Source organism: Molossus molossus, unplaced genomic scaffold (genome assembly GCF_014108415.1).
Source record: "Molossus molossus isolate mMolMol1 unplaced genomic scaffold, mMolMol1.p scaffold_m16_p_9, whole genome shotgun sequence".
Lineage (NCBI taxonomy): Eukaryota > Metazoa > Chordata > Mammalia > Chiroptera > Molossidae > Molossus > Molossus molossus.
In genome coordinates, this window is record NW_023425403.1 from 32543562 (window position 1) to 32687740 (window position 144179).

The 144179-nt window shown below is 39.0% G+C and overlaps 1 protein-coding gene and 1 pseudogene across 1 annotated transcript; both read right to left on the bottom strand.

Annotated features, from left to right (window-relative positions):
* Window positions 1-26905: 26905 nt before the first annotated feature.
* Window positions 26906-97752, bottom strand: LOC118622340 (annotated as a pseudogene).
* Window positions 97753-108958: 11206 nt separating this feature from the next.
* Window positions 108959-109243, bottom strand: LOC118622924 (60S ribosomal protein L36-like). Its single transcript, XM_036250514.1, has one exon. It carries the CDS (start codon window positions 109241-109243, stop codon window positions 108959-108961), a length of 285 nt encoding a protein of 94 aa, XP_036106407.1.
* Between the last annotated feature and the right edge of the window lie 34936 nt (window positions 109244-144179).

Consider the following 144179-nt stretch of genomic DNA (forward strand, 5'->3'; position numbering starts at 1 on the left):
TGTATAATCGGTATTGTACTTGATTTTTACATTTAACTAAAAAAAGAAACATCATGTCTACTATAATAAGAATACTGAGACTTAGAGAAACTAATCTTACAAAAACAAACCAATGATTCTATAATCTGTTGACTTTCCACCATGCTCCATTGTCTCCTACATAAGGGTAAGTGAGGTTAGGGAAATGGTATATTTTATTTTATTTTATTAATTTGTCTCAGCTAGTGAAGACCTATCTGAACAAGGAGACAAGAATCACAGAGCACTGTGTCTCCTTGGTATTTAGTTTCCTTGAAAGTAGAGCAGAAACTTATGAGTTTGGACTCAGGGCTGTCTGGATTCAAATCTCTGATTCACCTATTACTTTGCATGACTCTGCGCATACTACCTAGCCCCTCCAGCCTCGGTTTTCTTATTTATCTAGTGGAGATAATAACATCAATCTCAGAGAGTTGTTGCGATGATTAGAAGGACACTATATGTAAGAGTTTCTAACACAATGCCTAGCACAAAAGAGCCTTCATATATGACTGATTTGGTTGTTGATGTTATTTTTATAATATGATTGAATTGTTGTTGATTATTTTGAGGTGGTAGAGGGCAGATCCTGTTATATGTTTAGAAATATTCTGTATATTTTTAAAACTTTATTTATTGATTTTAGAGAGAGAGAGAGAGGAAGGTGGAGAGAAAAAAACATCAATTTGTTTTTCCATTTATCTGTGCATATATTGGTTGCTTACTCTATGTGCCCCAACTGGAGATCAAACCTGAAACATTGGCATATTGGAACAATGTTCTAACCGACTGAGCTACCCAGCTAGGACCAGAAATATTTTATATTTTAATGTGAAAGGTGAATAAAATTTTAGTCATTGACTGATTCATTCCTTTAACAAACTTCCATTAATTCCAACCATATGCTCAACACTGTACTAGGAAGTGAAGATGGAAGAATGAGGTAGACAATGGCTCTTTGCTAAGAAGCAAGTGGAGAGACATTTATGTAAAGTGATTATTATAAATAACTGCTCTGATACAGACATGAGCTGAGTGCTAGGGAACTCTGGGGGGCGTAGCACTCTGCCTGGGGCAGCTGCAAAAGATATCAGAGAGAAGGTGACTTTTTATAGAAATAACAACTAATACCATCTTTTAGGGTCCAAGAACTATTCTAAGAGTTTTTTATATTTTATTGCATTTGCACTTCATTCTGTTATCCTGTCTCCTACCTCATGACCCTCAAAGAGAAGTTGCAATATTAGCAAATTCCCTAGTATACCAACCAGAAGAAGTGAACGTATATGGTTTTCCAAGTGTTTTCTATAGGAAGCGACCCTTCACAAATGCTACCTGAAAAGAATTTCACAGGCAAATAAATTAGAGAGATAAGTAATGGTTTGTCTCTTGGAGTACTGTCATGTATGGTGATATTTTACAGGTTCTGAGAAGATGTTGAGATTTTTAAACTCAGACTTCCCCAGATAGCAGGTACAATTTACATTAAAAATAACAACTATAAACACCTTAAGAAACTATGTTTTGTGAAATTCTATGGAAATGCTGATTTAGGCCACATCTTTCTTTCTAAACAAATGTCTATATGCTTTGTGGAATTCTCTCTCTCTCTCAACAGGGAGAGGCCTGGAACGATGGTGACTTCTGTTATATTTTTTAGATATTTCTAAGAAAAAAGGCACAGACTTGACATGAGTAGGAGAAGGTGGGAAACTGTGAAATGGCATAAAACTCAGAACAAGAAAACGGCAAAGCTGTGGGAGATTATTGTTTAGAAGCGGGTAATTTCCAAAAATTCTAGGTTAAGACCTTGTAACATTTCAGGAAAGTGATGTTATGACAAAGTGTTTAGAAAAGAAATGATAATTATCATTGCACTAACATGAAACAATACACTGACTTTTTATTATTTTGCTTGGTTTTACTCTATCTTAAACTATTGCTAATTAAAATTTCATGTATTTTAAAAAGTCAATATTCTAAAATTTGGCAATGTTACATGTCAACAAATAAGCCTTCTAAAATTACTGAAAAATACTTTAAGCAGTTTACAGTATTTAATTGCATGATTGTTTTTCAATGATATTGTGGTCATGACCTGAAATTTCTTATCAAGTGTAATGAATTTTTTCTTATGTCTAGTTAATTATGACAGTTTGATAAATATCTGTTTAATGTAATAAAACTAAAGTGAGTCTAACACTTGGGTTTCACTTTAATATTTTGATGTGATTCTAGAAGATGATTAAATGATGCAAAGACACATTCCAGGGTTGTCCTGCTCTGTCCTGATCCCATCTCTCTTGTACTTGGGCTTTTATAAGTTCTCTAATTGTCATCAAGTCAGAATTTCCCAGAGGTAGCAAATGCCCCAATCAGTTTTGATTCACACATCAAAACTTTAGTCATTAGCTCAAACACGCTGCCCCTCAAAGGAAAATATGAAAGGCCAGAACAGAGCGAGATGCGGTATGACCACACCGTTGCAAAAAATATATTGCCGGGTTAAGCACCAGGAGCTGTCTGATGTCCTATTTGTTTGGGACAAACATCGCGGGACACAGGGAGAGGATTCCGAGCCACTAAGGAGTAATTTGCCCCTCCAGGAGGGGAGAAGGCTAGAAACAGTGGGGTCACCAGTGCTCAGGAGCTCTGCTTTCTTTTCCTCTTCTTGGACAACTCAGGTTTTACAATGCACACCTCCTCTTTTCTTATACTACAGTAACAACAACAACAACAACAACAACAAAACAAAAAAAAAACAAACAAAAAAAACAAAAAAAAAAGAAAGAAAGAAAAAGAAAGGAAGAAAGAAAAGAAAAGAATTAACTAAGGTTTACTTTTTTAATTAAATGTAGTACCACTTAGGAAGATGTATGCTAATCTGAGGCCAAATCTGCCGCCCTCAGCTTTACAAGATGCTGGCCCCAGCAGAGGCTGTAAAGCTCTCGATAAGGGAGGTGAGGAGCAAGGTGCAGGTCCCCCAGCGATAACCTCCTGACTCCGACATTATAGGTCTTTCTGCTGGAATTGAGTTCTACATCTTACTCGATGGGTTATTGTCACAGATGAGTAATGAACGCACCCTGCCCCAGTCCCAGGGTGCAGGAGGCAGTGGGTCAGGCCGCTGGGAGGCCCAGCTGCGGGCGGCGGGCGGGCAGGACGAGGGAAGGCGGTTAAACGCGCAGGGACGGCGGGGACTGCGCGGAACCTGCCGGGAGCGCCGGGGGCGGGGCCTGCTGGGGGCGGGGAGGGGTGCATTCATCACCGCGCTCCCTGGGCTAATGGGCGGTGCACAGAAGGCAGCCAGGCCACAGAACAAAGGCAGAACATGATGAAGAGGGCTCCTCTGCCGGTGGGAGTTTGCTGGGTTGGTTTTTAGGTGAAATAAATGAGTTACCAACACCTGCAAACTGATGGCATAGACGTGATTAGGCAGCCCGTTCAGGGGAGCCTGTTTTCTTTCCTTCCAGTATTCCTTTGTGAACCTGAATTTGTCCATTTGGATGTCTGATTTCCTTGCAGCTGCCTAAGGTGAAGGGACTCCTTTCTAAAGACCAGCACTGCAGGCTTGATATGAGTTCTGAATTCGTTTCTGGTTATAATTTTAAAGATAAATGTTTAGGTAACTTCAGAGGCATGACATATTACATCATTAACTACGATTTTAAAATCCTTGTGTGCAAACTATCTATATATTATTCTCAAAATTACCATTACATTCATTTATCAAATAGATGTACACTTAAACACCACCCCCCCCCCCGCCCCGACTTGGCCAGTTATCTGCAGTGAATTCTGATGCTCCATTTGACCATTTCCTCTCTTGAAGGGAAGGGGGCGGGGCACAATATGCCTCCATCCAAGAACAGCAAAACTTTAAGAGCTGAAATTGAAAATATGTGTTGTAACTATTTCTCTGAACTTAAGACAATACATAGTTTTTAGAAGGTAAACCAATTGACATTTTATTTTCTATTTTTCATAGCAATTGCATATTTATAATCTTTTTCATTCAGAAAGATTTCTATAATCACATTTGGCAAAATAATAGTTGTAATGCTTTGAAAAAAGTATTAAGTCAGAATCTCTTGGAGAAAAGGAGCAGAAGGGTAGAATGAAGTAGTAAGTACAGTAAGCAGAGCACTAGTTCAGGCTGGAAAAAATAGGAGAGACAAAGTTTCCTTCAAACCAAGTTGTCTTGGTTTGACCCAAGTGCGGTGACCCAGTGCGGTGAACTTTCTTGCTCCTCAGTCACTTGGACCAGAGTAGAAATAGTCCACTGAAAACTCTTTTCTTTGCAATGATAAAATTGTGTTAGAGATAGCTAGTGATCAGGGAAAACTTTTTTTTCATTTTGTGATTCAGTTCCTTTTTTAATGAAGTCACTTCATTTTTCATTTTTAGTGGCTGTGGTATAGTAATCTCCCACCTCTGCACCTTCCAATTCTATGCTATTTGGAGAGGCAACGTGTTAGAGACGTGGAGCTAGTTGTCAGGCAACCTAGAATCTGGTTCTTCGTTGCCAGTTATTAATTGTTTGGCTTTTGGCAAGTGGTTTTATTTCGGGGAGTAGAGGGAGCCTCCTCTTTCTCATCTGCAAAGTTCGAACTTGGCAATGGAGTTTCATTGATTCTTTGCTCATTCCCCTTAAATGCAATTAAACTACAAAATCTTTAAGTCTCTCTACTTGCCTTTGAATGAAGGATTTAGGAATGTAGATGAAACATCTATTATGACCTAAGATATGCTACTGATTCAAATAGTAACAGTTTTGCTAAACTCATGCATATAGTATATAAAATAAAGTTTCCTAGTGCGTTAAATATGGGAAAATTTGAGGTTTTTAGATAATGATGTAGAGCATTCCAGTAACTGAAAAATTCACAAATCAATTACCATAATTTTTGTTTTCTAATTTTCAGGGCTGTCCTGTGATTTCTTCTCTTAGACTATCTGATGGTTCTGGCTCACATCCTGTTGACAGCCCAATCCTCACCTATCGTTATAATGTAGTGATCTCAGTACAAAGCAGACCCACTTCTGTAAGAACTGTGGTGCATGTGTTAGTGTATATTTGCACAAATAACTATTCAGGTTTTGTGGGGTTAGGAGTAACTGCTGGGTCATCATTTGGATAAATATATTTTGTTTCTATGGTCCTGGAAATAAAAGAGTTGAATCAGATAACCCATAGCGGCTCTTATTTCATAAAAACAGTTGCCTGTTCCATCATTTAGAGTAAATCAGTGCTCTATTTTGGGCCAGGAAAGGAGATTGAATAAGTACATTATGATTTGGAAAATCAATTCTGTTATTTAACCTTCAACCCACAGCAGTACCCCAGTAGGCTCAGGTCAAATGAGTATTAACAAATGTTTTTTGAGTGTGTGATTCTAATGGATAGGGTCATCATATTATTATTAATTTTTTATGTTAAATTCTTAAATTTTACAAATGGATGCAATAGCTTAAAAATATACAAAATTCATGATTTCCAAAAGGGGCGGGGGGCACAAAACACCTCATAAGCAGAGGACACTGAGCATGACTCTGTACATAATCTTAAAAGTCTAATTCAGTTTACGATAGTAATTGTAGATGAGAATCTGACCTTGTTATTTAGCTACAGACACATCAAATATATATATGTAAGTATTTTTTTTTTCCTTCATGTTAAAATTTGCTCAGGTAGTGTTCCTTTAGAATCCTGTAGATGCACCAAGAAGCAAACCCAATGTATTAAAGACTGATAGAGTAGATCTAAGCATGGAAAGCATGAGCAAGAGCTTATTCGTTGCTACTTAAAGATTATATTGATGAGAAAAATATGTTCCTGAATGAAAATAATTCCAATGTTTGTTTTTCTAAGATGGGATTCTCTTTTTAGTGTTGTCTGTGGCCTGTGCCATTGCACATTCGAATGCATTTGAATAGCTGCTAAAAAGAAACTAAGTTCTTGTTCCAATTTAAAACATGAGGATCCATTTCTGCCTAACAGTCTTGTAGCTGCGCATTCCCTGAAGTGTATCCCATCTGCTTTTGGGAGCTCTCATTGCAATATGCGGTGATTGCAGGATAAGCACACCATTTTCCTGTCAATACTTTCCTATTAGCCTCCTGGATCCATACATCATCATCTTGCTGGCCTGCAGTTTGCTTATCTTTGTCTCCGAGGCTGCCTTTGATTTATCTAACACCCAGGCTAATGAGGCATGGAGCCCAGGGTGGCTCCAAGGATAATGCACTCCTGTATAAAAATGCTTAAGGAAGGATCAAGTGTTAATCCATTCTAGACTAAAAGGCCTAGCCCTTCAACAAATGTTGTATTTCTTAATCGCTAAACTAAGACTATAATAGCTCCCCCTTAAGCTACTACCATCAGTAAAACTACACACACTAACTACATACAATTTACCAAAAAGAATAAAAAAACCTTGAAAATTGTATTTTAATTTGTGCTTCTAAAAAAAAAAAAGCCAAAAAATAGTTTCTATCTTAGCAACTATTATCACCATTATTTGACAGCATTCTTATGCAAAAATAAGTTAGCTTTAATATTTAATTTACAATAATAGTTTTATAGTCCCTCACTGGGACTTAAGGTTTTCCTAAAGACAAAATAACAGAAGCTACATTGTTACCGTGGCAAGGATAAATCAAGCCAGCTATTTCAATAATGGAGATAATTACAAAGTTTACGTATCTGAAATGTACCCAGTGGTTAGGGGTTGTTTAATTAACATTAAAATTTCAATATTATCAGCAAGTGTGTTGGTATCACAAAAGCATTGTTAAAAATGTATTTTAAAATAGCAATGATTTTCACTATTATAGTTATATATATTTAGCCTTAAAAGCATTTTTTTTTAAACTGATACACAGTGGATTCTGCATTATTACAATTATACAGCAGAGCACAAAGAACCTAGTGATTATTTAATTGGGTCAATATAAATAACCTAGAAACATAGGCCCAAGTTATTTCTCTTAGAAATAATGTCCAAATAGAAGATCTATATTAATCTATATGCATAGTAAGCCCGAAATATCTACTTCTACTATTTATTTATTTAGTTAGTTAGTTAGTGTAAAGAACCTTAAATTCTGTGTACTTCTGTATTTAAAATATTTTGTTCTTTCCATTAATCATATGCAATGAGAAATAAGATGAAGAAGATTCTTTTCTTTAGACAGTTTTTGGCCACTATTCAGATTAAAACTATTCTATTTAAAAGCAAATATGGAAGGAAGGAAGAGAGAGAGGGACAGGAGAATAAAGAGAGAGGCAGAGAGAGAAGGAAGAAAAACACCAGTCTGCAACTATGCAACTAAATTGTGGCAAAAGTCCCAGGAGAGGAAAGGCTCACTCAGAATCATGGTTTAACAAGAAAATCCTTCACTCATTGGTTCACTGTATGGCCCTGAGGACCTGACCCAGGTAATAAGTCCCTTTATTGGTCACTAACCAACATTATTGAGAACCAGGGTGGAATTTAATGATGTGACATTATTAGGGATTGTTATTGAGATGTAAATGATCTCTAGTTGGTTTATTTAAGTCACATAAAGAACCTAGTTTAGAATGAAAATTACTTATTGATTATTAGAGCAATTAACAGAATAAATTTTAGTGCTAGTATTAACATTTTCCTAAAGTCTAAAACTATTGCTACTTAAACTCAGCAGAACACTTATTTTCTTTGAGGAGATTTATCCTTAAATAATTTTTTTTTAAACAATAAACCAGTTGCCAAAATTCATTCTAAAATATTTGAAGTTCTTCCATTTTGCTTTTTAGTGGGGAGGGTAGGCATGTCAGAATAAGATAGATACATAATTCAACACCCAATCTTTGAAATTAGTTTGAATTATTTTAATGCCATGAGCAAAAGGTTTTGTTTTGTTTTTGTTTTAACCCATATTATTGCCATTAGCTTCAACTCATGGTGCTGTGCTGGATTCTCTTCAAAGGGAATTTCTAATGGGTCCAATTTGTTAACTGGTATCACTATTATTTATATAGTCTTAAAAGATATACAAACACCCACGTGAGAATGTGAGCAAAATTATTGTGTTAGCTTCTTGGTGCTGCTGGAACAGTGGTTTAAAACAATAGAAATGTGTTCTCTTACAGTTCTGGAGGCCAGAAGTCGAAGGTCAAGGTGTCAGCAGCCCCGTGCCCCTTCTGAAGGCTCTAAGAACAAATTTTTCTATGCCTAGCTTCTAGTGGCTTCTGGAAATCCCTGGCCTTCTTGGCTTATAGCTGCATCATTCTGGTCTCTACCTCTGCTTTCACATGGTCTTCTATCTGTCTCTGTGTCTTTCTTTGGATCCTTTCTTTTTCTTAGGAGGATACCAACCACTGGATTTGGGGCCCATCCAAATCAAGTTACAATCTTGTCTTAACTTGATTATATCTTCAAAGGTTCTGTTTCTAAATAAGTTAATATTCACAGGTGTTTGGAGTTAGACCTAGATCATATCTTTTTGGGGGCACAAGTCAATCTATTATAGTAATAAAATAATGATCCTCATCTTCCACCTGTTTCATTAATAATAGCTACTGTTTAATGAGTGCCTACCATGTGCCAGACACTTTGTAAGCCTCTTAAAACTTTGGCAAGAAGGTACTAGAGCTCCAACTTGCACATAAAGAAACTGAGTTTCAGATACCTTTCCCAAGATCATGAAACTGGTAAGTGGTGGAGCCAGTATTTAAATCAGTCTTTCCTGTTCCACAGCCCATATTCCTTCCCCCACACGTTCTTCACGAATTAAAGAGAACACGAGTGTAGTAGATTCAGTCTTTACTTAATGTGTGTTAAATATATATGTAAATATTTAGATTTAAGAGAAGAAACCAAGATTCAGTCAAAGCTACAAATGAACACCGCACCCCTGACCCCAAACTTGTTTTTCTCTGAAGGACAATGGATATCACCATGTGTTAATGAAGCATGAAGGTTTCACCCAATGTCCCCTTCTGCTGTTCCAAAGACACCACATACTTTAGGAGAGAGATCTGTTAAAATTTACAAAGCAGACTAATGACATTTTTAAAAGGTTGAAATAGCTGAACAAATATCATTTGGGAGAGGTCTTATGGAGATGATTTTGGATGTGATTACTCTGTTTATAGTAATATATGTACTATATTTTCAAATTGCTTTAGTATAAAGTTTCCAATTCAAAATTATGCTTGCAGAAGCTTAAAGTACCTTGTAAAAACAGAGCTTAAGTGAAAAAAGGAAAAGGAGTTTTAGAAATTATTTTATTATTTATTTATTGTGCAATTGAGAGAGACAACAAAATATTATTCTAATTAGACTTTGCACTTATTTGGTTATCAGTGAAGGTGAGCATTTAAAAATTATATTTCTTGGCCATTTACAATTTTTTGGCCTGTTTGTGTCCTTCATTTTTTGTATGGTATGTGTTTGGGGATTTGACTTTTTTTCTCCTAATGGTTTGCAAGAACTTGTCCTATATTAAGGGAAGTAATCATGTATCTATAACCTGTTACTTAATATTTTTCACTGCTTAGCTATTTCTCTTTAACTTTGTTTATAGTGCTTTACTTTTAATTCCCTCTCCTCCTTTTAATTTATATGCAACAAGGGTATTGCTTTGTTTCTTTTTATTTTTTTCTTTCCTTATTTTTAGAGAGAGGAAGGGAGAGGGAGAGAGAGATAGAACTATGGATGAGAGAGGACATCGATTGGCCACCTCCTGCATGCCCCCCACTGGGGATCAGGCCCACAACCTGGGCATGTGCCCTGATTGGGAATCAAACCGGCAACCTCTTGGTGCAGGGGTCGATGCTAACCACTTAGCGACACCGGCTGGGCAGCTTTGTTTCTTTATGGTTCTCTTTTTAAGGCCATGTCTAAAAAGTCATTCCATACCTCAAGATTATCTAAATATTCTCTTAGTAGTTTCATGATATTTTTATCCTCATCTTATTTCATATAATTATTATTTTATATTTTAACCTGTAATCTATGTGATGATTTTTGGCCCAAGTTTCAAGTCTCTATTCTCATTAAATACCAGGAAGAAATATTGTTCTCCTTAAGTAAAGAAGCAATTATGATATGCCAGACTAGAGAAAGAGACTTCTTGCCAGGGCACTTGGTTTAGAGTCTCACCGAATCTCAGATTCTTTAACCCATGTTAAGTAATATGAGCTAAAACCCATGTACTATCAAATTGCCTGACTCATCCCTGTCTGTTTCCCCATTGTTGAACTGTGGGGCACTACATTTGCCTCTAATTCTTCAGAAGTTCTTTCCTATCACACAACTACTCTTGGATTGGGCCACTTATTAGTTAAGAGTACCAGACCATGCTTGACACAAAGATGAAGGGAATTCCAGTGAGCAGCACAGCCTCTCTGAGCCTGTTTGCTAATCTATAAAGAGGAGATAACAATAATATTTACTCATAGGGTTGATATGAGAATATAACTAAAATAATTCATGTAAAGCAAGTAAGTGCTATTAGAATTATCATTAGTGTTATTAGTGTTTTACAACATTCTTTGCATTAGTATGTTGCAGAGGATATGTTGTAATGCAGATGGCATTCCAATTTCTACCTTATTCATTTTCATTTTTAAGAACTGAATTGTAATACTGAACCAGGCAACTTAATCTGCTTCTTAAAGATTAATGACAAAATAGACAAAGCGGGTGGAGAATATAAACTACTTTTCACTAGAACATATACAAATTTGTAATTTTAATGGAAATTTCATTTGAGTCAGCAAAGACATACATGGGGCTTTGTTCTCTGAACCAATTGAGCACATTAGGTCAATAGCAGACAATTGAGCAACTGTCACTCTCCTGTAACTATATCTATCAGAAAAAAAGGTGTAATTACTAACTCCCATCTCACGTATTTAGTGTTCTAAAACTACAGTTATTATAAAAGGGCATTGTGAGAGCTGGGCAGGGTTATTTACTTATTTATTATATTTACAAATAGGCTTCATTGTCCTTCAAAATATGTCAGAATATAATTGTCTTAGATTGTGCTGGAATCTTTTATACTTTATGCACCACAACAGAGGAAACCTTAATTTTGTGACTGTATGTGTGTGTGTGTGTTAATCATTGAATATGTGCCTGTTTATTTTTATGCTGTAAACACAAGCATGCTTTGAAATGTTTTTTGAGATGATTTTTTTTTCGTCTACATAATACCTTATATTAGATAAAAATTGCTCCATGTTAATCATAGGCATTATTAATTAAAAACCACATGCTTAGTAATTAGCCTGTAGGGTTTGTCCTCCTGCCAGGATAGGGAAGACTCCCTGGATAGAAGATGTCACAGCAACTAAACTGATGCTGTGCTTGCTCTTAGCCAAAAGGCCAAGGAGTAAGGCAGCCAGTTGGCTGGAATTTAGCAGCCAGGCAAATGGTTTGGCCCCCGCTGGATATAAAGTCATGGACTGAGTGCCATGGGGGCTCCCTGATGAAGCAGAAGACAAGGGGTTCAAAACCTAATGAGGAGAGAGGACCATTGAAAATGGAAGTAAATAATAATACAGCTAACAGAAATGAAGAAAGGATTATTTGTAGTGATTAAATATTCCAAATTAGGTGATTGGTGAGTATTTAAAACCTAACAAAATTTATACTATTAAAAATTCTTCTCTGGACAAGTTTTTGCTTTAGGGCTGAAAGCTAGATTATTTACAGCAATATTTAATAGATGCTGCTGATTGTCTGCTCTGAGGCTGTTCCTCTTTTGACCTTCCAAATAGGATTTTCTATTCAGGCATCTACCCTCTCCACAGCCCACATGGCTCAGGGAAAGCTGGATCCATGTTTGAGGCTGCCTTGAGAAGCCAATGGGCATTTGGCATTCACTTGGTAACTGTTGTTGGCGGGGTGTAGTGGGCATGTGACCACGTTAGACCAATCAGATGAAGGAAAAGCTGTCTTAGATGGACATGCACAGGGAAGCCAAGGTATCCATTCCAGGTGTTGCTGGTCGCCATCCTGCAACCACGAGGGAAGCCTGTCTGAGGACAATGTGAACATACACAGAGGGTGGAGGGCTGAGAGAAATGTCAGAAGGAGCTGCAGCCCCACCTGTTACTGCCTTGAGGTTGCCCTGCCTGGGGCTTCCTGTTGTATGAGATAATACAGTTCTAGTTTTTAAAAGCCAGTTGGAGTTAGAATTTCCATGTCATCTTATAAAGGACACAAGCTTCCATATCATCCTATAAAGAAGAGATTACTATTGAAGGCAAATATGTACCACATTTTATAAAGCCTTTTCATTTATTGGATGTATGATTTTTGTATCATATCATATCTTTGAATGCTGCCCGCCTTACCAAGCACACTGTCCATTAAAGAAAGATATAGCCCTGGCAGATTTGGCTCAGGGTTGGAGCATCGGCCTGCGGACCAGAGAGTCCCAGGTTCACTTCCCGCTAGGAGCGTGTACTACAAAAAAAAAAAAAAAAAAAAGAAAGAAAGAAAAGAAAGATACGCATCTAGACTTTGTAGGATTTGAATTTTCTCCACCACACAGATTTGTTTTACACTTATTTATCTTACATTTTCATTTTTCTTAGCATAAAATAGAGTTAATCATATTTCCTTCACAAAGATGCACAGATAATAAGCAATAAATAATAAACAATTTTTATAAAGCATTTAAAAATCAAAATGTAATATGTCATGTAATTATGTATTATTTTTATCTGTTGGGAAACCACATTCTTCCAAAATTCTACACGTAATAAGAATATGTCTTTTTCCTCAAAAAAAAAAACACCCAACAATAACAAAAAAGAATATGTCTTTTATATCATGAACATGACTTAAACAGAGTCCTGGACTTCAGCTTATGGCTGTTAGGACCCTGAAAATCTGCAAGGAAAATTCTCCAACCACTCTCTTTTTCTTTTCAATCAAAGTCTAGCACAGATCATGTTGATTCAGGAAAAAAGTGAGACCCGTAGTTTTGCACCAGGCTAGACAAATTGCTTTAGTCCCAAGATCAAAAAGGCATCGTCTGGCTGATAGGCACACCAGAAAGGAAGCACGCCTGGCCGAGAGCCATTTGCATGAACCTGTTCCCTAGGCAGCAATTCTAGCCACCAGCAGAGTGAGCTCCGCGGGTTCTGTGACTTCCCCCCAGGTTGACCTTTTCTTATTGCAAATCCAGTATCCATATTCCATAATCTGTGCAGCATAGTAAACCGCAGGTGACCCCTTGTGCAAGGTCATGGCATAAACCTGTCCTCCGAGCATGTCCTAACACTCTTTTTTTTTGCCTTGAGACTCATCAGACACAAACTGTCCATGTCTGAAGCTGTGTTTCTCTGACTTGCTTGTAAGAGGGATGTTTCTCTGAAATAGGCAAATGGAAGAAAAATTAAATTTAGAATATACCTTTTAGGAAGGAAATGGACTGTTATATTCTATATCAATTGTGAGTGCACCTTTGGCAATATGGGTGCATTTCTTTGAGTAACTCAGGAGAATGTGAATATGTTATTGATCCACATCTTTAGAAATAGGATTTAAGATTATTCTTATGCATTAATTCTACCTTTATAGATTGTTTGAGCATCACTTCATGTCAAGTTTTGTGCCAGGGGCTGTAGACATGTAAAAACAGTGATCAAGATCCCTGTTCTCATGGTGCTTATGGTCTGGTAGGGGAAGCAGAGAAAAGTCAGATGATCATACAGGTGAAGATCACATTCGTTCTGTGTAAGTTCTATGACAGAAAGTTATAATATGCTTGGGATGCAGAGACAGGGTTAAAGAGAATTTGACTAAATTAGGGAAGGGGAAATACAGACAAAGGAAAGGGAAGACTGTACCAGGAAATAGAACATCTTGTGCAAAGACCCAGGGGCAGGAAAGAAGAATCTCCTTCGAAGGACTGAAAGAAAGTAGTGTGTCTGGGTGGTGTCTGCAGAGGGAGCTGCCAACCAGGCCATGCGGGACTTTGTAAGTCAGATTAAGAATGTCCTATCCTAATATCACTAGTTACTGAGATGTTTGCAGGTAGAAATGGAGACGTGGCAAGTTGAATATTATGTAGAAAAGATCACTCGGAATGCAGAATGCAGAATGAAGTGGGGGAGAACAAGGGGAATTCTAGACATTTTTTAAAGCTTTAGTTTTCACAGCCGTCTCCTTTCCAGTGCTGACTTTCCCTGCACTGCCGAACACCTAGTGACCTCCTTGATGTCATCTCTTGGTGTCTACTAGACACCTCACACATAACAGGTCCAGAAACAGATCTGATCTTTCCCTGACTTGCTTCTCCTATCATTGTTAATACTGTAAGTTATTGGCAACTTTGTACTTCTAGGTTTAAAAACTTGGAGTCATCTTTAATCTACCCCCACCCCCACCCACTTCATGGCCACTCACAAAATCATATCAGGATAAGATTTCTCACTTTGTGCCCTGGCTGATTCAGCTCAGTGGTGAGAACGCTGGTCCGTGGACCAGAGAGTCCCAGGTTCGGTTCCCACTAAGGGCACATACTTCGGTTGCAGTTTGTCCCCAGCCCCGGTTGGGGTCGTGTGGGTGTCAACCACTCGATGTGTCTCTCTCACATCGATGTTTCCCTCTCTCTCTCTCTCTCTCTCTCTCTCTCTCCCCCTCTCTCCCTCCCACTCTATCTGAAGATACATGCAAAAATGTCCTCAGGTGAGGATAAAAAAAAAAAAAAAGATTTCTCACTTTGCCACTGTCCTGGTTCGATTCACCAGCATATTTCAATTAAATTGTTCTAATACCTCTCACAGCTTGTAATGTTTCCTCCCAAGACCCTTACTCTAGGCTCTTCACAACCCAGCAGCCACAACCCCCATTGTAAAAAAAAAAAAAAAAAAAAAAAGTAAATCTGATCACACCCTCCCATGCTTGAGATCCCAATGCCTCTCGGAATAAAATGCAATGTCCTTATAATTTCCTACACAAGGCCCCTGCCACTTCTCAGTTAGTGCATCTTCTATTATTCCCCCCTCCTCTCGATTCTTTAAACACTCTAGATATGCTTCTAATCTGAGTCTCTGCACTGGCTGTTCCCTCAGTCTGGAATGCTTCTCTCCCATGGTGCCCACAGGACTCATTCCCTGGCCTCCTTCATCCAAGGACCATCATATCCATGAAAACTTTCCTGGCCACCTGTAATTGCAACTGTTCCCCATCCCTGACATGCTCATCCCCCTTCCCTGCTGCATGGCTCTTATCACCAGCTAAATTCTACATGTTTCACTTTGGTAAAGTCTTTCTTCTTGCTGTGCAAACCTAACATACACTCTGGAGCGTGAGCTCCCAGAGAGCATGGATCTTTGTGTGGTTTTTCACTGTTGTATCTTCAGTGCCTAGAAAAGTACTTGGCACACAGCAGGCATTCTATAATATTTGTGGATGGATAACTTTATCCTTGCATTATTAGCGCTTAGTTGACTGTTTGATATGTAGTAAATAATAAAAGTGTTTCATAAATGAATGAGTAGAGTAATTTAGCATACTTTTTATTGTCAGTCCATTGCCCTCTGAAACAGTACTCAACAATTTTTCATTAATTCATTCACATGGTAGTCATTCATTATGTCTTTGTTAAATGACAACATTTTCTGAAGTTTGTTTAGGCTGCTGACCCCACAAAGCTTCATCATTTATTTGAATTTCTATGCAGCAATATTTACTATTTGCGCTGCTCATTTGTTATCAAGGGACTTTACACGGCACAGGTCGCAACCCATCTCTGCCTTGACACTCTGGCTTGTTGACCCCGAAACCCAAGACACTGTTAGTTGAATGTGAATACATGGCTGAATGAATAACTGTGCAAATAAAGACAAGCACATTGAAGAAGAGGTGCTGAAGGTGCTACCAAGTTTGTCACTTCCTCCAGTTAATCCGCGTAGATGAGATTTCCTTGTCCGTACTCTCTGCATACGGGTCAAATCCTGCTTCTGGTCAGTTCAGAAGAAAAGGATAATGGCAGATAGAGGAAACCCCTTCTCCAGTGTAATTCCCAGAGGATGCGCCTCAGAACCATTGAGGTGGGAGGGGGCTGGGGGGAGGGCCTTGGTAAAGTGAGGATTCTAGGTTCTGGCCCAGATCTCCCATGTCAGAATTTGGGGTGGGGTTGAGGGATGCCACAGTGAAGTGAATCTATACTTAGTGATTCTTTTTTTTTTATCCTCACCCGAGGACATTTTTCCATTTTTTGTACAGAGTGGGAGGGAGAGAGAGGAAGAGAGAGAGAAGGAAACATCGATGTGAAAGGGACACATCAAGTGGCTGCCACCCAAACGACCAACCAGGGCCGGGGACAAACTGCAACCGAGGTACATGCCCTTAGCGGGAACCGAACCCGGGTCTCTCCGGACCGCAGGTGGATGCTCTAACCGCTGAGCCAAACCGGCCAGGGCTATACTTAGTGATTCTTACACTAGCCTCGAATTGCATACATTCTCTGACAAAAAGGTGAAATTTGACCTTCCTTTTAATAAGTTAATCAGTCTAGGGAATTGTCCGTGGTGCCAGAGATGGTTCTATAGACCACATGTAGAAAAATTCAGAATTTACCATTGTGCCCTTGTCTCCATTGGGACGTTGCTGCTTCTGAACTAATTTGCACACACTGGTTCTTACTGTCTAGGACATTCAAAGCTGGGTTTCTGGATGAAGCAGGCTTGATGGGATAGGAACATGACCACTCTGAACCTGGAGTGGCCTATGGCAGGTAAACATTTTAGGATGAGAACAACAGGGCTGTAAGATTAATAGAACTAGAACAAAAGAGAGGGCCTGGCTGTGGTGTGATGGTAACATTTACGTGGCAGCTGGTAAAAGTCTGACCATGGCTGGCATTCTCTGTCTGTGGGAAGACCAGACAGTAGAAACTGATCCAAAGCTGCAGCCGCTTGGATTTGAGTTCAATACAATGTATATGTTCCAAATCGGGAAACTGTTAAATGCTGAATTGAGTTTCCCACAGAGAAAAAGTTTAGAATTTCTTTCAGCGAAGGTCTTTAAAATGAGATAATAGAAACTTGTCTGGGGTGTTTGAGGAGAGATAGTGCTTCAAGGCAGGGGCATAGGCTCCATAATATTCCTTTTTGGTCATCCCTAACTTTTTAACTAGAAGTATTTCTGGAGTAATATTTTACAAGCAATATGACAATCAAGGTCTATACTGACAAATGAGTAAGAATTCAATGACTAAAGTAAGATTTCAGTAGGAGCCATCTGGGGCTTTGCATTCCCTAAGTTGTAGGAAAACAAGAAGAATTTTAGGTTTTGTATGGTTCTGCTTCATGGAAAAATGAGTACCCTGATTTCCACCTACAAAGCGACGTGTGAGAGAGCAGCTAACTATTTATACCTCCTACATTGTCAGATTAACTCAGCAAGTACATGCAATAAGCACATGGATTTGACCTTTTTCCCCTTACGCTTGCTTCTGACAGTCTGGTAGCAGAATAATTTTATGGATTTCTTCCTATTTTCTAGGATTTTTATATGAGACAATGTTTTAAAAATAGCGTCACACCACAAATCTAAAGTGTTAGTAAATAGAGAACTTATCTGCAAAAATAGAAGCGACAACAGCAGACGTGGATTTAAACATTTTTTATCTTAGAAAAATATTAATTTTTCAGTTCAATAATAAACTTCTTCAAGGCATTACAAGATTTGCATTTTTACTTTAATACTTATGATTTCATGTGTTCACGTCTAAATTTGAGGAGCCACTTAAACATACACCTGTTACTTCATTTTCAAAACCATATATTTGCAGTAATTTGAGACAGGTATATAATTCTCAATCAAATGTTATCGTTTCTAGAAACAACCCACACGCCTCATTTGGAAACCCTTCAGAGATGTGTCCGGGTGAGAAGTGTAGTGTTCTGGCTTTGTGAATCACGGCTGTAATTCCAAGTTGTGACAGAAGCACACTCCCTGCTTTAAGGCCAGTGGATGAACCTTGTGGAATGAGGGACTGCAATTGAGATTGTACTGGTCTTTCAAAGGGGAGAATTCCAGGGACTTCCAGCTGAACTTGAAGGCCTGTGGTTTTTATGCTGCCGCCAGCATCGTTAGAACTTGGTTTCCAGCTGGGTTCCTGTGCAGGATAAAAATCCTGGTGTGTGCTAGATCCTGACTACTAAATACTTCGTAATTAGAATGCCTTGGGCAATCACAGTCATCTTACATCTGTAAGGGAATGAGGGCCGTGTTAGCATGAGTACGCTCATTTCTTTAACATCCCATGCCTACAGACCCAAGCACAGCAGCCCGAAGGGCCTGTGTTTGATGCATGAACTATAGGAAGACCTCAGAAATGAGTCTAATTATGTGAGCATCTGAATGCTTTGTGTGAGCCAGATGCATTATTCATAACCAATACGGAACCATTAATAAGTAAAAATAGTCCAACACATGTACTGCCACCTTTTAAGTAGCACTTATCAATTTTTGTGTTTACTATGCTTATTATCTGCCTTCCTGACACTGGAATGGAAGTTGCCAGAAGGCAAGAGATTTCTTTTTGTTTTTTGGGTTAGTAATATAGTCATAACTCCTTGAACAATGCCTGGCATAAAGTTAAGGATGAAATGAACAAATGAATGAATACTCACTTTCTTTTTTTTTTACATCCTCGCCCGAAGATATGTTTTTCATTGATTCTGCAGGGAGAGGAAGGAAGAGAGGGAGGGAGGAAGGAGGGGGGGGGAGAGAGAGAGAGAGATTGACGTGAAAGAGAAACATCAATTGGTTGCCTCCTGTACTTGCCCTGACCAGGAATCGAACTTGCAACCAGGGTATGTGCCCTGACTAGAAATCGAACCCACAACCTTTTGGTGCACAGGATGACGCTCTAACCAACTGAGCCACACCATCCAGGACAGCATCTTAATATTAACCATGAAATTAGGATAGTATAGATAAACAAGGTGTGTTTATTTTGTCCAATGTAATCAAGTGAGAGAAGTATGTTATTCCTAAACTGTGTACTGATTATATTATTATTGGATAATCAAATGTGGAAAAGAAAGTGGAGTGAGAAAGGCAATATACTACCCACTGAAACTGTTGAGCTAAATGACTACATATTCCTGAAAGGGAATTATGTTTTAAGATACTCAGCCTGGAATATGTGTAGATTTTTAGTGATTACTGTATTGGAGTAATAATTAATAATGAAACAAAATTATGTAAATGTGATATCATTTTGTTATAATTTCATTGCTAATTTCAGCCTATGATTATTTTCAGTTAACATTGCCATGTCATATCTGTAACTTTAATGGTTTTTAAATAGTTGAAAGGAAGCCTTAAAGTAACTCCAATTAAAACTTTTTGAAAATGTTTTAATTAGTCTGCCATTCTTTACAAACCTACATCAAGTAAAACTTTGATTTATAGTTGTTTTATCTCCATTTAGAGAGAAAAGCTTTTCTCATTGCAATTAAGAATAAGAACTTAAAATGTCCTAAAATTTCTAAGAGAATGGTCCTTTAATTGTCAAAATTTTAACATAATTTTGGATTAAATCTATTATCACCAGTGTTTCAAACTCATTGTGTATGCAAATACGAGTCAGTTTTCTTAATAAAATGGTTATAAAAGTAAATATCTCTCTCTTCTATAAGTATGAATCCCATAACCATAAACAACACACATTTGTTCATTGTTTGACTTCAAATTTCTCAACAATGAACACATATATATTGTTCATCAGTTTCCCCCTCAGTTTTATCCGCCATTTCCTTCCATCTCTACCTCATAAACCTGCACACTCAGAGTGCAATAAAACACACACACACACACACTTAAAGGCTCAGAGAACAGAAATTCTTTGAAATACTAGACAGACCTTAAAGTCCACCAGGCTCGTTATTTTAATTTAAAAATCACAGTACCAGAGAGATGATGGGCCAAAGGCCATGCAATGACTTCATGGCAGAGATGGCGCCGACATTTTCCTATTCCTTGGCAAAGGCTGATTTCTTTTGATTTTCCTTTGGGTGGCCTGCCTGGGGATTTAGTTGAGGGCATGAAGGGAACTCAATTAATATTGGCTGATTTGCACTGTACAGAGTCATCATAAATTCCTTTACATTTGATATGGAATTAAAAATAGTCTCCCTGTTTTTTGGGGAGCAGTCTGAAAAACATCCTTAGAGAGCATGTGTGGATGCTGTATGCAGCAGAGATAGAGCATGGTTAAGTAACATGAGTGTTTATTCCTAGATAACTGCTGGAGGGTAGATATCAATGCCTTTTCCTGGTTAATTAGTGATGGTCAGGAGCAGGAACAGGAGGCAGAGGATAGAGATCAGAGAGGGCCATGGGATAGATCATCGGAATCACAGGCACCCTTAAACTCCCGAGCAAGCCAGCACGACTGAAGACAACAAGTGATTGATACTATGCATGGAGTTGGCAGGAACAGTTTTAGCATTTATTCCCACCTTTTATATCAGTGAGTTGATATGTTTGCTTATTAAAAATATATTTCCAAAGGACTTATATGCATGTATGTGTAACCAATGGACATAGACAACAATGCTAGTAGGGTGGGAGTGGATGGGGTGGGGAGGAGAGAGTCTGGGGGGGGAGTGAAACATCTGTAACAAAAATAAATTGATAAAAATTGGAAAAAATAAAATAAAATCAATCAATCAATAAATTTTTTTATTAAAAAAAGTTTTTCTTAGACTTTTTTCTGGTCTATTACAGTAATACTTTACTTTTACAGTTTTATTTATTTGAATATTTAAGCTATAAGTCTACATTTTAAACTCTTGAAATTCAGTAATTTTGCATTATGTTCTGATATATAAAGTAAGTTTATAAAACAATGAGGGATCTGAAGGTTTGTCGGCTGACGTTTACCACTCGTTCATTTTAAGACAGGTGACCAAACCTTTATTTCTGTTGGTTTTATTAGAGGCAAATGCAAATTCTGGAATGCTTTGTCTGAGGAGGTTTTTCTTAACTTCAGTTGCATCTGTCTGATCGACTGAGGGAAAGAGAATAGCTCCCCTGCTCATTCAAATCCCAGGGGACGGCTCACTTGCATCGGGGAGGTCAGAAATGAACTTGATGGTCTGATTATGACTTCGCACAGGAGGCTGATAAAGAAAGAGCAAGGTGATCCGTTGTGGGTCTGGGACACAGCTCAGGACATTTCTCCTAACATAAAAAACCGGAAAATGGCACTTTATTTGTTTTAAATCCGACTGCATTCAACATCGTGCCAAGACATGAAGGTGAAATTTGGTCGGCTTCTTGATGTGTAAACAATCACTCTGAATTATTTTCTAATAGGTTTCTAATTTGAATGAAAATTCTAAGAGTATATCTGACAGCAGTTACTTTGAAATGTAATTTAACTGTTTGGGAAGTAGAGGATTTGATAGAATTTATTTAACAAATCTTTTTGCATCTATTTATAAAGAGTAAAGAGATAGTGAAATGAAGGAGAGGCCGAGTTCCCGCAGAGGTGTCACTGGAGGGCTGTGTGGGGTGTGTAAAGCACACTTGGAACTGTGAAGGAAAGGAACAGAAAATACTAACGTTAACATGTCGTTAGTGACCATGAGATACATTTTCATGTAACATTCGAAACCGAACCATGAAAGAGAACACAGTACTTGGAATATTGCTCTCATTCATTTCTCCCTCTCATTCTTTCCTTCCCTCGCCTTCTTCCTCGCTTGCTTGTAGCTCTAGCTTTTAAATCACCTTTAATTCCTTCTACTGTGTGCTCTTGGGAGGCCCTGCACTTTGAAAATACTTGACATTCAGGAAAATACACTTTATATGTTAAAAATCAATGGTGACACAATATTTACAACCCAAAGGCCAAACATTTGGAGTTTCTTTATAGAGAGTAAGTGCTCAGAGACCAGCTTTGTGCTACTAAGCTGTAGACATCAAAGAATAATAATACAGCAGTTTTCCACTCAATGGCCCGAACGGGTTGCAGACCAGTGAAGTGAAGTATCGAGCTGCCTCACAGATCTGGAATAGAGAGTGGTGTGGGAATCCTTATTTTATCTTAATTACTAAGGAGCCCTTTGTGTCTCAGAAGTCCCCATGTTTTCTTTCAAAACTTCTATCTGGAGAATGAGTTTATAGACTGTGTCCATAAAAGAATGACAATACTTTGAATTAGGTTTTAAGAAGATTCAAAGTGCAGCCAGAAGGGGGAATTCTTTAGCTAGTCCCGGCTATATTGCAGGGTTTCAAAGAAAGCATGTGGTAGGTCTGTGATTTAGTAGAAAGAAAAGAAAATGTTGTAATCGGGACTCCTCTGTCACCCAGCAAGTTTAATTTTCTTCTGCTAAGCACACATCCACACACACACACACACACACACACACACACAGCATTTATTAGCTCATTAGAAACTGCATTGTCTCTGGCCAAGAAATATCATTTGGTTTATACATTTGACCCCTCATTGTTATTAGTTGCTCTTTACTAAATCAGCAGAGAGAGGCTAGCAATAACTATTACTAAGCTAATAATAATTATCAGGCCCAAACATGGTTATTGATGGCTCCGGCATCCTTTCATATGTGTGTGCTCCCGGTAATACCGATGCGTGACTCCTGTTATTGGGCATGAACTTTCCGTGACCTATCATTTATCAACAGATGAAGTTCTGCCTAGCCTAATAGTTACATGACGTAACAGAGCTTTCTGGCGGTGAAAGGAATCCGCTTAAACCACTGATGTGCTAGGGTTTCACAGAGGGGATAGAGTGTTCATTCTCTTTACTTGTAAAAGAGACTTAGAGGGGGCTATCTGAGTACTTACTATAAAGTATTCACCTTGGAGAAAACTGTTGATGAAGCCAGACAGGACTGATAAAGGATCACTCTGTAAATGGCTCCAGGCCAGTGAAATAGGGAGGATTTAGGAAAAAGCAACCCCTTCAATGAGCAGAAATATAATTATCTGAGAAGGCATCTAGAGATTTTCTAGTACACACTCCATTTTCCTTTTAGTTTCTGGATGGTGAAGTTCATAGTCTCAAGGTCATACATCCTATTTATGCCTTTTCCCACCAAACTACAATGCCTTTCAGGGACAAAAGACAGGAAGGACACAAGTTATGATCGATGTCTTCAGGACATCTTAGATCACTGTCGGCAAAGCAGCACACTTTTAGGTCTTTCTCTGAAATCATAGTGAAATGTACTAACAAGGAGGTGGCTGGGTTGGGGTGCGATAAAGGACAAGTTTCTCAGGGATTCAGAGCCTACATCAACCACATACTAGGATCTTATGTCAGCCCCACCAGAGAATCCATTAGCTAGTGCGTCCTGCTTCGTGTGGGACAATGTCACAGGTGGTTCACCTACTGTGCTGGTGTGTTTGGAAAGAGTGCAATATCACCAGAAGATCCATTGAAAGTATGAAAACTGCATGTGTGTATATAGATAGTTCTTTAATTGGTGGCTGTAGCCACTGTGAACAAGGCCTTGCAATGTGTCCCTGGATGCTGGTGTTAGGTTATACTGCTGAACCTCTAGGAAGTTCATATCTCTGTAGGCATTGAACTTCATAGGGTCCTAGAGACAGCAAGCCAGAAGTATTTGTCTATGGGTAACCTTGCCTACTTGATGTATACAAGCAAGAAAGTAGCAGAGAATTCACAGGCTGCTGTACAGAAGACAAGGCATCTTTATCCTTGAGACTCATATTAAGGAATCTCCTGAAGGCATTTCTAAGGAATCTGAAGAGTTGGGAGAGAGGTACTGAAATATCCATCAACTAAAAGTCAGACTCTCCAACTATAGAACTATATTCATTTATTAAGGCTGCCATAAAAAACTGGGTAGCCTACACAACAGAAATGACTGTCTCACAGTTCTGGAGGCCGGACATCCCAAATCAAGGTGTTGGCAGTGTTGGTTCCTTCAGAGGAGTTTAAGGGAAGAATCTGTTCTAGGTCTCTCTTCTTGGCATGGGAGGGCCAGCTTTTAGCTGTGTCTCTCTCCATCACCTTTCCTCTATATACATCCGTTTCTGACCAAATTTATCTTTTTTTAACTTGAGATTAGAGTCTACTTTAATGACCAAATTTTAACTTGATTATCTCTTTGAAGACAACTCCAAATAAAGTCACATTCTAAGGTACTGGGGGTTATGATTCCAACATATATTTTTAAGGCACAATTCAGCCCATAGAGGGACCTTGTACTGATCTCTCTGAGATTCATGTCCATGGCTAATGATGGCCAGGAGCTGTGTTTCGATGTCAGAGAAATTCTTGAGTTCATGTGTGTGTACCAGCACTAGTTGATTTCTTTCTCAGCACAGGACTCATGGTCAGTCCACATTTTTCCAGTGGTTCAAGCACCTGCAAGCAAATCAATTTCCTTTTTTTTGAGAATTTTAACATTTATTTTTATATTTACCGTTTCTATAAATGGATTTCTTTAAAAGAATCACAAAATTGGCAACTCAGTATTTCCACATTCTAAAGCACATATTTCTTTAATTTTCTAAAAAGAAGCATGTACTACTTTGAAAATTACACACACAAGTGACTAGTAATAACTCCAATGTAGACTTATTCCTACTCATCCTGAACCACAACAGACTGTAGAAAGAACAGTTCCAATTCATCAACGTTGGTAATCAAATGGACATCCAAGGTCTTTGGCTCTGTTGCTGGTCTGACCAACATACCCTGGAGCTGACCACAGAGCCTGGTCTCCAGGACTTCTGAATCCCCTGAGAAAGGCCTAAACCGTCTCCCCAGTCAACTCTAACAGGTCTGGCCCTCTGGCCAATGGCTGCCCACTCCCTCTAGTGGCACTGTGTGTGTGTTTTAAGGATGGGGATGAAAGAAAGACTGCATCCTTAACTGTCAGCAGAGAGTCAGGCTAAAGGCAAACCTGGATTTAATGAAAAGGCAATGGCAGGGCAGAACTTTCTTTTTGAGACTTGCTGCTACTGACCTATAGTGAATATTATTATAAAGATATAAAGAGCCCAGCTGGTGTGGTTCAGTGGTTGAGCATAGACCCATGCACCAAGAGGTTGCCAATTCGATTCCCAGTCAGGGCACATGCCCAGGTTGTGGGCCCAATCCCTAGTGGGGGGCATGCAGGAGACGGCCAGTCTATCTTCTCTCTCATTGATGTTTCCATCCCTCTCTCCCTCTCCCTTCTTCTCTCTCTAAAAATCAATAAAAAAAAAAAAAAATACAAGGAACTTGGGAAGGAGGCAAAAAGTTGACAGTGGCAGATTGTCTCAAAATTCTTTGCTAGGCCAAAATAGAAAGACATGTACAAGCTACATTTAAATATAAATAAGAGACAACTAAGAATTTAGACCTTCAATGGTCTCTAGAATATTAAAATTCACCCTGAATTGATAAGGGTTCCTGAGAGAATTTGCAAGTCTTGTGGGTCTTCGAGATCCTGAGTACTGAAAGACAATGATAATCAATGATGTTAAAACCTCCATATTCTAATAACCTCCTTCAACTTGATCTACTAGGAAGCTGAAATTTACAATACCAGTCTGAAATGCTGCCTCAGTAAGTATCTCATCATCCTCAGTGCAGAAATGGTATGACCCAGACTGCTCATCCTTGCATACCAAAACCACTCCAAATATGGCAGATAAGGAATCATGACCACCAGGGAAAAGAGGAATAGTCTTCCATCATTTTTTCCCAAAGCTATCTGGGAGAACAGTATCACCAACCTCCTGCAGCCCAGGAAAAACTGCTCAATGGTGCAGAGCTGTCCATATGTACAAGTTCAGGTCCAGCCACTCAAAGGCAGGACCTTTCTCACAGAGCTACCCTGCCAGACCTCTTCCAAACAGCCTAGTGTCCAGCTCTGACCAGGCTGTGACTTCAGTCTCCCCTGAGAAGCCAATTAGGACAAATCTACTTTTAGAGGCCCCAGGAGAGGTTTCCTGGACTTGAGAGAGCAATTTTTTCCGCATAAAAACATTGGATTAAAAAAAAATAGAAGAGTTGTTGAGTCTAAATGTCATTTGTCAATACTTGATTAAATTTTAAGACTAAATACATCTTTTTTTTTGTTAACCCTCACCCAAGAATACTTTTCCATTGATTTTAGGTAGAGTAGGAGGGAGGGAGGGAAGGAGAGAGAGAAACACCGGCATGAGAGAGACACATCCATTGGCTGCCTCCTGCATGACCCCAACCAGGGCCAGGGATTGAAACTGCAACCCAGGTATGTGTCCTTGACTGGGAATCAAACCAAAGACCCTTCAGTCTGCGGGCTGATGCTCTAACCACTGAGCACCAGCCAAGGCTAGACACATCTTTTAACACTTAACCCATAGGAATGGAAGAGAGGTTAGATAGCATCACGAGATCAGGGGCTGGGGATACCCAAGGGAGCTGTGACCAGCCCCAAACAGACACCATCAATGGGTCACCACCCCCACATGCACGTGGGGAGGACCAAGGTGCATCTCCACACCTTCTAATGCTCGGATCCTGCTGGCCAGCCTAACTTCCTCCTTGGTACATTTTTGGGGCCCCAGTCTCCCTATTTTTATCCAGATTTCAACATCCAGGCCCTTGAAAAACTTTTTGAGAAATTGACTGTATTCTTTTTTTCAATGTACAACCGTTTCCCACTGCTTTATCCCTTTAGAAAATAAAATATGATGTATAATGAAACCAGGTCACGTAAGATGGGATTTAAGATGGGATTTAAATTTACTATAAACTCCCACAATCTATGTAGGAAGCACTGCTGGTAAGGGCACCTTTCGCAGCCACAAAAGCCCTTCAGTCTGCCGATGTCAGGCTAAAAACAAAGTCAAGTTTTCTTCCCTTATTAAAGTTCCTTCCCTTATTAAAAACAGCAGTTTGATTTTTGAAAGAATTTAGGTTTTGGGTGTACTTTCTTTTTACTCATTTCCTCAGTTTCTCTTGCTCCAATTTCCCCTGATCCTCCAGGAAGTTTAAGGTTATGATGTCTTGATGCAAAGTATTGTCCCCTCGAGCCCATGCTGGCTGTTGAGGTCACTGTGGAACAGACATGGAAACAACCAGCAGACAGTCGTTTATGTTTCTTAGCTCTTCATGCGGCACAGGTGTGAGCATGTGGAAAGCCTGTTCTCTACATAGATCTTTCTACAAATTCCAGGCCCCAAACAATCTCAGATTGGAGTCTGGGCAGGCAGGACGGGCTCATTTGCATATCCTCTGACATCATCCAGGATCTGGCAAAGACCAACCCAGCTGACATTCACAGCATACAGCACAAGGGTAGGAGTGACATTGGTGCATAATCTGGAGAGCAACTGCATGGAGAGGGACCTGACAGGGTGTCAGACGAGGTAAGGGATAAAACTATTTCAGCACTGGGGGCTGCAACTGGCCAAAGTAACCTAACACCACCAAGTCACAGAGAACTCTTACCACGTGGCTCTCTATTTCTTGGAGTTTTTCTAAATGCAAAGTCCGAATGGACGTACATCAGGTTATGTCCAGTAAATACAACTGGATTCTCCTTTTCTTCATCAACAAATTCCAAAGTATCTGCAAATTCTGCTGGGTAGAAACCTCTGTTTTGACTCTGGGCTTGCTTTCTGTGTAGAAGCCATCCATGTCTTCCACATCGTCGGGGTAAGACTGGGCATGGATTTAGTTCAGCCAGAACTGAACTGAACCATGGTGGAGAAGCACAAGTCCTTGGTCTGCCACCCAGCCCCTTGTGATGATAACAGGGGCCTCTCTTGTAGGAGCTGAACACATACTTTAGTATCTCAATGTAGTAGTTGTTTTTACAAGCAGATTTCCCAAAATATACCATTTTCTGTGATGTCCTGGGGGGCGGGCGGGTGTAAAAGGTGGTCTTACAGCTGGTTCTGTAATATTAAGTAAAGAAATGCAACCCGGAGAAGTCAATTCTGTCTGTCCCAGATCACATTCCAAATAGTCAACGCAGGAAATACTCTTTAACAATTGATTAATCAGGTATCTATTAAACAAAACAATAAAAATAAATGTTGACTTTCCAACGTCCTGAGACCAACCAACCAGAGTGACATCTACTTCCTCACAAGAGACGTTGACTAACTTCAGGGCTCAATGGGTTCTCTCCTTAAACGAAGGCCCTTTTGTTCTTTTTTCTAATGTCAAGGAGAAATAATCCGAGTTCTCTGGAAAGTGGGACTCTCTAAACGAGACCTGAATGGCGGCTCATGAACTTTACAGCAGAGGTCTTCAGATTTTCTAGCTTCACAATGGGACACAGAGGAGAAAAACTGTGCATCAACCAACACCTGTCACCGGGTTAAGATGAGCTTGGAGCAGGGCTCGGACTTCCTTTTTCACCTTCTTGCTTTTCTCGGGCACTGAGTCCCGAGCTGCCCTGACAGGGAGGCGGGGGTGCGCGTGGGTGGAGACAGCGCGTGGGAAGGCGGCCTCGGCTAGCAGCTAGCGGGGATCCAACGCCTGCACCTGGCCGCGAGGGCAAGTCCCAGGCCAGATCCCCTGCAAGGAAAACCCTGGCCCTGCGCCGGCAGCAGCTGCGCGGGCCGGCGGGTCCCAGGGGCACGATGGGGAGTCTCGGGGGCGGGGGCTCATCCGAGGTCAGGCTGGGGATCCGTCTGGGGCCCCCGTCTTGGGGCTCGGGCCGCCGCCTCGCGCGACTCCAGGCAGCCGCCCTCCCGCCGGGCCGCGCCGGCCGCCTGGGCCTCCGGCCACCGAGTGGGGATCCGGGCGGCGGCAGGGCCACGGCTGAGGATGGGCTCGGGCCGGGCTCGCGTCCCCGGGGAGCCCAGGAGCGCGCGTCGGCAGCTGCAGCCAGTCCGCCCTGCTGGCCTGCGGCCGCTGCAGCCCGGTGTCCTTGATCGAAGTGGACATGATCTCGTCTGTCTCCTCCTTTTCCCTCTTACCACCTCTTTCCCCTCCTTTCCCTCTCTTAATACATTCGCCTTGTATTCGCCTGATGTTTTTTGTTTATTGGTTCTCTGCCTCTCATATTTCTTCTCCCTTCGTAATCATCACTCATTTTTTACTACTTTGTTTCTGCATTTCCTAACATGACATTCTTTTTGTCTCCCATACGTGTTCCCTCTCATTTTGGCCTCCTTTCAATTAAATATTTTTTTGTCGTGGGTCTTAGAAAGGCTGAAGCAAAGACCTGAAAAAGGTTTAATCACTTTTGGCATCGGAGTGTAGACATTTTATTATTCTTTTAACTGGACTGCTGTTTGTCCCACGTGTTAACTATCCAGATGCTAACCTTACACCCTGTATAGATTTCCCTTAATAGACACGTTTTGCTGTTAATGGTTTGAAGACTTATTTGATGACTTTGAAAAAAAGCTGAGGAGTTTAGGAAGAAGGTGTTTTATTCTGAGACCTCACCTGAGTTCGCCCAACACTAGAGTTAGAGACTTAGAGACAATAGGCCTTTGTGGCTCCCAGAGTAAAGTCACCATCATGTGAAGATATTATTAGAACTAATTGCTGGACTTTTTCATCCATTAATTTCTCTGCCTTCTCCCCCTTTCAGCTCGTAAAGCTGGTGTACCATGATACATGGCTGGTAAATATTTAATTGCCATTCTCAAAAAGGTGTTTGCATTTTCACATCCCTCCTCCTCATGGAGATGAAAGGCAAGATGGGTAGCTTATGTGTGTGCGCGTCTGCGAGCATATACTCCGAGTATTTTCTTTAAATAAAAGATAATATATACCTTAGCTCTCCTGTAATGGAGACCTTCATCCTTTGCTTCTTAATGGGAGGTGCTGATGTGAAATGACCCCTGCTTTCCTAAACACACAGCAATCTAATTTGAACCTGCACGCCAATTACAGGCCTCTGTGGAGCAGTTTATGGTGAAACAGTCACGTCACAATAGGATTAGAACACTACACCCCGGGACCACAAGGGAAGCCAGCCCAGGAATAACTGCAGGTTTATTCCTCTAAATAATTGTATGTAAACAGCATTGATAGCCACCTTGGTGCCACCTTGGTATTGTTTCTATAAATCCTCCTTAGAAACAATCTAAAATGAATAGACAATGAGTCAGTAATGGCCTGTTAGTTCCCAACACAGGGTTGTACCACGAATCTGCTGAATGAAGACCCACTCACGGGATGGGTCCTAGATAAACATTCACAAATGGCTCAGTAGAAGGACTTTAAAGCAATAATCAGGTCAGATATTCTGAGAAATCACTGTGAATTGTGCCTCCTCCCTGATCTTTTCTTGCAAACATTAGCTTCAAAAGCTGGGCCATTTCAGTCCTCTGAGCAAATTTCCGCAGTCACACACTTTCCACACTCCCTTCAATTTCAGTAAGATTACATTGCAGGTCCCTAACAGTGCTGTCTGTCTCTGACTGACGTGAAGGAAGCTAAAACTGCCATGCTTTGATGACCAGGGCAGGTCTGAAAAAGAAGGTTTGGTGAGCAAAAGCCAAGCCACTGGAAGGGAATTAACCACTGGGTTATGCCATAGGGTTGAACTAATTATGTGATGTACAGCAGTTGATTGCAACATGGCGCCATGATAGGGTCAATCATATTCTCCTACAAATTAAAACCAAACAGTAAAATTGTGCCATTAAACTCTAAATAAGTGTTTGTTTCCTAATATTGTATAAAATCATTTATACCATACCTCACTTCTCAACTTTGATACACAGAAATAAAAGTAGAATATTTTCACTTGCTCTGCTGAATTATTTTATGTTTTATTTCATTTGGGTTATTTAACATACTCAAACAGTGTGTGTGTGTGTGTGTGTGTGTGTGTGTGTGTACGAATGGACCAAAGTATTTCGGTAAAATAAAACTATTCCATATTTGTTAGCGAGCTACATAAAACCAGTTTTATGTTACTTATTTAGTGTTGTTGGTTGAGTACAGAGTGTTTTTAATGCGAGAAGAACTTAAGGGCAAATAGACTATGTTGGAACAAACGACACCTTCCATATTCCCTAGGTGGTGTCATTTGGGTCTCTAGGAAGGTGAGCGATGGTGAAGCCTCTGCTCAGATTCAGATTAGTGCTGTCCTACCACCCAGGCCGGGAAATGAACAATATTCTTTCTCTCAGAAAAATGTTCGAGTGCTTTTATGTGCCGTCGTCTGGTGGAAAAAATGCAGGCTCTACCCCAAGGATCACTAGTGAAGAGTGAAGAGCATTTAGTTTATTCACATTAAAAACAAAAATGTGCCCAGCCAGTATGTCTCAGTGGTTGAGCATAGACCCATGAACCAACAGGTCACCGGTTGGATTCTGGTCAAGGCACATGCTCCAGTTGGGGACCAAATCCCCAGTGCGGGACATGCAGGAGGTGGCCAATCGATGTTCTCTCTCATCAATTTTTCTATCTCTCTCTCCCTACCTCTCTCTCTAAAAATCAATAAAGAAAAAAAATTTTGGAAAAAATAAAAAAACAACCCACAAATGTAAATGAAAAACTTAAGGGCAAAAAGACACTTGCAACTTGAAAGAAAAAGTAGAGTTTTGGCTAATGTGATAACTCAGCTTGAAACTTGTTAAGCTCCTTACTGCTCTATTTAGAAACGTGTGTCTAAGTCATCTCATGCTGCCATAACAAAATACCATAGAGTGAGTGGCTTAAAAAATAAAAATCAATTTTCTCAAAGATCTGGAGGCTTGACATCTGAGATCAGTGTGCCAGTATGGTCAGATTCTAGTGAGAACTACTTCTTGCTTTGCAGATTGCCAAATTCTCACTGGGTCGTCACGTGGTTTTCCTCAGCGCATGCGCAAGGACCAGGAGAGACAGACAGTCTTCTGTATAAGGCCATCAATCCTATTGGGTTAGGACCCTACCCTTATGACCTCATTTAACATTGATGGTCTCCTAAAGGACCTATTTCCAAATACAGTCACACGGGGGATTAGGGCTTCAACATATGGATTTTGGGGTGACACAATTCTGTCCATAGGAGTGTATTACTTATTTCAAAGTATAAGTAAAATTTATTTAAATAAATTTTCCAACTGTAGTCAATCGTTCGTGTATTTCAGAATAAGGAGACTATTGTGTCCTGGAAACAGCACTCAGTCGGAGGTAGAAGATGTGAGTTTGAGCTCTGAGCATTGCTCGAGCCAGCTGTTCGGTGTGAAGCTGGGAGTTCTCACCCAGCATGGCTAAAACGGACACCCAGTGCTCTCACAGTGTATGCTTCTCCTGGATGCAGACTCCTCTCCTCGGCTGCTGAGACAGAAAGCCTCTGTTCCAGGTCATTCCTCTTATTCCCGTGAGCCTTAGATTGGTTGCCATGTCCTGTGGGGGTGGACATGCGACAGGTCTCCCCCATCTACCACCCTTGCTTACCATTCCTATGATTTCTACTTGATCGCACATCAGTATCACCTCTGGCCAGGTGCTATGGAATGAGTGTCCTCTCAACATTTATGTGTTGAAATCCTAGTCCCCCATGTGATGGTATTAGGATCTGGGCCCTTTGGGAAATGATTCGGTCATGAGGGCAGAGCCTTTGTGAGTGGGGTTAGTTCCCTTATGAAAGAGAGTCCAGACGACTCTCTTGCCCCTTCTGCCACGTAAGGACACAGTAGGAAGAATGCTGCCTGTGCACAAGGAAGTCTGCCCCCACAAGACACCACATCTGCAAGTACCTTTATCTTGGACTTCCCAGCCTCCAGGACTGTGTGAAATAAAAATGTGTTGTTGAAGCCTCTAGGTCTATGGTATTTTGTTATAGCAGTTGCAATGGACTAAGACAAGTCAGTAATGGCTTTCCAACGTCCTTCGGCCAACTAATCTTTCCACAGCTCTGATGATGTTCTTTTCTATTCAAATATATTCTCCAGCTCCCCATTTACATGTAGGGTCAAGTCCAAACCAGACGTTCTGGATAATAGCTGTTCCCAACAAATATTCCTCAGTTGGATCTCACCACTCCTCCTCATTCTGTTATTACCTGGGGAATTGAACTCATTACCACTTGTACTCTGCCCTGGCCCCTCCCTGAAGTGTCTATGATTTACCATTGTTGAACTCTTTTCATTCTCGTCATTTAACATTGAACAAATATGTGTCAAACTCAGTTCCCGTCATTGTCTTGGGAGCCGAGGCTACAGGAGGGGATAAGATATGGTTCTGGCTTTCAGAGTTCACTGCCTAGTAAAATAAGGAGAGTCATGTAAACCAAGAGCTAAAATTTAATATGATAGATAAGAGCTCAAAACTGTAATGCTTGTCAGACCCATTTCTACATATCTGTATCTTACTTATCCAATTCTGGCTCACATGACAGCTAATCTTTTATTCCCTTCTCTTATTTCCACAGCACTGGCACTTTATCTGTGCCTTTCTTGTAGTCTTTATCACTTTCTCTCATATTTTAAATGCATGTGTTTTCATGTCTTGTTTTTCTCAATTAGAGTTTAAGCTTCTTGCAAGTAATATCCATTCCATATCAAGCTTTGTGTTCCCCATGGTGCTTGATGTAGCCTTTTATCTGGCATTCGTGAATGTGCTGACCAAATAATTCCTGAATTTGTGGACCCATAAGCTAAGTTAGTGGACCCTTTAAATAAAACCACTTCCCTCAAATAATTTTGAAATGTTTGTGATTTATTATGTTTTAGTTTATTAATTTAATTAATTAAAAGCCTGATTACAGGTTTAGGAACATGCATTTCAAAATTAATTCCAGAGGTTGAACATTACATACAAAATATGTGTAAGACACACTAATTATCACTAATATGTTTTAAGCATTTAAAAATAGTTTTTCTTATGGTACTTTGCTAAGTGCTCTGGAGAGTATATAAAAAAATCAGAAACTCTGGAGGCAAAGTCATATTCATTAAATATAAAAAAATTAGGAAATATAACTTTTAACAAATATTTCCAACATTAAAGAAATACAAGCCCCAGGAGTTTTTATAGTTTTTACTTGCAAATGTTATTCATTTTGTATTTTAAATTAGAATTTTCTTTTATAAAATCCATTGCAACAGGGTAAAAGGTTAATCTATACTCTAGGAAAAAATAGAAAATTATTGTTTATTACTAGTTTCACTAATATAATAATTGTAAATACAAATGCAGTGACTTGGCACTGTTATTTGCAGAGACTTGGCATTTATTCACACATTTCATTTCATTCAGGTTGTTGACATGACTTTTCATTACAACTCAACCAAGCAATAACCTATGTAATTGCCATAGCATTCATAAATCTGCCCTTAATCTCTTTAGCAGCCCCCCACCAAAGGGACATATATACTTAAGTTTGCTGCCCTGGCCAGTTTGACTCAGAGGTTGGAGCATCGGCCTATGGACCAGAGAGTCCTGGGTTCCGTTCCTGATAGGGGCACACACCAAAAAATAAATAAAAAAAATAATAAAGTTTGCAATTTACCACGTTATTATAAAACTATGACATGCAAAATTTAAAAAGTTGGAATTATAGAATATATTAAAACATATGAAAAACATCACCCATAGTCCAATTGTATAAAATATTTAAAATGTTGACATAATTTCTTCCAATCTTATATTTCTATACATTTTAAAAAATTACATGCCTTTTCCTTTTTTATTGTCTTTTCTTCCTTCAATATTTATTGGTGGTTTAACTATAGTACAGAATAGTAAGAGACGTGGATGCCTGGAACATGTTGTCAAGAAACCATACAATAGCCCTGCCGGTGTGACTCAGTGGTAGAGCTCCAACCCATGCACTAGAGGTTTCTGGTTTGATTCCCAGTCAGGGCACATGCCCAGGTTGCAGGCTGAGTGCCCAGTAGGGGGCATGCAGGAGGTGGCCAATTGATGTTCTCTCTCATTGATGTTTCTATCCCACTCTCTCTTTCCTCCTCTCTCTCTAAAAAAAATCAATAAAAAAAAGAAATTAATAAAAAAGAAACCATATAATGTGCTTCATTGGTCTTTCTCTCCCACCACTTAAAACTCTTGATGTTTTCCAGGCTTCTATGTTTGACAAACATTCATTCAGAGTAATATATAATCTAGACTCTGTACTGATTTCGAGATCTGGAATGATATAAACAATGTCTCTGCATTCAAGAATCATGAAGAACTGTCAAAAATAAAATGCTATGGTGGGCACTTGATTAAAGGTTGGCTTATGGTAGAGTAGGAACATAGAGGAAGAAATAATCAGATGTTTTTATTCCAGATTTTTTTTGTTTTTTGGTCTCAGGTGATCTGAAAAATCTCATCGCTTTTTCTAACTTCAAGCTGTTTTATCAACATTTACTTCCCACTTGAGCCAACATTAATGTGGGGAACAAATGAGAGACAATGATCTCAGTTAAAATATGCCAAGCCTTGCCCAGTCGGGGTGGCTCAGTAGTTGAGCATCGACCCACGCACCAAGAGGTCACCGATTCAATTACTGGTTAGGGCACATGCCCAGGTTGTAGGCCTGATCCCCAGTCGGGAGCATGCAGGAGGTAGCCAGTCGATGTTTCTATTTCTCTCTTCCTTTCCTTTCCTTGCTCTCTAAAATCAATTTTTTTAAAAAAATTAAAAAAAAAGAAAACTCTTCTTTAAAAAAAAAAATATATATATATATATATATATATATATATATATATATATGCCAAGCTTAGAATTTTAGACCAGTTTTTATTCCTTTTACCTTTACCACATGGCATCATTTTATTGCAGTGTTATTATTCTTGTTCTAATATTTATGAGACACAGTCAAGGAACAGAGCAGTCTAAATTATTAGGTAGCTGTTATCATCAAATAAAATATATTCCAAAAAAGCCAAAAATCATGGGCCTATTTCTCAAGGTGACATGATCATAGGACATAACATGCTCCCTCATGCTCAAGCACATGCTGAGTTCAATGAACTCAGGCCCCATACTCAGGTGCTGGAAAGACACAGATGCTTTTTGATGCAATAGACTTCTTAGAAATTACGATTCTTTCCTTGACAGAATGTTTGTCACACACTGTATCATTTATTTTCCTTCTGCCATTCTTATGAAAAGCTGTATCACAGTTTGAAGGCAGGTACAGTGCCTTGTTCATCATGGGCTCCTTGCATATCCCCGTACTAAGTGCCCCAAACCCAATATGTGTTTGTTGACTTGAGTTGAACCAACTGATATTGTTTTATCTAAATTTCTTTAATGTGATCCATGGTAAATTTTGGCAGTGTAAGTCTAAACATGAAACTGAAACCATTTCATTAAGAATCAGTGCAATATGATTTTTTTCAATCACTTGAAGAAGGAGGCTGTGCTCCTCATCGTTGCATTCCCAGTGACTAAAGTATTGCCAAGTGCACAGTGGGCACTTACTTAATGTTTATTGATCTGAATCAAACAAAATTGCATTTCTTCTGCTGGCCTGTAAAACAATCATTACTATCCATGTAGGCTTTGCCTCCTGTAGACTGTCTGCAGCTCTACACTGTTTAACCTCCTATTTTTAGAAAGAGGCAAACCATGTCACCATAAAGTCATTTCCTCAGTTTCCCCATATAAACTATCGCCATCAGCACAACTCTTTCCTTGTCTTGCCATCATTCTTGGAATTGGGATTTTAAATCATTTATTTTAAAGGGGGATGAAATATTTACCATGATAAGATTATTTTTGGAAATGAAGGAGACCCTTGCTTAGAAGGAGTTAAGCACACAAATGCAAACAGAAACATTTCTTAAACTGAACTTAACTGAAAGTCTCATCGATGAGCTGTAAGGGAATTTGAAACGTGGCATAATGAAATCACACCCCTGAGTTTCGCAGGAATGATTGCTGCACTGTAATATGTATTGTACTCAGATACTTAGATTAAAGATCTATCTTTATTTTTATTTTGTTATCAATTATGCATCTAGAAGAGAAATACTATTACTAATGGAACCATTGAAATAGATACCTAGAGGAGTGGATGGATCACTTTATTTCTTGTCAGGTTCTATATTAGGCTTTTCAAACCCCATTTGAGTATTTATCTACTATTGTTATTGTTGTAGAGTAGTGTACCTGGGGGAAATCTGTAAGGGGAATGAATTGGCCTGAATTCTATATCTGATTCTGCTTTTTCTTGCTGTATATTTTTATACAAGTAGTTTTATACCAATAACTATTCAAGTACATAACAGGAAAAGACCTCACTTTGATTTTTATGTCTACTTCATTAAAGATTTTGTATTTAGGTACAACTGACATATAACATTATATTAGTTGCAGGTATACAACATGACTTGATATCTGTTTATATTGCTAGATTACCACTACAATAAGTCTAGTTAACATCTCCATACATAGTTACAACTTTTTTCTTCTGATGAGGACTTTTAAGTCCTCCTGTCTTAGCAATTTTCAAATTGTACCTTTTGAACCCCCATCGTTAATTTTAAAGTAAAAACTGTCACGTTCTTTTTAATATGGGTATAATTTTACCTTTGAGTGAGCTATTGGGCTGGCCATATCATCCCCTTTTATAGACAAGAAAGTTGAGGTGCCTATTTACTCAAAGCATGAAAGCTACATAGTGACAGACGGGCATTGATGATTGGCTGCGGAACATTTGTAGTCAAGGTACTTTTCACTCACTTTGGAATTGAGCAACTTGAGATGTAGGAGAAGAGATAATACCTAACTTCAGAAAGGACTCAAGATTTGCTTTCTAAAGGAACATTTCAACTCCTGCAAAAGCAAATGAATGGAGGGAGGAGGGCTTGCTTGGGAGGGAAAGAGAGATACTAGGACAGTGTTTCTTAAAATGTGGTCTCGGACCAACAGAGTTACTGTCACCTGGCAATTGGTAAGAAATGCCAATTCTGTGTCCTCATTCCAGACCTACTAAGTCAGAAACCCTGGAGGGAGGGACCCAGAAAACTGCAATTTAATAAGCCTTCTGGGCGATTCTTATGCATGCCCATATTTAAGAAGTGCTGCTAGACTTAGGGAAACATCTTAGACCCTGTGAAAATCCTTTAGAATATCTTGTTCCCAGTCCTTTGTCAACCAGAGTAGAGGTCAGCTATGATGGAAACTACCACCTGTCAGGCCCAGATGTTGACCATGAGCAAACTGGGGCTCTGAGCACCAGTAGCCACCAATACAGTAGGACCAGCACAGAGCAGCCAGCCCTGGTGAGAAATGTGGGGTCACTGGAACTGTTCAGGTTGCACAACTTGAATATAGAGGCTACACTACACCACAATCAGGTTTGGGTTGGAAACTCTCTGGGATCCTATCTTTCTCATTTGTGCCTTCTGAAGCCTAGACAGGGACATGCGTCACCTGGGGTTCTTAGTGGTACAAATTCACCCAACTCATTCTAATCCAACTCCGCAGAGGGACCTGGGGAAACTTTGCTGCACCTCTTGGAGCTGTGATTTCTATGACTGTAAAGCCATAGGCCCACATGTGATGCTCCTGTGGCCTTTACAGCAGTGCCATTTGTGCCTTAGCATTGTTCTGTTTAATAAAGTCGTCCTCTTAATTGTGATGATACTCAGAATGTTTCCATGGGTCCCAATAAAGTTATTTTCACTTTGAATTAAACAACAACAAAAATACAGCTTGCAAATGTTTTTATATTTCTTACATTGGTATCATACAAAAGGGCTTATTCAGCATTTCTCTAGACCATTTGAATTAGAAATGAAGACTTCTGTTACTTTCTGTGTGAGGGTACTTAAGACAGAGTGGTTAACAGTTTGGTCACTGTCACCATAGGAAGCTGACAGTCAGGTAAGAGGGACCATCCTTCAGGAGTATTGACCCCAGAGAAGAGGAAGAGTGGCCAGGAAGAGATGTCTGACACAGATGAACATCAAAGAAACAGTTGGAGAAGAATTACGTTTGTATTCCTGAGATGGGCAACCCTTGAGTCCACTATGAACATAAGATGAGTAAGCTGAAGAATAGGATGATAGCCCTGGCCGGTTTGGCTCAGTGGTTGGAGCATCGGCCTACGGACCAGAGAGTCCCGGGTTCGGTTCCCACTAGGGGCATGTACCTAAAAAAAAAAAAAAAAAAAGAAAGAAAAAGAAAAAAAGAATAGGATCATAGAGTGACAACCTTCTTTCTGTTCTAACTTAATGACACCCAGATGTCTCAGACAAAAAAAAAAAAAAAACAGTAAGAAATCAGTAAAGAAGCCAGAATGTTGATGAGCCTGAAGGGCAGGTTAAAAGCAATGATGCTAGGTGACATGTGAGAAAAAGGCTGATTGAATTATAGTTCTTAAAGAAATAGTTTTATTATGAAATATGTTTGGGAAACACTCGTTGAAACAAACTATAACGGGACTGTTTCCTACAGGATTCCTCATCGTCCTTATAATTCTAAAATATTTTCTGACTCTTCAAGACAGACCTGTAGGATGTAGGGCTTTCTAAACTTACCTGGCCATGAGCCTATCCTATTGTAACGGAGCACCGACAGAGTACACTGTGAACATGCTACATAGCGCCAATGGAGAAGCATGAGACCGCAGGCTTTGTCCGGTGGGTGGCGGCTGGTTCTGAAGCTTCTGAAATTGACTTCTAAGGTCTTTTTTGATTCTTAAATTCTACAGATCTGAACAGGCTCCCCTCATCTCTCAGTCCAGAAAGTTGGCAAGTGATGAATGAAATACTTTAAGACCCTTGTTACAAAACATAGAAATTCATGGTGTGTGGTTTTTTGTTTTTATTTCCTCAAAATTTTAAAATATATTCTGAAGAGGAGGACATTGACACTATGGTGTTTGCTTACAAAGGAATTTCTCAATAAAAGGAGGGTGTACATACCAATACAAGCCATGAATTCAAATTGTCTGTAGGAAAAGAGCTGCAATCCTTAGGAACCTTGGGCTTTGTTCACAGCCGTCTTTTGCAGCTTTACCTGCTCCCATTCCACTCATATATAGCAGATTCTTTTGCAGCTGTACCTGCTCCCATTCCCACTCACACATCGCAGACACTACCATGCCTCTGTATTTCAACAAAATGCCTCTGCTCAGAATCCACTTCACCTTCTCACAGCTGCTGAATACTCTCCAAAACCCAGCTCTCAAGTCATTTTCTCTGTAAAACCTCTACCTTTTCCCAATCTTAAAGTTAGCCCACTCTTCCCAATGACATCATGGTATCACAGACATTTTTCTGTTAAAGCATTTGTCACCTTTTATTGTGAGTATTTATTAATGTGTTTTTCTCTCAACCCCATGCTAAAATGCTTGCTCAATCTCTGTTATCTTTCACTGTCTGGGAGATAGTAGGCACGGATAGATAAGGAAGGTAAGATTAACCTTCATGAAAATTTTGAGGGAAGATCTTTAAATCTCTGGATGCTTAGCATAATACTAAAACCTATAGATTTTGAATTGAATTATAGGCATGTGTGAAAACATACACACACACTCTCTCTCTCTCTCTCTCTCTCTCTCTCTCTCTCTCACCTCAGTTGACTAGTTGAGTTCATTTCTTCACCTATGAAATGGGATGATGATTACAGGTTTATGCCCTTTTCACAGAAATATTAAGATTACTGAATCAAGATCTATAAAATACATTGAAATCCTCAAATAAAGGAACTTGGATCTTTATAATACATATTATTATTAACAATAGTAATTATTATTATTTTAAATTATTTTAAAATACTTGTAATAATAGGCAACAGTGATTTATGAGGTTATAATAATTCTTATAAGGTGTTCTGAGGAGTCATAAAAACCATGAGTAAAGCTTGAGTGGTTGTGATCACATGTACCAATAGAATTATTGCCTCATAATTCAAAATCACTATGCCTTTTATTCTCTCTAGTTATAAACTACCCAAGGGATTAAGTTGGCTCTTCAAGTCCTAACCAATCTAATTTAAGTAATAGATACTAAGTCTGTGAGACTGACCTCATCATTGTTTCAAATAATCATAAAGTCTTAGAATATTAGAGCTGGGGAGGACTGTAGAGATCTTCTAATCCAATGGTTCTCAAGTCTGGCTTCAGATTAGAATCCCAAGGGCAGCTTTAGAAATTACCAATGTGTTAGGTATGATCAGACAACCTGCAAAAGGACTCAAGAATTGGGGCTCAGACATTAGCATTTTTCAAAGCCTACTCTGAATGCTAATGTGAGAATGCTTGATCTAGTCCAGCTCCCTGTGTTCCATATGACACAACACCAATCTAGAAGGGTGATCAGAGTGGACTAGATTCAAATGGCTAGCTGTCAGAACCAGGTTTGGATGTAATTCTTGTGATACCTGTGCTCTTCTCAATGTACTAGAGATGACAAAGAACGTTCAGCTCATGTGCCCACACTGATTGATTTTTTGAATGCTCTAATGGTACAGTTCTTGCATCTGCGTTTGGCTTGGTGGGAGAAAATGTGTTGACTGGCAGCAATGTCTGCCATGGAGGAAGGACCCTTCATGGATGGTGCCAAGGATTGGTCACCACTGTACACTGTGCTGAAATTTTTCAATACCTCCTTCTGTTTGCTTATTGTAATCTTTTTTATTCTTAGAGCTTTTCTGTTTAATGGAGCAGAGGAGAGAATGCCAGTCTTTAGCATGTCATATTTAAATATTAAACTAAATATTGAGAGGAGAAGCCATATAGAAGGGAGAGGCAGGCATCCTAACTTTGGACTGATAACATGACAATCTTGACTGTCCATGACAGATTCGTGGTCAGCCCATGTGTATTTCTTTCAGTCTACGGGGTTTGGCTACTGCTGTGGTCAACTAAAATACCTGTAGAAATAGACCTTATTATAAAAACTTTGATTTAACTTCAGGATATTGAAGGCTTTTTATTGATCTCCCTATAATGAAGGGTCACTTTTTAAAATGTTTTAATCCCTTATGTATCAACACTTTAGGAAAAGGTGATAAAAATGACTACTAGAAAAATTAAATAAAAATTCCAAAGATAAACAAAAGGCAAGCTTTAATTTTTAATAATTACATTAATAGATATAATTTGTTCTTCAATTGCTGTACTAGTTTCTAAAAACTTTTTTTTTTTTTTTTCAGTTTTAGTACTTATCCTATCTTAAACAGGTAAGAAACAGTTCATAGAGCAGCAGTGGTCCATGGACCACACTTTGAGTAGAACTTACCTAGAGCTTGCTTTGCTTCCTCTGCAGCCCAGACAGAGTGACTGTCTCACTGTCCTCATGACCTAAGTCCTGGGTGATTCTGGGCACCTGGAACACAGTGTTGATATGCATCATTTACTGCAGTTCTAAGATGCAGTCTATCCAAATCCTAAACATTTAAAAATATTAATTGAAGTATACACTTGAAAATGAAATTTAATATATGCCTATTCACGCAATGTGCTTTTGTTCTGAATTTATTTTAAGTATTCTTTATCTGAGTAGTTTTCTACAATTAGAGATTATTGATAATTATTGTTTTACCCCTGTGTGGAGGTATACACACAACTTTTGGCACAGACTAGAGAAGACAGCTCATTTAAGAGACAATCATCGGGAGTGTTGAACAACCGTGTCCTATAGTCTGCAGTTCCTTCAGGTGACTTTGAGAGGGAGGGTTGATTGTTCTCTGGAAAGTACGGTGGTTTATCACAGGGGTCAGTAAACTTTTCTGTAAAGGGACAGATAGCAAATATTTTAGAACTTGTTATCCAAATATAGTCTCTGTTATATATTTTTGTTTTGTTTTCTTTTTTAGAACTATTTAAAACTGTGAAAACAAGTCTTGGCTTGGGGGCTGTATAGAAAGGGATGTCGATAGCATCTCAATTTAAAAAAATGAGAGGTGAACTTGGCTCATAAATTATAATTGACCAAACCATGATTTATCTCATGCTGAAACTGGAAATCTGGCTATTTTTATTCAGTGGTACTGGTATGAATTATATATTGCTGTGCAACAAATTCTCCTCAAACTGAGGATCTTAAAACAACATTTATTATCTCACAGTTTTATGAGCCAAGATCCAGGTGCCATTAGCTGAATGCCTCTAGTTCTAGACTCTCCCGAGGTCCAGTCACTGATAGCTGGAGCTGCCGTCCTGGCAGAAGGTTCAACTTCTAATCTCAGTTGTATGGTTTTTGGCAGGCCCGATCTCTCAATATGTGGACCTTCTATGAGGCTGCCTCGTGATGTGGCAGCTGATGTCCCCCTGAGTGAGTGATATGCAAGAGTGACACAAATTAAGCAAGACAGAAGCCATAGTCTTTATCACCTAGTCTCAGAAGTGAGGTCCCTCACTTCTGCTGTAGAAGCAAACCCACACTCAAAGGGAAGGATCACAAAGGCTTGAATACCAGAAGGCATTGATCACTGTGGGTCATCTTGTAGTCTGCCTACCCCACTAGCCAAGTCTCTTTTCATCAGTTCCAATAGGATACACATCTCTCAGTTACAATTTTTTAAAACATGATTTTTTAAAAAATTTTTTAGAGAGAGAGAGAAAGCAAGAGATATATAGAAACATGGATGTGAGAGAGAAACATTGATCAGCTGCCTCCTGCACACCCCACTGGGGATCGAGCCTGCAACTCAGGCATGTGCCCTGACTGGGAATCAAACCAGGACCTCTCAGTCCATGGGACGATGCTCAATCCATTGAGCTATACCAGCCAGACTGTCAGTTATAGTTTTAAAATACTCTCTGGTTAAAAGAAACATATTGTGCATTATTAAAATTAGCACCATGACTAAAGTACAGATAAATTTGAAAACATATTATAGGAGTTTTTATTTTGGGATAGCCAATTATTTCAAGAAATTATTTCTGAATAAAAAATATGAAAAATTATTTTGCTCTCCAGTAAGCTTGAGACACTTAGGACAGTGATAACAAAATTGACTAATAGATGAGACTTTGGAGTAGTTTTTAAATAATCATTTAGCACTAGGTGTCTGGAATGGTTTTATACATTTTCCTTATAAAATCTAATTTAATCCTCATAGCAACTGTCTGAGGTAGTTCAATTTGATCCTCTTTTTATAGATGGAGAAATTGAGACAGGCAGAAGTTAAGTAACTTAGCCTAAATCTTCCAGCTAATAGGTAAGCGGGCCAGCATTCACACTTGAGTATCCTGACCCCAGTGCGCTGACTCCCACTGAGACACAAACACTGTCACACAATCTTAATATTAGTTGAAGACTGAGAACAATCCGTATAAGTCAATGCACTCCCCAGTTAGAATGCCACAACAGGGCCATTTCTAAAAGTATTTTAGGGTGGACATTGAACCCAGTAACAGAGGGAAAAAAAATTCAAAATATCTACAACTGTAATGTTATTGGTTTCCTACCAAATATCATGGGAGAGGGAAAAAGCCAATACAAAGTTATGTCTCCTTCAATGGTGCTTTTCCAGGAAGTTACCCACTTGTCTGATTCTGAATCTATAACCTTCTGCATCTGAACCTTGATTGTTATGGTCCCGAGAGAACTGTTTCCATATAAAGCAAGAAGGATTCCAGTAGCTAATGTGCTCTGAAAATGCACAATCTTATTTCCAATGTTGATAAACAGTTTATGGGACTAAGGTATTATATGGGTTCTGAATCAATATTACTGAATATATTACTGCTGATGAAACTGACAACAGAAAAGGGTTATTCAAGGATACGCACAGATTTTAAACTATTAAAGAAGACTCTGACGATACGCTCTTGATTTTTACCGTAATTTCTAAGGACATTTTGGCTATCACATTCTGATTCGTTTGATCAAATTGATCTTTATTTAAGAAAATAATCTGTGTAAACTTGTTAGCCTGAGTAACGAGACCCTTTTCATTCTGACAGTGCTGTGAGAGGGCTAGCCGTGGTTCTTGATTATGTTTTTCATCGAAAGTGAGGTAAAATGATCACAGTCGTCAGCGGCAGCCCCCCGCCACAGTCTGCCCTGCCGTGGGGGAGGCATGCTGCTCGCCCCCAGCCTCCTGGGCCCCACTGCGCACATGACAGGCAATGGCTGCAGCAGCATCTTTGTATACAAATGATACAGAGATGTCACATATTGACATCTGGCGTGCAAGTTAATATTTCATTAATTTCTTTCTAATGAATGACTAAATGAGTACATAACAAGGCAAAAGCAAAGATGGAGAACATTTACAAGAATAGTGTGTTTTACAATGGATACTACGCAGCGGTAAGAAAGAAAGATCTCTTATCCTTTGAGACTACATGGAGGGACCTTGAAAGTATCATCCTAAGTGAAACAAGCCAAACAGAGAAAGACAAGTTTCATATGATCTCACTTATTTGTGGAATATAATGAACATAACAGTTTGAGGAATGGGGTAGTCCCAGAGACGCGGAAGCGGGGTACAGACTGACAATCCCCTAAAAAGTGGGGAGGTGGGGGAGGGATGAACCACAGAACTTATACGCATGTATGCATGAACAGTGGACATGGACAACAATCTGGGGAAGTGGCAGGGAGGGAGGGGGAGGGGGGAATCAGTAGGGGGAAAAGGAGAAACATCTGCAACAAAAATTAATCAATAAAAAAAAAAAAAGAGCCCTGGCCGGTTTGGCTCAGCGGTTAGAGCGTACACCTGCGGTCCAGAGAGACCCGGGTTCGGTTCCCGCTGAGGGCACGTGCCTTGGTTGCAGTTTGTCCCCGGCCCTGGTTGTTCGTGCGGGTGGCAGCCACTCGATGTGTTCCTTCACGTCGATGTTTCTCTCTCTCTCTCTCTCTCTCAAAAAAAAAAAAAAAAAAAAAAGAATAGTGTGTTTTACCCCATGACTTTGAAGATAAACCCCCAGCTACATACTAACCTCTTCTTTTGGGCGTTTTGGCTCCATGATACAAGAACAGGTGATTTTATATAGTGTCAGAGGTCCAGATTTGAACCCTCTGTGTAGGAAAAGTTACTTAAGCTCTCTCAATAACAACTTTCTCATCTGTAACCTAAATAGGTGTAATCCAAATTAATGAGAGAGCAGATGGCACACAGTAGTCACTAGATTAAGTTATTTTGTTTTCTCTGACTTCCACTCTAGCAAAGAGCTTTCGATCTCCCCCCACCCCCCCATAAATCATGGAGAGCCTGTTATCTGGTCTCAGCTTGGTGTATTTTGTGGTACACCTGGAACAACCAGAGGACTTTCTTCTGCTTTTGATATTGCTCAAAGATTTGGCAAAAGGATGGCCTAAAATCCCTAAACTCCAAGGAATGTGTAAATTAAGACAACACTGGGGCCCTTAAGAGTCCTAGCACTTGGGAGGAAGGGCCTCCAGCAGCAGTGAGGTGGGTTAACCCCATGGATTGATGATGCACAGACGCCACGGGGAGAAGGAGACGAGGGGCTCAGGCTGCCAACATGGCATTTGGTTCTGCTGACACCATCACTGCTGAGTGGAATCAGATCATGTTCGGCCATTCTGGTTCAGTCCTTCTGCCCTGCTGACCCAGAATCAAAGCCACAGGAAGGACGTTACTCACACTCCAGACTCTCCGAATCACAGTTCGAGCAGCTGAGGCCCAGGGAGATGCTCAGAATTATAAATAGTTAAGACAAGAAGGCAGGCCTCCCATCTCCCCCAAATTGCCTCTTTCTCAGATTTTAGTGCCTGATTTCCTGTCCCAATTAAATTCATTTTATGTAAATTCAGAAACTTGCTTTCAATGTCATATGATCACACTTTCACAAGTATCACTTTTCCGGGTGCCAAAAGAGGTGTGCAGTAACTATGGAGATCCCCGTAAGAAAATGCCAATGAAGTAGTCCTGTGGAGGCAGGGCAATTATGGGCACACCCTAACGGCTAAAGGAAAACACTGTCTACCCAGGTCCTCTCCGTGTATCTACTTCTTGCCACAGACCTTTCATTTCTTCCCTAATGGCTTCTGCACAGTAAGAAGTACGCTCATCAATAATGCACATTTTTCAGGCATAGTAAAAATGTTTGTGAAAGGCTATTAATGTAAAAGCAAAATGCCCACATTGCAAACATTAATCCCCCCTTTATTTTAACATTTTTTTCTTAAAAGTACTTAAAACTAAGTCTGCATTAAAAAGTAAAGTCCAATAGAAAAAAAGGTCAGTTGAAGGACTATCAGAAGTGCACCCATTTGGAAGCCTTAGAAATTCGGGAGTTTGTCCAATGAATAATGTTGGGTGTTGTTTTTTCCTTACTTTAAATATCATACTGCTAATCTCTTCTGGAATTGATATAAAAGGTAATCAAAATACTTATGAGCTAAGATCCAATCCAAAAAGTTTTTAAAGAAGAGTACATTTTTACCATGAAGTTATAAAGCCCCCCAAAAGTAGGGTGTGTGATGGGAAAAGTGACAGACCCTTAACACTGTAGTGGGGATGGCACCAGTGTAACGAGAGAAACTATTGCTTGGAACCAGAACAGCTATATTCTTCCCTCAGCTTCCACAGTCCCCACACCCCTGGAGTACCATTCGAGACAGTGATGAACTGTGGTCTCAATTCCCTTATTAGCTGTAAGACCTAAAAATTATATGTGCAATTAAAAGGCAAAATGCTGATATTACTCATAGGAAGCCCTTTGTACATTAGCAAGGTACAAAAGTCTGCTGACACTTTGCAACAGAGATAGTCAGCAGGGCAGAAGATTAATAGAGCCTCATAAATTTGCAGGGTGAATACAGTAGATGGGGCAGAATAAGCATGTTGTGTTAGAGATAAATAAAGGGCATGGTCAGCTTGACAAAACATTTAACAAGGAACACAACCAGTCCTTTTTACGCAATTTGCTGGGCTGGCATTAGTTTGTTTTATATAACTACACATTATTAGCCCGCAGCAATTGCTGTTCATGTCACAAAGGCCTTCAGCATGACCAAGAGAAGGAGCATTGAAAAAGCCACCAATTCTGATGGATTACACATCCCGTCAGGCTGCCTTGTCTGGTTACTTTCTCAATCAGAGGCCAATTTGACAGCAAAGGTAGCACCACACTTCTGGCCAGTATTCTCTTGGGGTTAATGGGTTGTAATCTCATTTCTTTGTGCTTGAATCACTTGAATGAAAACAAAGGAGAGTACTAACTAAAATTCCAAAGCAAATCGGTACCAGAAATACCCTGTAAAGCTACTCGTTATGATTATTTCTAGAATTTCTGTGACAGAAACTGGTTTTATTTTTAAAAATAGTCACAACTGATGAGTTAATTAAATGAGCTCTCTCCATCCTTGTGATTGCCAGCCTTCGAAATGCAACTTGTTTTTGTATTATATGTTGATTACATATAAGAGGATTTCAAATTTACTTTCTCTTTGAAATAATTCGCAAGGGAAGAAACTTATTTTAATGCCTGTATTTGAAAAGTGGTATAAAAGTTCCTCTTGAGAGTAACCTGTCTAGCAGGGAATCCCCTGCTGTTTCCTGGTTTCTGTTGGGCTTGTCTCCTTCATTGAGATGGTGAATTCGCTGAACCAATGCCTAAGCCCTGACTGTATGCCATGGTCAGAAAACAGGTACATTGCTCTGTGGAACATGAAGTAGCCACAGTGGAAAATTCAGCTTCTAAGTAGCTAGTGGGGTCTGAGAACAACAATTACTGGTCTTACAACTGTCAAAAGCAGCCTCACATTTTCTTATGTTAGAAGATGGCACCTAGGATAGATCACCAGGCTCTGTAGAGGCCGGTCAGAACAGACCATTGAAAGCAGAATACTATTTAAGTTTTAGGGAACTTGATCTCCTACTCAACCTCTCATTCATCTGTGTTCTAGCCCCTATTTGAAGAGTAATCTGATTGAAGACTGGCCGCTAAGGTAGAGCTTTAGAAATTTTTCTTGTGTAAGGACTATCCACAGAACTTATTAACTGTGCAGATTCTTGGCTCCAACACCCAGAAACTCTGACTCAGCATGATTGGAGCAGACCGAGAAATCTGTATTTTTAACAAAACCCCAGATGATACTAATGCAGGCAGTCACTGGGCATTCTCTTAGCAATTCTGCAATAGGTTGTTAGGAGACCTCACAGGCACTGGGGGGTTTGGGGAATTCTAACTTCTTTCCTTTCCTCTGTTAGAATTAGTGAACTTAGATATATGATTGTCCTTCCTGGGACTAGTTTGATTGCCATTTGAATTTAATAAGTCCCAATCTATTGTAAGCTTTGTGTATGATAAATAACAGGTTTTTTTTCCCTCACTCTGAAAGATATTATAGGACTTCGATCTGGGCAGGAGAGCACTGTCCATTCAAAAAAATAAAAGCAGCAATTAAAAAAAACACACCCTTCTGCACATGCATAAAGTTAGTCATTTGTATAAATTAGTCCTCTGTCTAAATATAGGAGCTGTATTGAACATTAGAGTCTGGTCACTTAAGAATAAAAGTGAGTGGCTAAAAGGCCAAGGAAGAAATGTAGTATGACTTGAAAAAGTATTGACTTTTAAAAGCTGATTGCTTAAATATTGTTTATTGTGTGGACCCTCAACAAAAAGCTTTTTTTAAAGGAGACGCTAGATATGAAAATCTAATGTAACATTTATTTAACCTCAAGTGCCTCTTTTATAGTTCAGCAGACACACCTTCGAGAACCTTCTTTAATAGCGATGGAGAATTAATTATAGCCACACAGGGCTCCCTGCTTATAGATGACTCCCCACATGCACACGCATGAACATCCCCACCACCTGCCCGGGAGTTGTTTTTCATAACATGATTTTGCTCAACTGCAATGGTCTAATAAAGTAGCAAACAGTTGTTTTGTTCCTACCTTCTATTCTTGTCTCCTCTTTTCTCTTGAGTGTATTGGTGATTGGGGTTAACTGCTTAAATGAATGGTCTTTGGACTCTGATTTCTGGATGAGCAGATCTGGTTCTAGGAAATGCTGCAATATACCTGTCAGTGAAAACTTTAAGACACCTTGGGTTAGAAATATAGGTTGGTGCCCTACTTAACAAGAACTATACTCTAATAAAACTCTCATCTTAAACTTCTATGTTCTGTTATTAGTAAACAAGACTGCTGCATTATTTTAAAGGCCTTTTTTCTCTCTTGCTCTCTTTTAAAATTTATGAACTAAATAATGCACCCTCACTAAGGGAATAGGCTTGCCACAGACATATTGCCAGCAATGTTAAGGAACCTCAGACATTCACATGTTTAAATACGGTCACTAATCAGACTAATCCTTGCTCACCATGTCCTGGATCCTTTTGGCAAAAGCCTTATAAAAAAATGTTTTGTGTATTTGAAAGATGCTAAGAGAGTAGATCTCAAAAGTTCTCATTACAAGGCAAAAACATTTATAACCATTTGAGGTGAAGGATGTTAACTAAAATTATTGTGATAATCATTTCACAATATATACATATATCAAGTCATTATGATGTCCACCTTAAACTTATACAATATTATATGTCAGTTATATCTCAATAAACTGGTGGGGGTGAAATAACATGGCATTCTATTCATAGGTGACTGGGCATTTGTTGTTTTAAGATGAATGGCACTTCACCTGACTGGTATGTCTCAGTGGTTGAGCATCGACCCACGCACCAAGAGGTCACCAGTTTAATTCCTGGTCAGAGCACATGCCCAGGTTGTGGGCCTGATTCCCCAGTGGGGGGCATGCAGGAGGCGGCCAATTGATGTTCTCTCTCATCAATGTTTCTATCTCTCTCTCTCTTTCCCTTCTCTCTCCAAAATCAATAAAGAAAAAATATTAAAAAAAAAAAAGACGAATGACACTTCAAGATTCAAGTTCCTTGTTAACCCTTGTCATCCACTGAAAATATAACCCTTTTGATCAAGTATTTGGAAGGAATAAATATATACCTCTCTTGACAGTCAACTCTATAGATATTAGGAGTGTTCTGTCTCTCTCCCTTCTGTGTCTACATATATATGCACAATGCGAATAGAAATCAAAATTTAATCAATAAATAGGATTAAAGATGAAAGAAAAAAAGTGGAAAAAATTTGAGAAATGTAATGAACAAATATGAGTAAATTGTATATTCTGTACTGTATGACATGAAGCCTGTGAAATTTGGGCTTTAAACAGAAAAATGATTGTATCAAAGCTATTTCCTATCATCAAGATCTGAAAAAGCTGAGTTTTGTCATCAACTACTAGAAATAAATAACAGAATTTCAAGTGTGGAATCAACCTTACCCAAGGTTAGTTATCTTTCCATCTAGTATGGATACACATTCTAAAATATTCCTCCAAGTAGGTTATCCATGCCACTGTTTGAGTATCTCCAGTGACAGGAATTTATGATTTTACAAAGCAGCCCTTCACACGGTTAACAACTTCTGCCACAAATACTTTCTTAGACTGGAGGGTTTATCACCCAGTTATTAGACTTGGAAAACATACTGTGTGATATTATAAAAGCTATTTCTTTATGTTGAGAGCAAGTCTCATAAGGTTAAGCACGTGAAGAAATGATTCTTCTAAAGGGATGGACTTGTGAACCATCATTTTGATCAGATTTGGACACTGAATGGTGTTGGGAATTCACCTTCTTCAACTCTTCAGCTACCTCAAGGGCTATCACTTCCCACCCAGCCCCTTGCACTTTATTAGCATCTCATATCTAACTTGGTATCATAACAATTTATGAAATGTGTGTTTCATTCAATATGATTTCTTAATCATAAGAATTGTGAGCTGTTCACTACAACATCTAACCTACTCATACACTTATTTAACAATGCACTACTGAGCACACCACTAGGCTCAGAGGTCATAAAGCAAAATAGATTCTTCCCTCAAGGAATTTATTTTCTAAGGGTAGACACAATCAAGTAAATTGATTATAATAGTGCAATGTAATAAAGGCTGTGATAATGTGATCTACAGAACTAGGTAGGGATGCAGATAAATGCTAATATAAATGTAAACATAAATCTAAATTAAATTCTGGGATGGGGGAGAGGATAAAGATAGACAAGACTAGATCACATTTGATCACAACATCCTTTTAATATGCTCTATTTATTGATGTCTTGCAGGGAATATTTAAAAACATGCTGTAAGGAGATGAAGGACTAGAAAAGTAGACAGAGTTTTGAAAATTAGATATTTTTAATGATTCAAATCTAATCCTACTATGTCAGGTGCTATTAAATTATTTTATGCAGACAAATAATGAGGTAACTTTTGTACTTGAAGAAATAATGTTCTGAGAGCGGCACGGAGAGCAGGTGTTGTCTAGGAGGGAAGTGAGGAGGCCTTGAATTAAGGTGCCAGCAGCAGGAAAGGCTATGAGGGGAAAGGTATGAGAAATATTTAGGTGGAAGCCATAGCCCTGGGTAACTGATTGAATGCGCCAGGTGACCGAGGAGAGGAGGCACTGCCGGTGTTCTCATTCGAGAAGCTGGGAGGATACTCAGGTAGGGTGAGCTGAGGGAAAGACATGTTTGCAGGAGGTGAGCTGGGAAATTCATGCTTGGGCCTCTTGAGTCTAAGGTAACTGAGGGATACCTGGGAAGAGAAACCGGGCAAGCAATTGAATAGATGTGCTCAAGGGAACTGTTGACGCTATGGAAATGGGTTTGGAAGTCCAAAGTGGCAGGTGAAGCTACAGCTTTAGATGAAGTTGCTGAGAGCAAACAGTTCAAGGCAAAAAAGAGCATAGGGCTGAGAACAAAGCCTAGGGAACTAAGGTGTTACCAACCAGTGGAGAAAGAATTGTTTAATGTTGAGTAGCAGAGAGGTGAGGAGAAAATTGGGAAATACTAATGCCATAGAAGTTTAAATGAAAGAGTATGCTTAGAAATTCTACCTGTTCATCCCATGGCTCCTTTCAAAGTGATTGTGTTTCACAGGGAAGCAGCATTAGGCAGTTCATTATCCATGAGTATGTTCTGGGTCACATGCTTTTTCACCCAAGGGCAACCAATTTATAGGCTGGCCTAGGTTCTCGTAGGAAGCCCTCGTGTGAGAACCTCACTCAAATGGGCCAATAGGATTCTATTTACGGGGAATTCAGGGTTATATAAGAGAGGTGGCAGTAGGGATTGTTATTGGTTGAATTCTGTTACCCCAGATTATTATGTTTTTTATCCTCACCAGAAGACACTTCTCCATTTTTTTGTTCAGAGTGGGAGAGAGAGAGAGGAAGAGAGAGAGAGAGAGAGAAGCATCCACATGAAAGGGACACATCGAGTGGCATTTCCAAGGAAGAAAATAAAATAATTTCCCTTCTGTGCTTTTTTTTAAACCAAATTTTATTGTAAAAATTTTCAGACATAATGTTGAAAGAGCCCTGGCTGGTTTGGCTCAGTGGTTAGAACGTTGGCCCACAGACCAGAGAGTCCCAGGTTCGGTTCCCGCTAAGGGTACATACCTCGGTTGCAGTTTGTCCCCGGCCCTGGTTGGAGTTGTGTGAATGGCAACCAGTCGATGTGTCTCTCTCACATCGATGTTTCTCTCTCTTTTTTCCCCCCTCTCTCCCTCCTGCTCTATCTGAAGATAAATGCAAAGAAACTTCCTTGGGTGAGAAAAACAAACAACAACAAAAGTTGAAAGAATTATTATTTTATTATACTTGCTTCATCCATTTGCCCATCTATCAGTTCTTCAAAGTGTCTTAAGGAGAGTGTGACACTTATATTTTGGGGCTGATTAAATTGGTTGTGTAGGAAGATGCCTTAGACCCACCATTCGCAGTGGGAGGGGAGAGCAGGGAAGGGCACAGTAGGGTCTGTATTACTCCCACTTGCTTTCCTCCCCATGAATCACAGCTACTGATGTTTGTGTGCTGGGGCAGCAAAACTCTGAAAAGAATTGATGACCTGTGTGATGTTTCAGTCTTTTTTATTAATCTTCTAATTCCGAACAAATGTTCAGTTACCCTTCCTCCCAGTCTCTAATTCATTTCCTCCTTTCTAATCAGAACAGCTACTTCAGTGATTCAGAAAAAGGGAAGTTCCATTTTTGCCTTCAGTTTTTTGTGTTTTTGTTTTTTGTTGTTTTTTGCTTTTACCTGGAATATCTAATACTTGCTTTTACTCCTATATTAATTTAATCTACTTCTTCTTTGTTGTTAATCCTCACCCAAGGACACTTTTCCATTGATTTTTAAATAGAGTGGAAGGGAAGGAAGGAGAGAGAGAAACATCGATGTGAGAGAGACACATTGATTGGTTGCCTCTCACACAACCCTGACTGAGGCTGGGGACGGAACCTGAAACCCAAGTACATGCCCTTCCATCTGTGGGCCAGTGCTCTAACTGCTGAGCCAAACTGGCCAGGGCTTAACCTACTTCTTTAACAGTACACTCAGAAACTCATTCCTGTGTGAGGTCAGCTCTGATTATATGTTCTTGTTGCTCTCCTGTTTACTGAAAATGTCCTTTTTTGTTTTTCTTTTTATGTAGTTCTATAATTTACACACCAAAACGAAGCACTTCATTTTGTAAAGTTTTACATAATTTGACATTTCATTTGTGTGCATATATTTAAGTGCCTGGCTCCCCACTTCCTACCCACCCCACAGCACACTGTAAGCCTTTAGTCAAAACTGCCTGATCAGTTGAATTACATTTATACAAGTCCAGGAACTCATGATGGACAAAAGGTTGTCATTGGGAGGTAGATCAATTCTGTATTTCTTAACTCCGTGTCACAGTCTCTCACCATGAGATTCGATTTTCTATACCAAGAGGAAGTTTTAAGGAAAGAAAACTACAAATCAGATTATTGCTGTTCTGTCTTTTGTAAGAATTTATCCTGATTGGGTATGTAATTGTGTTTGTAATTTTTAGGAGATTCATCCCTGAAAACTACATTTCCCAGGATTCCTTGCCCTGGTTCTTGCCAGGTTTAGCCAGTGGGAGGCACTGGTGGTAGATTGAAAGGTGGGAAGAAAGAAAATTGCCACTAGCCATCCCACCCCAGCCTCACCCCCACCCCTGCACCAACTATTGTTTGGGTGACTAAAATTCCCATTTCCATGGCTTCATTTCCAGTCAACAGGTGCAGTAAGTGTCTCCTTCCATGGTTCCTTTAGAGCAGGCTCTGTCTTGTTTGAAATTCCCACCACAAGGACCTGCTTCTGGGAACTGGTCACATCTCATCATTGTATCTTTTCGGCCTTCGGTGTTGTGGCTGCTTTTTGCTGTTGTTAATCTCTGAGTTGTCTCACAGTCCCCTGTTTGGCTTTTTGGCTCTCTCAACACCTCTATCTCTAATTCCACACACTAAATCTCCTTTATTGAATTACACAGCACAGGCAATTTTCCTGACTGGACTGAGACTGAAACAACACCAGAGTCTCATCCCTCCCTTCTTCCCAAGAAGGCATATGATCTGTAGTACTTCAGTGCGTCTGTGAGGGATACACAGAAAATGCTTACAAAGTAAAGACACTGAAGATTTTGTACTGGACGGAAGAGAAAAGTTACACATACTTCTCAAATGAATATATGCTGAATTTAGTATGTGTCCAATATTTCCACCTGAGTTTCTATTTTTATCCACATTATTAGTCTACGGCTCTCTTGACTCTCAAAGAGAGGTGGTTTCCACACTTTGGTTTTGAATGTGTTTCTGCATCTTGTACAGTGAGTGGTGCAACACTTACCTTAACAAAGTTGACAGAGAAATCAAGTTCCCACCACCATCTAAAAAAATAATCACTTTTTTCTGTTCTTCCTTGGCTCCAAAGAAGGCTAACTGTAAATAATAAATTCACTAAGAGAAACACAGGGCCTCTGGGCTAAAGGATCAATGGACAGGCAGGGAACGAGAACAAGGAAAGGACTGAGTCCTGAGACGGGCCCGAACAAGACATGGTAATGAGACATTCTCGCTGCTCGGTGTCCCTTCCTTGGCTTCATCTGGAAACTCTATATTTTCTCAGTCTCAGCTTCGGCTTGTGGGCTCTCAGCAGTTGGCAGCTCTCCAGTTTAGCACTTCATTTCACACAACAGCTCTAATTTTCAAATATTGACTCGAGGACTTAGTCTCCCTGGTGCCAGCTCAATTCCTAAACATTATTGCATTTAAAGCTTTGATTATTATGATGTACTACTGGGGGTTCCAGTTATCAGACTAAATTCATCTTTATGGAATTTCAGCAAAGTTACCACACCTGTATGTAGTCTTATGTAAAGGATACCAAATCCATTTTTAAATGTGCATTATGCAAAGATTTATATTTAAACTGCATTTCAGTTATGCACATTACATAGCAAGTATGATGAATGTTATGGAACTGGGCACAGTGTAAATAAAATTGTGTGCTTCCCATTTGGGTATGCAAAATAGTCTGCTTTTCGTATTTTAGAAGCAGAGGCATTTCCACTAGCCTGACATCAGAAGGCACGCTCTACATTTGATCAGGGCTCTTGGCAAACGGAAAATAAGATTAATATTTATGAGTTGGTAATTGTTTTTTATAAGAAAGAATACTGTAGTACCACTTTTCTCAAATGTGAAAAAAAATCTGATAATTACCATGGAGAACATGACATTTTAATAAAACATTCAGAACACAATGATGGAAATAGATGCTAGGCTTTATACCCAAGAATTAAGGAAATCAAAGAAAACTTATTGAGAAATAGTGTAGAATACAATGCAACTAAGTAACTGTGGTTTCTTTTTTCTTTCCCATTTTGGTTTGTAGTTCTGAAAAATAATAATTGAAGAGATAAACAAACTGTACAATGGATTTATTAATAATGACCACATATTTGATTAACAAATAAGTTGGACAAAGTGGACAATTAGGGGAGGGCATTGGAAGCAGCTGAAACATCTTGCACAACATTTTAAAAATGTGGGGCAGCATTTCCACTTCAGAGATTACTGTAGATCCCTTACTTCTGGAGGGAAGACTTCCAGTGGAAGGACAGCAGAGAATAAGGCAAGTGTGAGAGGCTGGTTCCATGAGCCAAGGATCTCCAGCTCTGTGTTAAGAAGCTGGGCCTTTATCCATGAGCAGATAGGAGCCATCACTATGTTTGCTTCTGAAGGGCTCACTGGGCCAACTCTGTCACACTGGTAGCAATGGGGAAGATGGGTTGAAAGATAGAGAATGTGGACAATATAATTCAGGAGCTACTACAACAACCCAGGAGAGAACTGATAAAGGCCGAATTAATAGACATTGGAGGAAAAAAGTGTGAATGGGGATGTGAGGGTGTAATTTAATAAATATTTAATAATAAAATTAAGATGATTTATGTTCCTCTTACTAAACCTCCAAGTACAACTAGTTTTAATGCATATCAGTAGAAGCAAAACTTGTAAAATTGTGTAGGCAACAGTTGAATATCTTTCAATCATTTATTTGGGTTTAATCAGAAAGAATTTAATTAACATGTTTAACACAATTAACGGATCTTATCATCAAAAAAGAATGAACAATGTTTCAGTCCCATCTCTTCTATCTATACATGAATTTCATCTGTAAATCTAACAGATAATCATTCAGTCTTGGTTTGATTCTTCCTGTGACTATCCCTCTCTCTATAGGCAGCCCTTCCATTATGGTATAGCCCATTATTTGTCATTTATCCCATAAATTAATCAGAAATTTATCTTCCTGAAACTCCTACCCTTTGGCCCTTGTTCTTTACTCTGTGATAATCGAAAATACTCTAAATTCCATTTTATCTGGCTGAACTTCAGACATTTAAAGATGATTATAAATTCCCCATTAAACCTTCTTTGGTTCATCATCTATATTTCCTTTATTTTTGTATCTTCAAACTCTTTTCACAAGGGTGATCTTTCCTTGGTGTCAATACCCTTCTTAGGATGTGATGTTCAGAATTCCACAGTATTTCAGATGTAGTCAGATCAGCAAAGGGTGGGGATCCCCAGTCAACAGAGCAGAATTAATGTCTCAAAGCCTCATCTATTTGTTTTCCAAGTTAGTTACTGTTTCTTCTTTACTACCTTCTCCATATCTCCATCAAACAGACACCAATCTCTTCAAGATTTCATAGAATTCCTACTAAGAATGTGAGAACTGGCATTCTTTTTAGTAATACTTTTTATTGTTGTTACTTTAAAAATGATGTCAAGCCTGCAAAATAGAAAAGGAATGTATTCTCAGAAAATCTTAGCTAATGCCTTGACTCCTATCAACAGCAGTAAGTGACTCCTCATGGAGCAATGAAATTAGAACTGGGACCAGGGAATTCAATTGTAGAGTGGGCAAAAGAAAGCTCAGTTAATCCCAAAATATATGACTCCAGAGGTGGTAACTGTTTTACTCAAGGGCCTATCAACAACTAAGCGATTTGTTGCTTGATACATACACCTTTCATTTATCATAGGCCTTTCTTTCTTTCGTTCTTGTTTAGCCAGCACATAACTGATTCCCTCTTCCCTCTAACCATTCACTCATTTTTATTGTTTCATTCTGAACTCCCTCCAAGTTGTCATCATATTTCTCTTATCCAAATGCCCCCGAACTGTTATAAAAATAATCAGAAAGGAATATCTGATAATTTTTTGATGAAAATACTGTTAATATTAAATACTCCCGGAGCTACATTACATTTAACTCTGCACATGACCTTCAAAAACTTCAGTTCCTATTCTAAAGGAGTTTTCATTCCAGTAAGCAAAGTACAAAAAGATGTATGCTGATGGTAATCACAACCCCATGCCTTTTCTAAGTCATACTAAAATAATTTTCCAAGTTGGCAATATTGAATTTTTGATCTTCAGTCACTTTATTACACTGAAGAGTGTAATGAGGGGAGTAGCAGATTAACCATGGCATATAGGCTGGCCCACTTGAACCAGGCACAGAAAGATTTGAAAGTGTTGTCCAGGGTTGTTGCTGTCTGGAGAGTGCTTGTTGATCTGACTTAGAAAGTAAGATGGCATTACCCAATGCAAGATGGGTTTTAAGTTCAGACACTATTTGGGGGAAAATATTCTCTTCAAGTGACATTACAGCTACCTACCACCTATCACTGTACCTAATGGCACAGTTTGTGTACATAGAAACCGACCACCAGAAAGACCCCAGGCCTGATACAGTCAGGTTAGAGATAGCACTACAGCATTTTGCAGAACATACTAGAAGAAAGACAAGTCTGTCATAGGAATCAGTGATAAAAGACTTTATTTGCAAAGCTTGCACTTTGAGCAACTGCTTCAAGAAAACAAGATCTAGTAATAAACATCCAGAAGCAAGAAAGAGAACTCACAGAACACACTGAAACACTCTTAAGAAAACATGGGGGTCCTGAATCTGAATCCTTCTCTTTCTGCTTGATGACTTAAATGTCTCTAATAAAACCACTGTTATCACAGTTCCCCATCCTTCCTAGGGAACTACAATTAGGAGTCTAGAACAGGGTCTTTTGACGGTTTGGGACTAATTCTTCATTGTGGGGCCTTTCTGATGCACTGAAGAATGTTTAGCAGCATTATTGGTCTCTACTCACTAGGTCCAGTAGTACCACCCTTACAACTTTGGGTAAGTTACATTCACTCAGGTCCAGTTTTCTCATCTGTAAGATGGGGCTAGTAATAAGACTTATTTTATAGGGCTACTGTTCGGATTAAAGATGCTATGTGAAAATCAATTAGCGGACTACCTAACATTTAGCAAGCCCAGAATATATCTTGGTTATTTTTCAGTTGGTTTCTATGCATTTTACATTGCAGAATGAGGGTTCAATGCTTTTCCCTATCTTCTTTGGTCTGTTTCTCCAATCAGAAACCTCTTTCAAATATTGTTAATATTGAAACATGAATCCTATTGGATCTATGTGATTTTTATACTCGATATTTTTGGCCCAAGATAAGATAAATCAAGAAAGATGATCCAGGTAAGACAAATTGCTGTCATGTGAGGCTTATTTCATTTCAGTATACATTATTTAACTCAAGATTAGAAGAAAAAGGAATAGAGGTTTGGGTGAAGAATAAGTAAGAGTGACAGTTGTTCAAAAAGGCTTCTTTATAGCCCTGCCAGTGTGGCTCAGTGGCTGAGCATCAACCCATGTAGGTTGCAGGTTGGATTCCCATTAGGGGCACATGCCCAGGTTGTGGGCCCGATCCCCAGTGGGGTGCATGCAGAAGGCAGCCAATTGATGTTCTCTCTCATCGATGCTTCTATCTCCCTCTCCCTTCCTCTCTCTCTAAAATCAATAAAGAAAAAATAAAATAAAAGTTTTCTTTATAGAGTATCTATTCTAGATTATAAATTCTAGAGGATAAAGATAAAGACCTGTGAGGAATACTGTATCTGCTTTGATTAGCTTTTGATGATAATGAAGAACACCAGAATGTGTGGGTTGGGTTGAAAAAAACACCCTATGACTTTATTTGTTCTCCTAAAAATGTATTCCAGAAACTTTTGTTGAACTTGGCAAGCCTGTTAAATTTGTCTCTAGAAAAAATTTCAGCTAAATAGTAAGCTCAGGAGGATTTGTGTTTTTAAATTTATCATCAGATTATATTTTTTCTTGACCACTTCCCATTCCTTCATGTAAATGTCTAGAATTCCCAAGGCTGCCAGTAATTCCTTCCCTCTGAGGTTCATCAACATACAAAGGAAAACACCTCATTAGAATAAATAATTTAATAGAGTATATTAGCCAAAAAATTAATTCAAAATAGCTGGGAAATGAAATGTGACAGAGGTTCGGAGTGTGATTGGAGCTCTGCTCAGACAAAAACAAAGACTAGAGGAGAATCTGTGATCATGATAGATAACAGTTTATCCATTTAGGAGTCATCCAGGGACATGATATGAGGATCAGTATTAGGTCACATTTAGGGTCTTAACTAGAGATATTAGTAGTTTCATAAACAGAGCACCAATTACATTGCAAAGGCTATTAATGGGGTAGATAATATGAAAACAAGAGAAGATAAAGAAATGCTGCAAAAGACTTGTGAAAAATAGCAATATCAAGAAATAAAGAAGGTCAAAATGGGATGATGAAGCCTAATATATTTGGAGGCAAGTTCATTTTAAAACCCCTAAATTTAATTCCATTCCATTAATAATGCAGCACATCTGGAAAGAAGCATTTGGAAGAAAAGTAGTACTTAAAGAGATTTAAATGTAATCGTGATTAGGCCTAAAAGTAGATATGATTTTGCAGCAGGAACCTGGAGATATTGCCAATGTGATCTGGGTTGCAGACCCTGTGAGTCATTGTCATACAGATAAGGTGTAAACTATGCCCTAACTGGTTTGGCTCAGTGGTTGGATTGTCAGCCTGCAGACCAGAGAGTCCCGGGTTTGGTTCCTTCTAGGGGTACGTACAAAAAAAACCCTATGTTTTGACTGTTTTAGAGTGACTGTTCCCTTGATGAGAACGTTAGCCAAAAATTGAAATGAACTAGAATAGGGTTCAAGCAAACTACCTGATAGATATGTTAAAGAACAAACAAAATAAATATAAACTAAAACATGATTACTAATGAATAAGATGGCCATTTAACACTTATCAATTCAGGTTGAGGTATTGTGCTAGGTATTGCAGTTATAAAGATCAATCATAGTGAAGTAAGATAAGTAAATTATAGTTCTTCTCCATAAGAAGATCATAATCTAATGAGTAAAAGTTATTTACACAAGCCAATATGTATATGTGAGTGGGAGTGGGGTTAATGTTCTTTGGAGGTACAGAACAGAAAGGCATTCCATAATTCCAGGGCAATATTAGGAAAAGCGACAGACGCATTTGAATAGGACATTGACATGCAAGTTGCATTTGAAAAGGTGAATGAGGACTCTAGGCCAACCAAACAAAAGGAACAGGTAGACAAAGGCAGAGGGCAGGCCATTCAAGACAGGGCAGGATGAAGAATAAGAAGAGAGCAGACCAGGCAGGGAACAGGGTAGATAAAGGGATGAAGGCAGACCAGACCAAGGGAACAGGATGACAATGGGCAGACACCTCTCTAGGGGAAGAGAACTAAGAGAACGGTTTATCACGGGAGATATGTAAATAGTTCTTTAAACAGAGCATCACTGTTCTAGAAAAAATAGTGATTTCAACTTAGAGGTGCATGTATTTAGTGTGACCTTACTGTTCTATATATTCTATAATTTCAAACTGTATAACTCAGGTGATAGCAGACGATAAAACCTCTTAACGTAAAGGCACAGTAGATGTAGCAAAGAAAGGGCCAGTTTGGAGTAGCCATGGGTGAATCCTGGCTCTGTAGTGTTCTGGCTTTGACCATGGGAAGCTTAACTAGATTTATTGAGCTTAAGTTTTGTGTCTTGCAAAAATACAAAAAATAATTCTTACTTCTTAGGCCATGTAGTATTTAGCTATCAGTGAATGTTTGTAAAGCTTTTGTCACAGTGCTATTTACATTGTAGGCCCTCAATCAATAGTAGCTATATTATTATCACTACTATGATTATTTTCTAACTACATGGTACTGGGTCTCAATACATGTTAGCTATGAACACTTAAGAATCTTATTTATATTTTATAATAAAGTATGGATCTCTTTATTCTTTTAAACTTACTCCTTTGCCATAAATCAAAAATCAAAGCTGTTGCTGGTGGGGAATGCCCCTCGTCCCCATTGGTTGCTGGTGGGAGGGCGATACCACGAGGAAAAGAACTTTCTGAGACTCGCACAGGAGAATGAGTGATTTTTATTCGTGTATAATTAAATCCCTGAGTTTCCCAGGTCCCATTTCCCTTCCTCCCGTCGTAGAGGGCGTGCAGCTGTGGCTTCAGCAGAGCTGGGATAAAAGCCGTTGCCCAGAGCTTCTGTCCCATGTCTGCTCAGTCTAGCTTAGTTTGTGTTCCCCACTGCAGTCCATCCGCCATTGCATGTGGGGTCCTCAGGGCCACATGGCTATGCCTATAATGTCTGGCTTCCCCCTTTGCTCCTTTCCTGTTATTAATAACTAGCTAATTGCAACCTCATCAAAGCTACTGTGACTGCAATCCCATCAGGAATGTAATTGCAGCAGCTCCTTAGAAATCTGGAAACATTTTCCTCCTTCTTCCCGATCTCATTTAGGGCCATCAGGTGACATAGACCCTCGAAAAAAACCACATATGTTACAGTTTAACATCACATAGATTATTGTAAATTAGTTTCATTTTCCAAATACTAGGTTCTAATTCCTTTGTAGAGGAAATCATTACTTATTGACATTCATTGACAGCATTAAATTAAATGCCAAGGTACATTTAAAATACTTGAAACTATCAGAAACATCTCAAAAATTAATATTTTTAATACAGTAGAGAATTTTATAGAACAAAGAAACTAATTTATTTCCTATATTTAATTTCTTTTTACTACTAGCCATTGTGGGGGTGGGGGGAGGAAAAAAGTTTCTTTCTACTCTTTCCTTCCCGTAACACCTGTTCAATATACCCTTTAAGTCCATTCTCATCCTCAGCCACCCCATGGTCTCACTTCTCATCACTTTACACATAAGCTCTTCAATGGCATCCTGACTCTCCTTCCTTATCTAATCACTCCCTTCCTCATTCCATCTTGTGGCATCATTAGATGCCACCTCTTCATCTCAAATATATTCAATGAATTGTCATTGCCTCTAAGAAATAGTTCACCTCTTCAGCTCTATATTCAAGGCTACGTATAATCCAACCTGTCCAACTCTGTCTTTCTCACTCAACTCTAATTAGTGTGGTCTTTCAATGACTGTCAAATATTTTACAGTTGTCTCTATTCCAAGTCTGGTTGATATCATCATTTCCTTCCCATCCAAAAGTTCCTTCCCTATGAAATAAATCCCACCTATTCTTTATGACCAGATAAGTCCCATAATTAGCGTGAAATTAATGTATAAAGCAGAGACCCTGGAGAGCTCCAGACCTGAGTTTGAGGTCTGACTCCACTGTTGTTTTTTCCCTTGTTTATTTCAATATTAACCTAGAGAAATTACTTAACTTCTTGAAACCTCGGTTACTATCATCTATTAAATGACTAAAATAATGTTACCTCTCTCATCGTGCTACTTTGAGGATTAAGTGAGATAATGCAATAAAGGGATTTCACAGTTTCTGGTAAGTAATGTTTGCTACTATAGATATATTTATTTGATCACTGTGGTCCCTTCTCTAAATTTATATTTGACAAAAAGTAGTCATTTAGTATTATCACAATCAGGTTTTTAAAAAAGTGTTATTTTTTAAAAAATTACAAAGATATGCCCTGAAAAATATGAGTTATTTTGCATTTTATTTAATTTGATATATTTCAAAACTTATACAATTGAAATGTCTTATTTCAATCATTGAAAAAATATTTCTTTAAAAAGTATTTAAAGTAAAAAGACAGACAATGAGTGTTGGCATGCGTGTGGAGAAATTAGAACTCTCATGCATTATTGGTGGGAATGTATAATATTGGAAAATAGTTAGGCAGTTTTTCAAAATGTTGAACCTGGAGTTATCACAGGATCCAGTAGTTCGCTCCTAAGTATCTATTCAAGTGAAGTAAAAGATATGTCCACACAGGATTTGTACACAAATATTTTACAGCAGCAATATTCATGAAAACCAGAAAATAGAAACAACCCAAATGTTCATCAACTGATGAATGAATCAACAGTAGTATACCATATAAGTTAATTATACTTTAATACAGCTGTTTAGAAAACATTGGATTTAATTTTATAAACAATGGGAAGCCACTTAAGATTTGTAAATGAAGAAAAGTTATTAAAAAATATTGCCAATAGTTAAGAACTATTCAGACTAAAATATTAAAACTATATTAAAAATCCACATTAACACTTTGAAGCCATATCGCTTATTTTTGGACTACAGATTTTGAGTATTAACTGTGGACCAGTGTCTACACCAGCTACATTAACCCTAATAATGCCAACAATATTATAAATAGAGTGATATAAATAGAGGGAATAAAGAGCTTGGCCAAGGTCACAGACAAGTAAGGGGACTAAATAAGGATGGAAACCCTGGTCTGCCTAATTTTAAAACTCACATTGTTTCCAAGCCTTTTATCCACCTTGCAGTGTAACCTCATCCCCTCTCTGTACCCTCCTGCATCCTTCATTTGCCCAACAGGATAACCAGGTGAAGGCTTGGTTTCTCTTGTCACATCCTATATTAGGTTAGAAGCTTCCCCAGGCCCCTTAACATGGTCTCTGGTTGTCATAGAGTATTTTATGTCTGTGTCTTTGCCTTCTAGAGCTTCTAAGATGTAATGACTGTGTCTTTTTGCCTCTGTAATTTCAGCACTTAGTACTATATTTAGTACGTAGTAGGTACTTGGAAAATACTGTTAAATGAATTAGTGAATAAATAAATGAAGAAATAAACACCATTGATTAATTTATTGTGGCCAGCAATAGATGTTGTCAGTAAGTCACCTTAGTTATCACTGATCAAATATATATTGAGCACCTACAATGTCCAAATATTTAGCCAAGTTCTGGGGATACGAAGATGAATATGCCCCAATTCCTCTTCTTAGAATTCACAACAAAGCCCTTTAGGACAGAAATGCATTCGAACAATAACATAGTGTAGTAGTTTAAGTTCCATGTTTTTCAAGTAGCAACTAGGGGCTGGGTGACTGCATAAAGAGAATGGATAATGACATATATAAGATGTTTTCTTTTCCAAAAGGACACCTATAAAACATTTAATTTTGATGTGTTACTGGACTGTTCCACACATTTTATTTTGGACTTCATCAAAAGTTATTATATGCTTGAGGTTCTTACAAAGAATTAAGGACTTCCTGATGACACTAGTGTTTCTTAGGATGCTATCAGAAATACCCATACTCAAATTTAAACTGTTTGGGGAAAAAAAATGATTCCCTTGTTTCCATAAATATTTGAAGTATCATCAAATAACCTGAGGCAGACAAGCTTTAATACTCAGGTATAATCATTCATTTGTTTCATGTCATTCTGATTTTCCTCACTTGAGATAAATATGGTCTGACATATTGATTACCCATTCTTGGCCATGGGGGGACTTTTACTCGTATATTGATCTAACTGTTGGTTTAGGTGAGTTGTTTTTTTTTTGTTTTGTTTTTTTTTACATAGATGTCATATGATGCTTCAGAAGTGTGGTGGTTCAAACATTATGTAGCCCCGTTAACTAAGCACTAGGGGATTGGGCAGCTGCACATTCCGTGAAAATATCCCTGACACTCAAAGTCAGTCTGGAAGGGCCACCTCCTGGTCTGTCTGTTGTGGGCTGCAGCCATGGAAGGCAAGTGCTAGGTGTCTCCAGTTGAGGTACCTCTCCTCAACCTTAGTGGTTGAATTCTTTTTTTTTCTTCATTGATTTTAGAGAGAAAGAGAGAGAGAAAGAAAGGAAGAGGGGGAGAGAGAGAGAATTATCGATGAGAGAGAATACTGATTGGCTGCCTCCTGCATGAGTCCCACTGGGGATTGGGCCTACAACCTGGGCATGTGCCCTGACCAGAATTCAACTGGTGACCTCTTGGTGCATGGGTCGATGCTCAACCACTGAGCCACACCAGCCAGGCAGTGGTTGAATTCTTTAATTAACTTTATTGAATTATATAATTTACACATCATAACACTCACTTGTTTTAAGTTTACAATTCAGTGTCTTTTTAGTAAGCTTATTAACTGTTGAACAATAACCTAATCAATTTTTGGAACATTTTATCACCCTGATAAGTACTCTTGTACCCCTTTATGGTTCATCCCCATTCTCATGCCCAGTCCTTGACAACCACTAATTTATTTGCTGTCTCCATAGATTTGCCTTTTCTGTACTTTCATAAAAAGGGAAACATATAATATAAGGCCTTTAGTGGCTTCTTTCAATTAACGTACTGTTTTTGAGGTTCATCCATGTTATAGTACATATGATAGGTTCATTGCATTTTATTGCAAATGGTATTCATTATATGAATGTGCCACATTTTGTTTTCCCATTTATTTCATGGACATTTTGTGTATACTTTATGGCTATTATAAATAATGTTGCTATGAACATCTGTGTACAAGTTCTTTTGTATACATATCTTTTGACTTCTTTTTCATGGGATATCTAGGAATGGAATTTCTGGGTCATATGATAACTCCAGGCTTAACATTTTGAGAAACTCCCAACTGTTTCCAAAGTGGCTGCTCTATTTTTATATTCCCATCAATAATCTAGGAGGGTTCCCATTTTTTTCTCATTCTTGCCAGTTTTTATTATTGTCCTTCTTTTGATTATAGACTTTCCAAAAGGTGTAAATTGATACATCATTGAACTTTTGGTTTGCATTTCCCTAACGACTAATGATTTCGAGCATCTTTCTATGCACTTATTAGTCATTCTTGTATCATTTTTTGTCAAGTGTCTTTTCAAATCTTTTGTCCATTTTTAAATTGAGTTGATAGTCTTATTGAGTTGTAAAGCTTCTTTATGCATATTTTATTCAAGTCCCATATTAGATATATGATTTGTAAATATTTTATTCTATTCTGTTTTTAACTTTCTTAATGTTGTCTTTAAGGTGTAATTTTTTAATTTTGATGAATTCTAATTTATTGTTTTTAAAATTTATTTTTCATGTTTTTGATGTCATATTTAAGAAATCTTTGTCTGACAAATTCTCAAACATTTGTGTGTGTGTTTTATACTCAAATCTGTATAATTTTAGCTGCTACATTTTAGGTCTCTGATTCATTTCTAGTTCCTTGTTCTACATGGTGTATGAAATTTTTCTATATAAAGGTAGGGACAAGATTTATATTTTAACATTTGGATAGTCCATTATCTCAGTGCCATTTGTTGAAAAGACTAGTCTTTCCCTATTGAATTGCCTTGGTGCCTCTGTTAATATCAATTGGCCATAAATGTAAGAGTTTGTTTCTGGACTGTAGATGCTGTTTCACTGATTTATATGTTAATCTTTATGCCAGCACCACACTCTGTCTTGATACATAACTTTTAAAAAAATGATGGAGATTTTTAACCAAATAGATTAGTTGGAAATGACTCTATCTACTCTGCCTTTTTAAAGAAGTATTTCTATTAATACATATTATAAGAAACAACTAAATAAAACCTAAGAGGATGAGAAAAATTAGAATAGAAAAAAAATGAAGCAAATAGGATTTTACACAAATAGGATTTTACACAAAACGTTGAAGATATATATGTCTTCAATGTTTCTAGTTGTGGCTACCATTGAGATTCTGAGCTTGCCAACAATTAAGAAGGAAATGAAAACATACTCATAAATATGTTTGATAAAATAATACAATTCAATTTCTCAACTAGAGGAGATTCTATCCTGTATGTGTTTATAAAAAGGAGATTAATAATATGACAAATAGCAACCTTAAAAAAAAACCCTCACACGAAGTAAAGCAAAGAGTTTCAGATTTTGTTGTTACTATATTCTGCAATGTAGAACCAACTGCAATTAGTAAATGCAAGTTTATGCAGAGGTCAAACAAAAGAGGTTTGCTCCTGACTTGGTTAATCCTGAGATATATTTTATTATTTAAGCCAATCTCTTATAAATATTTTTTTCAACAAAAATTTTTTTATATGCAGGATAGCAAAGAATTTAGTTTTGCTTCCTAGGGATAATTTAAAGTGTAGTTATATTATGTTAAGATCAAAACTTCATATTTTAATAATAAACTTAAGCAAGGAGTTGTGTTGATGTGCTTTTATTAAAGGGAAGAAGCCTTATAAGGACAGTTTCCTGAAGATAATTAACCCTATCCCCCCTGCAAAGATGAGGAGAGAGAAAACCTATTCCTCTAGGTCAGGGCCAAATTATCCTCAAGAAATAATCCCCTAAATCTGGCAGATATAGCGGTTGAAAACCTCTTTGTCTTCATAGTCATATCTCTGTCTTCTCCCACTAAGAGCAAGAGAAACAATGCAAGAAATGATCATTCCAAAATCCAGGTCTCTTTTAGTTAACCAATATGAAAATTCTGTCAGAAAATCCAAACACATCAGGGATCTCAGCTGTACAATATCACTTCACAAATTCAAAAAGGAATGCTACTTGCTGAGAGGTATGAATCTCCCAGATATGAAGATGATGCCACTGGTCCTGCTGGTGCTGCTTACCGTGTGTCTGGAAAGTCAAGTTTGTTGGGAGAAAATAGTACTAGAATTGAGAAGATGGAGTTTTCTTGGTTGACTAATGAGTAAGCAAGTGTGAAGTAGTATCAATCTTCAATGTGTCTAGGAATAATGTTGTCAGACCACAGATTAAGCTAGTTTGAGAGTCATCCCCCTTTAAGGAATAAGCTAGGAAAGATGTCTTTCTCCTAGCGTGGGTAAGATGAACTATCACCATCATTATGGGGTGACGACTAACATTGACCAGGTTACGCATGAGGACTCAGGCAGATTTCTAGTGAGAGAAAATAACATAAAAACATGGTTTTATAATTATGGCCTAGGCTTTGGTGCTTGAGTAAACCACCCTTGAGAAATAATTATCTCCCAGTAATATCACTTTGCTTACATTTAGGAAGCTTGACTCAGTCACTTCTAAGTGTATTAAGAACTTTCCTGGGGGTACTGAAGCCAAAGTCTAATTTATTGTGCCTCCTCCTCTCTTTTGGTTGTAATTTACTGAGCAAAATTATACTCTGCAATCTGGATTTGGTCAAAATGAGAGTTTCTCTGCTAAGGAGAAATGAAGAATGATCTAGAAATAAATTTATTTGTGGTAGGATGATAGCCAACATTGCCAGAAGCTTTAAGTGAGTTCTACCAATTTCTTCACCAGGTCAGGCTAAGACGTAGAAAACCCTCATCAGGAATAATTCTCTTTACCTTGGCTTAGAATACCTGGATCACAACTTGCCCCAAATCCTCAGTGTACATATGCTGAACACTATGGGTTTAAAATGTACCTAGATGGCATAAGGCAATGTTCTCACAGTTTGATTTCTGGGCCAGCAACTTCATTATCACCTATGAAACTTGACAGAACTACAAAGCCTTAGGTTTGACCCACAATCTAAAAAAATATGAAATTTCGGGTTGAATGTTGGAGAAACTTTTTTTTTTTTTTTTTTTTTGTAAAGTATCAGGAACATCTCCGTTTCAGTAAACAAATTAACCTTTGTATGCAGAAAGACCTAAAGTTCTGGAACAAAATTATCTTGTGGATTTCTGACATCTTCTAGATTTGTATTTTTCTTCATTGCAAAGTCTGGGGCAGAAAATAAGTAAGAATATAGTTGAACTAAATAGTGCCTTCAATCAAATAGATCTAATTGACATTAATGTAATACTTCATTCAATAACATCAGAACACACAGTTTTGTCAAATTTACATAGAACATTCACCAAGAGATACCACATTATGGCTCATAAAACACACCTTCATAAATTAAAAAAAAAAATTCATACAATATGCTATCAGACCAAGTGAGACTAAACTGGAAATTAATAATAGATAGTTGGATAATCCCCAAGTATCTAGGGATTTAAACAACACACTTCTAAATAACACACAAATCAAAAAAGACATTTTGAGAGAAATTAAAACACTTCTGAAACTAAATTAAAATGAAAATACTATCTTTTGAAATTTGTGGAATATAGTAAAAGCAGTGCTTGAAGGGGAACTTATACTGTTGAATGCATGTATTAGAAAAGAAAAAAAGAATAAAAAATATGTTTTCATCTTGGGGAACTGAAAAAAAGAAAGCAAATTAAATCCAAAGTAAGAAAAAAAAAAAAATCAGAGCAGACATCAATGAAATTGAAAACAGTAAAACAATAGAGATAATTAATGAAACCAAAGCTGATCCTTTGAGATCAATGAAATTGATATTTTTCTAGTGAGGCAAAAAAGAAAAAAAAGAGTGAAGGTATAAATTACTAATATCAGAAATTAAAAAGGCTGATATTATTAATGACCCTATGGATAACAAAGAAATATTATGAATAATTCTATGCCTCAATATGTTAAGTAACATCTTTAAAGTACTGACAGAAAAAAATTATCAACCTAGAATTCTATATGCAGCAAAAATATCTTTCAAAAGAAAAGGTTTAATAAAAATTGTTATAAGACGTAAAAAGCTGTAAGAATTAATCACCAGCAATCTCACTATGAGAAATGTTAAATTTCAATGTTAAATTTCCTTCAGACAGAAGAAAATTGATAGAATTATGGATCTATACATAGCAAAGAAGAACACTAGAAATAATAACTGCATTGGTAAATATGTACCTTTCCCCCCCTCATCATTTAAATTAATTTAAAGGTAATTAACTATTTAAATGAAACAAAAACAAAAACAACAGTTGTAGTATAGAGTTTACAACATACATTTAAGTAAATGTGTGTACTAAGGTCAAAAGAGAAAAAATGAAAGGGTACTATTATAAGGTCTTTATATCATACATGAAGTGGTATGATACCACCTGAAGGTACACTGTGACCTCAAAGATGTTTACTCCAAACCATAATGTAACTACTAAAATAACAAAGCAAAGTTATGAGTAGTAATTCAACAAAGTAAATAAAATGAAATCATAAAAACAAACTTAACCACAAGATGTTGAAAAAAAAAAAAAAAGAAAGAAAACAGAGGGGACAAATAGAAAACAAATAGCAAGGTAATCATTTTAAACTTAACAGTAGCAATAATTACATTAAATCTAAAAGCTCTAAACACCCCAGTTAAAAAGCAGATTATCATCCCTGGCCTGTTTGGCTCAGTGGATGGAGCATTGGCCTGTGGACCAGAGAGTCCCAGGTTTGGTTCCTGCTAGGGGCATGTACCAAAAAAATAAAATAAAATTTTTTAAAAAGCTGATTATCGGATTTGATTAAAAATAACTAAAATATATATGCTGTCTAAAAGAAACATACCTTTAGCCGTTTTACCACCCTTCACCAATGGGTAAAAATGATCAAAAGGTATAAGCTTCCAGTTATAAGAAAAATAAGTCCTGGGTATCTAATGTACCACGTGATGACTTAGCCAACAATACTGTATTGTATATTTGAACACTAATAAGGGAATATATCTTAAAATTTCTTGTTACAAGAAAAAAAACACATCACTACATGTAGTAATGGATGTTAACTAATTGTGGTAATCATTTCACCATATATACCAAATCACATATTGCATGTCAAACCGCTATGTTGCACACCTAAAATTAATATATTATTATATGTCAATTATATCTTATGTTTCTAAAAATTTTTTTAAATATATTAATATTAAATATAGACACAAGGAGGTGAAAAGTATTAATGATTATAGGGAAGTTTAGAATTAGTAGATGTATATCACCTAGTGTGTTCAGTATTCAGTGGATACTTGGTAAAAATATTTCTTAATATGTTTCCTGCTTTTTACTTGTTGTCTTGGTCATTTTGAGCTGATAAAACAAAATACCATAGACTGGGTGGCTTAAACAACAAACATTTATTTCTCACAGTTCTGGAGGCTGAGAAGTCCAAGATCAAGATGCCAACAGATGTGGTGTCTGGTAAGAATCTGCTTCCTTATTTGTAGATGGCCACCTTGATGTGTCCTCACATGGTGGAGAGCGTTGGTGTTTTCCTCTTCTTATAAGGGAAAATACCATCATGGGGCTCTGCTCGAATGACCTCATCTAAACCTAATTACCTCCTAAAGCCCACCTATAAATACTATTGCATTGAGAATTAAGGCTCCAACATATGAATTTGGGGGGTGGGGAGACACAAACATTCAGTCCATAGCAGTTGGGTTAACTTCATCTGACTTCTGAGATAGTTGAGTGTCTCTTATGATATTTAACGTCTTCAGTATATTTGAATACCGAAGGGCTTCAATTCTTCCTCTATAATGATAAGAGAGTCAAGTATTTAGTTATATTACCTATAAGGGACAGTTACCTGGATATGATCTGCAACATTACCGGTAGCTAAAAAGTATGGTTAGGAGTATTTTTTTCTAATATACTAAGAGGTTTATCTGAGGATGGATCTCAGAAAGGTGACACAGGTGATCAGAAAAGCTGGCTACAATTTGTTTTGAAAACTGATGTGTTTGCACCAAGAGGTCGCCAGTTCGATTCCCAGTTAGGGCACATGCCCAGATTGTGGGTCAAATCCACAGTGGGGGGCATGCAGGAGGTGACCAATCAATATTCTCTCTCATCAATGTTTCTATCTCTCTCTCCTTTTCCCTTCCTCTTGCTCTAAAATCAATAAAGAAAAAAAAATTAAGAACAAAAGAAAACTGATACGTTTGTCTGGAGTGCTAAGGATGGTTCTTTACATTAACTATCCAAAAGCAGGTGTTTCCTATACTTTTTTTCAACTCTACCAAAAATTTGCAGTCCTTTCCGTCTGTCCTCACAGGAGTATGAAGAAAGGAAAAGGAAAAAGATTCAAAATACATTGTCAGTGGTCATGATGAGATATCTGGCTTTTTAAGGGTGATTATAAAGATAATAAATGGTGAATACGTTTTTGAAGAAATTTGAATAGTATTATTAGCTCTACAAATTTGACATTCCTAATATACATCTTGAAACTAATACAGGATTTTTGATAACAATTTTTATATTCCTTCTGGTGGACTTTAAAATCATTATGAGCATAATGGCTGAGCTGTTTTTGTCTCTTCAACTTTTCAATATTTCCACCCAGCATACACACACACACACACACACACACACACACACACACACACACACACAATGCAAAGGAGCAAATAACCACAACAAATCTATACTCAAATTCATATTTGGTGTCAGAGAGCTCTCTCTTTTTCTCTTTGCTGTTTTTCATTGGACACCTGATGAGGGTCTGGAGAGAAAATCTAATAGTTTCTTTACAGTTTTCTTTATTTTTTGTGTGTGACTATATATCTATGTTTATTGACTATAGTATTACCACCACACTTTACTTTCATTCTATCTTCTCTCTCATATGGCTCTGCCTTTGTTTTATCTGAGGCTTTACTGAGATTTCTTTTTGTCTTGGAAATTGATATATTATTTTACCTAGATATGAGTGAGTATAGTTCATTGTATTTATTTCTCAAGAAGGAAAGTACTTTCAGTTTGCCTTTTTCATTTTGTGAGATTTCATGATTCATTTACACATGAGTGAGGTTGGTGACTATACTTAAAGTTCAGAGGATAGTTCCAATATAGAACAAAACTGATGTACAATGATTAAACATGTAAACTTCATCTTACTGGTCCCTGTATCTACAGTAATCATTGTTATCTAACTCAGAGTTAGAGATTAAGTTATCATTGTTCCTGGTGTTTCTTGGTGTGAAGAGATAAAAGGCTCATATTATAGAAAGTTTCCCCAAACCATAATTTGCAATCTCAGATATTGAAGTTCGGCTCTCTTACCATATTCCAACCTTGGCCCTCACCCCTTTCTAGTGCTGCTGAATTAATGACTCCAGATGAACTCAGAAGACCCTGACATTTATTGTTGAAGAGATTAACAGATGTTGAAGTGAACTTTTTGAAGAATAAAAGAATATTTTAAAAGAAAGTACTTCATAGGGGGAAAAGGGCAATTATTTAAAGAAGGCATATCTTTTCTTTAAGGAAACCAATAGTTTCCCACATGAATACCATATTGTCAAAAATCTTCTCTTTATTATGTATACCTTAAACAGAGGGCCTGAAATGTGTCCAGTGTGTGCATGTGTGTGTTCATGCTTGCATTTTTCTGGAAAGTGACTCCACAGTTTCATTATATTTTCAAAAAATCGATCTATCAGGTGCCCTTTGTGTGCTCTTCCAATCCCCTCAGCCATGCTTTGGACCCCTGTCCGTTTTCCAGTCACTGGTCCCACACAAGTTTGGCCAGTATTTTGCTTGTGCAACTTAAAATCTCTTCACCTCAGGTCACACTCTCTCCCTTTTTCATTCTACTCTGGACCTTCTTTGATACCACGAGCACCCATTAGGCATCCAGACCCATGGGCCATTGCTGACTAGGAGGTGCCAAGAATCTCTAGAACATGTTTCTGAATGGCTTTACCTCCTTCTGTTTCAGTCTCTCTTGTCCCTTGCTCCTTCTCCCAGGAATCACATCTTCAAATAAGCTATTGACACACAAGCCTTTGTCTTAAGGGGAACCCAAGCTAAGATACCCATTGAGTTAAAAAGTATTAAGATCCACGCCCCCAGGAACCTAAATGGTTTTGCACTTGAGTTGCATATTTTCCAAATCTTTCCTTCACTAGGATCCAATAAGCTAGACATCTGAATTTAAACGCATATTGTGTCCTTGACATGTTCTCTTAGTTGCATCACCACTCTAATGTAGCTTTGGGGCTCTTTGTTTATATACAGCCTGAAATAAATTTTCTCTTTAATTGGCACAAAAATACTCTAATGATCATAGCATCAAGGAACCTCACTTATCCAGTGAACTAGTGCCCACGACTCTTTCTTTGCTTCTTTTCTCCATTAATAGACTTTAGTTATTTGTCACTGCTTTCTTAAATATAACTGTCCCAGCATGTAGAAGGCAAAATAAAATGAGGCTCAGGGGCCCACACCCTTGTATAATCCCCTCCTCTTGAGTGGAGGCAGGACCTCAGAAAATGATAGGGTATCACTCCTCTGGTTATGTTATAAGGTAAAGATGTAGGAAAATTTCATATGTACTTAAAGACACCTAATCAATTTATTTTTCGCTAACTAAAGAAACATTGACCTGGGTGAGCCTGACTTCATCAGGTGAATTCTGAAAAAAGGCGTAGGGTTTCCTGAGGTCAGAAACTCTCACTTACTGCTTTTGAAGAAGAAAGTTACCATGAATTCTGCAGTTGCAGGGAAATAAATTCTGTCTACAACCATTTAAGTTCAGAAAAGAACCTTGAGCCTCAGATGAGACCATAGTTCTGGCTGACAGTTTCATTGTAACCTTGTGAGTCTCTGAGTGGAGGATCCGGTCAGGCTGTTTGCCAGGCTTCATACCTACAGAGACTAAGAAGTAATAAATGTGCATTGTTTCAAGTCAATAAGTTTGAGGCAATTTGTTACACAGCAACAGAAAACTAATACATAGCACTTGCCACATAATTTTTGTTTACATGAATGCTTCCCAGATAGGCAAAGCATTCCTAAAGGGCAGTGACTATGTCTGTTCCATTGTGGTTGCTCCAGTATTTAGCAAATACCTTGTGTATAATGAATCTTTAATACGTTTTTGTTTAATAAATGCCTGGTGTCTAATATTCTGCAGAGTGAAAAGTGTAAAAATATTCATTTTGATCTGTGTGATATCTTTTCATACGAACTCTTGGAAATTTCAAATCACAATGCGCATGGCAAAATTTATAAAGTACTTTTAGTTTTCAAAATTCTTTCATGTATATATCTTTGAGCTCTGCTCATATAACCCCTGGCAAATGAAGGTGCCAGGTCCTTAGGGACCATGACAGTTTTAAGAAACATCTCCAGAACATACTTTACTTCTATAGTATTGCCCCCCCAAATTAATGGAGCAGACCTTCACTGAAAGCCAAGATTGTGATGTGAGCTCACCAAATTGGTATCAGGTACTTTAGATGGAAAACTAAAGGAAATTTAAGTACTAACATAGTTTTCTTTGTCTTAAAAAAAAAAAAAAAAAGGAGAAAAAATGTTAAAATATTTAAGTCTGCCATGCTTAATTCTTTAGATATTAATGTTTAATGCTGAATCTCTCTGTATAGCTCAGAAACCATCAAGTGAATTAATATTTCTAATGTACCTGGAGATATTTTGATTAAATATGATAGAAAAATGCAAAAATTTGAGCCTCTACTAAGATGACTGAATTGTCTAAATAATGGGGAATTTTAAATAAATAAGAATATACATCAAAAGAGAGTATAGGAATTTTAAAGACGATAGTACAAATGTGATTTTACAAGGACAGGCTTTTTATTTTTAAAGTTCTTTACCAAAATCTATTGCTGGGAAAGGGTTAATTTTCTGTCTGTTACTCTTACTGTCTTGCTGGAAGAAGAGAGAACTGAAGATCAATCCAACTGTATCAATCCAAATGATAGAAAAGAGAATAAAAGTTAAATCCCCTTAATAAATACAATGATCTCAGACCCAGAAACTAGACCCTTGGATATAGCAAGTTCCATATGTGATTCTTACTTAATTTTAATGAATCTATTTTAAACTACACTTGGATAAATTAATGTGGCTATGATTGCAGAATTAACAGAGGTAAAATTCTCAAACAAAAAAAAAATAGCTCTTTCGTAAGTAAGAGATAAAAAGTTATTACAGGCTAACCCTTTCTCATGTCAATTTCTTAAATGTGAAAAATATCCAATGAACCCATTAAATACATTTTGACAGACTAACAGCAGGAGGCTTGTTGACCTTTCACCTCATATTGATTTCCCCTTCAGTCGTTTTGCTCTGTGATTTCCACTTTCCCTGCATATATTTTGCCTCCCAGTCCACGCTCCACATGCCACTTCTGTGATCATTTGCAGCAGAAATCCACACAGAGCCCTGAGATGCACTAACACTTCAGGAAACCCTTGGAAATAACGCAGCCACGTTCCTCACGTCTATCAATAAGTTCCTCAATCAGCAAACATCTCTATAAAACACAGATACTCTTGGCATCTCAATAATGCAGCAGAGCAGATAAGCACCTGGGTGAGTCAAAATGGTCATTAATTATTATTTATTCATCAACTCCGCGAGCACTGATTAATGGGCCACTCTGGGCAAGACACCAAGACGGAGATCCAAGGAATAAAAAGGAAATGGTGAGCAGGCTTCTTTCAATCTAGTTGTAGAAAAATCCTACACAGAAGGCACATGTAAGAAAATAAAATCAGATAATGAGGAACAACCAGTGAGGGTGGCACATATAGGTGAAATGAAGTGAGGAATCTCTGTGAACTAATATTACCCTAAAGGAGTCAAGAAACTAGAAGAGTCCGGAGTTTAGATTTCAGTTTTGAAAAGCATTATTGAGTGTTCTGTCTGTCTGCAGTCAGGAGTAGTCAGAGTATCAACGGTAAATGTTACTAAGCTGAGTCAAACTCAGTAACGCTGCAACCCAGCAACAGAGACAGGCCGAGATGGGGGTACCTGTGAGGTGTAAGTGCTTTAAAATATTCTGTCTCTGTTCCCTGCAAATCAGAGTGACACTTCTAAGGAGCACAGGTCAAAATTAAATATTTTGAGCCCCTGTGAAAATAACGTTAAAATGTGGCACCCTTGTTGGTCTTTGTGTTACTGTGTTGGCGGTTGTTGGCCTTTGAATGTCTCCAACATGTGGTTGTCTTCCTCCAGGCCCTGATTTTCAAACAGGGCTCAGTGGTCTAAATAAAACTTGTTCCGCATAAGATTAATGAACATTATAGGTTTGGCTGAAGATTTCTTTTGGAGAAGGAAGTGCATCACATGTTTATATCAGAAGAAACTATTATAAATCTTGAGATGTTTCCCTTCTTCCCCAGGTTCCTCCTTGACTGCCAGTCACAGGGGCTTTGTCTTCCCTCCTCCTTTCGCTTGTGCAAAGGGCGTGTGGGGTTTCCCCCAGCTTCTCTCTCTTCTCTCTGTCCTCTTTTTATACAGACTGTTCACCCCAGTTCCAGTAGAGGCTGCCATGCCACCCGCCTCATCTGTGCCCAATAGAACACTTTCCAATCCCTAGCACACACCTATTTTCTGAGTCCGTGGGAGATCGTGTATTAAGGATAACGATTTCATGACCCAAATATTTTCTTGTTACATAAAGTTTGGAATCATGGAAAGATTAAAGTAATTTAGCCTTAACATAGGGGGAAAAAAAATTATAGGTATTTTTTATATTCTTAATCAATTTTCTTTCCCATTTCTTTAATACCCCAAAGTTTTCCTTTTCTCCACAGATCCTGTTATAGATTGAATGTTTGTGTCTTTCCAGATTCATATGTTGGAGCCCTGACCCCCTTATGTATTGGAAACAGGGCCTGTGAAGAGGTGATAAAGGTTAAATGAAGAATGAGGGCGGAGCCCTATCAGATAGAACTGGTGTCATTATCAGAAGAGAAAGAGACACCGGACGTCCTCCTGCCACCAGTCTCATGAGGACACAGCAAGAACGTAGCCAGCTGTCTGAAAGGCAGGAAGGGAGCTCTCACCGGAAACCAAATTAGCTGACACCTTGATCATGGACTTCCAGCCCCCAGAACTGTGAGGAAGCATTTCTGTTGTTTAGGCCTTCCAGTCAGTGGTATTCTATGGCTTCCACCCAAGACGAGTACAGTCGTAGTAGATGCCTGCCTCTAGCTTCACCGAGAAAATGGAAGTTCTGAAGTATTAACTCCTTGAACAACCCTACACTACCGATAAATAGCTCCACTTCCACCTACTCTTTTCTGCTCCCCCCATATCAGCGGGAGTTTTGATAATGGGCCTACTCAAGGCTCCTTCTTCTACTTTGTGCTGGGTTCATCCTTTCTCTTCCCGGGGTCTGACACCACTCCTCTGTTCAAAGCCCTTTCCGGATCATGCCTTAAATAAAACCCAAACTCGTTACTACAGACTACAAGGTACCTTTTGCCCTGACCCCTAGCCCACATATCTGACCTCATCTTCCAAGACATTGTAGTTCTTGGATCCTATGGCTTCTTTCTGTGTCCCAATCACAACAAGCTCACACCCAGCCTGGATGCAAACACTGGCTGTTTGTTCCATCTAGAACGCTCTTCCCCCATAGCGTCCATGACCAGCTCCTGTTTTCATTCCAGTCTCAGCTCAAGTGTTAGTCCTCAGAAAGGACTTCCTTAAATACCCAATATAAAGCCATCCTTGAAGAAAAAAAAAATTTAAAACAAGGCCTTTCATTCTCTATCATATCACTGTCTAAAATTATTTGGTCTATTCTCCTTGTCTCCTGCGTGTCTTTGCTCTACAGAATGTAATCTCCATGAGAACAGGAGCCTTGTCTCTTACTTCACTTCCATGTCCCCAGTGACATGAGGCAATGCCTGGTGTACAGTGTCACTTCTAAACAGTATTGTCGAACCCACCGTCTCTCCTCTCTTCCATATTCTCAGGAGACCATCCCTGTGGCTAGTTTTCCTCAGCTAAAACATGCTTAGATATTTTCCATTTTAAGATCCCAAGTTCCCATCCAGCCACATTTCCCATTAGTTACTTTCTGTCTATTTCCTTCACTCTAGGGTCATGTATGTTTCCTTAAAGAGGACACTAATCCATCTATTTCCACCTCTTCCATTCTTTATTCCACTGTAATCTGAATTTATTACCCATCCATCCACCCCATTGATTTTTATGAAAATTATAAGTGACCACCAGATTGCCATATTCAATAAACATGGTTCTCTCCTCATTTTACTTGACCATCTATGATATTTAATATAGTTGACTGTTCCTTTGTTCCTGAAACCCATTCCTTCTTCAACTTTCACATAGCTACATTCTCCTAGTATTTCTTTTTTTGTTTGTTTTTACCTTCTCTTTATTGTTTTGTTTTGTTTTTCCCTACATGAGTTTCTCTTTCTTCACCCTCTTTAGAGGTCACAACTCTGTTGCCTCTAGGAGCCCAGCAGAAAATGTACAGGTTTGAAGGCACTGTGGGTAATTAACAGAGGGTGGTGGGGACTGTGAGAGAGTGCAGAGTGCTTCCTACCCCTTCCAGAAAGCATTCAAACCCAAGGTTTAAAAAATGCCATGCTAGTCAAACAAACTATATCTGTAGACAAATAGAGACCGTTAATTCGTAGCCTGTGCATTAAAACTTGGTATTCCTTGGGGCTTTTCCTTAGACCTCTGTTTTTTACACCACATACCTTAATTTGGTAACCTCACTCACAACTACAGCTTCAACTGCCATTGATGTTTTATTGATTCTGAGTCTCTTTTTCACCAGTCTGTATAGCATGGGTATTAAACACAGGTGTAGAGTAATACAGACTTGAATTTGAGTCCCTGCTCAACCATTTACCAGCCCTGTGATCTTGTATCAATAAGTTTGCTCTCTGAGCTCCTATTTCCTTATATGTAAACTGAGGATAACAATAGTCATTCTTATAAAAGTCTAGAAGATGAAGTTGATGCATGTAAATGCTTAGCACAATATCTAATGCATAGTAAGTGCTCAATGAAAGTTAGCCCTTCAGATGAACATCTCTGTGGAGAGAGCAGTAGACATCCCAAAGTCAACATTGCTAAGCTAAACTCATCATTTTTTTTTTTTTTTAAAGCTTGATACTTTTGTTACCAGCATCTTTTACATAGGCAACCAGGCCAGAAGCCAGGACTCATTCCAGACTTTTTCTTCTCCTCTTCTGATTCACCCTCAAATACCATCCACCAACACACATCTATAGTCTCCAAGAGGCCCAGACATTTGTCCTCTACTATGTCTTACTGAGTCATTGTTCTTTCCTTCAGTTCTACCCGTATCTTAATCTAGCCGTTATCATTTCTTTTTTAGATTATTGCCATGGCCTCTTAGCTGGACTCTCAGCCTTACATATTGACCTCCTTCAATTTATTCTCTAAATTTTTGTCAAAGTGATCTTTCTAAAATGAAAGTTTGATCATGTCACTTCTCTGCATGGAAACACTCCAAGTCTCTCTCCCGCCTATTAATAAATAACAAATTTCTGACCTGGCCCTTACCTTCACTTGGAATAATATTTTCCATTGTTCTTCAGCCTGAACTTTTTACTCTAGCTTTGACCTCCTTGTAGCAAGCTTAACTCTTTTGGGGATGCCCTTCCCTGCCTCTCTCTCTCTCTCTCTCTCTCTCTCTGAGGCTAACCTCTTACTTATCTCAGTTCAAGTATTATTGATTCGGATGCCTGCCCTGCATGCCCGCCTCATCTTGCCTCAAGGATGCCGAGTGAATGGAGCTGTTTCAATTATGATAGGTTTGGAAACAGAGGGGAAAACTAATATTATTTGGAGGATAAAAAAGGCTAACAACCTGACCTAAGAGATTTGACAATCTTTAATGGTGACAGCAGAGAGTGAGAAAAATGAAGTCAATGAAGGTAAGAAGGAAAATCTAAATTGTATTTTTAAATACTTATCATTTGAAAAAAATACACAAACAATAAATAATTTAAGCTAATGATCATGTTGTGTCTAAATCATATTTGTATAAAATGATATGCGAGACTGACATGCAGACACTTATAAATGACCCACTTGTATGCTTGACAGCACAGAGTTTGCCTGGGAACCAAGGAAAGCTGATCAGAATAAGCTATAGTAGAAATTTAGGTAGTAAGAATTCAAAAGAGCTAACTAGGTTAACTAGTTAGATTAGTTAAAATATCTTTGTGTTAAAAGAAGCTAAAATTTATGAAATGAATAAAAACACATACTACCATTTTAACATTTAATATGGGTTTTACCCTACTGTATGATTAAAAGATATGTTTAAACCTACTTGAAGATTTCTCATGAGCTTAAACTAGTTATTAGCACATTTGTAAAATTTTACACATACATTTTGATATGTTATATATGTCTGTGGATGTATGTACACAGGCTTAGACATATCCACATTTGCATGTATTTATATGTGTACAAAATACATTATATTTTACCATTTTTCTGTATTTTAAGAAAATGCTATGCCTACTAACAGTGTTTCTCAAACTGTGGGTTTCTACCTATTAATGTGTGGCTCAAAAAGTCAACTTAGTGGGTTTTGACCAGAACTTTTAAAAAGAAATAAAAGAATGCTGGGGGTGGGGGAGGGAGGAGGGTGTCAATGGGGGAAAAGGAGAAATATCTGTAACAAAAATAAGTAATAAATAAATAAATAGAAATAAAATTGAATAAATTAAAAAACTTCAGAGTGCCCTGGCCAGTTTGGCTCAGCGGTTAGAGCGTCGGCCTGCGGTCCAGAGAGACCCAGGTTCGGTTCCCGCTAAGGGCACGTACCTCGGTTGCAGTTTGTCCCCGGCCCTGGTTGGGTCGTGCGGGTGGCAGCCACTCGATGTGTTCCTTTCACGTCGATGTTTCTCTCTCTCTCTCTGTTCCTCTCTCTCCCTCCCACTCTACCTGACAAAAAATGGAAAAATGTCCTCAGGTGAGGATAAAAACAAACAAACAAACCAACTTCAGAGTAACACATCAGTAAGGGAAGCATTGCTTTTTCAAACGTAGGTCATGGTCAACATATTTGAAAAACACTGCCTCAGAGAGGTTCTGGGAGAGAGCAGGTTCAGACTACCTAGCCTCCGAGGTCTCTTAGTGCTATTCCAGCGTTAAAAGCTGCTTGGAAATACCACACCTTTGTCCAGGCCACACACAATACCCTTAATGACATCACAGCATTTTCCTACTTCCGTCTTGAGGTATGGGGTGAGGCAAACTTTGATTATCCTGGAAAACTGGAATATCTTTTACCACTTGGACATGAATACTTTATAATCTGTTTGCTTTCTCCCTCTTCTAGTTGCTAGCAAGTGAGTTAAATGTAGCACACCATTCAGTTTTCCACAGCCCCTGGCCTCCCTATCTTTCCCATGATTGCCCACCTCTTTTCTGTCTGGCAAAGACACTACCTGATTTATTTCCTAGATTTCGTGTCTTCAATTAACTAGTTTTATGCCTGTGATTGTACTATAAGCTCCTTGATTCTTTTTGGAGGATAGTGTTTCTGAATAACTCATGAAATAAGGAAATCCTTTCCACCTTCAACTTATCAGCTATTCTACAAAACCGTGAAAATAATCATAAAAAATTAGGATAACTTCTTATTGTTATAGATGATTTGCAGTAAAATACACAGGTGCAACTTTATAGTCATGAGAAGAATACTTGTTCCTTTAATCTACTCAAATTTTTGGTTGGTGTAATTTCATTGCAATTGTCAAAAAGTTGGACAGTTTTAGCTCAAATAACTGTCAAAAAGGGACCAGTCTGAATTTTATTTCAGTGCCAACATGCAGTGCCTCTCTTGTATCAGCCATTTGGGATGGCAGTTAAAAGCTGAATCAATTACTTTTATTTACTTTTTATTTAAACAACAACTTACAATGCATCTCCCATGAAAATTCTCAGGTGTCATGGCTGTGAGAATTACAAATTACTTTGCATTTTTTAAGGATGTTAGGTCTTACATATATGTTAGGAAGCCTGGGGATCCCCTTCAGAGTTCTAACAGTAATTTTGAATACTAGCTTATTATATGAAATCATAAATCAAGGGGCATGTTTACCAGACACTTTCATTCTCCTTCTCACCACCAGCCCTTCATGAAAATGATTACCAAGCCAGAACTGATTATCAAGCCTGAAAGCATCACATCTTAATGGAGATAATGGAGGTGGATATTTCCAGATTTGTATTCTAATCAGAGGGTAGCAGAATCTGAGCTAGCCCTAAGGGGTTTGTTAAGCCACCATCACAGCTGATATCTGGGTCCATTTTTTAATTAAGACTGATAATTATGCAGAATAGTTCCCTTTCCCTATATTTTTAAAAGTAATGTAAATGACAAGAAACTGATCCAAGGTCACCATTTCATGACCTCTCTGGGACAGAGTCTTGAGAACACTAATCTATGTGAAAATAATTAGAATCCAATTAGCTTTGTATCAGTGGCATTGTTTTAAAAAAATTATAATCAAAGAAATGTCAAAATGAGACAACATAAACACAAATCATTACTGCAATTACTCATCAGGGATAGAACTAGAATCTGGAGTTTCCATTTAATTTCTTACAGTAAGGGAAGCTGTGTTTTATTTGTTCCAAAGCACCTGTATGCTTATTCCCAGGCCTCTCCTACAGAAGATAGGAATGTGTTTGAAGAATTCTAAGCGATTTCAGGCAGGCATGCAACTTCATATCCATTACGTCAGGCACAATAGGTCTGATGGCAGGATATGTGATCTCCCCCTTCACAGCGTCAGGGAAGACAAGGAGAAATATCAAGTCCCACAAAGGCCAAAGGGACGGAGCTGTTTACCTCATGAACTTGACTGCGTCTGGTGAGATCACAGGGATACGATACGGGGTCATGCAGCTGCTCATGGCATCAGGTAGGGCTGCTGGACTTAGCAAATAAAAGTACAGGATGCTGGTTAAATTCAGACTTCAGGAAAATAACAAGTAACATTTTAGTCTAAGCATGTCCCGAATATTGCACTTCATTACAATATTTTGTTGTTTATCTAAAATTCTAATTTAACTAGGTGTCCTGTATTTTATCCAGCAACCTTATTTCAAGAGGTGACTATAGTTCCTACCAAGTTATTAACAATTTGGGGCTTCTTTCAGTCTGGTGTAAGTTATTATGCAAAATATTTCAGGTTGCCAGAGTCTCTCTTGGCCATTTACATATGAGCATATGCATGGAGGCACCGAGGAGAACCTCCTTCATCTGGCCACCAGCAGAGTGCTTTGGTAGAAGGATGAGGTATTCCTTCGAATTCCATCTGTAATTATTCCTGTATTCAAAGTATTGATAGACCCTGATAATATAGTCCAAAGGGATAGTATTTTAAGGGACTCTCTAATTCTGAGAAACATTGATGTTTTTTGTTTTAAGGTCATTTTTGTGAGAAAAATTGTAGTCTCCGCTCATGCTTCATTTTCTACTTCTAAACACATGTGTATTCATGTCTGTGATACTTAAATATGTATCTGTGAGTACATATAGTCATGTGATCTGGCTTCTGTTGTTCAGATCATTAAAACATTAAAGTTTCAAACTGCTTGATCTTAGAATAGCTAGCACAGGGTTCTATTTTTACACAGTTACGAAAACTATAGGATTTAATTTTGAGAGGGAATTTGTTTCCTATTGTTTTTCTCATCATATAATACTTCGCAATTTACAGTGTTCAAGAACTTTGCATACTTAGCTTGGCACACGCTCCAGGACCCTGTGAGTTAGACACTGTGAGTTAGATACTGCTGCCTTCCTTTCAGAGAAGAGGAAACTCAAGCTCAGGCTCAGCATCTTGCCTAAGGTCATTGGACAAGGAGGTGACAGAGGCAAGAAAACCCCTCAGGTCATCTGACCCCGATGCACTGTTTTTTCTGTTAGGTCAATGTATGGTTTCAGTAATCAGTCCAAATTTAAACCTTGGATATTCTCGGAGAGTGTACCACTGAAGAAGATGGACACTCTTTCCAAGTGTCTGAAAACAATAATGTCCAATTAATCACCACCCCCTCCCAAACTTTACTTCATTGGCAGTTTCCTTTAAGGTGCAGGCTGCCCCAATTCCAGCACACAATCAGAGACCCCGATGCAGTGGTGACGCCCTGCCGCCCAGTCTCTGTCTACCGCTGTCCTCCTTCACCTTCCTCCGCAGTCTGCTGTACCAGTTCCATCCTCACTGGCCTTATAGAAATGCAGAGGCAGAGGATGAAGAAAAAGGGACCATCAGGAGAAGGAAGATGAGCGAGGTCGTGCTTTCTTCCTCCGTGTTGCTGGAGGGATGCTGAGGTGTAAACCAGCTTCTCCAGCCCTGCATCTTCAGCCCTCGTTTTACTTTCTTTCCTTCCAATACAGGTTTTTACTCCTGAACCCCCACTTGTCCCAGTGCCCTTAAGAAAATGCCTGAGCGAGCTGGGCCCTGTATGCTTTATTTTTAAATGTAGATTAATAGTATTTCATTTATCGACATCCTCCAAGATCCTTTATCTCTGAGTGGAGCTTTCTCTTTCTCGGGAAATTTTAAAGAAACAAAACAAAAATCGATATATCTCATTGGTCATTATTTTACTATTCTATACCTTTGTTAAATATGGCAAAAATCCTTTCATTATTCCCACTCTCCAAATTTTTGTATTTTTCTTTCAGAGGTTGGTGAGTTGAGGAAAGCTGTTAGATTAAGTTCAGATCTTATTGTCAGTGGACAATTTTAGAAGGTGATTCTAAAATAGTTGCCAAAACTGGTATTACTGGTAGATAATGAGAAAGACGTGTGTGTGTGTGTGTGTGTGTGTGTGTGTGTAGGGGGAAATAAAAGGGAAGAACCAGCAAGCCATTTCAAGGATAAACACCCGGGTAAACACAAGGATAAACACCAGTCCCATCTCTCAAGTGCCCATCTGGTCTTCACAGGCCTGTCCAGCTCCCACTGACGGAATCTCTCCCTTAAAACTAATATTTATTTAATGTTTCTTATGTGCCAACTGTTAGTATAGAGTTTGATTTTATCATACTTAAAAAGTTAATAATCTAGCCTGTTATTCTTTTATGGTTGCTGGCAAAAAACATGAGACTTCTGGGTCAGAGACAAAGAATTTATTACTGACAGTAGAGCAAACAACATGAGCACCAAGTTTGTGACATTTGTTTGTTGCTTAAGTCCCATGAGGGTGATGCAGTCTGAGCCCAGAGCCTGCACCTGCCATTGGTTCTATGATAGGAGAAAACTAGATTTGAAGAACTTAATCTTTTATAGCAAGCAGCGATCAAGTGTGCCCTTCGTCCCAGAAGGAGATATTACCTCATCTCTTAAAGTTGCTTGCTGTAAACACAACCCTGAGAGTGTCATTGATAAAGAGCAATGAGACTTGAGTTCTTGGCATCTCCAGCAAGAAGGAGCAGGGGTGTTCAGGGACAGGGATGGATTGCTTCTCTCAATACCAACCACTGTTTTAAAGACTTTACATTTATTAACTTATATATTCTTTAGAAGAACACTATGAGCCAAGTATTTTTAAGATTCTCATTTTGCACATAAAAAACTGAGGCACAATGAGGTTTCAGTAATAGGTAAGGTTTCACTTCTAGTAAGATGCAAAGTCAGGCCATCTGGCTCCAGAATGTGCCCTCTTTTCCAACACGCTATCATTTTTATTGCCAAGTCAGTAGGATAAAGCACAGGCTGGGGTTGTGTTCTTCATCCATTCAGGTAAGAACTCTGAGCTCATTGAGAGCCACGTCACACCCTTTCATAATTTTGTGCTTTGCTCATGCTGTTCCATTACCTATAATCCCTCCCCTAACCCCAATTCTCCCCCTTTGCTGCTTGGCTAAATTCTTTGTCTGAATTTCCAAAGTTCCATTGATCTACTCCACACTTTTAACCAAATATTTTTACTTTCTGCACCCTAACATTTATCAGTATCAGCTATTTTTAGTGCTATTTCTCAAAGGAAGAAACTTATAATTACATTTTTATGGGCTAAGTCCTAATACGTGACCTTTCACCTACTTTATCACTTTTTGTACTAACACTGGTTAGTATGAGATTATAACCCAATATTAAGAAATATCTCCTAGAAATGAAGATCTGCTATTGAGCAGATATACAGGCAACATATTTTTTGGATATCACCAATAAACACCCCATTTGCTTACAGTATAATGGGGCTGTTATTGTTTCATCATTTTATGCCCCTATTGGGTAACCTACACTTTTATAACTATGGACGTTCTTCTTTTATGGCATATTACATATTATGCTATATTTATAAATGTGTCTGTATCTCCAATTAGATTCTGAACACTTTAAGAACATAAAATTATCTTATTAAAAGTTTTGGTTTGGTCTCTCCAGCAACTGGTACAATGCCGAGTTTATCGAATGCATTCAATAAGTGTTCATGGGATGACTACATGCATAAGTGATCACATTGTTTAAGTCTTGCACTATAATCCTACATTCTGAATACTTTCTGGTTTAAATGAAGTTTGGGGGGAAGTGACTTGGAAACTTAAGGATGCAAAATAGCATTGTAACTATGGCAAAATATTTTATAAATTTTCAACAAATGTCAATCATTTCTTTAGGATAAAACTCATTTCCATGAAATTGTTTGCTCGTGGAAGTGAATAACACTTGCACGAAAACTAAGCCTAGTTGCCTAGGCTGGTGTGGCTCAGTTGGTTGAGTGTAGTCTCATGCACGAAAGGGTAGGTGATTTGATTCTTGGTCAGGGCACATGACCAGATTTAGGGTTCAACTTCCAGTTGGAGTGCATGCAGGAGGCAACTGATTGATGTTTCTCTCTCTCTCTGTGTCTCTCTCTGTGTCTCTCTCTCTCTCCCCATTCCTCTCTCTCTAAAATCAATAAAAGATTTTTGAAAAACTAAGCCTAGTAGTTTGGCTGATGATTAAACATCTCAATTAGTAGGCTATAATTTTATTTTCTTCCATGTGACACTTGATTTGAAATACCAAGGGCAACTAAATGACAAATAAAGCTCTTCTCACTGTGAGAACACCCATGTAATTGAACTGTGTTATTTACCTACCACCTGTTTTAAAAGCATTTATTTATTTTTTATTTTAATTTTTTCTTTATTGATTTATAGAGGGAGAGAGAAGCATGGATGAGAGAGAACATCAATTGGCTGCCTCCTGTATGTCCCCCACTGGGGATTTGGCCCACAACCTGGGCATGTGTCCTGACCAGGAATTGAACTGGTGACCTCTTGGTGCATGGGTCGATGCTCAACCACTGAGCCACACCGGCCAGGCTTAAAAGCATTTAAAATGTGGACTATTTGCTACTCTTCAGAGCTATTTTCTTAAGAATTTCACAGGGAAATTAATCCTTGCATTTTGTCTGTGAAATACATATGTAGAGAAAATTATCAAACTATCATACATTTGATTTGATAAATATTTACTGTCATTTCCTAAGCAGGTGACAGAGCCAGGTTAGGCGTAAAGCATCATCCAGTTTCCTGAAAAATTTCCTTTCTCTCTCTTTCCTGGCTCTTACCATGAGCTCCCATTCTACCGTTTCTTATACTGCAGTCTCTTTCCAACTCATAGCCACTGCCTGCTTTCTACTGAAGTTGCTTAACCTCTCCCACAATTCCCATCTGCATTGCACTTCCTAGACCCTGGATCCCTCCTTCATCCTTCTGTTAGTGATTATAATTAAAATTTGGGTAAGGTTTATTTTATACAGACAGTAAATGCAAATTTCAACTCCCCACTGGCATGATCCTTACCCATGGTGGAATCAGAAATAAAGGGTCAAAGTACCCCCTTTACACAAGAATGTCCATGGCAGCATCTCTGCTGAGTTTGTCTGGGCTTGTTCCTAAAGTATACTTCTATCGTTAGTAACTTTGAAAAATCAATGCAAAGGATAAGGCCAGCTGAATCACCAGGGCAGCAGGGAGACAGTCAGACTGGAACAGCAGTCCAGTTAACATCCCCATCATCTCCTGAAACAGGGCAGGAAATAAACATGCAATAGACTGGAAACTCCATAGTTATAGCTTTTAGTGAAATGACATCATATAAAATGAATCTATGAAACACATTCCAATAAAATAAAGCCACTGCAATGATCATTAATCCATTCAACAAATATCCAAATGATTGCTATTTAGAAGACACACCATATAGCAGAAATAGTAAATAAAACGTGGATCCCATCTTTAATGAACTTATGAGAGGTAAGACACATAAATTAACCCTAGGAAGAAAGAAATGAGGCAATGTTTGTTATAGAGAGACCTATACAACATATAATAAACACATATAGTTAAATATATATGTGGTTGAATATGTATAGGTATATATATGGTCAAATATATAGGGATTGGCAAAAGTAGGTTTATAGTTGTGAGTAGATGAAAAGGAGTTAATTCTCTTATTATGTATTTATTAATTGTTGTATTTTCCATACAAACCACTGTAAACCTACTTTTGCCAACCCTGTATATATAGTTAAATAGGTTTAAATATATATGTGGTTAAATGTTTATGGTTAGATATATATGGTTCAATATATATATCACTCTGTGTGTGTGTGTGTGTGTGTGTGTGTGTGTGTGTGTGCAATGTACTGATTTGAAATCAGGTTCCTAGATTTAAATTTAACAATTTAATTCACCATTGTGTTCTTCAATTTTCTCTTCCGTAAAAAATATAGTAGTCTACATTTCATTTGATGTTTAATATATTAGATGAAATAATACATGTTGAAAGACATTATTACTAAACTAGTTAATTTAACCAAAGATAAACTAATTTGTGTTAAATACATTATTGATAAACAAACTAATTAATTTGACCAATGATTATTGAGCATTGGTGAGAAGCCAGACACTTTAAGAGTTGGGAAAATGAAGCTGAATACGAGTCTCCCTTCAAGGAGTTCAGAATTATGTAGAGGAAATATTTAGGCAAACAAATGATTCCAGTAACATGTGGCATATGCTATAGTAAAGGGTAAAATCAGTAAATAAAGAGTACTTTGAGAACAGAGCAGGGAGGGTCAGACCACGGAAGGCGGTCTATTGGGGGCGGTGCGCAAGCGCAATCAGGGAAGGAGGCAGCTGTGCTGGTTCAGGCCTGGCCCAGGGGGCAGCACGCACCCGGCTCACCTCGCACATGCAAGGCATCGGCAGGAGGGAAGAGCGGGAAGACAGCTGGGGGCCCAATCACGAGGTGCTTCTTAGTAAGAGACGGTTTGAATTCTCATAAAATTAGTGAGTGACTTAAACTTGATGGCTTAAAGCAACAGAAATTTATTCACTTACATTTCTGGAGGTGAGAAGTCCAAGATCAAAGGTCGGCTAAACCAAGCTCCCTCCAAAGACTGTGGGGGAGAATCCATTCTTGCCTCTTGTGTCTGTGGGCTTCCTTGTCTTGTGACTGCATGATCTCTCCACATGGTACCTCCTCCTCTGTGTCTGTGTCTTCTTCTCTGTGTGTCTCTTACAAGGACACTTGCTATAGGATTTAAGAACCACCTGCATAATTCAGAATGATCTCCTCCTCTCAAGATCCTTCACTTAATTAAATCTACAAAAACTTTTTTCTTCCAAATAGGCTCCCGGTAGATGTAGCGCTTTTGAGGGTAGGGGATACCACTCACCACACTTCAGTGAAAAAGCACTCAAGAATGTATTTGAGAAACACACAACTGTGTTTGAGCAATCACTTTGGAGACTGAGGGCAAGACAGTTTCATGCTGTGCAAACTCTAAAAAAAAAACTACACAAGCACCACCACTATTATTGTTCCCTGTGAATTACCACACACAACTCTCTAAAGAACCTAAGCTTGAAAGGTAAGCCCTGACTGATGTATAATTTTTGACATGGTTCAAAATCACTTCTTACCGTTTATCATTTAAGCGATATACCAAGGTATGGAACACAGAACTCAGCCTCCCAAACATCCAGACACCCATCTTTCTCTTTCACAAGGTGGTTCCCAGGCGTGGCTGCCATTGGACTCTCCTAGGGTACCTCAAGTCTAATACCTGGGTCCCATGCCCAGAGATTCTGATCCATTTTGTCTGGGATGAAACCTGGGTGCTGGGATTTTGCAAATCTTCCCAGGTGATTCTAATATGCAGCCAGAGACTAGAACTGCCGTTTTATATTGAAGATTTTCTCTGTGATTAGCATCTATTTGACTCTGAGGGCCTTATCTTTTCACTTATTCGGGTTTTCAAATTACCTGTATCCAAACACAACTCAACTGAAAACTGGCTTAATGATGACCCCTCTCAGTTAGACCCTCTAACAGAAAAATGGTGCCTCACCTCATCTGTTTTTTTAAATTGTAATAATGCAAGGTTACTTCTTCAATATCAAAACCAAATTTTTAGCACCTAGAAATTTTAATACTTTTCTCATCATGGATTCCTTTTCCATTGATGTAGATTTTTTTTAAAGTTGCCTTAATAAAGCATTCATCTTGATCACTGAGTTGGGGGAGGGCACTTTAATTTTTCTGCCAGAGGTGGGAACCTGTCTCACCTTACCTTCCCACTTCCCACTCTGAACATAATTACGTTCTTTTCCTGTGGCTGCTATGACAAATTACCACAGCATCAGTGGTTTGAATAAATCAACAAAAATGTCTTATTTCACAGAGTCCACAGAGTGCAGGGCCATTCTCCCTGGGGTGCTCTAGGGGAGACTCCTTCTTAACTTCTTCCAGCTTCGGGTGGCTCTCGGCCCCCTTACCTTCGGCTGCATAACTTCAACCTCTGCCTCCCTCTTCACAGGCTTCTCCTCCATCTCTGCCTTCCCTTCTTTGTGTCTCTTAGAGCATTTGTCACTGGGTTTGGAGACCACTCGATAAGCCAGGATGCTCTCTGTCTTATGACCCTAATCAAATCATTAAAAAATATATTTGGGTTTTTTGTTCATTTTTCTTTTCAAATTAAGGTTACTTTCACAGCTTCCAGACATTTAGAACTGGCCATGTTTTGAGCAGAGTCACCATTCAACCTACTGCAATAACCTTCTTTCCTTATATCATGTCATTGTATTTTTACAACAAAAGAATACTCAGAGAGGATTTTATTTCTGTGATTTTATAGGTGGAGAAACTGGTTCGCAGGGAGGTTAAATGAATGGTTTCAAGTCATACAGTGTTTACATGGAGGAACCGGGCTCCTGGTTTCTGGTACTGTGCCCTTTGAGCCATGGAGATGTTTTTATCTGTTGCTTTCTCACACTCTGCAAAACAACTTAAGAGAGAAACTGTTGCTATCAAAACCTAAAGAAAGCTGATTCTAGAACCCACAGATTTTATTTGCTTCTCTTTCCATTTTGCGGTGCCTATTATGTTTCCAAGTTTTGCTCCAACAGTTGTACTAGCATCTCTTTTATTACGCTTATAAATTGGCAAACAGATAGCTTAACCCACTTCTTGTTCTAAGCCTGCAAATAAAAGCTGTGATCTCTTATGACAAAATAGTTCTTCCGTGTTAAGCAGTAGAATGTCTGTAATATCTTTTCATCTTAAAGGACACAAAAGGTACATGGAAATGTATTGTTATCTGACCCGGGACGTCTGAGGTCCATACCTCATTAATTGCCTGTTTGATGGGGAAGCATAACGGCCTTCTTGAAATAGTAACAGAGACTTTGTTCCCCCTTGTGCTTTAGTTCTGAAAATGTAAAAGATGCCGTAACCTTTCTGGTTGTCTATGTGGCACTGCAGAGACGTCCACCTGCCTGCACTGACCACCGAGGAGCAATGGAAATGGCATATGGCTGGAATGGGTGAGGGCAGAGGGGAAACCCACGTCCTGCTCTGCAATGGGGCGCCACGCTTATTTACATTCAACCTGGGGGCTTTGCTGGATAGCCAGCTCTTGCTGGCCTCGGAAACATGGCATTAGTGAAATGTCAACTTGCGTTAAGATCACCAGTGGCCTTTTCTGTGCACATTCTTCCGTGTTTCTGCACAAAGATAGCGGAGCACTGCCCTGCGTCTGCTCTGGAGATCGATCTGCCTTCATGTCTGATATTACCTTACATCACCCGGGCCAGGCGGTGTGAGAGAGGGGGCAGAGGGACCGTGTTTACTCACTGAACCTTGAGGTAGAGCTTTAGCAAGTGGCCCGGCTGCTGTAAGTTGTTGAACAGGCTGCAGTTTGGGCCCCCTTTTAGGATTTGCGGTGATGAGAGCAGATCTCTAAGGAGTTGAATGTCTGCGTGATCTAAAACCGGGGCAGTCAAGCTGAAGAGGATGTGTGCTCTAACCTGTTTGCACTGAATACTCTCCATAAATAATTTACAGCCATGACTGCTAGCTATTATTACAAATACCCGATTGCATTTTGACACATGCATCCAGCTTGTAAGTCAATAGATAGGTTTCACCCAGCGTGTGCAGACCTGGCGGAAGTCACCCCTCCTGGTGTGTTTTCCAACAATAAATTTAGCACCCCAAACCAGATAGAGCTTTCGGAGGAAGGCTGCACCTTCAATCAAACAGCAGACTCTTCTTCCAGTCTATTATCCCTTAATAAGTCTTCGGATTTTCTCCTTCTCTGTTGCATAACATGTTTATAAATTTCAAATCATTTGCATCTAATGTTAAAATGAAATTGTTTCGATATGAGAAATAGTCTATTTTCTTATTCAAAGGATCTCTGCACTGCATGGTGTTCCCTCTGAAGTAAACTTGAACTACCAGAAAGTATTTCAATCCTGGTTCATTTTAATATGATTCCCCCACCCCACGCCCATAGTATGACTTTCTTCAGACTGGCATCTTGCCTCGTGCAGACAAAACCCATGACCTTTGTATTTTCTCTTCAGAAAGAAGAAAAGTGGTTTTGCTTTCCGTGATCTCAAAACTGTGTAATAAAGCAAGCAGCCTAATAAATATGTAAGAAGGGAACCACATCAGAGCGCCGTATGATGGTCGCTAAAGTTACATGATTCTATCAGGTTTCCTCTTTAAGAGAAGCCCAAGAACATCATTAAGAGATTACCCTGTCTTTATGACCAATCGATAGCAGGTTGCAGGGTCTCCCTTATTCTTTGATGAGGTACATTTATATGCAATGAGGAATTGCATGTATATTTAATAAGAAACTCCATTATGTGTCCACATGGAGGGAGAAAGGAAAGAGATGTTTGTGCTGGCTGTGGTAAAGCTATAATAAGAAATGTGTCTAAACATTATTTGTTACAGATTTGAAAGGATAATCTTAGGTGAAGGAAAAGGCTGGTAGAAAGCAGTGATTCCACTGAAGGGCAGCTTTTAAATATTCACACGCCATCAGTAGAAAGCATCGATAACGTGCAATATTCTCTCAATAGAAACATACGAGAAATATTAACAGTCCCTTTCATAAGAAGGATTATTTTTCTTCATAGAGGATTATTTAGGAGCAGTAGCCATGGGTTGGATGAGGGACACATACCTACAGTTCATCTGAAAAAAAGTAATTTTGTATCATATATTTTAAGTTAAATTAGCTAGACTGAGTAATCTGTTTATAAACTCTTGCAAAGCTGAAACAAACAATAAAAAATTTATCATCGAAAAACACCATCCAACTGCATTGATATAATTGTGAGAAATATTTTAAAGGTGAAATGTATATTTATTGAAGTTTGATTAGCCAAATAGGCTGATTAAAGAAAATCATGACATACAGAGAATACCTTTAAATTATTTAAAAAATAAGATACTATTAATTCTGTGGATATGGACCTACCCAAGTTCTTCTGTTTCTTTTCTTTTTTTTTATCCTCACCCGAGGACATTTTTTGTTCAGATAGAGAGGGAGGGAGAGAGAGGAAGAGAGAGAGAGAGAGAAACGTCGACGTGAAAGGGACACATCGAGTGGCTGCCACCCGCACGACCCAACCAGGGCCGGAGACAAACTGCAACCGAGGTCCGTGCCCTTAGCGGGAACCGAACCCAGGTCTCTCGGGACCGCAGGCCGACGCTCTAAGCGCTGAGCCAAACTGGCCAGGGCCAAGTTCTTCTGTTTCTTTTTGGTAGCTTGCATTTATATTTACACTCTATTTCCATTTCTACCTAGCAAGAAAAGGGCGCTCTTGACATTACCTACTGAGCAACTTGCTGGATGCTCGCCTGACTCGGGTTGCCCTTCCTCCCACCGGAGCCTGGTGCAGATGCCACTGTGCAGCATGCCTTCCCTGTCTCGTCCTGCACAGAGGCTCACGGGCTCTCCTCCCTGCCTTCCAACCTTCCCTTCTCCTATGCCGCCAGCAGGAACATCTTGTTGGCTAATGTGCTCTTACACATGGTTTCAAGGTGAGTCAGTCTCCATACAGGGGCCTGAACTTCTTACAGCTTCCCTCTCTACTGGCCTCTGCGTCCAACCTCTGCATAAGTCCAGTTCCTAGGGATTTTCAACACCTGCCCATTTCACCTATTCCATGAAGACTTTGCTGCCCACGAGCTCACCCCCATTACTACCGTCTATGCTTATTATACATATTTAGTCTCTGAGCCTTTCAGCTGTTATTTCACCTGAAATAAACCCCTCCCTCTGGTTCTCTTCCCAGTCTAGCTCCCCACTGATCCCTTAAGATTCATTTTGGCCCTGGCTGGTTTGGCTCAGCGGTTAGAGCGTTGGCCTGCGGTCCAGAGAGACCCGGGTTCGGTTCCCGCTAAGGGCATGTACCTCGGTTGCAGTTTGTCCCCGGCCCTGGTTGGGTCGTGCGGGTGGCAGCCACTCGATGTGTCCCTTTCACGTCGACGTTTCTCTCTCTCTCTTTCTCCGCTCTATCTGTACAAAAAATGGAGAAATATCCTCGGGTGAGGATAAAAAAAAAAAAAGATTTATTTTGGACAGTTCTTCTGGGAAGCCTTCAATGACCCCCTAAGAGAGCAAAATTCAAATCCTTAGTTCCTTGTGCCCCTGTGTGAGAAGATTTCAGAGGTCCACAATAAAACAAGAAAAAATTTATTCTCACAAAATTAGATGTGAGCAATTAGAAGGACTTCTTTATTCCAACATTATACATTTTCTTATATTTTGGGGTAGTCAGATTTTTTTAAATGAGGGTGATAGTGGGACACTTTTTTTAAGGTACTGATTTTGGGTAAAAGCTCATATCAGTTTCCCAATATTATTTTGAAAATGTTTGGTCCATGAAATCATGAGTCTGAAAGCCACGTCCCTAAGGTGGTCACTCTATGTACATTGTGACAATAGTACTTCCCATGCCCTGGCATCATTGCTGACTCACAACGTCGGTCTCTCTCCCTGGGCGGGAGTACTTGCATGACATTCATCATAGCATCTTCCGCATCCAGCACGATAAATGTTTGAGTGAAGGAAATAGCAGGAAAATGTTTAGCACTTTATCTTATCAAGGATATCAGTTTATTGTCTTTAACAAGTGGATCTTAATCTGCGTTCTGTGAACTCACCGGGAAGTCCATGAAGGATTTCAAAAGGCCAGTGAACAGCTCAAAATTTTATGCAAAATGTGTGTGTGTGCCTAGATGTACTTGCTTTTTCTGGAGAGGGAGTGTTAGCATTTTCAAAGTCATAACCCTCAAAGATTAATGATCACACAGCAGGAATTATGTCATTCACCCTGGACTGAATTAGCATTCCTCGAATCACAGAGCTGTCCAGGACCCTCCGCCCCTGACTCTGGAGCTGCAAAAATGTATCTGATGCTGTCTTCTCTTCAAAGAACTCATCCATAGTCCAGCTGGGCCATGGAGCCGGCAAATACAAACTACTAGTGGTAAAGACTGCAATAAACATACGCCGTGATGCAGGAACGTGTGGGCTGCTGCCTGATGGTGGGAAGGCTTCACGGAGGAGGTGACACTGGGCCTCGAATAATAAACAATATATTATGCAGCAAATGAAAGAGATAGAAAAGATATTCTAACTATCCAAATTAGACTCCAAATTGGACCCCCCCCCAAAAAAAATCTGCTAAATATGCACAAACACACGTATGCAACGCAAATAAACTCAGATGCCCACAATTCTTTTTTCATTCTTCATAGCATCTAACCTAGTGATGGCCATGAGGCATTTATTTCCCCAAACTTGAGATGCTACAGAATATGGACAAGTTGTGCCATAGCACAACACATTTAGATAATCAAAAATACTTTTAAATGTAAGAAGAAGACAAAAACGTCTTACGCTCCTCCAAACGACTTGAAACTAAAAGGTGTCATGGATTTGTTTGAGACCTGTTCCTACAAATGGAGAGGAAGAACTATGTGCTTAGGAAAGCAGGGACTATTAAGAAGAATGAAAGCTGAATTGGGCCCCTAAACTTGGTTTGTGTGGCTCTCACTACACACAGGGTGGCCAGCAACCAACTGGTGTCTTTGTACAAATTAGAACCCCATGCCTCTTCCTTGGAGAGGATTCAGCGTCACTCCAGGGCACGGCACACAGCTCAATGATCAGAATGTGGGCTGGACTCCAGCCCCCACAGACCTCTCCGCTTGGTGCCTCGAATTATCAAGTCCCATAGGTGCAACCAAGATAACACAAATGATTTATTTTACCTCATTTTAGGATTTGTTGAGCTAATCGGTGTCAAGTTGATCTTGGGATGGTAAAAACCTAGAGGTGGTCCCTAACCTCTTCCTCCTCTCGGGTAAAGAGAGTGCAAAGCAGTGAGCAGCAGCAACTTAACTCCACCGACTGCGGCCAACTTTGGAAAGACACTCATCTTCTCGAAGCTTTTAAATTTTGCAACATTCTTGCAGGCACAATACATTGTGATAAAAAATAAAGAGCTAAACTTGGCACATTTTAGGATAGAATGCTCCAGAGGAGAGTAGGTCTAAGGGGGGGAGGGGGGAATCATTTGGTTTGTCTACTGTTTGGAAGGAAAATTTCAGGGTTAACAGCAGACTATAGATTTCCAATCAGAACGGCATTATGTTGAATGAAAAATGGTACTAGCTGTGCTCCTAATGTAATGCTGTTGGATTTCTTCATAGCACTCCAAACCTCTTCTATGCTGAGTCTCAGTAAATACAATCATCTCTGAAGCAGACATGGCGTTGACTAGTTCAATACATAAGATATGTTGAATGTATAACATGTAAAATGTATATAAATGCATGAAGTCAGAATTAAAATTTAGTTGCTTGGGATCCAGCACCAGGCAACTAAACAGGAAGAATATGAGCCTCTCAAAAATATCTCCCTGACTTACTTTATGTCCATTCGCCAATTCTTTGCGGTGGAAGTTTAAAGTCTCTGCAAAGACAGCACTTGAGCCTAGGCCATGGAACTGTCTCCAGAAGCCACTCATAAACTGCTCCTACTACACCAAAGCATGCAGGAGGTGTTCAGGGTGTTCTCCACAACCCCAGTGTTAACCTAGATCAGTTATTATGTGTTCTATTTACCGCTGCAGAAGGCACAAGTTCTCAGCGTAGAGAATGGAAAGAAGGCATACGTTGATGTATTTCCAAAGGAAAAGAAAAGGAGGATGCATGAGCTGGGTGTCCCTAGACAGACTGCACAACTCCTTGCATGCAATAGCTTTTATCTGAATTCAATCAGTAGGTGCCCAGCCAGGTTTGCTGAAGGACTGTCTTGGAGAGGGAAAGTCCGGAGAGGATGACGACTCATCTGTGTTCCAAAGATTGTCCCTGGACCGTATGGAAGATAGTTATATTTTTTTATAAATTAAGTTTAATCTATTTTTGCCACCACGATTCCTTTTTCTCCTTCTGAAATGGGTATTAAATGACTTGAGCTAGAAATAGGAATCCTTGTTCTAAAAGAGTCCTTAAGCCAGGGTCGTTCATTGCATTCACCGCACCTCCTTGTAATTCACCAGTGACTCAGTCATCAGGCCTAATACTGCTGAATGAGTGTGGCCTAAAAAACCTCTAGAGGAGAAACTAGATCCTTCTCTAAAGTTTATTAACCTCAGTACATCTAGGTATTTAATATTGGAAGATCATCAAGAAATACATTTTCCGTATCTCTGTGAGCAGTAATTCACCTCTCTCACACCTGGGTACATGCCGAATTCAGTGCCTCCAGCTCCTTTGACCCACAGACGCTATGTTGTTTGTATACTAATCCTTGGCACACACTGTTCGCCACAAGATCAGCAAGTTCAAAGACTCCCTAGATCCCACTGCCTCAGTTCCTGAATATTCTTAGTCAGTTTCCGTCTCCTTTTCACCCTTCATCTCATCTTTGCTTCCACTTTTCAATCTCAGTAGGAGAGCAGTTAGCAGCATTCTGAAATGAGTAGAAGTCTTTCAGGTTCCCTGGTTCTCTGTGGGTGGCACAAGAGGGCTGTGTTGCTGGATGCAAGCCACACTTACTGGAGCCACAGACATGGCCTTGGTCACCCATAGGCACATGGGACGAATAGCTGCTCCAGCCGTCGGCTGAGCCATCTATCTCTGTGGGAACACGCGGTGGTGGCTGGGGAGAGTGTGCTGACATCAGCAGAAATGACCAGGAGAGTCAGATGAAAAGGCAGCAGAGGAAGGGAATCGGTTTTTCATCTGCTTGCTGAGGCCTTTTGTGAATGAGGGCAATTCTAGTCACTTTGGTCCAGACTCTTTGCAAATCTTTCAATGCAGAGAAAATGGCATCTCTCTAGGGGTAGGCAGCCATAAACGTTTAGCATAGCTGGTAGGTCAAGAATATTGATTATTTAACTTTCCTCACATTCTGAAAGATAGAAATTTAAACTGAGGCAAACTAAATCCACACCATCCATTGCGTGCTTGGGTCTATTTTATGGATTGCAACATTATTATTGAAAACATTTCCACTGCACTTAAACAAACTCAGTGGAAACAACACAGTACTTATGGTATGGAATATACAAACTTCGTATAATTTTGCCTTCAACATAAAGTTAAAGTACAAATGTGGGTAACAGTTCTAGATAACATAGATCAGTTGTTATGTGTTCTGTTTATGATGTATTCTATTTATATGATTTATAAAAGAATACCTTTGTAAACAAATGAGTTATCTCAAAGTGTAATTCTAGGAGTGTAATTTCATATAAGGGCAATAATAATAAGTAACCATAATCTTTTAGTGTCATTTATTAATAGCAGGAGTAGTATCAACATTATGTATTTCTTATATTATTTTAGTGCGTTTAATACTGTACCCCAAAATATATATCTGCCTGGAAATTGGGAATGTGGTCTTATTTGGAATCAGAGTCTTTGCAGATGTGAATGGTGTAAAGATCTGGAGATGAGATTGTCCTGCATTGGAATGGGCTTTAAATATCTTATCTATCTATATCTATACATAAATGAATATTGATCATATAATAAAAATTATGATATAATTTTAAATAAATGGTATATATGTGCTCCTAATAACATAGACTCAAAATACATAATGGCTGTTTTCCTTCTCATCAAGCAGATCTCTTCAAATATTACCTACTCAAATGTCTTCCTTGGCTACCCTGTCTAAAATAGTACTTCAGGTCAGTGGGCTTCTTTCCTGGTCTCTCAGATAAAAAATAAAATAAAGCCCTGGCCGGTTTGGCTCAGCGGTTAGAGCGTCCACCTGCGGTCCGGAGAGACCCGGGTTCGGTTCCCGCTAAGGGCATGTACCTCGGTTGCAGTTTGTCCCCGGCCCTGGTTGGTCGTGCTGGTGGCAGCCACTCGATGTGTCCCTTTCACATCGATGTTTCCCTCTCTCTTCCTCTCTCTCCCTCCCACTCTGTCTGTGCAAAAAATGGAAAAATGTCCTCGGGTGAGGATAAAAAAAATAATAATAATAAAATAAAATAAAATAAAATAAAGTAGTTTCTCCTCTTATCCCACCGCAACCCTCTATACAGACAGAGGACTCTGGCGCTCATCTTTGTTCCAGGGAGCCTCACACTCCTCCAGAACTTACTACCCTCATCCCATAACAGCCCAAGGTAACTCCTTGCTTGGGGTGCTCTGCCAGGCCTTGGACGAAGCAGAAAGCACAGTGTGAACCCTGATCGCAGGAATGTGCAACATGCAAGGAACAATGGTTCCCCACTGAGATTTCCATAGAACATGCAATAAATACACTGCTTAAACACTTGATTTTTATGCAAGTGGTAAAATGAGTGGGAGAAACAAGATTCCAAAAATCAGGAAAGACCCTCTGACACCATGACAGAGTGTCCAGCACCAAGAGGAGCCGATGTGAACCTTCTATGCCTGCACTAAATTTTCTCAATCACAGTTCTGCCTCACATCCAAGTTCGGGACTCCTGAAGTACAGGATCAGGTCTTGCTCTGGTGTTAGCCCACACATCTAGTGAAGAGAAATCACAAAGAGAGGCTCCACAGTACTGTGTTATTAATTGTAGACAAGCCGTGGATCTCTTCTCCCCTTGAAGCTTTAGAAAATAATAATGCAATAAATTATCAGTGTGCTTTATTGTTTATTAGATTTAAAAATAAAGAAAGCACCCTGAGAAATGTGCTTGATGAGTTTCATGGTATGAATGAGAAAAGTGAAGCTCAGAGAGATACAGTACTTGCTCAAGGTTGGATAGCAGGTAAATATCAGATTTGGGATTCGATTGCCAACTCTTCTTTTAGATCATATCCTCTAATATTCATATCTTATTTTATGTAATACGTACTTTATTACAGTTTACATGTATGTTTGTAAATACAGATATTTGCATATTTATAACATTATAAAATATGTTGTTATAAATATGTATGAGTACATATTCACAATGTACTATGATACATTTGACATATTTGATATCGAAGTTCTTTGCTACAATATGACCATTTCATAAGTTGGCAATTTTTAAAGGTTCAAACAATGAAAAGGGAATAAGGAAAAGAAGTCAGCTGAACAGTTTCTCATTTGCTGATTCCCAGAAAAAGTTGCTGGGCTCACTCAAATCACAGCGTCCCATCTTGGAAGTTTTGCCACCTGAAACACCAGAGTTGACCTCAGGCCACTAAATCTGGCTAATTCTGCACAGAGTTTGCAGCCTTTGGCTGAGTTGTGAAACAGTTGAGAACTTTCAGGCTGACTTCTCCACCTTTGGGCAAGACTGAGTTGTAGGATGCCCCAAAGGGCCTAAAATTGACTTTTTAGATCAAGTGCCATTTTGGACATTGGTAGTCCTCTAATTCACCTAAAGCAGTGGTTCTCAACTAAGGATAATGTTGCCCCACTTCCTAGGGGTTATTTGGCAATATCTTTAGACATTTTTGATTGTTACAACTAGAAGAATGATGCCGGTGGGTGGAGGCCAGGGATAATGCTAAACATCTACAATGCTCAGGACAGCCCCCCACAACAAAGAATTACCCCGCCCAGGTCACTGGTGCCAAGGTTGAGAAATCACGTTCTAAAGTACTTACATTATATTGAGATGCTGAAGTTTCTCAATGTCCTCTCCACCCCAGCCAGTCCCTACCCTGACTCCATTTAGCCAACTAAAAACTCCAGTCTGCTTAAACTCGAAATTAAGCCTGAACTTAGTGAAATTAAATGCATACCTCAGTGCTGAAACCATAAAGAGAGGCTAGAAGAACACTGCCATAAACGTCAGGATGGTGGTCACACTGAGAAAGAGGGAAGGGTTGCGATCAGAACGGTGAATGCAGAGCCCCTGGGGTGCCTGGCAGTCTTCTGTGTCTTGGCTTGGATGGTGATTGCTTTGAGATTGACTTCCCAGTAATTTATTAAGATGCTTTTTATAGTTGTTGCACTTTTCTTTCTATGTGTTGTATTTCAAAATGATAAAAGGCTTGAAAACAACACACCTTAGTGATTTCCCTCTGTTTTGTAATAATTAGACTAAAGAAATATTACTGATATGAGTGGCCCTACTAAATTCATGTTGAATAACACAGAACTAGGAAACTGTTGGAGTCTAGTCTCTAAAGTAGAAATCCTGGAGCACCTTAAGTTCCTTTTTTCTTGGTCACTAACCTCTAAATGCACACACAGGGGTGCACACGCATACAGCTTGAATATTTAGTTATTAGTGAGCATTGCAAAATAACTGGAAAAGGGGCCAAATTTCCAATGGCTGGTGAACAGTGCGTTTACTCCCAAAGCTTGGTGATTCCCAAGCAGAAGAGCCTAGAGCATGCCCCACTGGGAAGGATATAGCAAAAAAAACAAAACAAAAAAACCTAGATATTATTGGTATTTTTCTAACATTTAAAAAATTTAATTACTTATTAGTTACATAAAAAGAACATATGCATATAGTTTTTTTAAAAATCATAGACTACCAGACGAGTTATAATGAAAAATATCCCCTGCCGGAGTTTTCACCAGGCCAAGGCCACACTGCGAACCTTTGCAGGTGTTTAATATTTAGCCTCATTCTTCCAAGGAGCAGGCTCATGTTGCAAATTCTTTATTCATCAAACATTATCTTCTTTACCTCCTGTTGCAGGGGTAGATGAAGAGGTTTTAACTTCTCTATCTTAGATTTGTAACGTTTCCTTAAGAAATGGGACTACTTTTCATTCCTGAGCCAAGGAGTACACTTTGATAATGTTTTTTTCTCTATTTTAACTTTGGCTTTTTTCCTTGAGTAACAAATGCATCATTTTTCATTTGCTTAGTTTTCCATAAAAACAGCACTCATTTATTTTGATCAAATGTTTCAATATGTCTATTAATATATTTTCAAAATAATCCAATAGATAAGGCATTGCTTCCATTTCCTGCCTTGGAGACCTCCCTCCCACAGCCTGTGTTCTCTGGTTGCTTTCTGGCGTTCAACAAGGCTGTTGCTTTATTCTGGAAAAATTCTGATGCCCTTCTTGGGGTTTGATCCTGATTTATTGCTTCATTTTTTTGGAGCACATGGTATAGTATCATAACAAAAAAATAATTTTCCATCAGAATTTTGAAAGCGTTATTCTTTGGTCTATTCACTTCCTGTATTGCTGTTGGGAAGTCTTGTGTAGCACTGTTCCTCATCTTTTTTATGATATTCACTCTATCATCTATCTATCTATCTATCTATCTATCTATCTATCTATCTATCTATCATCTATCGATCTATCATATCTAACACTTTAAATACCATTCTTTATCTCCAGGGTTCTAAAGTTCCATAATAATGGACCTGGTTTAAGTTTGGTGTACTTGTGTGTGTGTGTGTGTGTGTGTGTGTGTGTGTGTGTGTGTGTTGGGGAGTGATGGATTCTTTCAATTTAGAAACTCAAATTTGTTTGGGAAAATTTTTTTCTTTTTTATTTATTTGATCATTTCTATGTTTCTTGTTTTGCTTATTCTGGACCTACTATCTGTAAATTGCTACTAATCTCTAATTTTCTGAACTATTTTCTCATATTTTTCAATACCTGCCCTTTTATACACCTTGATTAATCTCTCTGCATTTATCTCCTAACTCTTCTAATGCATTTATCATCTGGACTATTTGAGTTCTTTCTTGTTATCTAGGAGTTTTATTCTGTGAAGTCAATGTTCCTGTCTCTGTGATGACATTAGCTTAAGTCTCTTCTTCTCCTTGCCTTGATAAGTGTTATCGAGATTTCCTTGTTTGGTTTATTTGTGATTATGTTGTATTTGTTTATTTTTTGCCTTTTTGTTTTAAAGGAATGACTTAGCAGCCATTGGTTCGTAATTCATAAGCAGAAATACAGAGCTCATTGGAAGCTCTGTCTATAGGAGTGAGTCTTGTCCACGGCGTCATGTGGTGTCTAGACAGCAACCAGGCTTTTTCATGTACAGAATTCCTACCGTCTTTGTGGCATTTCGGCTCTCCAGGGAAAATCTAGGAATGAGGGGTACAGGAGAGAGAACGGTGTATGCCTGAGTACAGAGGCTCTAGAAGCAGAGCTGTAGAACAGGGCGAAGAGGCGGAAACCCCACTGTTGATGGTGCAGATTCCACTTGCCCTTCATCTCCTCAGGTCTCAGCTTCACTTAAGCCATCTCTGTGCTCCAGTCTGAAGTTTTTCTGGTTAGATTTTTTTTTAGTAGCCAAGATTTCTACTTTCTTCCTGGGATAGTGGAGTATAGTGACTGTTTTATAGGGAAAGGGAGGTGATCCAGGGCAGCAGCTCCTGCTTCTATAGGCTTTCAACTCATTTTTCTTTGTTTCATCCAAGTCTCACCTACACTTCCCTTTGGACTTGGTGTCCTTAGAGTTTGTTCTGCTGGGCAAGTTGGTTTGTTTCTTTTGCATTCTTTAAATGATAGTTAGATAGATAGATAGATAGATAGATAGATAGATAGATAGATAGATCGATCTTAGCTATTAATCATTGATTTTTAAAATCCATGCATGCACTTTGGGTATTTTCCTATTTCTGTCTTTCAAAAATCTCTTGGAGTCTCTTGTCTTCTTCTGCCTTTTTGTCCATGTGGCTTTATACTTTCTTAAAATATTTTTACTGTCATGTTGAGTCTGTTCTACAAAGGAGAGAAAATAAGAGTATATAGTCCACTAGTCATTTTCTCCCACACACCCTTTCTTTATAATATCTGCGAAACGTTGAACAACTAGGCAACAGGGTTCAATGGGAAGATCTTGAGTTTAAGATTAAACCTACCTGTTTCAAATTTCAGCTTTGTTACTTAGTGAGTGTGTGATTTTCGGCATATCACTCAAACCTCCTGCCAAGTTCAGCAGAGATGCCTAGGAAAACATTGACTGAAAAGCATCCATCCAGCTGGGTAATGAGAAGGTCTTTGGTGACCTTCATCAGAGTAGTTTCCATAGAGTGACAAGGGCAGAAGCCGGGCTGCACTGGGATTTATCCATTAACTATGCTTCTGTCTTCTGTTGAAGGCTCCTCCAATGCAGTTTCCAGCAAAGCTGTGAGCGACCCGCACCTTTTGGTCTCTGCTTACTTTGCCAGCTGCTTTAGCGCTTCAATTGTGCTGCCACGTGTATGCATGCTTTTCCTTCAAGGCTCATATAAGCCAGCTGTTGCAACAAGCTTCAAAATGCTCCCTGCAAACTGGCAGGAGTCTGAATGCCTTCGGAGCTCCAAAGGGACCAGGTACAAACAGTGTAGCAGGAAAATTGCTTTGGGAAGGCAATATGGAAGAGAAAGTCTGAGCAAGGAGCAGCTCAGCACAGGAGAAAAATGGCCTCCTGCTAATAATATACTTGGAGAAAAAAATATGACAGCCAGAGCAAAGAGGGAAAAGCCTCTCCATCTTTTCTGGTGTGCTAGGCGCCCAGCCTGATGCAGTTAGCTCAGGTCTTCCATCACCACTCTAGCCCAGATGAAGATGCTGATAGAGAAGACGCATGGCCGGTGGAAGGCAGACATACAGCGGTCGCTTTGGTTACTTTGGCAGTGGGCGATCTCCTAGGCAGAAGCGTGCTCTGACCTTCAGAGGAAGAAATTCTCTAAGGAACCGTTTCAGAAAGGCTTAGATGGTGAGGTGTTACAGACAGTCCCAGAGTTCCTTCTGGGGCCCTACGTTCTCGTCAGTGTTTTGTTACCTCAATTACAATGTTGTTTGTCTGGTGGTTTTACTACGCAACCCATTTTCATAAACTGTTGCTCAGCTGTACACACTGGTGGAAAACTAGCTGAAGCAAAAATACTATTATTTATTCTGTTTAGAAAAGAAATTAAAATTGTGGAGACTGGGGAATAGTAAAATGAGAAGCTAAAATAATACTTTTTAGCATAGAAATTCAATGCCAATTTTGAGACTTATGTGCGTGAAGAATAATTCTTGCAAACATTTTTTACTTGTAGAGCAAAACACTCATAGATAATGTGATCTCAGTGAAGTTTAGTCTCCTGACTTTTAAAAATATTTCTTAATGTTGCTTATACAATTCTCCTGGAATGTGCTCATTTTAATCATCAGTCAGCATTTTATTATATTATAATCCTTAATTGATTGACGTTTAATCACAGTCTTTGTATTTTACTATCCCTTATCTCATAAGAGGCAATTTTCTCTTTACTGTAGTTTAACAGCTGATGAAAAAGATTTAAGGAAACCTATAAACTTAAGATTGGTTAATGGTCCCTTATAAAAGAATATTATACTTCTAGGATCCATTGCACAGATGTGATACTCAATTGTAGAAATGTGCATGGGGTTTATTAAATTACAGCACAAATCTTCAGTCTTCTGAGTTATTGTCCATGTTGGTATTGTTAGGCAAATGGGGAGACACATTATTGCTTCCAGTTGTTCACATGACTGTGGTGTAATGCAGACGGCGACAGCTGGCTCAGTGCTGCGGGCAACAGAGCTTGCAGCTGCTGCGGGAGCGGCGGGACGGGCCACTCGGCTGAGTCAGGGCCCGGCCGCTCGTCCAAGGTGTCCGGGGCGTGGGGAAGCAGTGAACCGAGCTGGCTGTCAGAGAGACAGAGGGACAGAGAGTGACTTATGTATAAAAGGACTTTTCTAGATTGTTTCTGGGCTTACAGTTTCTCGGGTGCCCTGAGTACCTTTGCAACTTTGTTCTATTACATCTCTCATGTGTAAGTTTCTCCTTGTATCGTTCAAAGCCTCATTCTGTTTAAAACCTCCTCTCTACATGACCTCTGCTTAGGCTATTCTTCAGGTTGGTGTGAGATTGTTAGCTAATTTTAGAAAGAAAGAAAAAAAAGAGGCAAATATTATTGTTATCTGATAAATACTCTTTTATCCAATATTTATTAACCAGATGACTGCTATATTTTGTGTCCTACATTCTCAGGACACAAAAATGAATGTGACAGACCCTCTTTCCTCATGGAATGTATTGTTGGGTAGGGGGAGATGTTCGTGCAAATAAATTAGCACTGCAAAATGTCATGACTGTGAGACGTGCTTATGTAGGATATGATGAAGTCAAAAAATAAAATTCAAACCTACATGGGCTGGAACAGAGGACCAGAAAATTCATGTGTTTGGTCAATAGTTATTTATTTACTTATCAACAGGTTTTATTATAGAGGGGATGGGGCTCAGTCCTTCTTGGCCGCTGCCTTCCTCACGGCTGCAAGGACATTGCTCAGCTCCTCTCTCTCCCTCTTGGCACGGATGTGCGTCCCCACCCTTTTCTTGATGAATTTCAGGGTCCTCTTGTCCTTAGAGACCTCGAGCAGCTCCATGGCACGCCGCTCATAGGGGGCAAAGCCACACACCTCTGGGATCATGTCCCGTATGAATTCGGTGCTTGGTGATGTGCTGTGCCTCTGCTTTCTCACATTCTCGGTCGCCCCGTGGCCCCTGTGGAGGCCCATGGCCATGGGCAGCTCAGAGCTAGTCTGCTGCTCCTCAATGGCTGCCGCAGTGGAAGTTGGTCAACAATTATGTGCCTACTATGTACTAGACACTGGAGCTACAATAATAGTACAAAGGTAAATGAAACAGGATGCCATCTTTGTATTTTTTGCACCTTTCCTCCAGGAGGGTCTTTGTTCTCACTATCCCACCAATATACTCTGATTAAGATCCACAATGCCTTCCGGTACCCAAGCAAATGGCAGAGGCAACTGATAAAATTGAACACTCCTTCCTCCTTGGGTCATTTTCATTTCAGAATGCTCTCACTTGATGGGCAGTATTACTCAGTTTCTTCTGAAGCCTCCTTGGCCTCCGCTTCACCTCTAAATGATTGAATCCTGTAGCACAGTACTTACTGACATTTAAAATAATCAGTTCCTTTATTTGTTTACTTATTTAATATTTCCTTCCTTCTCCCCTCTGTATTCTTTGTACTTAGAATATCGTGTGGCACATTACTGCTCAATATATATTGGTTGAATATATATGGGGGAAAAAGAGGTAGCTCACTGTTGAGAAGTCAGTTACATACTTGGATAATTATAATACAATAATTGCAGTAAATTGCAGATACTCAGGGAAAAGTTTCCTGAGCCGAGGCTGGAACTAAATGGCTCAATAGAGCTTTAAGTATAGAGCTTGAATTTGCAGTCCAAGGGAGCTTGAGGAAGCATGAGCATTCATGGCCCAGGAGACAAAAGATGGTAGGAGATGCAGCCGAACTGGCCACGTCGTTTCTTATTTAAAATTTTTATTTTATTCTTATGTTCTTCTATTATTCTCAAATCTATTTCTAGTGGTCTCTATTGACATTATAAGATGAAGGTGCAATCGTAAGTTAATGAGCATATGTCATGAACCACCTTGAGCTGAGTTGGCGTAAATCTCCAAAGCCAATATGTGTTCAGATGCATGCAAATCGTATGTGACAGCTTTCATTTCTTCCTTCTCTTCCCCTAGACATCCACTGCTCTCTCTGCAGAAGAGGGGGTGATAGCAAGGACCTTGGACATCCACTCTCCTGTTTGCTTTTGCCCAGCAAACATTTCACCTTTCAATTGCCATTTGTCATCGCGGTTTAAGAGTGAGGGACTGAAATGAAAGGGGTAGAAACAACTTGGCTGATTTGGTCATTTTGTTGAAAGATCAATCAGTTCCCTATGAGAAATTTTCTGGGATGGGAACCAAAGTAGCTGACATCCAAAAGCAGCGTCTCCTCTACCGGCTCTAACGGTGATGTTCCATTAGCTGTCAGCAGTAACCACACTTACATCCTCTTTCCAGCCCTCCAGCTATGAGGGGATGCCATTACATGCTCCCTGTCTAGTCACAAAACACTTGACGACAAAAGCACAAACAGACTAGGCTGAGTGGTGCTGTGAGCATGTCCCTGGCACAGGGGCCTCTCCAGCAGGTGTACACTAACTCACCTGTGCTGTACTTGGCACAAGCCATCAGGACCCATAATTGGGCACCGCAATGAGAAATTTGTCTCCACCCAGATCAGAATTGTGACCTCCCCCTTTGGACAGCAAGCCACTGCTGGAACTGGAGGGTGTCTCTCAATTAGCTAAAGGCAGGAATGTTGTCACCTCTGCCTCTGTTTAGGCAACCAGCCAGATTTCTGAAGAAAGGCTACCTTGCTTTACCCTTTTCAAGGAATGTGCTGGTTTGCAAAAAAACAAAACAAAACCCACATATACATACATGCACACAAGGTTAGATTCTGATGCTTTTTGCTTCTCATCTTTAAATATTTCAGTGACCTAGCCAAGTATTCATTCATAATGGACCCCCTCAAGGAAGCATAGAAAAGCTCAGAACATATTGGGTTAACTATTTGTTCCCTGGGCTTTTGATTTATGAAATGTATCTCCACTCTTCCTTTTCAAATGAAAGTGGCTATGGCTTTGCACTGAGCCTTGAGCATTAACTCCTTATTAAAAAGAACTTCCAGGTACCCCTGGGCTCAAAGAGGGCCTCAGCCTAGGATAATTAAAACATAGCCTTGAATAATTATAGTCATATAATATGTGGCTTGTGACAAAAGATTATCCATTTATTTTAAATACAGAAAAAAGTGCACAGTTCCAAAATAATAAATTGCCTAAGACTATCAAAAGTGTTAATTTTCATCTGGAAAACTCCTATTCATTCTTCAATACCCTTTGCTGTTTGTGAAGAAACAGCCCTCATTTATGAACTCTTGCCAAGACAGTGTTGATTACTTTTTCATTTTTACTTCTATTAAACTTGGTTTATAAATTTCTTTGCAAGTTGTACCAAACATGTAGAAATAGTCTCTCTATTCTTTTAAGTGCTCTTTCCCACTTGTTTTGAAAGACGCAGCATCCCTGGTCCTTCTTTTATGTTCTCCTCTTTCACTGAGACATGAAAATAGAGACTCATTTATTTATGCAGAACAGTTCAAGGGTAGTGATTACTGGGGAAATAAAAGGGAATGGTGGGGACTGTGAAGAAATGGGGAAAACCTGATTCTACATAAAGTATGTGAAGAAATGGAGAAAACCCGATTCAACCAAAAGTAGCATCAGCACTTTGTTACTGTGGAGAAATGTGGATGAAATGTGACCGCATAGTTCAACTCTTTAAGAGAAACACAAAATACAGATTAAAAAAAAAAAGTCCAAACTACTAATCATTAAATGTCAGATCAAGCCTATTTTTATAATACTGTGTCTGACAAATACAAAACATCTGCCAGCACAATTTGGCTCGCAGCCTGCCAATTTACAGGCTCTCGTTTTTATTTATTTGTTTAACCTTCACCCTTGCTCCGTGTCTTCATTGCCAGCACCATGTGGCAGAGAGGAGGAAGGATGCCCTGATGCTCACGCCCACCCAGCCCTTGTGAGTCATAGGATTAGCCTGGTCTTCCGCGCCTCCCCGACCTTTGCACATACTGTTTCTTCTTCCTGGAAAATCTTCCTAATTTTGAACTCTTATTCACGAGATAAGATCCAAATGTCTTTTTATACTTTGTTAAGATCTACATTTCAGCACTTGAACTGCTGATATTATTCATTTATATCAATATTCTCAAATATCAGTAAACATCCCCCTAACCTGGAGGGCTTGTTAAACAGACGGCTGGGCTCCACCTTTAGTTTCTGACTCAGCTGGTCCAGAATGGGGCCCAAGAATTTGCATTTCCAACAAGTGGCCAGATGTTGCTGGTCTGGGGACCACACTTCGAGAACCCCACATATTACACTTGGGGCTGTGTACAGCTTCTCTGTGGCTCTCCAGAGCTGGCACAGTCAATAACCCAGACATTAATGATGCTAATGACAGTCACTTCGGCTTCCTCATCAAGCCAATCTAATAAACATCTGCCCAGTGTCAGTGGTAAAATAGTGGCTGATCCGCTCACCCCCTTGCATTTAACTCTCATGTACTTGGACAACTAAGGAGTTTGAAGAGTTCTACACGATCACCTAGTTAAATATGAACAATTTATAAATAAAACACTGAGGCTGTTTGTCTTAGCTCAGCTCTTTTATTTTCGTTCCAATTACATTCCAATTTACAAGGTCAGCTTCCTAATACCAGATAAATTCTTATTTTTTTCCTTCTAAAACACCGAGGAGACATCACAAATTTGGGAAATTTCCTGTTGGGATAGGTGGAGTGGATTAAAATGACGAACGCTGCACAGAGAAACGTATTTTTTGACGTTCATTGCATCAGCTATATATTTACATTTTTTCCCCTGTCACTAATTCCACATGCTTAGGAACCACGCCAGATATGGTTCACAGAGCGTGAAAAATATACCTAATTAGTTCTTCCTATGCTACTTACATTTATCTTGTAATAGTAAAACATTCTTCTTGCAAAACTGAGGATGACACAAATGATACTTGCAAGCCCTATTAATGGATCATAATGACCTGCAACTCTAAAATTAAATATACAGCATATTTTAATACTGAGTCCATGCCCCCAAATTTCTCAATGAAGCAACAACTCTTAGCATGTTAGAGTTCAGACTTTCTCTACAAATGGTAAAGTGCCACTCTATTCAGCTTTTCACGTGCTATTGACCCTCATTCCTGCCCTGACTCTCACCTTTGTCCTAGAAGATTTCAACTTCATGCTGATAATTCAACAAATCTGAAAAGTATTTGTCGTGTGTCTACTGTATACTAGACACTATTTTTTTTTTTTTTTATCCTCACCCGAGGATATTTTTCCATTTTTTGTACAGATAGAGTAGGAGGGAGAGAGAGGAAGGGAGAGAGAGTGAGAAACATCGACATGAACGGACACATCGAGTGGCTGCCACCCGCACGACCAACCAGGGCCGGGGACAAACTGCACCCGAAGTACGTGCCCTTAGCGGGAACCGAACCCGGGTCTCTCCGGACCGCAGGCCGACGCTCTAACCGCTGAGCCAAACTGGCCAGGGCTATACTAGACACTATTTTATGTGTCATAGATCTAGTTGTCAAATAAGGTAGTTTTAAGGTCCTGCCTTTGAGGAATTCTGGTCTAGGCGGGGCTGGCTTAGTGTGACAAGCACTGTGATAAAACCAAAGCAGGGAACAGCAAAGACGGTATTGACGGAGGAGGGCCCTTCTACACAGAGGGACAAAGAAGTGACACTGAGCTTGACCTGTATGAGATGAAGAAGATGGGTAGAGATCTTGGCAGAGAGAACAGCAAGTACAACAGCCCCGGGGTGGGGCTGTCATTTGCAAAAAATGGACAGAAGACCAGCGTGGGTGACGAGGAAGAAAGGAGGAGCGGACTGGTATGGCTGTGCAAGGGCTGGGCAGGGCTGGTCATGAGGTAAAATAAAGTAGGCCAGAGTCCTAATGGAAATGGCAGTTCTTTCAGGGTATAGCAGGAAAGTTATATGAACTAATTTGTTTTCTATAAAGTTGACTAATGCTGTTGTTGTTGAGGATTGACTATATGCGGGAGTGATGGTCAAGAGCAGGAGGAGGGAGGCTAGTCAGGAGGGTGCTGTGGTGACTCTGGAGAGACGAGGTGGTGGTGCTTTGAAGTAAGTGCTTGGGTGGAAGACGAGTAATGGCCCAGTTGGTGATATATTTTGAAGGCATTTCAGCTGTGCTGTGTTGAGTAGGAGGAGAGAGGTTAAAGGGCTGGATTGATCTAAGAGTGGAGGGAGGTTGGTTTTAGGACAGATGTAAAGAAGGAAATGCAGTAAGAATGTTGTGGGTGCCAAGGAAAAAGGGTTTAAATGAAAGGCCAGTGTTTCAGGATGGGAACAAAACAAGAGCTGTCAAATCAATCGAACTGGGCTGATCAATGGAGAACAATGTGAGATTAAAATACATAATTGATGAAGATGAATGGAAAACATAATAACAGCAAAAGATAATAGATGAGAGCCAGAGAGTAGAACATTACAATTTGGTCCAAATGACTGCTGGTTCTCTGTTGTTTGTAAGTGTCCATTCTCACACGGTACAGTAGTTTATGCAGAAAGAATGACCAACCAGAGAGCCCCATCAATTTAGGTTTTGTACCTTCTGACTTGTTCTTTACTCCTCACTTTTCAGTTTTAAACTCCTGACCTGATTGTTTAGTCTTTCAACTCATCATCCGTTTATGCTTCCATCTAAGAACCTTCTATTTGGTGGTGGATTAACTTCCTTCTAGTCTAGAAACCTAAGTCTACTTATTGACCACTGTTTTCTTCTTTCCTCTATAATGCTATAATTCTCTGAACAGCGCTGAGGGCAACCTCTCTCTGTGGTTTGAGCTGATCCCTGATACCTCTCATCCTTAGTAACTCCTCAGTACTTAGAAACAACTTAAATCAAACGCAATTTATATGTTCTCCTTTCAATTGACCAAGATTGTTCTTAACGCTGTGATTCTTTTTTTGATTAATGTGCTAATACCTACACAGCTAACCAAATCAGAAACCTGAGGCTCATCAAGATTTGTCTCTCTTTTTTTTTTTCTTTTTCTTTATTGATTTTAGAGAGAGACAGGAAGGGAAAAGGAGAGAGAGATAGAAACATCGATGAGAGAGAACATCAATTGGCTGCCTCCTGCATGACCCCCCTGGGGATTGGGCTCACGACTTGGGCATGTGTCCTGACCGGGAATTGAACCAGCGACTTCTTGGTGCATGGGTCGACACTCAACCAGTGAGCCATACTGGCCAGGCGAGATTTGTCTCTCTTTTATACTAAATAATTAACCAATCAACAACCGCTCTCAGGTATATCCTCTATGCATTCCTGAAATCCTTCCCCTTTTCCTTTGCTTCTTATGCTTTTCTCTATTCCAGCAATTATTATTAAATATTATGATTAATTATGAGCACATATCATAATCTTCCTCCTTGCCCCTGGCCTGCAAACTCCTTGAGAAAAAAAATCTTCTAATTTGTGTACCCCTAAGTCCTGTCTTCTCTTGAGTGATGAGTTGAGGCATGGATCAAATGACCCATCTCATCTCCTCGTAGCAGTAGCTTGTACTCTGCAGGAACCTAGAGAGAAACCTTCTTTCACTAGGGCTTAGGCATGTGGTAGCCATCAGAGCTGCTCATAAATATTCCAGTTCTTCTCTATTTCTTATTACAGGAATGCGCTTCCCTGTTCTTTTTGAAGTTAAGTCAGTAGGACTTGCTTTAGTCAGTGAAATAGAAGTGATTGAAAGATCTCTGGACAGAAGCTTTAAGAGACGGAGTATAATTCACTACATCCCCTTCCATCCCTTCAGCAATCAGGGAAGTATGAATGAATGGAGCCCTTGTCACTTGAAATATGAGTAAGAAACACTTTTGTTGAATTAAGCCACCAAGGTATTAGGGTGACTTGTTACTGCCACATAACTTCACCTATCCCCCTGCATGATGTCCTTTGGGTGCTAGCAGTTTTCTCTTCGGGAGGGATGGTGTTCAGGGGAAATCATGCTGCACATCGCTTTCTTGTCTCACAGATATTTTTACACAGATAAACTCAGGTGAAAATCGGCATCAAGGGAAGCCTTAAAATGGAACTCAGTCCCAACTTGGCAATATTCAACCTAAGAATTATGTACGGAATGAAAAGGGTAATCATATTTGCTTTGAAGAATAATTATGAGCTAATTGTATGAAAGAAGAGAATAATGCGTCTGTTCATATGAGTCTTTTCTCTCTTCTGTGTGTGCAACACGCAGGCTGATCCAGTCAGTAATATGCCTCCTGGAGCACTGTTGGGGAGACCCAAGGATTAATGCCACAAATATTTGACTGGGAATACTTAATTAGAACATTAAGTGAAAAGTCTGTCCCCAAATTAGCTCAACATGGGAAATGGGATCACATTATGGCCACACTTGTTAAGCATTTTGAGTTTTCAGTGCACCACTAATTATAAAGCATCTATGTCCTAGGAGAAAGCTCTGTAGGTATTAACAGTTTTGATCACCAGTTCCTCCTTGCTGAAAGCTGATAGTTGAGTCTGAGTCACCCTTCACTTAGTTGCCTTCCCTTCCTCCACAAGAAACAAGGTCCAGATAATCCCGGAGTTACAAAGCGCTGCTGAAAGTCATTATGAACTCACTTCCCCTTTTACTAAATTTCCTCTCATGTAGGCATTTTGCTTCCTTTTCCTTTTATTACTGTTTTCTGTCTTTTAAACACATTTCACTTCTGTTCTTTAGTCCACTGTTTTCTTGCTTCCTTTTTTCATTTATCCAGAATGGAACTGTTTTCTCCTCTAAGAAAACTGTCATTGATCAGAAAAAAAAACTTGATTTTGTGGCTGAGTTCAAATGTCCTCTTTCCCTCAGGAAACAAACCGAACTCTGTGGTCCTCTCTGATTAAGAACCACAGAATACACCTAGGTCTAGTGCCGTCTCCTACACTAAGGCTTCCCTAACTCCTTTCAGACAAAGCTATCTCTTGTGTTAAGTAGCACTTTGTTGTCTTCTCAATAGTACACTGTTGTACTTTGACTTACCTTCTTAAAGTTCTGTCTTTTACATCAATCATGAAACTTCCTAAAAGCAGAGAACTTGCCCCTGGCCAGTTTGGCTCAGCGGTTAGAGGGCCACTCTTGGACCAAGAGTCGCGGGTTTGATTCCAGTCAGGGGCACGGACCTCGGTTGTAGTTTGGTCCCTGGCCCTAGTTGGAGTCGTGCCTCGGGTCGTGTGGGAGGCAACCGATCTATGTGTCTCTCTCACATTGATGTTTCTCTCACTCTCCCTCACACTCTATCTGAAGATAAATGGAAAAATACCCTCAGGTGAGGATTAAAAAAAAAGCAGAAAAGTTGTTTTATTCATTTTTACACATCTGGTCCCTCACCGAGCCTGACATGATTTCTAGGAGAGACCCCATTCTGTCACACCCTACACTACAGAAGAGAGTCTCAAAGTGCAGCCCTTGGGCTGGATGAGCTCAGCAGGCATGTTCTGTTTGGTCCACAAAGAGTTGTCCAGCACAGGTCTAAAATACTTTAAATTAATTGCCAATTTTCAGAATAGAGAGATTATTTTTAAAATCCAGATTTTTAGCTTAATCTTTTTTAAGAACAACAAGTCAGGAGATTGGACAGCGCTGAGCTCCCATTCCAACATAAAAGCAACAGCTGTAGCTGAGGCGCAGCGCCTCTTTGGAAGGGGCACGATGAGCCCTGTCTCCAGATGACCGGTTGGCCAAGAACGGCAGGAGCAGCCCCTAAACCGCCAGCACAGCACTTGAACGATGGGCTCCGCAGGGATGATTTCCAGGTCAGTGGTTGCAGGACAGAGCAGTCTCCCGATTGTCAGACCAGAGATGAGGAATTAATGCTGACACAGGTGGGAACCTCGGGCCGGGAAGCCCCGGACTTGCTCCCTCTCCCCCCGGGGTGATTCGGCTTTGGTAATGGCTGGCTGCTTCCAGCCGGAGCACACTCGGCCTTCTGTGGCTCTAGAAAACCTGCTCAGAGTTCAGCTTCCAATTTTAAGGTGTGAGGATTTTAAATAACGAGAGAGCAAAGTGGTAACCTAGTCACTCTTCAACCCAGATGCCTTCTGAAGCCTAAATTTTGGGTGTGACCCTGGAATTTTACTCACATCAAAGCATTAGTGTCTGTCTCTCCCTCCGCCTTTTTCTCTTCCTTTCCACACTTCATAATAAATGTACTTCTCATGCTAATGATCTCCAGTGATTTCTTGATCATCCTTATATATTAATCTTATTCATCTTTATTTTTGTCTCTACATATTTTATATCTTAAAGTATGTGGAGTTATAAGAAATAGAAAAAGTACATGAAAAACTCAGTGTAGGAAATAAAAGTGCTCTAGTCTTCTATCTTTTATTGCATAATTGAAATTGTGTTGCATACATAACTTTAAGTCCACCTATATTCACTCAGCCTTATTGTATGGTCACTTTGAAAATTATTTTAAAACATATTTCTAGTGAAAACATATACCACCTATGGTTGTGTAATTATTATTTAACCCTTTCCTTATGTATAGACACTAAAATTATATGTCTTTTTTCACTTTATAAGAAAATATTTGTCCTAATATTTAACTAGTCTCTTGGAGTAGACTTCTCAAGGTGAAATTACTGGCTCAAAAATCAAGAACGTTAAAAGTCTTTTTAATAACCTATATTGCCAAATTGCATTTATAAACTCCTTTTTTTTTTATCCTCACCTGAGGACATTTTTCCATTTTTGTTCAGATAGAGTAGGAGGGAGAGAGAAATATCAACTTGAAAGGGACACATTGAGTGGCTGCCTCCCAAACAACCCCAACCTGGGCTAGGGATGAACTGCAACCGAGGTACATGCCCTTGACCGGAATTGAACCTGCAACTCATTGGTCTGCGGGCGGGTGCTCTTATGCTGAGCCAAACTGGCCAGGGCTGACGTCCATTCTTACTACCTTGCCTGCTGAGCATCAGAACGCGCAGCTGTTTCATCGGCACTATAACATTTCAAAATTTTTAATAACTGGAAAGTTAATACTTTTGTTTTAATTTGTACTTATTTGATTATTAGTGAGACTAAATATTTTTCATAGGCTTATTGTCCATTGTATTACTTTATTGTTTCACAATTGTCAATATTTATTGCCTACTTTTCTATTATCACACTGAAGATTTCTCTAATCAAAAATCCACCTTACACATGCAGGTTAGTGGTCCCGTTTCTATTATATTATATGTGCTGCACAAATTTCCCAGTTTGTCAATGGCCTTTTTATTTTTATGACTTTTTACATATGTAAGTTAATTTTTTAAAACTTAGCATAGCTCATCAATTTTGCTTTCTCTTTCTTTTATTCTTAAAAGCCCTTCACAGAAATGGTAATTAGTAAGAGGAGAAAAGTATTAATTAACCTTATTGTAGTAACTATTTTGCAATACGTACAGTTATCAAATCATCATGTTGTATATCATAAACCTATATGTCAATAACATCTCAATAACTATTGGAGAGATGGTTTTTTAAAAGCTCCTTCACATACCTGAGATATTAAATAGTCACCTATATTTTCTTATAGCTTTTTGGGGTTTCAGGTTTTCTATTTAATTCACAATTCATTTAATACTTATGGTTCATACTGCCAGTTGTATATTAACTAAAATGATTTTACCTACCAAAGGAAAAGCTACTGGAGAGCAAAACCAGGTGGGACTTCCAAATGAAGTACGAGTGTATCACTGCCAGGAAACTGTCTCCTCTCTTGAAAAAAAAGAGGCTTGGTTTCTACCCCACTGTATTGTGGGAGAAATGAGGCTTCATTTAATGCCTATGTAGCAAGTGACCCAAAAAGGGCACCAAGATATTTCCAAATAGGTGTTTTAAACAGCATTTGGTATGTGATTCACCCTTTCTGTGAAAGCAGTTTCTCTAGGTCTGTAATTCCTTCTTCTGCAGTGCTGTTTTATTAGTTTTGCCTCCTAACAAGTAAAAAGGTTCCTCAAATCATTTTTCTTTCTTGAAATGTTCTTAATTATTTTTTATTCTGTTAGATTAGTTCAATAATTTTATTAATTTATCTCTACCCCAAATCCCACTGGGATCTTTGTTGTAATTTTATTAAATCTAAAAATGAATTTGTTGTTAAAAATTAATTTGTAAAGATATGACATTTTTATAATATTGATTTTCCCAAAAGGGGAAAAAATAACAGCTAACCTTTATAAGGGCTTACTGTTTGCCATTGGCCAATCCAAGGCATTTTTGCGTATCAGTTCATATAATCGCCACAACAGTTTTCAGAAGAATGGACACATTTACAAGTGAGGGCACTCGGACCCAGATGTGAAGCAATCCTGAAAAAGCAAATGACTGGTGTTAATGGACGTTCATTAAATTTATTAAATCACTATGAAGTGATTTCACAATAAATTTAATATATATATCAAATCACCATGTTATGCACCTAACTAATAAAATGTTTAATGGCAGTTATATCTCAATGAAACTGGGGGAAAAATAGGTAAAAAAAAAATACTATTTTTAAATTTAAAAACTTACTGGCCTTGTAATCATGTTTTTCTTCAGTATGGTTGTCCTACTTTATTCTGTCTCTTTCTTGCTTTCTTTTTTTATCCTCACCCAGGACATTTTTCCATTTTTTGTTCAGGTAGAGTAGGAGGGGGAGAGAGGAACAGAGAGAGAGAAAAACATCGACGTGAAGGGACACATCGAGTGGCTGCCACCCGCACGACTGACCAGAGCCGGGGACAAACTGCAACCGAGGTACGTGCCCTTAGCGGGAACCGAACCCGGGTCTCTCGGGACCGCAGGCCGACGCTCTAACCGCTGAGCCAAACCGGCCAGGGCTTTCTTGCTTTCTTATGCTCACATTTTTTGTATTTCATTCTGATTTCTTCTTTTTATCTGTTTTGCCTTCTCTAGTCTACCCTATGTAATGCTCATATTGGGCTATTCTGGCATTTCACTTTATCCGATTTGAATGGTTATGGTTTATTTTAAAAAACGAACAATACGATACCCTCGTTGACATGTGCCTTGAGCCGGGTCCCCTATCCCACCTCCTTCCCTCACCGGGAGATTGTGGTTTGTGCTTCAGACAGGACACAGCAGAAAGTCAGACTCCACAAGGCGTGGGGAGGAGAGAGGAGCAGCAGAAGGGACGCTTCGGGATGAAATTTCACCTCCATCTTTAACTTGAAGGAACCTGAGATTTATTTGTTCACTTTAAAATTGTTGAGCACCCACTGTTTGTCAGGAAGAGAATCTTGAAACTTTACCCTTCATCTATTCGGTGTTATATTTACAGGGGTTTTACAGCTGGGGAGAAAGGAAACTTTCTGGGTCCTAAAGAGCTCCAGCCTACGCCAGGGAGAAGTGAGGCATTGTCTCCCTTTTGCCTTTTTAAAAACAGAAACAGACTCATAGGAGCAGAGACCAAAGAGATGGTTACCAAAAGAGTGGGGTGGGCGATGGGTGGAAAGGGGAAGGGGAATATAGTGAATAATACTGTGATAAGTTCACACTGTGACAGATGAGTACCAGAATTAGTGGGGAGATTACATTTTAAGGTATAAAAATGTCAAATCACTATATTGTACACCTGAAACTAATGTAAGCAATATAAGATTGTATACCAACTGCATTTAAATTTTATTTATTTATTTATTTATTTATTTTATTGATTTTAGAGAGAAAAGGGAGAGGGAGAGAGAGAGAGAAACATTGATGAGATAGAATATCGATTGGCTACCTCCTGCACATCCCCTGTTGGGGATTTGGCCCACAACCTGGGCATGTGCCCTGACGAGGAATTAAACCAGTGACCTCTTGGTACATGGGTTGAGCCACACTGGCCAGATTATACTTAAAATTTAAAAATTAATTTTAAAAAAGTAAATAGTCTTCAATTCACAGCTCATCCGAGAGCAGAAAGGGGCTATAATCCATGATTTACATGAAAGAATGACAATTCAGCTCAAGTAACATAGATTCTTGAAACATTTCTAGATTAAAATAACTATTCTCAGCTCTCCACAGACTGGGCTTCTGTCCCCAAAAGTCCCCTTAGGACTCAAGTCTGGCCCTGGAGGTCAGACCAGATCTAAACCTCGCTGGAGGTGTGGTACCCAAGGCCACAGCCGCCCGAGTGGAGCACGCAGGCTCTTGGCCAGGTGGTGTGCCCTGAGCCTGCGGTTCTCTGATCTCTGCCAGGATGGGCATATGCTGAAATATCCCAGCATCTTGAGGGGAGAGTCACAATGTCATAGAGCCAGTTTGAAGTTCTGCTTCCATTGTTCTTCTGAATGACGTGAGTAGAAATAGAATTAGAAAAGTAGAAAATGACATTACTGAATCAAATGCATTGTGGGTTGAGGCTAGGACATACAAGGTAAAACTTCCAGGTTCTCTGACATATGACCTGTTTATACATATAATATAGGTTTTAAAAATGGCTAATAATGAAATAGCTGCTGTAGTCATGGATTTTGCCTACTTGGCTTCACTTAAGCCTATTTTTACATACTCTGAGAAGAGAAATATCTAGAATCTAGTTCACATATAACAATAGATTAGTTTCAGGTATACAATGTAATCATTCAATATTTGTATATGTTGCAAAATGATCAACACAATAAGTCTTGCTAACTAACATTCTTTACCATGCATAGTTATGATTTTTTTTCTTGCAAGAACTTTTAAGCTCTACTCTTTTAACAACTTTAAAATATTAATACAGTATTAACTATAGTTGCCATGTTGTACATTATATCCTCATGACCTAGTTGTTTTATAACTGGAAATTGGTACCTTTCCACCCTCTTCACCCATATGGGTGATTTGATGGCGGGGGTGGGGGGGTTGGTTACATGAGATGCTTACAGGAATGAGTTGTTGCTTCAGGACTTATGCTGAGATGATAGATAGATAGATAGATAGATAGATAGATGATCGATAGATAAATAGATGATAGATAGATAATAGATAGATGGATAGATAGATGATAGATAGATAGATAGATGATTGATAGATAAATAGATGATAGATAGATAATAGATAGATGATAGATAGATAGATAGATAGATAGATAGATAGATAGATGGATGATAGGCAGATGATCGATAGATAAATAGATGATAGATAGATAGATAGATAGATAGATAGATAGATAATAGATAGATAGATAGATAATAGATAGATGATAGGTAGATGATTGATAGATAAATAGATAATAGATGATAGATAGATAGATATAGATTAGATATAGATATAGATATAGATATAGATATAGATATAGATATAGATATAGATATAGATATAGATATAGATATAGATATATCTGTGCTGTTATTTGGACTCCACAAGACTGAATGGTAGTTTAGTTCAATAATTTTAGATGCTGCTTATTATGCCAAGGCTAAGTAAGCTTCCCAGTCAGAGAGCCACACCTCCCTGTAAGCATCACGACAGGCAGATTTGGAAGGAGAGAGGAGGAAACTGAGCAGGGGCAGGGAGGCTGCCAGATGGTGGGGCAGAAGGAGGGAATGCCTGGAAGGCCAAGTAAAAGGAACAGCTTAGGGAGAAATTCCCATCTGTGGGGAGGGTGCGAGAGTGGGAGCAGAGAGGTAATAAATAAAGAGGGGTGTACAGAAAAGTATTGGAGAACAAGAGGTCATTTCAATTGAGACCTCTCATCTAAATGACCAGGAAAGAAATAATAGATACAAAAATGCACATCAAGGAGGTGTGCACTTGTTTTATTCTCAAATGAGGGGTGACTCTCCTCAGAGAGTTCTAGCCTCTCGAGAAGGGCGCGTTTATGAGAATCAAAATGGTGCCCACTTGCCACAGTCACAGGTTCCTGGGAAATATTGCCGACTAGTTTAAACATCACTCGTTTTTATCATTAAGGCCAATGGTACATTTTAATGAAACCAGTTTCATAAAAAAAACAAAGGCATACCTCTTTCCTTTTAATGAAAGAAAAATACTAGTGAATTTCATGGCCACCCCCTTTCTTTACAGTGGATTTTGAGATATAAATGTAACGTGTGACACCTCTCAGACTTAGAAAGCCCTTTTCAATTATACACATGCATGTCTCTTCACCTAAACACTTCATTTTGCTAACTTTTACCGAAGAATGAATTACTGTTTGAACTAAACTGTCTTCATGAACGGATATAAAATTACAATCTCCATATGATGAAAATCGGGTACAAATAAGACGAAGGTGAAATTCAAGGCAGGAGCTCCATTCAGATTTTATTAACCAAATGCTTCTCACAGTCTTTTTATCTTCTAAAGCATAAAGCAAAACACTATTAATTTAGAAGGGGGAGGGATGAAAAGAGATTGGAAACAAGCAAAGAGTTCTGTTTCCAGGCCTAGGAAGGGGTTTATGTGTGTGTTGGTGGACAAACATATAAGTGAAGGTACTCGGAGCAAAAAGTCCGTGTTTTCACAAGTAAACGGGCTTGGGTTCTTCAGTGGAGCTGATGAGCCCTGGTCGGTGTTAAGACCATGCCACCTTCTGGTTGCCATGTGCATGGCAGGCACTCACACTGCTCAAGGTCTAGAGTGTTTCTGTTTTACACAAAACTCATACTGAAGGGCAACAGCAGATATGTTCCTTGCGCTGCTCACGCTCTCCCCGGAGGACTGTATTGGAATGAGAACACGATCCATAAATGTAGGCCAGTGACTGCTCGGCTTGAAAATTGGAGTTTAGCTTGATCAACTGTAATGGTAGATTATAGGCCAGACACGAGCACGGACGGGACTGCAACTGTGAGAGCAGACGGATTCGGTTGCCGGTCTTTTCCCTGGTTGACACTCTCTGAACTTCTGCAAGTTGCAAAAATGGCTCTATGGCCAAGGGAGCAAGGCCTCTGCGGTCAGAGGGAGCAGGTAGGGTGGGGTGATCCCTCAGCCCACCTGCAAAGCAGAAAAACAAGTAAACACCTAAGCTAATTTCAGAACAACTGTTAACGGCACAACTGTGGCCCAGTGATGAGCTGTGGGATTACGTTCTGCCGGAATTCCTCCACAGTTTCAGCTGGATCAATGATGGTAGCGTGGCCTTGGGAGTCTTGGCTGGACAGGTGAACTCAGAGATGACACCCTTTGCCACCACACCAGGGCATCCTAACTGGAGGACTTTGGGAGGACCCATGATCACCCGTTTTATACATATAGCTGCTATAGTTCCATATTTCTGTGATTTAGCGTTGGAAATGTCAAGTGTTTAAAAAGATGGTCGCAATGGAAAGGTATTTTTTCTATGTCTATTGATTAGGGGTTTGTATGTCTTAATCAAAATTAAGCCCTAGTAAACTTGAAATCCTATATTTGTAAAGGTGTCCATATAAAGGCAATTTTATTTATATAGGCAGAATAAGACTAATTGAATAATTGTACTTTACATTTTATTGCTAGAGACTTCAGGCAACTCTATACCACACCACCTCCCAAACCCTTCATTCACCGCTTAGCCCTCAGACCCTTACATATACTCTTAGCCTTAAAAATAAAGCAGAAAGCTAATAAGACTGTAGTGACCCTGAGGATTTCTTCCCCTTTCTTTTTTTCTTTGCCTTTGTTGACAGAAACTCAGGTATTTTGCCAATTGAACAATTTCTAAATCTACAAATAAAATAACCAAGAAAAGAGTAGTTAGAAAAAAGAAAATGCAGGTTCACTTAAAAAATAAAATTCAGCTGCTGTTACTGTGCTAAATTGTGGTCATGAATGGGTATTAGGATTTGCTCTATGTAAAATTTGATTATGAAAAATAAAGTCTTCTCCAATGAGGTTTTAAAGCGTACTCCCACAAAAAGAACAGCAAGATCAAAGTGTGAGATTAAATGCATGATGCAAAGAGAGCCACTTGAGAACGGACTAAAAACCAGTGAACCTCAGGAGTCAGTTTGAATGGCTCCCAAATCTGGGACCAATTGACAATCAAAATAAACAATGAGAGTAAAAGTTTGTAACTTATTAGGGTAAAACCCCCAGGAGTTCCTGCTAATATGAAAACAAGCAAATGGGTGAGAAGGAAAAGCTTTTCCTTACAGGAAAATGGCAACTCATAAAGATGAAAGAAATCGTGAAATTAGAATATCACCCTTGTCAACCAGCAGCATAATAACTATTTCAGGGAGGTATCATTAATGGACACTAGTGGGTGGAAGTTTAAGGAGCATTATTTATATAATCTGATTGTATCTCTCTACAAAATAGTCATTCATTAAAAAGGGTAAACCAGAAACTTGAAAGAGGACAAACATGGTAAATCTCCCCTCCACCAAGTGATCAAAGGTAACATCCCCAGCAAATGCACAAACCTAGCGTGCGCTCCTTGACATGAAGCACTGAGAATTTAGTGTCACTTCTGTGATATTCTTGTCAAAAGCACAAAGCCTGAAACTAAATTTATGATGAAACAGATGAACCCAACATGAGAGACATTCTATAAGATAATTGGCTTGCACTCTAAAAAATGGGAAAAAAGTCACTGTCAAGAAACACAAAGAAGACTCAAACATGGCTCCAGATTAAAGAAGACTGGAGATACGGTGACTCCAATGAAGCGCATTACTTTGCATTTTCTTTCTTATAAAAGATGTTAAGTCAGTTGGCAAAATCTGAAATAAAGAGGTATAGCTTGGATAATAGTATTGTCTCAGTGTTAGCCTCCTGATTTTGTTAACTGTACTCCTGTATAATCAACAGAGAAATTCTCTGGGTTTTAAGAAACACAAACTGAAGTATGTAGAGGTAAAAGGGCTTAATCTCTGCAATTTGCTCTTAAATTATTCAGTTAAAAAGTGGCAAATGCTAATATTTAGAGAACAGTGTATATGAGAACTCTTGATATTATTCTTGCAACCTTTCTACAAATCTGACATTTTCAAAGGAAAAAAAATGTAAAAATCAGTAAAGTTGATTTCAAAAAAATTGTGGGGACTCATGTAGAACTAAATAACAGGTAACTCTAATTCTTTTTAATCAAAAAGCAAGTTGCTTTAGTCTCGGGCATACCCAACCTCAGACAGTGATGCTATCATTTGGAAGCTGTGCCTTTTCAGCTCTCCTCTGCACACCCAGCTGCAAATCAGCTTCCTTTCCTATTTGAGCTGCACACTTTCTCTTTTTATCTGCCATTTGCTCCTTCTTTCATTCAACAATCTTGTGGTGCGCCATTTGCAGTAGACTATGAATTGCTGGGTGTTCGAAGTCAGACTCAGCTCCCGGTCTAAGACACCTACAGAGAATTCTAGTCAAGTATATTTCATAAGTGCAAAACTAGTGGAGAAAGACGGGGAGAGAAGGATCACGTGAATGACTTCAAGGAGTCTTGACGAGCAAACGGAAGTGTACAGACAGGCCAGAGCTGGAAGGAGATGGGAGACATTGAGGGGTGTGCAGTTTGTGGCAGAGTCTCCCAAACACCTGCTCTTGTGGGCCACCAGCTCCAAGGTGGGGTGGGACACCAGGAAGGGACTGGGTCAGACCCTGTTGCCCCACTTTAAAATGTGAATTCTATTACTGGTGATGGGGAGCCACAGAGAGATCATGCTGAAATTTGAGTATTGGAAGAATCCTTTCTGCTCAGCCACCCTTTGTAATTCCTTTATTTATTTATGGACTCTTTCCTCACCAAATAACTGCTTGAGGTCAGATGTTGTGCTAGCTTGAGGCACACATGACCAAAAATAAAAAAGTATGATTTCGCTCTTACAGAGCGTCTCTATTCTATGATCACTGTAGCTTTTTTCTTTTCATTTTTTTTACATTTGAACTTGAGCCACGTTTAAAGACCACTGTAAGTTGTATTTGGTCTGCCCTGTATTTATTTGTGCTTCTTAACCTCTCCCTGGAACTCCCAAGCCTGCTGTTGTTATTACGCTAGCAGCAGAAGAAAAGTACTTGAAATAAACTACAGTGCAATGTAAGGCAAACTTTACCTTTCCTTAGCCAAGCCCAAAGTAGCCGATTTAAACTGTATTCAAAGCTTCATGCCCAAGTAATAGTGAAATGATAGGACTCCCTAAAAACCTCTCTTTCTAATCCATTATGTAACAATATGCCTGTCATCTTAACATTTATAAGATAAAATAATTGTATCACTGGTACAATTCTGAAATGTAGTTAGCTATTATTTTTTATTATTTTTTTTAACAATATATTATGATTATTTTATTTCATGCTTAGTACTACTCATTAGGTCAATGGCCTGTAGTTCTAAGAATTGCAGTATCTTATTTCACGGTGCTTGAAAGCTATCTTGTATGGAATGTAATTTCCACTGTATAAATTCACATATTATCATTATTTTTTAAAGTATGTTTTTATTATAAGGGTCAACAGTGGGAAAATACTCAAGGTGGTTCAGATTTTCTCGAAGAACACAGTATGTCGTTCAATCAAAGCACCTGCTGTGTATACAACATTTGGCTGGGGGCTCTCAGAGGACACTGGGGGAAAAGATGGACAGGGAGGGGGGACAGTAAATGGGGGCTCTAGAAAAAGATATTCAGTAATTAGAGAAAGGACAGGTTTCTCTAGTAGATAATGCCCATATGCTTTGGAGTCAAAATTTACATTTGAATCCTCAAGCTATTGTCCAGCTGCACAAGTTCAGACCGTTCCTTGGCCACTCTAAGGCTCAGTTGCCTTGTGTGAAAATGCAGATACTAATGGCAATCAGTACCTCTTTATCTCTTTCTGCTCACTCTTAGCCTCTACCACGCGCCCTGTAAGGAATTTAAAGGGTCCTCCTTCTTCTCACAGTTCTGTGGGCCTCAGTTACTTCATAACAGAGAGACTGAAGAGTCAAAAAGCAAACGAGTGGCTTGATTTGAAGTGTAGGAGTATTTATAGATCTTGGAATGGACTAAATAAATCAAATAATGACTTGCGGGTTTTCAATAATTAGAGGCTTTGAACTCCGATCTTCTTTCCTCTTCTTGTCTTAGTTTACACACATCCCATCTAATTCGTTATTTTGAAAAATTGACTTCCAAATTTTTTGTTCCCTTATGTTTTGCATTTCTACTGTTACCACCTTCCACCGGGCCCCACTGCTTCCTTTCTTCTGGACTCTTAGCAAAAGTTTTCTCATCCGCCTGACCTGCCCCTCTCCGGTCCGGCCTATGCATGCCAGCCCCGACTATCTGCTTCAGGCCATGCCTGTCTTGTGCTCAGACTGTCACTTACAGCTCTCACTCAACTGAATCCAGTTTACCCTGCATATTCCTGACACGTCAGTGAAAACAGCTTGCTCGTGTGTCCTTATATCCATGCACGGTTCCATCCATGCTGTGTCCTCCACCGACAAAAGCCTCTCTCACACCGACTCCAACTCAGCATCTTCAAATCCAACCTTCCTCAAGGCTCAACTCAAATACCATCTCCTGCTTGAGGTCCCTCCTAATTTCCCCTATTTGGACATAATTTTAACCCCTTTTAATTCCTATACACTTCATTTTGAAGATTCTGCTCTTGAATACAGTCCTATAAAGATCCGACGTTCTGCACCTTCTCTGAAGGAATTGCCATCTCTCCCCCTTGAAAATGAAGTGTCCATGTAGCTCGGAATCACTGCTACGTGAGAGCTCCCAGCAGGTCTTGTCAGCCTGCATTTCCAAGCTGTTCAGCATACTGTCTTCATACTGACATTCAGCCAGTGAATGAATGGCTTCTAATCAGAGCTTTTATTCATTCATTTATTCAACAAATATTGACTGAGGACCTACTAAGTGTGAAGCACTGTCCTGCGTGCTGGGATACACCAGTAAGCCAAACAGACCAACACTTCTGCCCGCAAGGAGCTTAAGTTTTAGTGCATGAGAAGGATGAGGGAGAAAACAAAAACAAAATAATAAAATAAATGTATAAGAAAAATGTGGAGCATTTGAGAAGGTGCCAGTGCTATGAAAAGGAAGTTAGAGCAATTTAAGAGGCCCTGGAAGGGCCAGGTGGGTGTTGGTCAGGGTTGCAGTTTACACAGGTTTGCCACAGCTCAGGGAGAAGGTTGAGCGAAGACTGGAAGGAGAGGAGGGGGCAGTCATTCGGATATTGTGGGGAAGAACATTCCCAGCAGAGGGAACAGCCCGTGAAAACCCTAAGGTATGAGCACAACAGGGCAAAGCCTTTGGAAAAGCATGTGAGACGAGAAAGGAGTGAAGTTTGCTTTAGAGAAGGAATGTGGGCAGGGAGGGGGTCATAGAGGACTATGGCTTCTCCTCTGGGAGAAAGCTGGAGCCGCTGATGGGTTTTGAGCTGAGGTGGGCGTCCTCTGGTCTTGCATTTAACATATTTTACTCTCGTTTCTTGTTCATCTTTAGTGCATAAAGAGGTAACCTAAGAGAGATGAGTCTGACAAAGTCCAACTAATTTAAGCATGTGTTATCGGTGGACCCCAAAGAGTGGAAAGAGCACTTCATTCTCCAGCTGGCCAGCTCAGAGACAACCTCGATGAAAAGGTTGAAAAACGGGGAACATGCTGACCCACCGGCAGCTCTGGCTTCTTGTGACTGTTACAGTCAATCGCTGCTCACTTCCGTTTAGTCCATACACACTAACCGGAAGCCTCTGGTCTTCCTGGAATGTCATGTAAAAATCCAGGTATTCTAGCAATTGATTCCAGCGTTGGCTAACACATCAGGTTTCTGTCTTATACTGTAGTGTCAAAGCATAAAATACATACCAGTAAAGGTTAAGTTATGACTAGTATTCCATAAAATTGTCAAGTAAGCCACTGGTTTTAATATTCAGCTTTAGAAACATCATTCTCATTCTTCTTTACTACCAAATAAGGGAATTGTAAATTGAGCCTCTTGTATTTTTTCCTTCTCCTATTGCATTCTCTTGTGTAAGAACTGATGATTGACTTAAGATTGGTTGGCATCAGGGAACGTTGGGAAGGCGTGACAGTGTCTCATACGCTGACTCCGTGGTGGCAGATGGTGGGCACTCCCTTCCAAGTCATTCTCGAGGCCCTGAGGACACAGTCCTGTGGCATCCTCCTGGTAAAGAACCCGAAGAGTCCCAGCATCTGGCTCATCGCTTTCTGTGCTTGTGTGGTCCCAAGGTGGCATGTTATGGGGACTCTACTGTATAATGGGTGACATGGTGCTGATTTGGGACTGATGCCACCATTCCCATTCTAGTGAATTTGGCCATGGTCACTAACTACTTGTGAATCTGGGCCTCTAGGTTAGGGCAAGAAAAGTCCAACCCTAATTCAGAGTTTGCTCAATCACAGAAAAGATGTGGGGGCAGTGGCCCAGACCTAGAGTCAGACAGCAGGCATCAGGGGTAGCCTCAGCACCCTGACCTCTCTGCTCCTATCTCCTCCCTTGCTGCATGACCTTGGGAATGCCATCTGGCCCCCTGGGTATCAACTTTCCCATTTGTCAGTGGGGATGACAAAACTTACTTTGTAATTATGTTGTCAGAGTTTTAGTAATCAATTATTGATCACCTGGCAAATTGTAGCTCTTCAATAAATGGAAATGTATAATTTTAAATAGCTCTAATGTTATATCAAATATAACTCTTCCTAGTCATTTTAGCAGTTTACTTTTAGCCCATATAAGAGATTAATGACTTTTTCCCAATATTAAATATGTAGCAATGTTGAGTCCACATACATTTTATTTTTTTCTGCTTACTTCTTTTTTTATTTAAATTAATTTATTTTGTTACAGATGTTACTCCTTTTTCCCCATTGACACCCTCCTCCCCGCTCCTGCCCTTCCTTCACAGTATTGTTGTCTGTGTCCAATGTTTATATATATACACACACACACACACACACACACACACACACACACATTCTTTGGTTTATCTCTTCCTGCAACCCACCCCCACCCCCTGAGGTTTGTCAGTCTGTTCCCTACTTCTATGTCTCTGGGTCTATTTTGTTCATCAGCTTATTTTGTTCATTATATTCCACAAATAAGTGAGATCATGTGATATTTGTCTTTCTCTGATTGGCTTGTTTCGCTTAGGACAATACTCTCCAGGTCCTTCCATGTCGTCTCAAAAAATAAGAGATCTTTCTTTCTTACAGCTACATAGTACTCCATTGTGTATATATGTACCACTGCTTTTCTACGGATGGACACTTGGGCTGTTTCCAGATCTTAGCTATTGTAAATAGTGCTGCTATGAACATAGGAGTGCATATATTCTTTCTGATTGGTGTTTAAGGCTTCTTAGGATATATTCCTAGAAATGGGAAGACTGGGTCAAATGGCAGTTCAATTTTTAATTTTTTGAGGAAACTCCATAGTGTTTTCCATAGTGGCTGTACCAGACTGAATTCTCACCAGCAGCATACTAGGGTTCCCTTTTCTCCACACCCTCACCAACACTTGTTGTCTGAAGATTTGTTGATGGCGGCCATTCTGACAGGTGTGAGGTGATACCTCATTGTTGTTTTAATTTGCATCTCTCTGATGATTAGTGATGTTGGGCATTTTTTTCATGTCTCTTGGCCATTTGTATGTCCTGTTTGGAGAGGTGTCTCTTTAGGTCCTCTGCCCATTTTTTAATTGGGTTATTTGCCTTCCTTTTTTTGAGTTGTGTGACTACTCTATATATTTCAGAACTTTGATTTTCAAGGTAAGTCTTCCACTGGTCTGATAACAATGCTGTTATTTAGCTATATAGAATATTCTCAGAGGAGGTATTGCAAAGCATCAAAATGAGCAGAAAGAATTGCTGAGTGAATTTTAAAGTCTCTTTTCCCTCAAAGATTTTTGAAGAAAGACATATTTTGCACACTGAGGGTTTTAATCCTTTCCTGCACAGATATTTTGGGGGATTATACCAGGTTCTGAGAATAACAAATGACTGGGTCTCAACTCCTACCCTGGGAAGTTTTCAGTCTGGTAGATGAAGCACTTTATATTGCATTCTATTACAGCACGGCGAGTTCCCGCGGAGTGTAGCCATACCTGAGGGCAGCAAGATGAACTTGCTGATATCTTGCTGTCTATTCCAGCTGAATGATTCTGTGATAAAAAAAAAAAAAAAAAAAAAAAAAAAAAAAAAAAGGTCAGGATAGCATGATTTTTGGAGGCCATTCCCTGCTAAGACAGAACCAAGTGTCACATGCTGAAGGGGAAAGGATAATTAGGATAAAACAACTGCTAAGAACTTTCATTTCTGCAAGTGGTTAATGTTACCAGTCTTTCCACTTTACAATGGATTGTTGCTCCTTAATGATAATGAAAAATGTGCCATTCTGTGGAAGCTATTTTTCCCTATATTAAGAATTATGAGCATTAATTCCCATCTGGGTACATAAAAGAAAGACAGGCAGGAAAGCTAGAAAATCAACTCTCTGATATTTGCACGTCTTCCCTGTAGGAAATAGGGGTCTGGGCTGCTATGTAGACTGAATCTAAGGAATTAAAACCAAAGGGGGTTTGGGAAGCCACCGCTAAGGGTGAGCTCTGACACAGAGACAGGCTTTCAACGCCCTGCCAAAACCAGAGCCGTTCTCAAGCTGTTTAACTTGTGATTATTTTCTTCTGTTGCCTCTTCTTTGAAAACTAATTGCAGATGTGAAATGGCCATGTTTAAATAATTCATAAAAAAATAATAATAAATCCAGAGGAAAGTGACAAAGGTATAGGGAAACCTGGTAAAATACCAAGTAGGGGTCGAGTCCATCGTAGTTTTCTGAGTCTTTTTCGCACTCGAGTGTTTAATTAAGCCGGTCTGTCTGTTTGGCCCTGGGTTGGTTTTGTTCTTTCTAGAGAGTTGTTGACCTAATCCTGCATTAGAACACACTGAGCAGTAGCTTCCTCATGGTTCATTAAAACATTTGTAAATGCTGTTATTTTGGCATTGGGAAAAAAAAATCAGTACCTTCTGACTGAGGGAAACTCATACATTTATAATTATATTTTTAATGTTGTGGAATAGCTTTTTAGCTCTAGCAATTATGTGAACCAGTTAGACAACATTGTTTAATGTAGGCAACTAAATGCCCAGAAGATTTTTAACTATAAAAACGAGCTTTCGCAAGTTTTGGAGAGTCTTCCAACCAGACAATTAATTGAACTAACTCCGTGGTGCCTCTGTGAGGTTTATAGCTCCTGGAACTGGTGTTATGCTCACAGAGCATTTAAACGTTACATCCTTAAAACTTCTACATCAATTAGTTTGTGATAGAAGGCAATCTCTAGATTTAAAATTACTTATTTTGTGCTGATATATCATTTTCAATAATAAGCTACTTTTTTTTTTTCTGTAGAACTAATTAGTAACTCAAGCCCTGGAGAAACAGCTGCATATTGGCTCAACTTTCACCCTCCTACTGAGAGGGGACCTCACCCTGTTCTTCATAGTCCCTCCTCCAGTGTGGGTGGGAAGTTAGAATACTAGTGAAAAACAGTGACTCAACAGTGCTATAAGAAGATGAATTAGGTATCCATTTTCCATTAAGTCTGCTAAACAGTCCAATATCTTAGAACAAAAGCTATTCAAATATCCACTGCTTCAATTATTCAATACACCCACTTATGTTTTTTAAAATACCAGGGTATTTCCTCTCTCATATAGTAGCAAATATGTTTCTTTCTAATGCTCTTATTGAAAAACTGGTCTTCCAAGTTGATATTCAAAAATATCCATCTGGCTCCTTAAATACAATCATGTCTCTTTTGTTTTCCCAAGACTCCAATGAGGAGATGTTTGTCACTTAATTGCTGTTGAGGATCACAGATGATGGTTTATAGGTTTAGGCAAATTGTGGGCAGTGTTTTGTTAACCAACAAGCGAGCACGCTGGTACTTGATAATTATCCTATAGAGCTCAATTGGCCCTTAACAGCACCTGCCCAAACAGCATCAGGGAGCCTTGTCTCACCACAAAAGCTCCTTCTTGTTAATTAACCTGTGTGCACTTGTTGTAAATGAAACCTATTTGTTTCCAGTTAATATATTTGCTGCTACTTTAAATATTTATTTATTATTATGCTTGTTAAGTGAGGGGTGGAGAAGAATAGTTTGGATGACTTCCATCAGTCTGTGCTGAGCTTTAAGAGATCAGCAAATAGACTAGTATGTCAATCATGTTGCTGTGTGCTCAGTGGACCCCCAAACCTGCTTAAGAAAGATGAGTTTCTCTCAACCATGAAAACAATATAAGGGGCAAGTGAGAAGAAAGACACTAATGACAATAATCAGTAAATTTTCATTAGAGGAGAGTTTCCTAAATGTTGAATGCAATTCATGCGAGGCTTGATTGCATTTCTCAATTTACCTCATGACTGTTTTTTGTCCCAGAGGATAAAAAACTGAACCCATGCAAGTAGATGTGTCTTGATTTTCCCTTCAGTTGGTTTCAGCCAAGTGAAATGATGAACTGAAATTAAGACAGATTTGCATAATTGCTTATAAGCAATCGTAATTTGAGGATCATAAAGAAATTAAGGTAAACTTACCATAATATGTCAGTATTGTAGCTGAAAACACTAGAAACAGTAAATGCATTTATTTGGCATATTTTATATAGAACCTAGAATAAAGTAACCATTCTTGTAAAGGCTGTCAAAACCATCACTTAGATTTTTAGTCTTAAAATTCTGGTGATTTGTAATTGGTTTTAGCTATTTGTTACTGTTCTTTAAAACTCATGTTGGGATGAGATCCAAGATGATGGCAGAGTAGGTGGAAGCTATACTTACCTGCTCCCAGGATCAAACTGGAATTACAACTAAAATACAGAGCAACCAGCCTGAATAACCAAGTGAAGACTCGCTGAAGAGAAGTCTTATAAACAAGGATTTTCAAAAGAAGCCATATTGAGATTGGTAGGAAGGGAGAAGACATGAAAAATGCTAGCCCTGTTCCCACAGGCAGCAACTGAGATTCCAGGGGGATATCTCAGCTGCAAGGGGTTCCCCCTAAGAAAAGGGGGGTCTCAACCCCAAGCCAAGTTCCCCAGCCCAGACCACCAGAGCCAGGAAGAGTTGCCAACATAACATTTGGCTGTGAGAATCAGCAGGAATTCTGTCAGCCAGGGAGAGACAGGAGCCTGCTAGAGACATGGCACCTTCTTAAAAGGTGAACATGTAAAAGCTCATTTGCAACCACTCACCCTGGGCTCTGGCTGAAGGAGGGCAGAGCAGACTAAGGTCCTGCAAGGAGAGACTGGGATTTGTGTCTCTGAGGAGAGAGTAGAAGGAACTGCCACCAGGATAACTGTGCTGAGTCATTCTCCGGTACCCCAAATGCCACCTTTCTTGGGTAGAGTATGCTACTCCAAAGGCATCAGTCTAGGGGAATGCAATAACCCCACCCTGTGGACTCCCTGTCACCCCAACCTGTGGATATTGTGACCTGCTGAGGAGTCAGCTGCCTGAACCAGGATGTAGAGGTCTAGGTAGGCTCCAGGGGTGTCAGTGACTGAGCTTTGTGGCTTTGAGATGGGAACCATTCCTCCCATGAATCTGACTGGCACCTCCACCTCACAGGAGATCTGCTAGCCCCACTCTCAGGGCTTGCAGAGCCCCACTCAGGATCCTAACTCCTCGTGGCTGAGGTCTAGGCAGAATTGGGACAGAATGAGTTTTGTGAACCTGGGATGGGGGCCACACCTCCCACCTTCTCCCAAGCCTCACTGGCACCGTTCCCCCATGGGACATCCATGAGCCCCATCCTCCTGATTCCCAGCAACCCTACCCTGCTAAGATTGGGCTCCTGTCAGAATATGGGACAGATCAAGTTGTGTGGCTCTAAGATGGGGGCCATTTATCCCTTGCACACCTGACTGGTGCAGACCCATCCCTTCACACAGCCAAATCTTGGTTTTCTTGGGCCTGATAAACTCTGATGGTTTCACCCTGATGACTCCCTGAGACCCCACCCCAACACAAATGTGAAACATCCAGTGGGTCACACCTAGACTTGGTATACCCTTGGACATTTGTGGAGGGACCGCAGACCCATCATTAGCACTGAGTCTGAACCTATAACAATCTGGTGAACACTACTTGCTCCTACCTGGTGAGTCACTAAGAACCTACTTCATGCAACTCAAGTAACAGCAGAGGCTCTTTCAGTGACTGAACTTAATAGGAAATGAGTAGGTGAAGGCAGGCAAAGGTGAATCTCAGTGTAACTTGGGACTTTAGTTGACCTGCCCACAGACCTGGTGCTGATAAAAGCCAACCTTGGTACACAATTTGGTCTTCCTGTGCACACCTCAGCCCAGCAGAGGTAGCCACAAACTATGGATTGCTTTGTAGCTCTTAACAAGTTGATCAGAGCCAATCACAGACAGAATCTGACATTAGCCTGCACCAGAGTCCCTCCCAAGAGGTCCTAGAACCAACACACCCAGTAATCAGCTGCAGACAATATGAGAGCAGGATCCAATTAGCTTTGCAAGTGGAATATCTAAGAGCAGGTACCAGACCAATAGCGATCAAGACTCAATTACAAAAGGAGAACCCACATAAACCACACAAACAACATTCCTGGAGCACCCAGCTCAGGTGATTAAGGAGACTGCACAACCAGGTACCATGTGATACCTACTTCATAAGGCCACCCTACCAAACTGGGAGTCATAGCAGATCTACATTATAAATAGAAACAAACACAAAGAGGTGTCCATAATGGGGAGACAAAGAAATATTCCCCAAATGAAAGAACAAGAGAAAGCTGTAGAAAAAAGCTAAATGAAATGGAGATAAGCAATTTGTCAAATATAGAGTTCAAAAAAATTGTTATAAGAATGTTCAAGAGCTTAGTGAGAATTACAAGAGCCTGAAAAAAATACATAAAAAAAACATAAAAATGACCAGTCAGAAATGAAGAATACACTAGAAGGCATAAATAGTAGGTTGGATGAAGCAAAGGATCAAATCAAAAATTTGAAAGACAAGGAAGCAGAAAACACCCAATCAGAGCAGCAAAATGAAAAAAAAAAAAAATGAATTTTTCAAAGTGAAGATAGTTTAAGGGACCTTTGAGAACAAGAAGCAAAATAAAATTCACATGGGGTACCAGAAAGATAAGAGAGAGAACAAGGGATCAAGAACCTACTTTGAGAAATAATGACTGAAAACTTACCTAATCTGGTGAAGGAAAAAGACACACAAGTCCAAGAAGTACAGAGATTTCCAAACAAGTTGAACCCAAAGAGGCCCACACAAAGACACATCATAAATAAAATGGCAAAAGTCAAAGATAAAGTGAGAATTTTAAAAGCAGCAAAAGAGAGACAGTTATCTACAAGGGAGCTCCCATATGACTATAATCTGATTTCTCAACAGAAACGTTTTAGGCCAGAAGGGATTGGCATGAAATATTCAAAGTAATGAAAGCAAGGACCTACAACAAAGACTACTTTACCCAGCAAGGCTATCATTTAAAATTGAAGGAGAAATAAAAAGCTTCCCAGACAAGAAAAAGCTAAAGGAGTTTGTTACCACCAAATCAGTATTATATGACATGTTAAAGGGTCTTCTCTAAAAAAAGTTTTTTAAAAACAATAGGAAGAAGGAAAAACAGAGGAACATAGTTAAAAGGATAAAATGATAATAAATACCTATCAATAATCACTTTAAATGTAAATGGCTAAAATGCTCTAATCAAAAAACATAAAGCTGATGAATGGATAAGAAACAATATCCATATATATGCATTCTACAAGAAATCCACCCCAGAATGAAAAATACACACAGTCTAGAAGGAAAGAAATGGAAAGAAAAAAATATTTCATGCCAATAGAAATGAAAAGAAAAAAAATTGGGGGTAGCAATACTTATATCTGACAAAATAGACTTTAAAACAAAGGCTATATACAGTAAGAGACAAAAAAGGACATTACATAATAATAAAGGGAGCAATCCAACAAGAGGATGTAACCCCTGTAAACATTTGTGCACCCAACATCAGAGCACCTAAATATGTAAGGCAACTTTTGATGGGTATAAAGGGAGAGACTGACAGTAATACAGTCATAGTATGGGGATTTTAACACCCCATTGACATCAATAAATAGATCTTCCAGACAAAAAATCAACAGGAAATTATGGCCTTAAATGACACATTAGATCAGGTAGATTTCATTGATATGTTCAAAGCATTTCATTCTAAAGCAGCAGAAAATACTTTTCAAGTGCACATGGAACATTTTCTAGGATAGAACACATATCAAACCACATCATAATAAATTTAAGGAGATTGAAATCATATCAAGCATCTTCTCTGACTATACGGGGATGAAACTAGAAATGAATAACAAGAAAAAGACAGAGATATGGAGGTTAAATAATATGTTACTAAACAATGAGATCAAGGAAGAAATCAAAAGACACTTTGAAAAGAAGAAAATGAGAACACAACAACCCCAAATCTATGGGACACAGCAAAAGCAGTCCTAAGAAGGAATTTCATGTCATTACAGTCCTACTTCAAGAAGCAAGAAAAATCTTGGATAAATATTCCAACCATTCACCTAAAAGAATGAGAAAAACAACAACAAACAAAGCCCAGAATAAGTAGAAGGAAGGAAATAATAAAGATCAGAATAGAAATAAAAGACATGGAAACTAAAAAACAAACAAACAAAAAATCAATGAAACCAAGAGCTGGTTCTTTGAAAAGATAAACAAGATGAACAGACCTTTAACCAGACTCATCAAGAAACAAAGAGAAAAACCCAATTAAATAAGAAATAAAAGAGAAGTAACAACTGGCCCCAAAGAAATAACAAGGATTATTAAAAAAATATTATAAACAACTATATGCCAAAAAATTGGACAATCTGGATGAAACAGATAAATTCCTAGAAATATACTATCTTCCAAAACTGAATCAGGAAGAATCAGAGAAGCTGAATAGACAGATTACAAATAGTGAAATTGAAGCCATAATAAAAATAAAATTAAAAACTCCCAACAAATAAAAGTCCTGAACCAGATGGTTTCACAGGCAATTTTTACCAAACATTCAAAGAACCAACACCTATCATTCTCAAACTATTCCAAAAAAGTAAAGAGGAGGTAAGACTCCGAATCTCATTTTAATCTCAGCATTATCCTAATTCCAAAACCAGATAAAAACATGACAGAGAAAGAAAATTATAGGCCAGTATTCCTGATGAACATAGATGACAAAATTCTCAACAAAATATTAGCATACCAGACCCAGCAATACATTAAAACAATCATACACTATGATCAAGTGGGATTTATTCCAAGGATGCAAGGTTGGTACAACACCTGCAAATCAATAAATGTGATATACCACATAAACAAAATGAAGGATAAAAATACATGATCATATCAATAAAAGCACAAAAAAGTATTTGAAAACATCCAGCACCCATTTATGATGAAAACTCTCAAGTAAGTGGAAATATAGGGAACATACTTCAATGTAATAAGGGCCATATATGACAAATGCACAGCCAGCATTATACTCAATGGCAAAAAACTGAAAGTGTTATCCTTAAGAATGGGAACAAACTAGGGATTTCTGTTTTCACCACTCTTTTTTAACATAGCAGTCAGACAAGAAGAAGAAATAAAAGGCATCCAGATTGGAAAGGAAGAAGTAAAACTGTCATTATTTGCAGATGACATGATACTGTGTGTGGATAACCCTAAAGACTCTACCAGAAAACTATTACAATAACTGACAAATGAATTCACTAAACTAGCAAGAATAAAAATAAATGTCCAGAAATCAGTTGCATTTTTATATACCAATAATGAACTATTAGAAAGGGAAACTAAGAAAACAATCTCATTTATCATTACACCAAACAACAGCAACAAAACCTTGGAATAAATTTAACCAAGGATGTAAAAGACCTGTACTCAGAAAATTATAAGACACTGAAGAAAGAAATTGAAGAACATACAAATAAATGTAAGCATATACCCTGTTCATGTATAGAAAGAATTAACATCATTAAAATGTTCATATTACCCAAAGCAATCTATAGCTTCAACAAAATTTCTATCAAGATATCAATTTGTATTTCACAGAACTAGAACAAATATCTCATAAATGTATATGAAACCACAAAAGACTCTGAATAGTCACAACATTCCTGAGAAAGAAGAACAGAGTTGGAGAAATCATGCTACTGGATATCAAACCATACTATAAGGCGATAGTAATCAAAACAGCATGGTACTGGCATAAGAACAGACATCTAGATCGATAGAACAAAATAGCCCAGCTATAAACCCATGACTTTATAGTCAATTAATACTTGACAAGGGAGGCAAAAACATACAATGGGGTAAAGATAGTCTATTCAATAAATGGTATTGGGAAAATTGGACAGATACATGCAAAAAATGAAGCTAGACAACTTCTTACATGATACACAAGAATATACTAAAAATAGATTAAAGACTTAAACATTAGATTCAAAACCATAAAAAATCCTGGAAGAAAACATAAGCAGTAAAATCTCGAACATTTCTCATAGCAATATATTTTCTGATATATCTCCTTGGGGAAGGAAACAAAAGAAAAAATAAACAAATAGGACTACATCAAAGTTAAAAGTTTTTGCACAGGAATGGAAATGATCAACAAAATAAAAGGACAACTCTTTGAATGGGGAGAATATATTTGCCCATAAATCTGATAAAGGCTTAATATCCAAAAATTTAAGGAACTTATAAAACTCAGCACCAGCCCTGGTCAGTTTGGCGCACTGGTTGGAGCATCGGCCCACAGACCAAAGAGTCTCAGGTTCGATTTCAGTTCAGTTGCAGTACAGTCCCCTGCTCTGGTCGGGGTCATGTGGGAGGCAGCCTATCGATGTATCTCTCTTGCATTGATGTTTCTGTCTCTCTCTCTCCCTGCTCCCCACTCTGTCTGAAGATAAATGGAAAAATGTGTCCTTCTGTGAGGCTTATAAAAACAAACAACAAAAAAACCTCAACACCAAAAAAACAAACAATCTAATTAAGAAATGTGCAAATGACCTGAATAGACACTTCTTTAAAGAGGACATACAGATGGCCAATAGACATTTGAAAAATGCTCATCATCACTAATCACCTCACACCTGTCAGAATGGCTATCATCAATAAATAAAAAAATAAGCAAATAAGTGTTGGTGAGGATATGGAGAAAAGGGAACCCTTCACTATTGGTAGGAATGCAGACTGGTGCAGCCACCATGGAAAACAGTATGGATTTAACTCAAAAAATTAAAATTGGAACTGCCTTTTGGCTCAGCAACTCCACTTCTGGGAATATATCCGAAGAAACCCAAAGCACTAATTTGAAAGATTATATGCACCCCTTGTTTACTGCAGCATTATTTACAATAGCCAAGATTTGTAAGCAGCCCAAGTGTCCATCAGTAGGTGAGTGGATAAAAAGCTGTGGTACATATACACAATGGAATACTACTCAGCAATAAAAAAGAAGGAAATCTTACCTTTTGCAACAGCATGGAGGGACCTGGAGAGTATTATACTAAATGAAACCAACCAGTAAGAAAAAGATAAGTACCATATAATTTCACTTATATGTGGAATGTAATGAACAAAATAATCTAACAAACAAGATAGGAACAGTCTCATAAATATAGAGAATAGGCTGACAGCTGTCAGATGACAGAGGGTTTGGGGGGCTGGATGAAAAAGGTGCAGGGGTTAAGCAGGGAAAAAAAAAACTCATTGACACAGATGACAGGATGGTGATTACCAGAGGAAAAGTGGAGGTGTGGGGAGAGAGAAGAGGGTAAAGGTGGGATAAATGGTGATGGAAGGAGACTTGGCTTGGGGGTGGTGGACACACAATACAATATACAGATGATATAGTATAGAATGGTACACCGGAAACCTATATAATTTTATTGACCCGTGTCACTCCAATAAATTTAATTAAACTTTTTTTTTTAATTTCATGTTGGAAAATTTTCTAAAATACATTATTCTCAAAATGAGAATAACCTATTTACAAATCATTTTAGAAAAATGAAACAATGCTATGTTAATGTAAAAAAGGACTTTGATCTTTATTTGAAGGTAGTAATGTGGCTTTAAAATTTTACTTACAGAACATTTTCTCTCTGTTTTTGCTGCATCAAATATCATACTTATGTGACTTCAATTAGGTTTGCTTAACTGCATACAGAGAGTTCAAAATACACTTAATTATTGATGGAAGCAACATTCTCACAGCCACCAATCAATTACTTTGATTCTTCTGTTTTAAAATTGGTCTGATAATGCATTTTAGAATAGGTCAATAACTGCCTGCTACCTAGAGTAATATGTCTATTTTGTTTCTATTCATCATAATCATGTAGTTAAAAACAATATGCTTAAAATCTCAACTCGTTACTGGGAAGACAATGTAAAATTGACAAAAGAATTTGTAAAATTGTTATATGAGCATAATGTTTTTAAAAGATGTAACACATCGCTGCATCCTGGTTTTCCCGTAGACATGAAATACTTTGGATTCTTTACTCATTTGCATAAGCTTGATTGATCAGTACACCTCTGTTCTCTACCAATTCAACAGAGACTGTTTCTCTATGCCCTGATAGAATGCTTTCTCTCTGACCCCTGCAGCATCATTCAGAAAAATATTTTTTAAAAATTAGAAAAAATGCTTTTCACTCTTGCCTCATCAAATCACTTATCTTCTGAATATGAATTCTTCATTAGGAGCCCCAGAGAATATTTATGAGTACCTATATGTGAAAAGTGCTGTGAAGATGGTTCCAGAAAAAACTGTAATAACTATCATCATAGTATTTACGTTCTGCTATCGCCAGTTAGGGACAGTTATCAGATGGAACAGAGAAGTGGAAACATGGAGGTCCATCCTCCTGCTAATGCCCTCAGCCATCAGAAATGTATATGCATTATGTAACATACTGTGGAAGGAAACACTGGCCTTTGTGAAAGTAACTTGTGACTAAGTTTATCCTTCTCTT

What these genes read in the sequence shown, in the direction of transcription:
- LOC118622924 (XM_036250514.1), bottom strand. Translation starts at nt 109,243, where the DNA reads ATGGCCATGGGCCTCCACAGGGGCCACGGGGCGACCGAGAATGTGAGA.